The sequence below is a fragment of the Poecile atricapillus genome, chromosome 1, assembly GCF_030490865.1.
Source record: "Poecile atricapillus isolate bPoeAtr1 chromosome 1, bPoeAtr1.hap1, whole genome shotgun sequence".
Lineage (NCBI taxonomy): Eukaryota > Metazoa > Chordata > Aves > Passeriformes > Paridae > Poecile > Poecile atricapillus.
This window is the reverse complement of record NC_081249.1, coordinates 16,769,214-16,913,392: the sequence shown is the minus strand read 5'-3', so window position 1 is coordinate 16,913,392 and position 144,179 is coordinate 16,769,214. Positions and strand designations below refer to the sequence as shown.

At 39.4% G+C, this 144,179-nt stretch overlaps 2 protein-coding genes across 2 annotated transcripts; one reads left to right on the top strand and one right to left on the bottom strand.

Annotated features, from left to right (window-relative positions):
- Positions 1 to 40,236: 40,236 nt before the first annotated feature.
- Positions 40,237 to 100,625, bottom strand: CTPS2 (CTP synthase 2). The gene is made up of 19 exons (XM_058859399.1): positions 100,335 to 100,625; positions 98,713 to 98,918; positions 96,271 to 96,441; positions 95,895 to 95,995; positions 94,024 to 94,140; positions 93,254 to 93,337; positions 90,607 to 90,687; positions 89,103 to 89,254; positions 88,718 to 88,850; positions 86,615 to 86,703; positions 85,640 to 85,734; positions 84,780 to 84,842; positions 84,114 to 84,157; positions 56,174 to 56,270; positions 54,268 to 54,323; positions 53,441 to 53,537; positions 51,951 to 52,095; positions 43,495 to 43,605; positions 40,237 to 41,825 (listed from the first exon to the last, which is right to left on the bottom strand). Exons 2-18 carry the CDS (start codon positions 98,894 to 98,896, stop codon positions 43,536 to 43,538), a joined length of 1,779 nt encoding a protein of 592 aa, XP_058715382.1. The 5' UTR covers positions 98,897 to 98,918; positions 100,335 to 100,625; the 3' UTR covers positions 40,237 to 41,825; positions 43,495 to 43,535.
- Positions 100,626 to 100,692: 67 nt separating this feature from the next.
- SYAP1 (synapse associated protein 1) lies at positions 100,693 to 119,659 on the top strand. The gene is made up of 9 exons (XM_058859522.1): positions 100,693 to 100,972; positions 104,161 to 104,279; positions 106,559 to 106,625; positions 107,960 to 108,033; positions 108,337 to 108,476; positions 110,041 to 110,186; positions 114,022 to 114,080; positions 115,046 to 115,193; positions 116,727 to 119,659. Exons 1-9 carry the CDS (start codon positions 100,774 to 100,776, stop codon positions 116,852 to 116,854), a joined length of 1,080 nt encoding a protein of 359 aa, XP_058715505.1. The 5' UTR covers positions 100,693 to 100,773; the 3' UTR covers positions 116,855 to 119,659.
- The last annotated feature ends 24,520 nt before the right edge of the window (positions 119,660 to 144,179 follow it).

Genomic DNA, 144,179 nt, shown 5'->3' with positions numbered 1-144,179 from the left:
TGTAGGCATCTGAGAACACTGTCAGTGACATGCTGAGTACTCAAATTTATCTTTGTTTTATGCTGCTTAAGATAAAAGCCTTTGCCATTTTTTTCAATAGACTTCTGTCAATTAATTTACTGCTGAGGCTATCTAAACTTTCAAACAGTGCTGACATTTTCATTATTTGGCAAACTCGCCCTTCATTATCCATTTTGCCTCTCATCCAGGCTCCATAAGGCCTGAGATTTACCCTAAGTAACAGCTAATTGAATAGATTTCTTAGTGCAAGAAATCTTTTAATCTGCAGAAATCAAATAACAGAATACTTGCACAGCAGCATTTCAACCGAAGATTGGATTGCTACACGCTTGCACCATCCCAATGAGCAACAGCAGATCAACAGGAGGCAGATACTATGTCCCAGCTCCCTTTCTTTAATCTACCAACAAGGGGTGGAACTATAAAAAAGGAACCACGCTTCAATAGGCAGGGAGGCTCCCTTTTAATGTTTTCTCCAGGCTCAAGTTTTTACAGACACATGACAAAGAGATTTTCCTGCCTTTACTGTACATAAGGATTGAAACATAATAATTGTCATCAACACTTGCAAATGGAGTGAGGACTCTCATCTTGACTTTTGGAGAGCAATATTAAAGAAACTTGTTAAGAATTTTTCCCCTAATTCTTACATAAAGCTATACTTCTTTTCTGTTTTCAGTTTCCTCCTGCAGAATAGTCATTAAGACCCAAATTCCAGGCACTTTCAAACGTATGTGAGCAGAGGGAAAGAAAACACAGCCTTGTAATTTACATGATATGAACACAAAACCTTGTCTGAATTCTTTATCTGTGCTAAGCTAGAGGAAAGGCAGGAAATTTTGAAGTCACATGACTTAAGGAATGCAGTTCAACTTTCTGCTGCCTTTACCGTGAATGAAGCTGTTGATATTTTTCTCACAGAATTGCTTTTTATTGAAGAAGATCTGAAGGGGCAAAATATATCCAGTGGCAACACATTAATTTGAAAGAAAATTTGCTTTTCCCTTTTCTGTTATATTTTCTCATAATAGCACACAGCTTTCATTATACAAAAGTTAAAAAGCTCCAGTAAAATGCTATAGATTATTTTTCTTCATTAGGAAAATCCACAATTTCAACTTTTAACCTGCCAAAAAAGAGCATGGTACAAGTTCCCAACATTTCTCTTGGGACAGATTTTACAGGCTCCCTCTGGAATGGTAGTAATGTGTGTGAACAACTTGAAAAATGTGCAGTGACTGGCAAGAGAAAACAGCTTGGCAGGTCTCCAGCCTGAGCACAAGCCTCGGATGCAGACCTGCAGCTCCCACTTCCATCATCCTGCTGCTGTCTGCAGGCCAGGATTCCACCCAGTGCCCTGCCTCCCACCGCTGGAGGAGGCAGCATCCTTCCTTTTGTACTATCACCCTGCTCCTGGCTCCATGCTAAGATTTTGAACTGCTGTTTATAGAAGCTCTTTCAAGTCTTTTCTCCCACTCAGTGTCTTTCATATCCTCCAAATGGACAGTAGGAATTTGCCCAATGTACATAAGATTTACAGTCTAGTCTCCTCTGGATTCAATTTCTTTGCTTTTCATCACAGAAGTCTCCATATATGACTGAAAGTTTGCAAAGCTCAAATGCTTTTTCTTTTTTATTTCTCTTCAAACACTTCAAACACTTCAAACCTTCAAACACTGGGCATTTTTCACATTGGTTTTCTACTGACTGATAACAAGTACAGCAAAGCAGAAAAATTACGACACTGTGAGAAAAATCATTCACCCCAACAGATCCAAATCATCAGGAAACGTATTTTCATTTGCAATGTGACTACCAGCCTGCAGGGGGTAAGGGAGCAGTGTTTTCTCTCCCAAGAGGAAAAGGCACCCCTATTTCCACAACACCACACGAGAGCTGTGTTAACATCAAACCTGAGACATAACAGAAAATTTCTGCTAGTTAGAAACTGCAGTGAAAAGGTTGGTGGATATTGATGTGCACCAGATACTAATGCAAATCCTAAACAAGCAGGGACTGACCAATTTCAGACATCAAATATTGGCTGTAAAACACAGAAGATATGGATACACTGAATCCAAACTGAAACTAAGCATCAAGACAAAATACCCCACACAGTTTCAGTGGGCTCAAGCAATGCATTTGCATGCAAAGCCAAATTAACTGAAATAGCTAAAGTCTAATCAAAGAGTCATTACTAGTCCAGTTCTGATGATACTCATGGTCCAAACTATGTCATTATTACAGGAAGATCAGAACAGACTTTTCAGGAGGGGCCAGCAGGACTAGCAAGGTGAAGCACTAGGACTCTACTTAAGGTAAAGGTTTTACTTTAGTTCACTTTAAGGATCCCTTTAGAGATGTTGCCTTTGAGAGGCTATGGGTTATATGAGATAGAGGCAAAAGACAGATGTTGTTATTGGTGTTCTCTATCAATCACCCAGCCAGTTAACTAACTGATGAGTTAGTTATTATACAGGCCTTTAGGAAAAATCCCCTGATTCATAACCCCAATCCTTATGGGACATTTCAATGTCACAGACTTCAGCTGAAAATACCCTACTGTCACTGTGGGGACAAGTAAGTGGAGAATTCCTAAAGGCTGTTTACTATAATTTCTTTTCACAATTAATCAGTGACCCAGCTAGGAAAGGTGCCCTCCTGGACTTGCCTTTTGTGAATCAAGAAGGGCTCATGGGAGGTGCCAGATGAACAGAGCAATAATGCTCATACAGCCAATATGACTAACTTTTGGAATACAGCTTGAAGTGTGTAGGATGATGTCTTGCTGCTCTTACAGACAAGGGTATTTAGCTTTTGAATAGTGATACCTTTTTTTGTGGCAGCATGAAAAGTTTCACTTCACCAGCTGCAGAGGATTTCAGTTTGTCAGCTTGTGTGCCACCCAGCACAGTACAAAGAGAGAACTGACATTATCTTTCTTTCATCTCCTGCTCAGTCTTGACAGTCACTCCTGGGATTCCTCATGCTGCTCTCAGCCTGTGGCTTTCTTCTCCTGGGAATACTCATGTAAAAAAGACAAGATAAGTGGTGCTGTTGTATGCCAGAGATAACTCCTCTCTGCAGGACCTCTTCATTGTGTGCCAAGGCCTTTTCTCCTTTTCCTGCTGGTGAGGAAGTCTGGTGATGCATGGGAGGTTGGGAGGAGACACAGCCAGGACAGGTGACCCCAACGGACCAGAGGGATATTCCAGATCATCTGAATCATGCTCAGAATATAAAGTTGGGGGGAAGACTGAGGAAAGGGAGGACATTTGGAGAGATGGGGTTTGCCTTTCCAAGTCACTGTTACACGTGGTGGGGCCTTGCTGTCCTGGAGATGGCAGAACATCTGCCTGCCCTTGGGAAGCAATGAATTAATTCCTAGTTTTGCTTTGCTTGTGTGTCTGGCTTTTGCTTTCCCTCTTGAACTGTCTTTATCTCAATGCATGACTTTTCCAGCTTTTACCCTTCCCGTTCTCTCCCCAGTTACACTGGCAGGACTGAGTGAGCAGCTGCATGGGGTTTGGCTGCTGGCTGACCAAGCTGAGAAGACACAGAGAGGGCAGGGACACTTCCCTCGCTGCAGTGGCCAATCCAGGAGAGATTCAGAAGCACAGGATGCCCTCCATGGCTTGCAGCATGGAGTGACTAAACTGGCATCACATTCAGAGTAGTCAGAGCTCTGTAATCATATTGCAGTCCAGCTTCTTCTAAGATGCAATTCCAGCACCAAGCCAAAGCTACAATGTCCAAGAAGATTAGGAGTTGTGTTTGGAATATTTTTTCTCATGATAGAATGACAAAATAAATATTTCTAGAAAAGCCATAGTCAATAAACAAAAGGTTTAGGTGAAAATAGTAGTTACTACCTTGTTTATGACAGAATCCTCCAGTCCCTCAATATTTATGATGTCTGTCAAAGTTCACTAATAAACCTTTAAGTTTCATAAATTTTGAACACTATTTTCACTGGCCATGATATTACACTATTATAACTTTCACAAAAAATATAATCATCTCATTCTTCAAATTGCTCTCATTTTTCTTTTCTTTAGGAAGCACTAATAAGTGCACTCAGAAATCAGCCTATGTGGCTTCACTTTTTTTTATTATTATTATTATTCAGAAAATATTATTTTCTGGACAGTGCCAAGGATCCATGTAGGCTGAACAAACAAAGCCAATGAAGTTATCAGAGTGTATTCTTCTCACCTCAATAGGAACAGCTTCTGGTGCACTCAACTCACATTCCATTATATCTCCTTCATTTAAACTATGGTGATGGAGAAAGGAAATTAATTTTATATCACTTCAAGCCTTCACTGTCAGTAAGCAATTGGAAGGTTTGATTCCCCTCTCCTTGACTGGTTAAGTTTTACTGGCCATAGTAAAATGTTATTATCTTCATTCTGCTATAGTTCTAGGCTGTACCTGGTCTCCCAAACATACCAAGACCATAAAAACTACTTCACTGAAGAAATTTCAAACACATATATACATTAAAGTTATTTATTACATTCAGCAATTCCTTTTCCCCTACAGCAACAAATATGGCCTTTAGAAACTAGTACTGTATGAAGAATAAGGTATTCAGTCAAATAAAAAAAATTCCTTTGCCCAATTATATTTTTTTTCCCATTTGAAATCCATTTTCAGGCTTTATTATCTAATAAATACCAGGTCCCAATTTATGTTCAGGCATAGTATTATATTAGCATTCCTAGAACTCTATCCCACTTTTGAAACCTGCTTATATAAGATAAGCATTTTTCTTTAGACACAGATGTCAACCTAAATTGATGAGATTCTCCCACTCCTTATAATTGGTATGGGTTTTTTTAACAGTCCCTGCACAGAAATTCACAGCCCATGCTGTAATGAGCCATTCAGCTTCACATGAAAAGCTAGCAAGAAAATCACCTTTTCCAAAACTAAAATGACATATTACCACTTGCAAAATGTGGTATTGTATCAAAGAGAAAGAGAATGTTCTCAAAGGCACTGAGCACAGCAGCACATGCACAACCCTGTCTGTGCAGTCCCTTGCCTCTCCTCTGGAATGATATGAAAGGACAGCATTTAAAATTGCTTATTAAACATTTTAACAGAAGAACAAGTCAAAACTGTTCAAAATTGCACAGGGTATATATAAAGCCCTGGAGTTAAAAACTTGTGCATTTTTTTCTCAGAGCACCATTGTATTAAATTTGTTTTTCCTATTTTGCTTTGCTATTATAATGGATTGGGCTGCTCTCTTGGGAAACTGCTTGTGAATACTGCTGTTTCCAGGGGAGGAAATCACCTACAAAACAGAAATTCAACAGGCTGTTTGGTCCCTGCCCACACTAAAAGAAAGACAACACTGTCAGACCAGTCAAGACTGTCTAGTCACTTCTTGAAATTTTCTGATGAGGGGTATGCCATAGTCTCTCATTCTCTGTCACTATATACCTATAGAGTTGATTTTTTTTCTCCAAAATCAGACTTACATCTTCTTTTCTGTAATTAAACTGAACACTTCTTGCCATGTGTGGAAAATAACTGAACATGGAAAGCATTTCAAGGCTGTTGTGCTTTTTTAATGTTACCTTTAGAAATGTGTATTAGAAATCTGTTTTGATCTTCACCACATCTCTGCCTAAGACTAAACAAAGGCAGGACTTTCAACATGTGCCTCAGTGGTGGCACATTCAAGTGATCCTTCTTATTAGTGCCACTTTCAGCTTTTGGCATGTTCTGGCTCACCCACACCTTTCAAAGGGATTGAAAAGTCCAGGTGGAAAAAGGCCAAACACCAGAGTGAAACAGAAGCTTCCTGTTTATTTGCTATTTTTGGAAAGGATCCCTTCAAGGCAGTGGACACAGTTCAGTCACCAGCACAGAGGTATCTACTGTCATTTGAACTGTCCTAGAGATGTCCCCAGCTGGCAGATGCTGCTCCACAGGACACACCTCTCCCCTGGCTGTATATTCCCTTGTCCCACAGAGATGTCTTGTGCATCAAAAGCAGCAGAAGTGACACCATGTTCAGGTAACTCAATTGATTTCTCTCTCTCTGCTTACAGAGCTGGACAAAAAATAATCTTCCAAGATACAAGTCAGCATCAGTTTACTTCATTTTAGAAATCCTTGTGCCTTTGCAGGCCAGGCAGATTTCTACTGCCTCCTGTAATGCAGATTTATGTTTCCTGAGGATCTGCAGGTATAAGAAGTATGATTGCCTGCTCTTCACCAATAATAGATTAGTTCATTTTTAACTTAATCTATATATTCACATACTACTTATTCTCTGCCTAACCACCTTTATGTTGTATGACTCATTCCATAGGCTCTAAATATTGTTAATTATATCAAAGAGTTGTATCCAACCCTGAAACAGACTTCCATTAAAGTTGTACTGAAGGAACTGGGTGTAAAAGTGAGACTTTGTTCTTCATTTGAATGATCCTCTGTTCTTACAATTATGTTTATATCATGTTCCTTGCCATCTAAGTAGCTATGTAAAGATGTATATATAGCCTTCCTAATCTCCTTTTGCAGTTAAAAAAAAAAAAAAAGACAGACCCTCCAGACTCTAGGATTGTCAATGCAGAAAATTGAAAGGGCCAGGAAGGAAGTTTATATGCTGAACCTTTGAGCATCGATAATTTTCCTTATCCCTTGATATGTTTTTATTGTTTCAATTAATTCACTCTAATATTTCACTCATACCCAGTCCAGATGATAGCAGAATCTCTCTCTTAAACAGGTGTGCCACTTCAGGACACAGATATTTTACCTCACTCTGTAGAAACATGACTCAGATGGTCTAAAGCACAGCCCTCCAACACACAGTCTTACACACAGAAACTGAAATAACACACAGAAGAATAAGCCCAACTTTGGGGAGAGGAGCACCCACATGGGTCCAGCAGAAACCCAGGGCCAAGTGCTGTGCAGCTTAGACAGGACCAGTCTGCACTAACATGGGAGCAATACAGATATGAGCCAGGGAAATCCTTTACCTGGCCTCATAATTGAAAAGTTATCATCTTCCCCAATAGAAACAGCTTAGGACAACACTGTTTTTATTTTAGGAGTCACTGTGTACCCCAAAGAAGCCAGCTGAAAGCCATATACTGCTGGATGGTAGTGGCTGTAGCACAGACTTGAGGATCCCATCCAAAGAGGTTAAAGGGAAGTTACTGACCACATGGATTTGTGTTTTTTTTCTGCTCCTATCCTCAGGAAACAATCACAGGGAATTTCTGCAGGTAGTTCAAGGGTGAGGACTGATTAACCATTTGAGAAATCTCAGTGTAAATTTTAAAGGGAACAGGGAGGAGCTCCAGCTTTCTGACCTCCTCTGGACTCACTCCAGCAGCTCCATGTCCTTTTTTTGGGACCTCTGGAGCTGAATTTATTAACATGCAGAAATTGCAATTACAATTGTATATAAAATTACAGCTTTAATTGAAAACTAGCACTGATACAAGTATGTTGCTGAGAAGATAAATATGCATTTTGATACTGGCAGTGTTGAACTCCATAGTGGGCTGTTATTTGCTAATGTTTTTATACATACAAAGCATACACCATTAGCAAGCCACTTCACTAAATAAGTAGAGTACAAATGTAGTTAACAATTATTGCAATTGAGACAGTAATGAGTACAGGCTTTTCTCACGTGCACTTAGGCATACAGACAGCTTCTGCTTACGTGTGAAAAATGAGCTCTCTTTCTTTACATTATTTGCTTTTCTCCATTATCTGTAGAATACAAAAACAGCAGCAGGGACAAAACCCTCCAGTATGACTCAGAGAGCTGAGAAAAGCAGCAAACCCCCTGCTAATGTGATGTGAATTCACATGCAGAGCTACTGACTGCTTTGTGCAAAAATCCTGATGCATCTCTGCTCACTGCCTTCAGATCATCGCTTCCATAAGGACGTGGCACAAAAAGCACTGCCTCACTGAAGTGTTTTCATATTCCTGGTGAGTTAAACAGGCAGCAGAGTTTGCCTCGGGTCCTGAAGTCAGCATGCCTGTGTAAAATTACATCTTAACCACAGGGCTGTGCATAGTGTAGGATGTTGCATTTTGGTTTACCCTGGAGGAAACCCTGGGCAAGTCAGGGTGTCACAAGATTGACACAGTTCTGATACATCACAAGTCTGTGGCTGAGGAATGAGGATCGTGGTCCCACCACGCTGATCCACAAACAAGCCATCTTTCCCTGCTGCAGCCCAGCCTTTAACCAGATGTGCTGCTCTGATAGACACAGGATCCCCCATTGGCAGCTCACCTTGTAACCCCATTTAGTGCTAGACCTACCTTTTGCTTAAGAAAAGCAAAATAATATTTATTGTCACAGAAGACAGGAGTAATATACTTTATTTATGGAACTGGGAATAAAGCTACAAAAAAGAAAAAAAAAAAAAAAGGAAGAAGAAGAACTAATTATTAAAGCCACCTAAAATATTTCTCTGTTCTCATCTGCTCTGTCAATAGTTGTTTGCAGATGTTACTATTCTTGATAAATTCCCACAAATACCCATCAGAGTGTTATTTTGAAGATCCTGCCTTTTCCTCTGCTCACAGTCCCGTTTAGATGTTTTCTTAAAAGAGAAAATCTCTAAATATTTATGAACCTTCAAAATCTGTTCCATCTCTCCAGTATTCCTCTTTTCAACTATTATTGTGACAGTTTGCATCATGTTTCAGTTCCATTTCTTTCTTTTCCTTCTTGCCACTCAGTGCTGACAGGTCCCCCAAGGCTGTTTTTTTGTGTCACAAGTGCTGTACCTGCTGCCCAGAGCAGCTGGCTGGATCCCAACTGATGTTTAACCACTGAGGTAAATGCAGCATAGTAGGTACTTTTACTGAACTTTCATATTTCTGCTATGCATTTCCACCACCCTTTCATCCAGAGCTGTGATTTATCACAAAATTTCAAACATCATAGCTTTACTGTTCCTTCAAATCTAGTAGCACTACACTGCCCCATTCAGCAGGTTTCCTCCCCACTCAGGTAACACACAAAATACTGCAACAGAGACAGAGTGGAGACTGTTGCCTTGAGCTGGGTGCAGTGTGCCCAAGGCAAGCCCTGGACTCGGGCTGAGGCTGAACAGGCTCACAGCAGTAGAAAAAAGACCAGAAAAAAGAACAGGCCTCAGCCTGTTCATTCACATTCCTTGCCAGGGATCCCTGCACCCTGCAGGCCCCCAGCTGCCTGCTGCAAAATCCACACCTGAAAATGGGGAGATGTTAATCCCCACTCCCCAGTGCCCTTGAGCCTTCAGTGGGACAGTGGGAGGTCACCCTGCCCCTCCATGCATAAGGAAAAAGCACCATCATTCTGATTCAGCAGCCATCCAGGGATGCTCCTGCAGCCCAGCCATGCAGCAGTTCTGGATGTCCTTCCCTCCACACCAACTCACTGTGTGAAAACAAAACCCATCACTGACCAGCAAAACAAAGCACCTCAAAAGCCAACCCTCTCTGCAGGGACTATGTGTTCATCTAATTAGAGCACCTTCCCAATATCTTTGTTTTTAAGTGCTATGGCAACAGGCAGTATGAACATTAACAAACCAAATGGAATGGGAGGGCAGGCTTTCAAATAAAAAGAAAGTCCACATTACAGGAGTGGACTGTGCAAAATGACACAAAAGCCAGCAAGTCTAGAATAGATTTAAAACGTGGTATGAAGCAGGTTCAAATATTTGGAGCTAATAAATAGGGTAGGAGTGGTAAAGGCTTGCCAGATGAGCCCTGGTAACTTGTTTCCCATCTAATTATCTTGGCATCTGGAATTCCTGGTGTGCTGGTTGGAGTAGCCAGCATTTTAAGATAATGAACTAGAACAATATGCTTAAGGCATGACGTGTTTCCTATTCTTCTTACTTCTTCTCATTTCTAGATGGGAACCCAATTTACTTTTGTCCCTGTTTACAACAGCCCCTACTTTTGCATTGTATTGGGACTACCACAAAATAAATAAAAATTAGATTCTGTGAGGGCACAAAGCCAGTAACTTCTTCCCTCACCCCACTGACTGCAGAGCCATTTTTCTGACTTTATTATATACATACATTGAATTCACATACATGCAGAGTGTGATGCAGCCAAACAATGCAAAGGCAAAGTCACCAAGAAAATATACACAGAATAAATAAATACTACTGAGAAATTTTCAATGCTGGCGTGGTTCTCTCTGTAGCTATTGATAGTTACATAAATAAAGCTAACTAGTTACAGTAGTTACTTGTGAGCAATAAAACTATCATCTTCTCAATTGATATCAAATGCTATCAGACTGTCCATCCAGAAATCTTCTGGGAAAACCTTGGGGGTCAAACCACATTTATTTTTCATTAGGTGATGTTTCTGCCTCTTGAACCTCAAAAAGAAAATGCAACCTATCAAGGTCTCAGGCACAGGTATGTGTGTTCCTGACACCACAGCTGAGCTCAGTCCCAATGAGGCTGCAGACACTAATAACCAGTCTGTTAAAAGCTACTGCACCTGAATTTAAGAACTTCGAAAAAGAAAGAGGAAAAAACCCCACATTGGTTTCACAGCCAAACTCAGCCTGCACATCTGCCCAACAGTGCCAGAGGCTGCCAGAACCAGCCAGGGGTTCACCTGCCTCTGCAGAGTCACAGGACTGTGTTTAGAAACAAGTTGCCTTCTCTGTGGCAGCACCGCCACCCCAAGTGTGTCCATCAGCATTGCTGCCCATGTCCTCTGTCTGCTTACCACAGCTCCACCAACTCCTCATGAGCTGCCAATGCAGAACCTTTCTATCAGGAAATTAGTTGGTTCTTCAAGCAACCTGTCATCACTTTGTCTTGAGCTGGAAATAAGGATTGAGCTGCGTTTTTGCTAGCAATGTTTTCTGCCCTATACAGGAACACAGAGTATAAATGTTCACAAAGTTCTCCATGGTCTGCTTCATTGGTTTCAACAATGAAACTCGATCTCCCCCAGAAGACATGCAAAGTCCTTACAGTGCTAAATGAATTAGTATTCAGTTTACAGTTCAGAAAAAGAGTTTTGCTCTTTACAGGTTTAATTTTATATAGCATGTCTATGAAAGAAAAGGATTGAATGCCTATGGATCCAAACATGTTCCATTTTTTTTTTCTGAGTATATGGGTCCTATGCTCAAGCAATAGGCAATTTGCTATATGTAAAGTTTTCTAAATCCTTTTTAACAGATATAAATAACCTGCTTTTCAGTTCACACTGTTCCAAGTTTTATCATTAGAGTACTATGTCTCATGTACTTTTCCAAAGTCCAAACACAAATATATGCCGAAAATAAACTCTGCTACTTTGCTATCTCTACTTACTGGGACATTCTTGCCTGCTTTTTAAACTCAAGCTGTTGCTGCATATTTATGGATTTGAATACAAACAGCAGGAAGAGGAAGGCAAGGGAGTTTTCTAAGTGCCTTCTGTAAAGACACTCCTGAACAAAACTCTGGGAAGGGTTAGCCTTCTTTCAGGTTTTCCTGGTCATCTATGACAGTTTCACAGTGAAAATATTTTTTCAGGGTGGAAAAGAGATACTAGACAAAGGTAGTTTGCTCTTGAGGGGTTTGCTTTCCTTCTGGGTGAAGTTATCCAACTGCTCTGTTATGTTTCATCAAGTCTCAGGACTGCTTCTAGAGAAAATGCTGCGAGGAGTGATGACAAACAAAGCAGCACATACATAGCCAGTAAGAAAATATGTGGAATCATTCCCATATTAACTTTCAAATCTGAAGATGAGTCTTAGTGTGAAACAACTGGACTTCTTTCAAAATTGGAACAGGCTGCCCAGGGAAGTGGTTGAGTCACCATCCCTGGAGGTATTTAAAGATATGTGGATGTGGTGCTGAGGACATGGTTTAGTAGTGGACTTGGCAGTGCTGGGTTAATGGTTAGACAAGATCTCAGCAGTCCTTTCCAGCCAAGGAGTCTCTGATTCTGTGTGCTATGCAGGACTATACAAAAGTGAGTAATCCCAAGGAGGGCTGCTGTGGGCCCCCAAGCACTTTGAGCAGAACTGTTGTGAAAGTGGACCAGCCTCTTACGTAGCAACATGCTGAGCAGTGATGTTACCAGCCCAGCTGAGCCCTTGTCTCTGTGGCACTACAGGCTGTCCCAGCACTATTTCCCCACTGAACCAGAGAGGTTTTCCCAGTTTGCAGCTACCATTAGCTACCTGGACCACAGGCACGATATGTGCTGGGAGCTGCTTCCCTGCCAAGACTGCTCTGGAGGGACTGAGGCATTTTCCCGGATGGGTTCAGTGTGAGAAGCAATAGTATCAAGTTGTAGCTGTCCCCATAGCTCTCCCCACTAAATCAGCACAACCCTTGTTGGAGGTTCTTGACCTGCTGCCCCAAACCCCACAGTCACAGATCCTCCATTAGAGGAGCAAGGGGAAGTTGCCCCTGGAGCTTTGAGCTAAAAGTGACACAGGTTTTCAGGCTTTCCCCTCCATGCTTCCCACTTTGGGCTATATTTCCCATTTATTGCTCCTCAGTCTCTGTTCCCCTGAAAAAACCTGTTCTCCCAGGCAGTGGCTAGATGAGCTGGCAAAGACAACCCTGTGCTTGCTGTCATGCTGAGGTCCACAGGCAATCAATCACTGGAGTGTCTGCTTGCTGCTGACAGACAGATAAGTGGCTCCTCTTTTCTGTTTTCAAATTATTTCAAGCAACAAAAACAGATACCCAAAACCAATCTCTGAATGCTGCTTGAGCAGCAGAGCCAGGGCCTCCAGACAGCAGAAAAGCAGCCCCTGAGCTGGTGATATGGGGAGAGACGGACTTGGGGCAACCTCACCGAAATGTGACGCTGCATCAGCAAGGATGATCAGGTGAGCAAGCCTCACCTGAGGAACCTGGGTCAAAAAAATCACTTAGCTGTTTTATAAAGACTTGCCCATAGGAAAGAGAGTGTTACTTTATACATGACAAACCTGTGGGAAGAAAGAGAAGCAGCCTGTGGGGAAGGACTGTCCACAGCTCTGGGGTGTGGAGGGAGAGGAGAAGTGCAAGAACATCTGAGAGCCAGTGGATTTGCTAACATACCTTCCAGATATGAAAAATCTTGATGAAAGAGCCATGCTCTGGAAACGTCTGAAGGCCTTTCACTGGAAAGATGCTAAAAGGGGCCTAGGGAAAGACTTTTTGCACTTTATTAAATTCTGTTTGCTTTATTCTAGTTTTTGTTGAACTTTATGTTCCATGTAGTTTTAAAAAATAAGCCCCAGAATTCTACAGTTATGGTCTTTCTTCTAAAGAGAAAAATTGTTTCAAAAATTCTTTTTAAATATTCTAATTTTTTGTGAAGGTTATTGAGTGACAGCCTGAAAAATTAAAATGGACAGAAATGTCAATTTTATAAACACCAGGTACAGTTGTTTTACAGGTGTGAATCCAAATGTAACAACTCATATTATACAGGCTTCCCAGGTCAAACACTCCATTGGAGGGAAGGAAGAAGTTATTTTCTCTACCAAATGCTTCTTTCAAATTTCTTTTGACAACTAAAAAGTAAGCATATTAATACACATAATTTGTTCTAAATAAATGCAGAAATCTACTTATTTTCTACATCTTCAAGATTTCATTCATTAGTTTCAGCTCCTGCCCTCATACCAATTAATTCATTAATTTTTAAGCAACTGAAGGGAATGGATTTAGATGACACCTTGATTTGCAACTGATGAGCTCTGTACTACAGATGCTTTTGAGTCAAATAGCTGGAGCAGCCTGACTGGAGTGATTTTTAGTGAAATGTCACAAGAGCATCTGATGAGCTATTGCCTGTGCACATTGGCCCTGAGGCAGCAGGTCAGGGCAGGGATGCTCAGAGTTGCCAGCATGCTTGGCCTCACATGAAGAGAGTAGCTCAGGGGCTTGTCTAGGGACGGTTGCAGTCAAAAATTCCCCACCCTTCCCATCTCTGAGAGTAATAAGAGTGAACTGAGACATTTCCAATGCCACTGGCCAAAACTATAAAGTATTTTTCAGCTTCCAAATCATGTTTGAATTTGTTTTTACATAGAATGGCAGAGAAGGATGGCCTAGAACAAAAAATTAGGTGAAATTTCACAGCATCACAGAATATTCTGAGTTAGAAGGGACCCACAGGGATGATCAAGCCCAAATCTGAAGTGAATGTCCCATGCAGGGCTTAAACCCACAACCCAGACTGTATTATTAACACCACACTACGACCAACTGTACTGCAAGATATCTTCTGTGGAAATCAAGGCCATGACTGTGGACTAAAATTTCACTGAAGAAACTTTTAGATAGTACATTAGAAACATTTTCCTAGCATCAGCAACCCCCCAGCTGGCAATTTCTCTGCCAGTTCCTCTCCTAGGGAGACTGAAATTTAGCTACTACAGGGCAACACAGAAATTCTCCCTCACAAATCCATTGTATTTGTTTGTACTTTGGCACTCCTGCCAGTAGTCATACAGGGAAAAAGACACATTTTCTTTTCCATGCACAGGGTGTACATGGGCCAGGGACAGTTCTTTCATGGTGAAACAGATTCAAGTTGAATCAAATGGGGTGAGAGAAAGTCAAGTAAGGCACTCCACACCACTTAAAAGTTGCTCACTTTTCTTGGGTCAGACAAGTAGGACATCAAGGGGATGAGAAAGCTCTACCTTACCTGTCATCTCTCAGTCTGGCCTGGCTGGTGTAGTTTAAAGCAATTGCTCTGTATTAGCCAGGGGAAAGTCCATAAAGGTCCTAGGGAGCTGGTGATTTCACAGTGTCATGGATCAGATCCATGCTCATTAAGCTTCAGTGGTTTCCACCTGATCTTTCCAAGCAGTGTTTGCTCTCATCCTGGCCCCTAACAAACAAAGCCCGCAGAAAGCCTGCTGTCATTACCCATCCTAAAGATGATGTCACATTTTTCTCATTCCCACTGGCAGAATAAAACATCTGGGAGTTGTTTGCACTAGTAGCAGCATGAAAAATGTGAATATATTTTTTCAAAAGCATAGGAACAAACTCCAACAATGACTTTGGCTTTGATTTGCTGGAGAGGGTGCTGATGATTGTATCAATGAGAGAAGATGTTCTCATTTATTCTCAATAGTGAAAATATATTAAAAAAGGGAGGGAGGGAGGGAGGGAGGGAGGGAGGGAGGGAGGGAGGGAGGGAGGGAAGGAAGGAAGGAAGGAAGGAAGGAAGAATCATGTTGGTCTAGCAGGACCTGCTCAGCCTGATCCCCTGGTCTCAGCGATCCTCTGGTTAGTGTGTGATGGCACTGAAGGTGATCTGCTCCATGACCTGTCAGGCTGACAGGCCTCTCATTCCCGGGATCCTCCTTCTGGCCCCTCTTTTAGGAGATCACCTCTGCCAACCCCCAGTCAACTGGCACCTCCTCAGTTAGCCAGGACTGCTGATACATGACTGAAAGTAGCTCAGTGAACTCTTCCAGCACAGGGAACTGTGCTGGCATTACACAAGAACAGGCACTGATACTGTAAATAGTGGAGCAAGAAACTCACTCCCCTTGTAGGAGCAGACAGGGACATGATTTTTCTTTCTATGTGGTATCTGCCTCATTTTAGGATCCTATACATTCAATTCACTTGGAGCTATTTTATTCCAGCAGTGGGTGTCACACAACTTGCCACACAGCTGCTGTCAATTAATAACAACGGGATATTATAGTAAAATGAACAGCCTATTAGTTCACATCCTGGTTTATTTTCACGCCTCGCTCTTGAGAAAACCAACAGGCAGCTGCACTGTGACTTTGAACTGGTCCCTATTCATTTCCTACTGGGGTGTGCTTGGCCACCAAAATGTATTATGCATGCACACCAGCTCAAAGGAGCTTCGTTCTTGCTTCAAGCCCGTGGAAATAATACATTGGATCTGATGGTTATACAAATAGTAGTAATTATGCAGAAATCAGCCCATGTTCCCTTGGTAATGGCACCTCATTAATTTTGCTGAAACCTCCCTAAATTATAGCAATGAATTCTCCTGTCAGGTTTGGGTTAGGGGTTTTTTTGTTTGTTTGTTTTTCCCTTTCATAAGCAAATTGTGCCATAGAAAATTAAGAAGGGGACAGTTCTGCCGGGTTGCAATGGGTAAATTTCCCATCCAGTAAAACAGCACTGGTGAGAAAAAGTGATGTCTAGTACACACTGAAACTGGACTTGCTAACTGCTATAGAGAAAGTATTACTTTCACCAAAAAAAATCAAGAATTAGTTCCCGAAGTGGCAGAGCCCAGTTTCCAATGGATTGCTGTAGGCAGTTGAATTGCATGAAGGTTGCAGCATGAACTCACCATGTCAGTAAACGTGACAGAACACTGCAGGGAGAAAGTAATAATAATAATTTGGCAAAAGCTGCTATTAGGCCAGTTGGGTTTTTTTTTATAGTAGTAGTTAATTCCAGATAATCTCCTTTGGGGACAACCTTTGACAGAGGAGAGGACTCTTCACTTGACCCTGTGCACTGTGCAGCTAAAAGTCAGCCATGAAACCATTCACAAGAGGCTTTGAAGACAGACAGGCATCCCTTGGCTCTTCACATGGGTGCTCTGGACAATGGCACAATCTGAGCTCTAGCTGGAGTAAGAAAATGAGTGGAAATGCAATGTCTTTGAGACCTTCAGGAGTCTGGCAAAACTGTTTAAAACTAAACAACAAGTTTGAAAATTACTGATAAGGGAGCTTATGGTGGACATGTCTCTGCAGCAAAAGAGATTGAGCTTAGTTTCTTCAGGAGCCAGGCTAATTAAAAGATACACTTTCATTATTGTCACTTTTCACACCAAGTTTTCTTCACATTTTGTCACCCTGTCCTGTTGATGGAGGGGGTTGGTGGACACCTGGCAGCTAGCCAAGGTAAGCCAAACACATTCATTTTTATGTTTACTCTTTTTTAAAAGTCATCCTCTGACTATTTACTCTGATAGTCTCCATATCTGATACCCCTCATTTTCTCTGTCTTCTGCTCAGGTGTTTCTTATGTAAACACATGATCACACATTGTTTAAAACCATGATACCCATGTTTTTATTAAGCTTTAGTTTTTTATTTGCTTCCTTTTAATTCACCAGTCGTGGTACTTAATAATTTTATTTTGTTTTGCCTTTTAAAGTCCATATTCAGTTTTTACAAGTGCAGCACGTTAATCATTTAATTCTTGAGGTACACATAGTACTTCCAACAAATGCAACAATGGCCTTTCCTCTAACAAGCTTACAGCTCAAATGATAGATGATAGAAGCCTGAGCTGGGGGCAATCACAGAATGATAAGACTTTCACAGTATACACTTGAGAATGAATTGACCACAGGATGTATATAGATCATCACATCCTTGATGGCATGTAACCGTGTAATCAGTGCCTGATAAAGGCTTCAAGACATCAAAGCAATGAGGTTTTAAAACAACCTTGTTAGAGTTGTGGGAACAGCAAAATAAGTCATCCTTAAGCTGGAGCCTGGTGTGTTTCTAAAAAGGACTGTGAGATGATGTTGCCTGCAGCAGTGGGAGAATGTTTTGTTTTTTTTAATTTTACTTTTTCTCCACAGTATTTTGTATTTGCTTGTTGTGAACAGGGAGGGAAAGGGGCTTTTTACAGTGTAAATTTACAGAAGGTGAATGTCAAAGCTGCATGCATAGGGGACAGCAGCCAAGGCTCAGAACCTTGGGAATGGATGAAAAAGTGCCATCACGAGATCTAGAAAGAAAGCAGGGTAATGACCCGTCCTTTCCACTGCCTTGCCCACCTGCACCTGTGGTAGCTCCTGTCCATGCCTAAGAGGTGAAAGTATTTGGTTTATTGCACAAGAAATGGACACTGTGCATTGGACTGATCCCAGCAGATCACAGACTAACCCAGTGGCGGCTGTCAATCTGCCTTCAGAGCACGGCACCTGGCACTGCTAACTTGCCAAACCACATTAAAATAAAGCATAAACTATTTTCCAAATAAACAGTTGTTCTAGGTTTTAGAGAGAATGGAAAATCAGGGAGGAGAAGGAAGGTGGTCTGCAGGTCAGAAAGAGAAGCAGGGGCACATGGCCAGAAAATGATCTCACAATTGACTGTGATCTGCTTTTGAAAAATAGCTTCTACTCCATCTGCACCAGTATATTTGATGAGAAATTATACTGCTGGAAGAGTGGCTAGACATCTTAAGAAAAAATTAAAGGTTTATTTGATTATATGGGGATAAAGCATTTGTGCAGACAAAGCATAATTAAATACCACACTGTACAGCCCTCAGAATGTTGCTGCAAGGTTAAGGTACTGTCTTTTTCCCTCCCTTGTGCACTGATTGCATTTTGCCTACACACACACACACACACAGAGTCTGTCAGTTTGCTGGATTTGCAACTTTTCTCCCAATTTGAAATAGTATTTTCTTACTGGAAAAAATACTTTTGTACCACTGCTGGTACCTTCCCAAATATTGGTAGTATTCAGGGAACCATGACAGGGAATGGCTTATTCATCCTGTGTGTTTCTGTCACTGATCATACCTAGAGCTGAATCCTGTTTGAAGTACGGATGTTTCCTGACTGCTTGCCTAGAAAAACAGATATCTGAATGACAAAGGCTGAAAGGGAAACTGTGGTATAACTGTAGTCTTTAAATTTTATTATTGGATTTTAAGTAGGAAATTTTTTCCTGCAGTGCTCCATGGCAGAGAAGTCCAGGAGTTTCTGCTTAGTACTTTCTTGGTGGCTTTGGAGCCCCAGATCCCAGGAGCCAGACTGTATGGAGTCTGCTTTCTACTTGGTTCCTGCCACACCTGACCTCACACAACTGAATGTTTCATTGTCTGTCACTGCACAGAAGCCAGGCAACACTGTTTTGTTGGAGTTTTTAAAGCACCTCTAAGTGGTTTGACACAAAACTATTTCTACAAAAGCACTCCTCAGCTTCTCCATTCTATGCCTACTTCACTGTCCTCTTCAAGTCGTCTTTTGCAGCATGGCTGCTGAAACTTTGACATGAAAAAGGGCACCTGCTGTTTCTGCAATCTCTGTCTGCCACCCTGTCCATGCCCACCCAGGGAAGCTTGTCAGCTTATTACATTGTGCAGTGGGGGGCAAGGATGGCCTTTGGTCAGCACCCAGCATGCAGGGATCTTTCTCTGAGCAAGCACATCCGAGCACAACAGCAACACAAACATATTGACAAAACAGTATTTGGAATAGAAACAGGATTCTGCCACAAACACTCCCGAGAGCTCCTTTCCCCTCTCTGTTGCTGTGAGGAGTTTGATCTCTGTGCACTGCCTTCACCAAATATCTTCCACAGCACACTCAGGGGTTCTGGGTAATCTGAGTTTCAAGTGCATTCCTCCTATGTTTTGAATGCAGACATAATAGTAACACTCCTCCTTGATTTTCTTGAAGAGTTTTGTTAATGCATTTCATAGTGATTTGACTTTATCTCTATTTCCTATTTTTAGGTGTCTTTCTGGCAATAAAGATGTATTTTCCCTCATGAGTGAGTGGAGAGTGTTTACTCCTCAGCTCTTTAGATCTGCTTCACCTTACTCCATCTCTTTCAGATAAGCCATTTATATCAGGGTTGGGGAAATACAGTACATCAAACTTTCTGAAACAAGACAGGAGCAAAAAAATCTGGGGTGTGATGGTTCTGGTATGGGGTGACACAACACTTGTGCCAGATCTTGGTGGTGGAAAAGAGGATTCAGCAGTCATCACTGCTGAGGTCCTCAGAGATGTTTCGCACTCAGATCTGGAGTTGGCATCCACAATCTGTTTCCCAGAAAACCACCAGTGGTTAAACACATGGCAAACTATAGCATATGTCTCTTAATTCTTGAGAAAAATTACTCAAAATCCCTTACATATCCCTTATGTTACAACAATCCAAACTCCCTGAAGAGAGGGGAAAATGGGGTAAAATTCAGCATGGATGAGGAGGCAAGAGGACCAGATGGGACAGTCCCCCTGACAGCAAGACGTGTGATCAGTGAAAGGGTCTCCAGAACAATGGTGCAACACCATTGACCTGCCCATCAAACATCACCTTGCTGTTCAGCAGGTATTTTGCCAGTCAACTCTGTGGGGAGGTTTTGTCCTGAAAACTGCTTACTCATTGCTTCATGTCTGGAATAAAAGCTGAGAGCCTGAGGGAAGTTTCATCCTCACAGGTTCAAAGGCCTTCATATAAAACATGACTGGAGGTGCCATCAAACAAAGTTCTTCATGTCCAGCCTTTGTCTGGTGATGCAGCTTTCCTCTTGCCACTCCAGACTCCATTTCAGTCACCCAGAATAGGTAATGCTTTATTCCTTCATGTTCATATACAGATGAACAGAAGGTGTAGTCACTATAATAGAGTTGGGTCCAGCTCAGCTTTGTCTCAAAAATAATTATGGTTTTAGATCAAGCCAAGCTTAGCTTTTGTCCCGAGTATGGATTTCAGACCAGCCCAAGTATGTAAGCAACCCAACATGTAAGCTCTCTGCAAGGCTGCTTTTGAACTTTCCAAGAAGCAAAAGGCCTCTGGTACAGACCTGTGTCACTGCACCTGCCTTGATTTGAACTGAAATAATCACTAATCTCTTGAATCTAAAACATATTTTTTGCTTCTTAAAAACAATAGAAAAAAGGGTCTCTTGACAGCTGCTGTTAGGCAAGAAGAGATCAAAATGTGCTAAAACAGAGTTTCTTTAGCAGTCTGCCAGAGTCTTCAAATTTTTTTCACCTAGTAAAAATCTGGGATAGTAGCAAAGACTGATTCACACTGTTATTCTAGGCAATTAAGGAATTTTAATGTTTTGCCACTTTTTGAAATTTCTTAAACCACAGGTAATTCACTGTAGTCCTATCATCTTCCATTTCCTTGGGAATATTTCACTTGTCAGAAATTAAAATGCATTACTACTAATGAGATATTGTGATTTCAGATTGTCATTTCTAATTCTAAATATAAAAGTACCAGCACATATGACCCCCCCACAACTGAACAATTTTATCATCATTCCCAGAAGTAGCATCAGTACTTTTGTTTTTTCTTGTAGAAGAAAAGCCTTTGCCATAATGACACCCTTATAGTCAAGTGGAAGACATAACATAGATACAAAGGAATGAAATAATTGCATCAGTGATTTTGCAATATTCTCTACATAAAGGAGAATAAAAAAATACAAAAGGAAAGTTCTTTAAGTTCTTATGTAAAACCATATAAGGCAGCTTTTGGGTTTGTTTCCAAATGCATGAAAAAAAATACCTAAAAGCAGAGTCTCTGAAAACCGAGTCTCAGCTTTGTCTTTGAAAACTGCAGCAACAGCAGGCAATGTTTGTGCTACTTGTAAATCTCAATATATTAAATGTCTTTTCATCATACCAATATCTCACTTTGCAAACTACGCAGCTATTCATGAGAGACCTTTTAAAATACAAGTAGCAGATTCATAAACAAGCTGGATTTCAGGGATAATTTTGCCATATGCAAACCTCATATCTGTCTCCTGCAGAGATTTTCCTTTTTCAACAGACCCCTTGCAGCAGGCAGAAGTTTCTGTTGGCATCGTCATCCATCTTACTATTTGGCCCTCTCAGCCTTGTATGCTCTGTATTGGATATCCTGTGTTTGATGTAGGGTATAAGCAAGTAAGCAGACATTTATAGACTCTCCCTTTATCTAGCACACATAGTTGGAATTATCCCAATAATTTCTCCACTTATACAACCTGTTCCTATTCTGTAATTTAATTCCTCTTCACATGTCTATACATTATAATACTCCTCTGTATAGCCCCTTCAATGTTTTACAAGTTGTTTTTAGATGAGTATTAGTAAGTGTATTAATAATGGTGATTAAATAATAGGAATATTTCTTAACTACTTTTTGCTCAGTACTGAGAAACTGTATTTTGAATAAACTGTTCTGGTTTATTCTAATAGAAAAATATTCAGCATACAGCACTCTACTGGATATCTAATTAGGCCAATATTCAGACAGACACTAACTATGTCCCCTTTTCCCATCTCATGCTCATTTGAAAGACAAGAGAAGCTGGTAGATTTTTGCCAAATTCTTCTCCTTTTCCTGAGAATAAGACCATGTGAGGAGATTAAGAGATAAAGGGTTTTTTTTGGATCATCAGGTCTAGTTTTCTGTTATCTCTATTAGTTATGTCACACACATTTTTCCATAAAGAGTCAAGTATCTAAGTTTATTTTTCACTCATATCAGTGATCATCTACTGGTTAGGAACATCGGGCTCATTTCCACTTGGAAATTATTCTTGTCCTTGTTTATTTCCAGTTGGTCTTGTATCAGCATTTAGGTCAGTTAAATGCAGTGAGGTCCCTTGGTTAGCTTCCAGAAAATGGGGCTTCCTTTCTTCTGATTCTCCTCTCCTTCTTACACTTGTTCTTACTCCTCTTCAGAAAGCACAGATGGTCACAACCATGTGCTGTGGTTTGGGTGGTTCACAGAGGGTAAATAAGACTTTTCCAGTGTCTGCTGAAAGAGCTCTGCCTGATCCAGCCACCGTGTTGGCCTTCCCACAGTAGCATCTCAACCTGCTCACCCTGCAGCTGCTTAGAGTAACAAAGTCTTGCTCCTTCTTCCTTTGTTTGCAGTTGATGAACTCCAGCTCACAGCAGGAATTTTAGGTACTTAGCAACTTTGTAATTTTGACTTCTATATTGTCATTATTTTTTTATTATGTCAAGATTTAAAGTCATCCTTTTGTTCCTGCACTGTTCCTCCCTTCCAGCTGTTTCCACCTAGAACTCATCAGCATATTTCTACTTTTTCTGTCAAACTCTAAGATATTTCTGAGTCCCAAATCCAAGGAATTCAGTTCTTTTTAACACTGCTTATTAGTTCCCCTTGCCCCTTGCATTTTGCTTATCACGCATTTCCTTAGTTATCATATACAAATTAACACACAAAACTCCAGCCATATTAATCATTTCCAGTGAGGAAATGTTTCACCTAAGTCCAGGCAGATTAAAGCTGTTTCACTCCCCTTTTATCAAAAATTAATGGATTCATGAGGAATAAGTATTAAGTTAGACTGACAAAATCTACTGTCAGGAGATGGCAAATCTACGTTGTGTTTTATACCATTCCCCATTTAGTTCCTTGCCTTTAATTATTCTTTTAGAATTATGGGATGAATATTGCTCTAAGTTTCTAGTTTGACTGCATTCAGCATTTTGAACTCAAATTTGTTTATGGGAATTGGCATATTTTATCATCAAGTTAATAATTACTGGGTTCCCTTGAAAACACAATAATGTTTAATTATTTGTAAGGCTTTCTGTGATGGACTATGTCTATTTGAGCACCTATTCTGCTGAATAAACTTCTTATTTGCTTTAAAGTACATTACAAAGTCTAAATTACTGCCATTTTTCCACCATCATAACCTTCTTGATTTTCAAATTGTCTTTTTTATTATTGATCTGCTCTTTCATTTTTATCTGATCAGTCTAAAGAATGCCTGCTTCTCTATACAGAGAAATATACAGAGAAAACCCAGGGAAATTGTGCCTCACTGTTTTTTCCATGTTTCTTCATTCTACATCTGAGAAGGGAGTTTCCTCATTCATATTGCAATTCTTAAAATGTTTTTAACTTGGAGAAGTATTCAAATATTAATCTACTCAAATGCATTCACACCAACAAGTGCAGATATTAACACTAGGGGGAAAAAAACAGCTGAAGATGTGTGTGAATTAATTGTTAATCACACAGTACCATAGTGATTTTTTTTGTTTTTTAAAAACATTTGGTTTTTTTTAAACTAGCACAAAAGGCCTTTCTGACTGTCATTCTTACAAGTACCTCTATAATCACCTGAAGGATTTATCTTCACACATCAAAAAACTAGAGGAGTTGACCTAGTTGCTAGATTTAAGGGAAACAAGATATACAAAGGAAGATGCTGGAGGTTTTCAAGACAAGATGTTGCCAGGGTTACAGGAATTTATTCATTCAATCCTCTCCACCACACTTGAACTATTCCAGAACTGCTTCATATGCCTGCACACTGAAATAAGTGCATGCACCGAAGTCCTGAGAATATAATTTCTAGATGAGGAGAAACACAGCATGCTGGGTTCAACACTGTTTTCAACTCATTTTGTTCCTTACTCCTTATCAAATCAAATAGTCTATGTCCAAAAGAAAAAAAAAAAAAAAAAAGGAATGAGGTGGTCTTGGTTTGAGGGAACTAACTATTCAGGTGATCAATATATTTTGGTTCTATTTCCATAATGACATAGTTTGAGCAGAGTCTTAGTATTTCATATTAGACTTCATGGTAGTACTGAAGAGTTGCAGAAAAGTAAACCTACTTTTTAAGTGTGTTTCCATTCATATCTCACCTTATCAGTATCCAATCAAAATAAAATACTTGTTATAAAAGAGTACACTGTAAAACTCTTTTAGAGTAAGACAAATGTTAAGATTTGAACCATGTGGAGCTTTCGTGGTCCTGTCTGGGCTTGCACCACAGGTCCCCTGTGGCATCCCTTGCCACTCAGCATCCTGGTCACTGTCACATCCCAGTCCTGCCTGCCCCTGCATCTTATGTGAACCTCAAACTCACACTGCAGCAGTTTCTCTGCTGTTTTCTGGACATGGCTCACTGCTTTGCTTCCTCTGGGACTGTTGGTTCCTGTCACTGTCACCAACCTTCCCCTACTCATACCCTGTGGGATAGTGCCCATTGCAGAGGGCAAACTAAACCCAAGCTCCAAGGGCACCAAGGGATGACAACTCTGTGCAAAAAAAGCTCAAGTCCTGTGGGAGCTGTTGTGAGAATGAGTCTTTCTATCTCTTTCATTCTTCCAGATAGCTCTGATTTTCCAGGTTGGGGATCAGTCCAACTGGCACAGTCTGTTGGGAGCCTGGCACAGCTTTTCTGTTGGACTGTCCTTTGAGCAAGAAGAATTATGGCAGCATTTGCAGCAGTTAGCCTTGCAAGCCAGTGGAGAGGTTTATTCTGCCTGAGAAGGTGCTTCTTTTGCCATATTACAACCACCACACCATAGCAGCTACCAATCATGCCTCTGAGCTTCCCTGGGCATCTACAGGGCCAAGGAGAAGCCAGCAGTATGTGAAGCTTGATTTCATCTCAGAAACATCTAATAGGTCTCTGGATGCTGATTGCTACAAATCTCAGCACATCACAGGGTGTAAGAAACTAACCTCAGTTTTCCATGGGTGACCCATAAAGCATCCCTTTCCTCAGACTGTGCTGATAGTTCTAGTCTTTGCTACGTTTTTCAATGCCAGTCACTAATTACCCTACTGATTGATGCAGAAAGCTGTGAGGATAGGCAGCTTTTGTCATCAAGTAACTTTTTTTAAAAGACCTTCATTAAGGAATGCCAGAGATGTGGTTTGTGTGAGGTTCATATGGACAGAACCAAAAGATCTGCTAGACCCACTAGTAAGGTTGAGACCAGAATGATCTCACCTACTGTATTTTCATTATGAAAATGCACCTCAGCAAATGGTTAACATTACTTGAGCATGCCTTACCTGGTTTTTGTGAGAACACTTAGTGCAGTTCCCTGCACACCTTAAGTTTTGAAGGACTCTCACAGAAAGGGGGCAGAAATGGGTTCAGCCTGCTACAGGCATTCTGCCATTGTGACTGCACTGTGGTCTTACACAGATGTAATCCCAGCAGTGCCAGTGCTGTTCAGGCATGTACATCCAAATGATGTTCAGAACAGAGGCATTATGCCTTGCCTTGCATCATGGCATACAGCCCAGCCCAGCTGTCTTTTGCACAACCTGGCCCCAGAGTCTCTGGATTCCTGATTCCACAAGCAACTCCTAGTGTTCAGCAGCAGAACAGAAGGGCAGAACACAAGCTGTGCATTCACCACCTGCCCCTAAAGGCAGCTCTCCTGGTTCCCAGCCCTGCCTTATACAGAGCAGGGCTCCTGTAAGGCATAGAGGAGGGTTTCCGAATCCCTGGAGGAGGAGGAGGAAGAGATGAGGTCAAAGACTACACTGGAGTGAAGAGCTGGGGCAGGAGAACTCATTGTATGACCTTGAATTGTAGTGTTCACTGTGGAGACACATCACAGGCTTGTCACCTCTCCTTTGTTCCTGTTCCAGCTGAGCACTCAATGTTCCAATTCTCTCCCAATCAGCATCACACTTTGTGAGCAACACAGAAAGTTTCCCATTTTCTAGATACATCAAAATAATGCCTTGCTTTAATCTCCTTCCTGCAGAGAAACAGAGGGAGAAAGATGTTCTTCCATCTCTGTCCCTATACTAAGAGCTGTTTAGTGCAGCCTTATTGACAATACTCAAAAACAATCTAGCTCACTGCCTACAGAACTGAAAAACAGGACAATCAGGAATCACATAAAATCTATGCTGTCACCGCTTTAAAAGCCCTTTAATGGACAGCTCTTAAACCCAGGATCAGATCAGAGGCATGTCCAGGCAGAGAATGACTTAGGGTGCCACAGTGTGACAAGGTTACAAAACCTAGGCCCCTCCATCTCATTTCTTCTGAAATTTATCTCCATAGTCTTGGACTCACAAAGCAACTGCAAACACTCACTGAAGACAGATAGTCTTCTTGAAATGAGGGTCAAATACTGTGTGACACTCAGCACTAGTAGAACCATAGCTAAAATACCCCAGCTGGATAGAGACAATATATGTCTGCTAGACAACGAATATGTTTTTGCAAGAATTTCCTATTGGAAGTCTTGAAAATCGTGCAATATGGTTACTTAAATGCTTGGCTTACCTAATGAGAAGAGACAACTGCAGGCATAAAAAGACAGCATCAGTTTGTGGGAACTTTATTCCATGGTCTGATGGTCTTTGGGGCAGCATAAAAGAACCTGTGCATGAAACAAGAAAACAGGCAAGTAAGCAGTGATCCTGACAAATGGCATAGCCACTTATTCTAATTAACTAAATTTAATTACTGGAGTCAGACAAACTGTCTTTCTACAAGCAGCCAACAAAATCAATACCAAGGATTAGTCACAGCAAATATAGTGGTGCTGCCTGTTAGAAAAGTGGCTGGACATTTCTTATTAGAGGACCTGCTTTTAAACTAAATATTCCTTGCACAGCTCCATCTGTCTGAACAGAAATTGTCCATATGTGATATCTAATTTTGACTAATTTTCCAGAAAATTTTAGCAGAAAGAGTATAACCATTTCCAAGAATCAAAGCAGTGAACAGGATACCACTTTGCCATGCAACTTTCCAGGACAATTATTTCCACCTTCTTAGCCTTTGCTTCAGAGGGAGTACTTAAAATGCAGTAGAAAGTTAGCATCAGGAACTGCAACTGTGCTTTCCATAGGGTCTAGCTAAACACAGCTAAGCTTTACAGTCCTCAGACACTCCACAGATGCTCTGAAGTGTTTGACAGCTGAAATACCCAGAGGTGCAGCCCACCCTGAGAACAGTGCACCTATTTCCCTCACTGACGCAATCCAGAAAACCTCTCAACATTCAGGAGCACTGGGAAACTCCCCTGAACAGCTGCTGTGAGTCACTGGGGACCTACCTGGGATAAACAAAGAATTTGTACTTAATTGTACATTAGGTGCCACTCAAGCAACCCGAGGGAGGGACCAGCTCTTTATGAATAAGGGATGCAAATCAAAATAACAAGAAATAAAAAGACTGGCCAGGTACAGCATATTCAGACTTAGGCCTGGGACAGGAAGAATAGGAGGCTGGGGAAGAAGAGCCGAAAGACCAAAAGCTCAAGAACTGGGCCCATGGGAACCTCATGAGGTTAAACAGGGACAAGTACCAAATGCTGCACCTGGGTCAGGGCAATCACCAGTATCCAAAGAAAAGCTGGACATGAGTTGGCAAAGTGCACTTGCAGCCCAGAAAGACATCTCTAGCCCAGGCAGCATCTAAAACAGGCAAGGGAGGGTCTTCTGGCCCCTGCTCTGTGCTGATGAGACCCTACACACAATACTGCATCCAGCTCTGGGGTCCCTGACATAGGAAGGACATCAGCTTGCCAGAGTGAGTCCAGAGGAGACCCTGAAAACGATCAGAGGGCAGCAGCACCTCTCCCATGAAGACAGGTTGAGAGAGTTGGAGTTGTTTAGCCTGGAGAGAAGGCTCTGGGGTGACATTATAGCACCTGCCTAAAGGGGAAGGTACTAAAGGGGGCTACAAGAGAGCTGGGGAGGAACTTTTTACAAGGATGTGTAGTGGTAGGACAAAGAGTAATGCCTTTAAACTGAATGACTAGGTTTTGATTAGATATTAGGAAGAAATTCTTGACTGTGAGAGTGGTGAGACAGTGGAACAGGTTGGCCAGAGAGATGGTGGATGCCCCATCCCTGCAAACATTCAAGGTCAGCATGAACAGGGCTCTGAGCAGCCTGGTTTAGATGAAGATGTCCTTGCTCACTGCAGAGGGGTTTGGTCTAGATGACCTTTAAAGGTCCCTCTTAACTCAAATCATTCTATGATTTTATCTTGAGACAAGCACCCAGATGGTGGCTCTAGTCCATATTCTGTGGAGGCTCTCACACACACCAGTGTCCTCTCCAAGGTGGTCTCCATGCGGACAAAATTCCCTCAGTGAAAGCCAAACAGAAACTTTGATGCAGTCTAAGAGTGCAATGCGGAACTCCAGGACAAGGAGAAGAACAGGGACTGGAAGGAAGCAGAAGATATGGCACATCACTAGGCAGGAGAGAATACTGCTGTGAGTGACAGGAAAAAGATTAATATTTCTTATAAAAGAAGAATTCTAATCAATACATATTAAAATGTCAGTAAGGCAAAATAAACACATTAATTTTATTAATCCTCTTCTCTTCCAGCATGTGTGCTGACTGTTCCTGGCCCACAACAAGAAGAGGCAACCAAGCCTTATCCAACCAGGCAACGAAGTCATCAATAAACCTATCACCACTATGCCTAAGGGAATTCTCTCCTAACCCATTTAAGTTCCAGTGAGCTTAGGAATAGCTGTCAGATCAGACCTTGATGATCTTTCTAATAATCTTTTCAGGCCACTGGGGAAGAAATAAAATTGAACATTTTATTATCTGACTTGCTGTGGGTTTGGACTTGGTGTCTTTTTCATTTCTTATTTGAGAAATTCAGCCTTTCAAGGTCTGTCTTCGAAATCTTTCTACTCATTTCCTTGGGTGGGGCTTCCAGAGGGAAATATAACCATATATAACCAATAATCAATTAAAAATTTAATAATTAATATTCACTAGAAGACAATTTAACCTGCTCTGGCTTACTATACTGTGAGGTGGACAAAAAGACCTCATATTTGCTCCACCTGGGGGAGCAATCACCTCTGAAAGCATCACAGGTATTCCAGCAGGAGTGATCTGTCTTCAGCCTCAACTTATGTTGTGCAAATTCTTAGCACAAGTTTGTGTCCCAGAGCATCTGTTCGCTGCCAAAATTTTGTCCTGGTAATAAATAAATAAACAAACAAACAAACAAACAAATAAATAAATAAATAAACAAACTACTGTATTTCAGTAGTTGTCAAACATTTGGGCTGGAAATGTTGGGTGGCATACAAACATTGAGAGATGAACAAAGTCATCTGCAGTCTTTATTCATCTAGGGTTCCCTGTAATATCTGTCTATTATGGGAGAAGGCCAAATTATTTCCTGTCTCCTCTCCTGTGATCTGCATTCTAAAAATGCATGAAAAAAACCCCAGCAAAAGCAATTCAAACATTGAGTTAAGTCATGCTTTGTAAAATAAGTGACATAAATTTGCATGGACAAGAAGGGTAGACACAGGAAAGGCATTAGAATGCAGCACACAGACAGACAACTCTCTCTTAGTTTCATCTCAAAATAATTTAGCTCTCATGCTCTTAAAAAGCAGGTGTCATTGTACAGTACTGAATCAGACATGCAGAGCTGTGACTGATGGGAAGCTCAGCCAGCAGTCCAGCCTAGCATTTCTGCTATTTTGCTTCATCAGACAGAGCCCCTGATGTGTCTGCTACTTGTCTGAATCAGTCATGAAGGCAGGCATTGTCAGTACTACACCATCTCCCTTCAGCTTCCCTATCTGCACTGGTGGGAAAGGAGCCACTGAACAACAGGAGACACACTTAATTCTTAGAATCTCAATTCATTCTTCACAAAATAGGTTGTAAACCTTGTTTCAATCTATGCTAGCTATCAGATAACCTGACTCTTTTCAGGGCAGGTTTTTAGCTGACTCACATCTTGGGGAAAAGCCATGATGCAAGGACTTTTCCACAGCCACCTTTAGAAAACTGCTGCTGTGGTTTCAGATTTAGCAAAGGACTTATCCCATTTCAGACAAGTATAAGGAGAGGAGGACAGAAACACACTTTCCTCTCTTCATCTCAAATTGCTGCATTTAATGGCGTCAGTAGTGCAGTAGTGAAGTCTGGCTGAGAACCCCTCACGTAAGTTGTTGCATGGCAAAGAAGGAAACTCAGGAGATAAAAGCCCAGGCAGGCATCACACCTGTGATTCTCCTCCCTTGGCAGGCACATCTGGCTTTAGGGAGTGTAAGGGTCACTTTAAGGGAGCTACAGCAAACACTGTGAATAACTTTTTTCCCTACACTAGTTTGTTTTAGATTTGCTGCCAATTTTTTTATTTGGAGCATTGTTATAACACTTTGATACAAGAAAATAATCACTGATGGGAGCTAGTAATTATCTGTTACAGAGATCACAAGAAGAAAGAAATGATAAAACACTGGCTGCAGTGCAGTGCATTAACTTGATGCCTTCAAATTCTCCTCAGCTTTCATCTCTTTTTATTTTAGTTACTGCTACTCATCTCTGTGTGGCCTCCTGTGGTTCCTGATCCCTTCCATATATATTAAACCTTAGAACTTTGTCCAGCTTTTTACCAATGAACAATTGTCAAAAGAAAAATACAAATAATTGACTTTTTTAAGTCACTTCATAACCTTACCCTCTGGCTTATCTTGTTTCCAGCTCCAAACATCTCCTATTCATGTAAGAATCAAATAGGGAATATTTTTGTTTTCACACAATGTGTCTTCCCAGTCTTATTCCAACACACATTTGTTGTCATCCTTGTAGAAATAAAAAATGCAGCTGTTCTTTATAAGAACATGAAGCTTTAGCAGAAAAAAGCCCCATGGGGCTCATATGTCTCTGTTCCCTCTAGTTCTAGTCTCTTCTTTTCATCCTTGGGACGAGAATACAGACAGTGTGGGTGTTTGAAGGACATTATAACGTTATCTTTTCCAACCCCAGGTGGCTAAAATGCCCCCTGATGAATGCCATAAGGAGTCCTTCATTGCAGCTGTCTTGGTGCACAGATGTTGGCTCCCTCCATAGGACAGGTTTGCTGGTGACAGGACAGACCCGTGCGCTCTGTGCCCCACCCCTAAAAGCCACCAAATGAAACCAGAACAAGGATTTGGATATTTAAGCACCACATGCTCTCTAAGCCTGAGCCCTATGAATAATCACAAAATTTAAATGCCAAAGCTCCCATAGCCTCATACCTTTGTCATCATGAGCTATTTCACTCTGATAAATTGCATTAGTGATTCTGTGTCTCTCATGGCCAAAGCCACCCTTGATCTAAAGACCCACCAGTTTTGGTGACACTCGTGCCCAGATTTTCACAGTGTGCTAAAATCTTTGTGATATCTGGTACCATTTATATTGAAGAGGAGATCTGGCTTCTTAATGGGTGTATCATAGTGAGACTAGAGAAAGCCTAATGAAATCCATGCTGGGATATTTCATTATCTTGCAAGCAACAAAGCCATCAAAACAAAGCCATTCATTATCTTTCCTATTAGGGAAGAAAACAAGTGATCTATATAATTTAGATTATCTCCTTGTCCTCCCTGTTCAAAAATGATAGCAGTATAATGAACATTAAAAAAGGCAATGTATATTATTCACTTGTTTCTTTCCACGGTAAGAAAGCAGTGCCTTAGAAGGAGGAATAAGCTTGAGGGCTCAGCTGCATAAAAATTGCCTATTTTACAGCTCATTGCATTGTTAAGTAACATTATAGTGTAATTTGGCCTTTGGGATATAGTTTTACATAGGCTAGACTAGCACTTACAAATTTTTTTTAATATTCTTTTCCCCCAAAAATGCTACACATAACCAAATTCAATATTTGGATTTTCAAATCTGCACTAAGTGGAAATGACTATGAGCATATATGACAGTAGGCTGCTTCTGGACTCTAAAAACATAATTGTTTCTAAAGTGATATATTAAACACTTCAGAATTGCTCATTTCTACTGTCTATCTTTTTAAAACAGATTATAGGGTCTTTATGATAAGAGCTCTGTCACATTGACATGCCATAAGGCTGTGATCGTAGTAAGAGATTTGGGACATTTAAAAATGCAATTATTATAGTAATTTTTGTCCTGCTTTCATAAGAAAAAAAAATTATTTCTGTGACTGCAGCATTTTTCCCTATCCCTCCCTCAGTCTGTCAGTTCTCACAGCTTTCAGGAAATTTTCAAACAAGTGCAACAAAGAAACAAGGGTGTCAGAAATGTTGAATTCCACCAAACTTTGTGGAAATAGGCTAGAAATGCCTAGGTAAAAGGCAGTTATTACTGCCAAAAGACACCAGAGAGTTGAGCAAGTGTATTGGGTACACTGCTACCAAAGCAAGCCTTGGTAGGAGCACTTCTGGCCTGAAGTCACAGGCAACTGCTCTGGGGCTCACACCTCATCTCTGGTGGCAATGACAATGCTTAAAAAGGATATTTAATGTGCTCCAAAGCACACATCTTCCACAGCTGCCTAGAACACTGGGGACAAATAAAAATAAAAGCTCAGCTGCAGAATCACCATTGGTATCATGGGAAAGACACTCAGTACAGACACCGTGTTTAATGAAGATTACATTAGAAGTAGACCAAAACAATTGTAGAGTAGGTTTATCCAGTGTTTGAATTCAACAAGGCTGGGATTTCTCATCTAGGGAATGCCTTTTCACAGTTTCCATGGCATTTTTATTTCAATTAAGCCAAAATGAGATTCTAGTCTCCTTGGCTGTGGGAAATAAACTGAAGCCAAAATATGTTGCTTAGAGGCAGTGGCTGAAATAAAATGGAAATTCAGAAGAATGTGTCATTATATTGCCCATTTCTAGATGACTAAAGAAAACAGCATATAAAAGAGCAGAATCATATATTTTACTTTCAGACTGGATTCTCTTATGAATAAACAGCAAAATCCCCAACTAGTAGTAAGGACAACCAGACTGTGTGAAAGCAAAAATGTTCCAGGTTTCCCCTAATAAGAAATTGCCCTACAAAGAATATGACCAGCAGACATCATTTTTTAAAGAGCTCACTTGCAATAAGATTTTTTTATTTAGTAGAAGAAATCAAAACTAGGAAGCAAATAGTGGTATTTCATCTCAGAAGGGGAGGGGAAATTCTGCATTATTCTCTGGAAATCAATTCTTAATAAACAAATGCATTATTAAATAATTATTAATTCAGGCAACTAAAATGGTTATCCTGTGGCAGCACCTCAGCCTTGTGTTACAGATTCACCGTAACATACAAATCTTTAATTGTAAGTTGGCAGTAGAAGGTCCTTTGTGGTAATTTAGCTCTAAAGCAATTAAGCTCTTGATGCCACTGTAGCATAAATTTTTCCTACCATTTTCAGCTTATCTGAAAGGAAAAGGCCAAATATTGCCTTTGGGCGCATGAAGCTGGAAATAAGGAATGGGGAACAAAACCTCTGCCTTGGATTTCCAGAGGGTGGACTTTGGCCTGTTCAGGACATTGGTTCAGAGAGTCCCATGGGAAAAATAGACCTTAGGGGTCCATGGAGGCTGGACACGCTTTAAATAAAGAAATCTTAATGGCACAGGAGCAGCTCATCCCTATGAGCTGAAAAATAAGCCAGTGGGGAAAATCAGTCTGGTTAAACAGGAAGCTTTTCCTTGAAAGGGAAAAAAGAGAGTTTATGGTATTTGGAAGTAGGGACAGGCAATTCAGGAAGAGTACAAGGATGTCATTAGGTCATGTAGAGAGAGAATTAGAAAGGCAAAAGCTCAGCTAGAACTCAATCTGGCCACTGCTGTGAAAGATAATAAAAAAGTGGTTTTATGAATACATTAACAACAAAAGGATGGCTAAGGAAAATCTGCATCTTTTATTAGATGTGGAAGCGAATATAATAACCAAGGGTGAGAAAAAGGCGGAGATGGAAAGGCTGGAAAAGGCCTTCTTTGCCTCAGTCTTCAAGAGAAGACAGGTTATCCTCTGGGCAGCTGGCCCTGTGAGCTGGTAGACGAGGATGGGGAGCAGAATAGATACCCTGCAGTCCAGAGGAAGTAGTCAGTGACCTGCTGTGCCACTTAGATGCTCACAGGCATATGGGGACAGATGGGATCTGGGGACCTACAGGCCTGTCAGCCTGTCCTCGGTGCTGGGAATGGTCATGGAGCTGCTCATCTTGAGTGCCATCGTGTGGCACACACAGGTCAGCCGGGCACAGCCAGCACAGCCAGCCAGCACTTGGGAAAGGCAAGTCCTGCTTGACCAACCTGACCTCCTTTGGTGACAAGGTGACCTGCCTGGTGGGTGAGGGGAAGGCTGTGGATGTGCCTACTTGCACCTCAGTAAACCCTTTGATTCCCTCTCACAGCATTTTTCTGGAGCAGCTGGCAGCCCATGGTTGGATGGGAGGACTCCTCACTGGGTTAAGGACTGGCTGATGGCTGGGCCCAGGGAGTGGTGGTGAGCAGAGAAAAATCCAGCTGGTGGCTGGTCACCACTGGGGTCCCTCAAGGCTCATTATTAGGGTCAGTTCTATTTTATACCCTTATCAATGATCCAGATGAGGAAATCAAGTGTACCCTCAGTCAGTTTGTAGATGACACCAAGTTATGCAGGAGGGAGTGTTGATCTGCTGGAGTATAGAAAGGCTCTGCAGAGGGATATGGATTTGTGGGGTGAAGTATTAGAAGTATTAGATCAAGATATATTGCTGGAAAAAACAAACTAAATTTCAAGTACACAAGCTCTCCTTCAGATGACCCAAAAGCCTGTCAAAACACTTCTAAATAAGTATTTCCTTTTCATGAAGACATTTGCCATCAAGTTTGCTTCTCCTACAATTTCACAGTCAAACTGTTAACTCATGTGCAAAAAGTCAGCAAAGCAGAGGGTATTAGTTCAGACAGCAGCAGACACTCATTCTTTTATCAAGTTCATATTCCTGAACACTACAGCAAAAATATTACCAGAATTTTTTAAGCTTATACAGTAGAATTAAAATTACATAAATTAGCAGCCTTGCACATTAAGTCTCCTTACTGTTAAAGAACAAAACAGACTGGTAACAGTCTTTTATCTTTTTCACACTGACACATTCTCCTCACACAATGAGACGACCAACAGATGTTTAACAAGTCATCTTGGAAAAAGCTGTTTCAGAGGACTGCCACTGGCACATTTTCATTTGCACCTAGATTTTTTTTTATAATTTTTTTTTTTATTAGTCATATTTTAAGCTATGATCTTGGTTAAACTTTTACATTTGTAGCACTGCCACAATATAAAAAGCACACAAGCATGACCTTTGTGTGATTCCTCTGACCCACCCTAGTAAGCTTTCTGTCAAAAGTCTCAAATAAAACAATCCCAGGAGTTCTTCTACACACTTCTGAAATTAACAAGCAATCATGTCTTTGTTCCCCAGCGAAGTCAGAGCTGCATTACCCTGAGTAAAGAGCAGACCTTTACATGTATAGTCTCATACATAATTCAGTTCATTATTTGAGTAGCACATCTCCTAGTTCATGCCCCTCAGGAGGTCTGATTATCTCCTGCTCACAATATTACCCTGCTATCTAACTTCTTGTAGCCAGGAGAGCTGTGTATCTTCAGTGAGTTGGAGAGAAATCTTTGTCAGTCAAAACCTTTCTTAAAGTTCGTGTAAAACTGAAAGGAGATACTCTCAAAAGTGACACCCCTATAAGTTTGTAAACAAAATCTGGCAATAAGACAACATACAAAGAAAAACCTAAATTGTTAACCTGCTTCGAACTCAACTATACACTCACTAGCACTGTCTAAACTTTATAGAAGAAGGCACATTATGCTCCTAACACTAAACACATTAGCCAGCCACAAGCCTTAGAAGTCAATGCTTTGACTGTTCAAAATTTTGGATGCCTTTTCAATTTCTCAAACCTAGGGACTCAACCAAGGCATATTATTAGGCAGGTATGTTAAAGAAGAGTCCAAGCTCTTCCAGGCATTGGAACTATGCTGAGAACAGTTTTCTTTTATGTGTGCAGGCTTCTTTCTATCCCTTTTTGGATAAACTAAATTAAAATCCTGGGTAGGACAGATGATGAGTAGCATATTCCAGCAGAGGAAAAGATAATAAGCTAGTGCCTGAGGCTGGCACTAGCAGAAGCACAAACTGGCACAGGCTCTTACAAGCCAGCAGGGACAATACCTGGATGGAGGAAGCAATGATGCAGCAATTTCCATCCATAGGATAGAAAAAGGAGGGGAGGTGCTGTCACTTCTTCCTGTTCAGTCTGTGACATCCCAGAGAAAAAGGATTCAAGACTTACTTGCCCAAAACCAGAAAGTCTCTTTTTTATGGCACTGGTTTAACAAATGGGAGTCCTGTGCTCTGGCTCCTTTTCCAATGACAGTTTTTGTCTTTTGTTCAGTATCTATTTAAAATTCATACACAGTCTGAAGATGTGGGCTCAGGTGTTCTCCCTCCCTCCCAAGGAATCTCTTGCTGCCTCACCTGCAGAATCACAGAATCATATCCTTGCTGTTTTTCCAACACAGGACCAGTGGGGATTTTGGCAGATGACCCTGATATTATCAGAGCCATGAACAATGGTACTGAGATCTGACTTTAACCGTGAGGAGCAGGCAGCCCCCAGAGGAGAGGGGGCCTGGCTGCTTCTGAAGCTCAGGACAAAATTGGTCTTGTCTCCTACATCCTGGGGGAGTGCTCTGGGAGATGGATTGTTATTTTTCCAGGGAGGGAGGCACTACATGATAACTCATGATGACAGATTCTGCTGCTGCTGTGTTTTGTGTGGAGCTGGTCCCAGCAAGGGCAGTCAGAGATGTTTATCCAAGCACCACACAGGGAACACACAGGGACAAGCCCCTGGCTGGACCTCAACAAGAAAGGATTGCTAAATTCAAGGCTTTGGCTAACGTGAAAATGGGTTTGAGGCCCAAGAGAAGAATGAATTTTGTATTCTGGGGAAGTTCAGGCTATTCAGGGGTGAGACTGCTCAACTGAGCCCCCAAAAACAAGGGAGCCAGATACATTTAGCTGATTAGTAACAATGAGTAGACGGTAGTGACTGATTCCCAGTTCAGCACCTGCACGTATCAGGATCTATTATGCTTGGATTATGCTTGGACTGTGCTTTAATCCAAGACTTGGGTCGGTCCTTAGGTTATCCAAACAATGCTACTGTTAACTTCACTAGCATCTTCCAACTTTTCAGTTTCTTAAATTATTAACTAAGGGTCCACAGAAGTAGAAAAGATAGCCTTACCTTTCCAGGAGCATTCCTGAAACACAGAATGCTCTCCACACTTCAGGAAAAGCTGGTTTTCTAGGCTCTGGTCCAAATTTGTGAGAGCATGTTACCAGGAGTCCAATAAGGCAACCAATTTCTTCAAATGAATTAGGATGTTACAAGCAGGGAAAATATTCCATATGCAAACAAATCATCAAAGTCTAAAGATTAAAGTACACAATTTTTACAAGATGAAAGACATTTTAATAACTTTATTCCAGTAGTAGGTCAGCTAGGTCACAGCAGGATGTGAAATCCTGCAATCCATGAGGTATTTTAAAAAGCAAGAAACCAGACAATACTCAAGATTACTTACTTTTATATGAATAAAGAACAACAGAACTCATCCACTTCTGTGTTCCATGAAAAGTTAATTCACATTTTAAAATATAAAGTTTAAAAAATGTTTACAGATAAAATTAAGACAATCAACCAGAGACTGGAAAATCAGCATTTCTGGAATTCAGAGGGAATTTCCAACTGAGGCAACATTGACAATTTTTTTGGACATCTAATAGATGCTGATGTAAATATTCTGAACCATTTTAGGGGAGCTATATAAATATGAGCCTGCTGCATAGTAGAACATATGCAGACTCTTTTTGTGTAATTATTTTAGATGAGCTCTCAATCCATTTTATCCTGTTAGCACATGGTAGTTGCCAATTCAGACACAACTGAATACCTGAAAAATCTGGACAGTACCCAATAAAGGGAGAAATATCTGAGATACTAAGTTAATTTTCATCAAAAATACAAAGGCTGCTACCTGAGAAAATGTGAGAAATCCTGGAACAAAGTACCAACCATGTCAACAGTGGGGACAGGGTGAAGTGATAAGAGGAAGAGTTTGTCTGGATGTTATCACAGAGCTAACAGCTAGCAATTCACTTTGCTAGCAGGGAAAAACTAAGCACTGTATGGGATAAAATGCCAAGGCACAGAAATACACAACTCCCAAGCAGATGTCCCAGGGAAGAAGCCTCCTTCTGCTTGTGTGCAGGGATGAGATGTTATTCAATCCTAGCTACTGAAACAACTGCATCATTTGTTCACCTCCCTGTCATGCTGAGTGAGTTTCTTCAGAATGCTGGAAGAGGCCACATGTTCTCCTGAGGGCAATGTAATTCTGACTGCCCCTTGCTCCACCTCCCTTTCTCAGTAGGTTTTGGTCACCTCATGTATGCAAACAGCAAAGTTGTGGGAAACGAGCTTCAGCCAGTTCCATGCAGGATTCCACAGCCCCTGTTCTCTTGTGCTGATCTGGCTTTGCTGCCAGCTCAAGTCCTCTAGGCTGTAATCACACTCCCTACTGTCACTGATACAGAGTTTGGGGAGAATCTTTCATTTGCATTGCCATGGCAGCTGTAACACAGCTCTCATGAGAAGGTTAGCTCAGGTTGGTAAGTCAGTTGTTGTTTTTACACTTGACTCTCCCTTATCTCCTCGACATCATTTTGGGCAGCAAGCCCCTGCCCATGTGAGTGCTGACAATCTGCCTTTTCTTTCCTGAAAACTTCCTTTAACTTCCAGCTGCAATTCCTGCTTACACAGGTTCTTGCAGAAAACTCCACCTCTACTTTTAAGGTATTGCTCAAAGCTTCCAGTGTCTTCCTGGCAAGCCAGTGCTTAGATGCCTCTAGAGGATTTCAGGAGTATGCCAGAGTCCCATGAATCTCAGGTCACAGTAAGCCTTTTTTGGTACTACTCTGAATCAGCAGTCACACTCTATCTGATATTAATATGGTTCAGAAAAACAGCAACCTAATGCAGCATCTGGCCCACCCTCCCACAAGAATCCCTGATGAGGAATAGTGTATGTTTGGTCAAGCAAATCCTCCTTATTAGATCCAGCCTCTGCAGGTGTTACACACTAGCACATGAAGGTTATGTCTCCAAGCAGTTAAATCAGGGGAAGAAACCTCAGCTTCAGGGTAGTACACGTTCAGTACGTTAGGCAGGTGCTAAAGGACCGCACCTGTAAAGCTGACAGTGAAACAGGAACCCACAGTGCCGAGATGCAGTACTTGACTGGAAACACTCAGCAAGACAAAGTTCTGTCCACAGAATCACTTAAGTGCAATACCTGCCCTGCAGTCCCATCAAAAGGTGGATGCTGGTCCCCTTCTTTACAAACAAGTGCAGATTCTGGTCCAACTCAACCAAGCTACCAAACTTTCTGTGGCCCTTCACTGCGCTCCCTCCAGCTGGACCATGTCTCTCTCATACTGGGCAGCCCAGAGCTGGACACAGCACTCTGTGTGACCTCACCAGGACTAAACAGGGGGGAAGGATTGCCTTCCTCAGCCTGCTGGCAACACTCATAAGGCAGTCCAGGATCTGGCTGGAAAAGGTTTGTTTGCCTTCTTCCATTTCAGCATGCTGCTCCTTCTGTCAGCTCAAGTATGAGATGGATCTCTTGAGGCAGAGCACTGCTTTTACATGGAAGAGCACTGGCAAGGGTGCCCTTCCAGCTACACTTCAGGTTAGATGTCTTTTTGACCCCTCTTTTTTTTTTTAATAAATCACAGTTTCACACAGACAATACAACTGGGACATGATTAAATGACGAATTCTTTCCTTAACTCCACAATTCACAAGTATTGGCACCATGATTCCAAACACTTCCAAATAACTCCATTTATTGAAAATGTTTTGAAAATACATTCACACATTACAGACAATCCTAGGAAATCCTTCACTTTTCACAAAGCAGTGGCCAGTGTCTCTCAGTGGGGAAGACATACAGTGATACCAGTTCTGCTCTCAATATTTCTAAGGCACATATTCACAAACTACTTTAGGAAAGTGCAGCCATAAAAACACATTTTATGTTTCATTACCATTAAAGTTTCTTTTAGTGAAGAAACAAATTCCTGTGTAACCTGAGATTTTCTAGAGCAATGCACAAATCTCAATCTTGCTGTTTTACAAAGCTGTAATAAGGAACACAGTGCTTATTTTTGTGAAGATATTGACTTCTGATGAATTAAAGAAGATACTTTGCCCAAAACCAAAATGAAACACAACACTCAAAATTTAGAATTTTTCTTCATAGGAAGGTGTTTTCCAAGCATCTGGAGCCCATCAGTTACACAGCTCAGGTTCAGGTGACAGGTTTGATGATGTCCCACTGCTAATGGGATCCTTACACCCCTTACACCCTAATGCTGCCTCACACCCAGAACAGCACCTCTCATCTTCCTCTTCTGTCCCACCGGTTCAGGCTCCAGCCCTGGCTTGTGCAGGGCTGCTGGCAGTTGTGATGCAGTGGAGTAACTTGTGGTTTCTAAATTAAAACACATAATTCCATTCTGTTTGGGAATAAGTGCAACAATGATGGAGTGGTCACAGGATGCAGGAAAACAAGGGTGAACCTTACATAATTCATTTCATACTTATTTACTGCAATTAACTGAGTGTGGCACAGCTGGAGCCCAGATAACACCCCAGGTTTATGACTGGTTTTTCTACAACTTTCACACAAGCGTTAAAACTGGAGCTTAATATATGAACGTATTTACTTTCTTACAAAATGCAAATATGAAACCACTTTTTAATACCACTTCTGTAATTCTGTAGGTCAGAATTATGTTCAGTATTATCAGACTTCCAGGAGAAATAGAGCAAATGAATTTATGTGAAATCAAATCACTTACAAAAGCAAAGTGAAAAAACTTGAATCCAACATTAATTACTATAATCACATAGAGCTGAGATACAGCAATCATTTTTCATTTGTACATATTGAACAGCAAAAAAAGTAAAAAAAAATATATATACAAGCTCAATAGGGAAAAAAACCCGGAACAGTTTTCTGCTGCTCAGAGTAAGACCATTTTCCCTTAAACGTTTTAGTGCATTCCCCACCACATTCCCAAGAACTAATGTATTTTTTCTTCCTGTTCCAAGGCCAGCTGAAATCAGCCAAATCTTCCTTCAAATCAAGAAAGATGTGAACTAGTGAATTGATACATATTCACCTGAGATTACTCTGAAATATAGGACAAGATAATAATGATTAACAGCTAAGGTGCACAACCTTTTGGTAACTTTTGCAGAGAAACAGCATTTACACAGAACAGTTTTTGCTACAGAACAGTAAAACTGTCATCTGCAATGAGAATTATTGAACATAGTAGAGGAAGAAACAGTAGGAGAACTGCAAGCAGCTTACTCTTCTACTTTCTTCTATTCAATAATGTCCTGTTTCCAAGTTTCTGTAACATAAAAAGAGGGAGAGGAAGGAAGAATAAATGTAAAAAAATCCATTATTAAAAATATTTCATCTGTAACTCAGTTTATTTCATGCTTATGTAATTTTCATTCAAATTTGTTAACTCATTTCAAAGTAGTCCTATGCAAATTCTACAAATAGATGCATTTTATATGCATCAAAGAGCCTAAAGTGAAACCACAAAGCTAAATATAGTCTACATGTGTATCCCGCTCTGATTAATGTAGAATTAATCATAAGATTAAAAAAATAAATAAGCCAATGCTTTTCTCATTTTTTTATATCTGGATTTAGTTATTTAATCTTTTCTAGAGTAATTCTGTTGAATAACAATTGGTAGCCACTAGTGACATGTTCAAACAAAGTCAGCCTGGCTACTGATACCCACTTAAAAGCATCACGAAAGTACATTCATCCGAGCACTGAACAAGTCACGCTGCAACAGTAAACAGAGAACTACCATTCATAAATTCCACTGAGGAAAGCAAGGGCTTTTCCAGAGGGACTGTCCTGTACCTTGTGCTGCTCTCAATAAACCATTGTGATGTTTGGAGGTGGGAAGGATCCAGGCAAGAATGAAAAGGAACATTGTCTACTTGTTTTTTGGTTATTTTAGGACAGGTATCAGTACTGTATGTACATGTACCAGGTCATTAAATCGCTTAACACTCTGTTCTTCGCTCTCGTGATTTGGGGATGGATCGTTATCTTTAACATGCTGTACAGGAGAGCAAAAAAGAATTCAATTGAAAATCCCAGAAGAAACCCATGCATCTAAGGGCTGAACTCAAATTTCTAGTATCTCATGCCCCTACTTTGATCAGGAGACCATGAGGCAGAAATGCATCATTCATATGTAGCCTTAATTGTCTGCTTGCCACAGATGCTTAGTGTCAACACCATGTGAGACCTAAGCAGAGGGGAAAGTTATGCCCTCCTTAAAAAAGTGCTCAGAAATACTGAGAAGCTGAATGAGAGTGTCATACCAGACCCAGCTCTGATGAATCTGCATAGGAAAAATAAGGTAAGACAAAGTTTCAAGCCCAGACCCTGCGAAGATCAGGTGTTTCACAGGAAATACAACCTCCAAACTAAAAGGAAATATATGACTACGATCTTTACAGGTGAATAAAGAACCAATGCAACATCACTTTGGCAAAGCCTATGGCAAACAAAGCTACAATTTTATAAAACCTGTTTGTATCTCTATCACTCTGCAGATTAAATACAAGAATTTATGTTGGGATGTCTTTGTCCTATCAATGCATCAGATACAATTATAGGTGAATATTAAGGCAAAAGAAAAAGTAATGTCTATACAGTGTAGTAGAAGTGATTCCAAATTGTAAACTGAAGACACAAAAAGAAAAATGTATTTTTAAAATGTATTTTTAGTATATCTTCAAACACTAGCATAACTTGGTTTTGTACAGCATCCTACATAAAAGATGTATCCAAAATACTAAGCAGACTTTAACATCTCAATTTCAGAGTTAAGCAGCAGAAGAGGAAACAATTAAATGCTACAGACAAGAAAGAAGACATAAGTTCTCAGATGGGACTTGAAATAAATGGGAGAATTAAGTTAACTTTATCTCCTAAGTCTAGAATAAATCAGCGTCATAAAGCAGTATCGAAACATTTCAGTTTACCTCAATAGCATCATCCATTTCTGTGCTCTCATATAATCATTTCAGCTTGTGTCAGAATAAGGAAACTCTTTTTCCGGAGAGCTGTCATCACTTAGGTCACTGTAGCTGTCACTGTTGGAACCAAAAACAATTCAGAAATATCTAAACCAAGTATTTTATATCAAGCCCTCCAACCCATGATGCATATAATCAACACTTTCCTCAAATGCAACCCATTTCCATAATACTTCTTTAGGCTCATGCTAAAAACATGGTATTTTAGAACACCTTCCTCTAAAGGAATAGGCTGAAGTTTGGAGTTTAAGACTTGATGTGAAATAATACTCTGCCTGATAAATAATATGTTCAATTTCTTTTTGCTTGACTCCTGTACATTAATTCTGCATTTTGTTGGTGCTGCATGTCTATGGTCATGGTTAACAAGATAGATAATAACAGGTATTCAGAGCTAAAAATAAAAGGAATTTCTCCCTTATGGTAAAGAAAACCATTGTTTTAACCACAACAGCAAAAAAGTTAAGACAACTTTATTAACTCACAATTCTTCAATTTACACTTAAATGACAATTCTTGCTCTCCTAGTTGGAACAGAAACAATTTTCATTGCACCAAGCAATATTCTGACAGTTTTTCTAGAGGTTTTATCCCCTTTTGCTGTGTCCTGGGAGAAGCAGGCTGGTTTTCAGAGACCAAACTGCCATGCAAGTGATTGCTTTCTAAGTGGCAAGAACAAGGAAACAAGTGAAGAACAGGAATCACCACAGTCACTGAGAGAAAGAAGTGCCCACAAACCACATTTTCAATCAGTGTGCTGTCTATTGGGTCTCCAAGTCTATCTTTAATCTCAGTGCACTTCAGAAGTGCCTCCAGCCTCAACCCCTCCCTACTATATTTCACTTCTACGGTCTGTTTTCCAGATATTTTCATTTCCCCAGATGAGAAGCCAGCAAAGGGAGCCCAGGGAACTGATAGGTACATTTGAGCAGCAGTAATTCTCGTCGGTCCTGTGACCCTTCAGAGCACAGGCCATGGTGGGTACAGGTGGGGATCTCAGACCTCATTTGTGTGGGAACATCATGACAGCCTTGGGTACCAACTCTATGGCAGCCACTGACTGCACAGCTGTCTTGTCACACCTCCCCTTTCCCACACACCCCTTCATCCTCCACACAACAGGACCCCACTCACTCGTGTTCCCCATCTCTGGGCACGATCTCCCACTGAGACATCAAGCCCATGACCCATCCAGACAGAGCCTTATCAGGGAAGCAGTGACTGCCTGCTGGGTAATGCTTCGAGGCAGCCATGCAGCCCCACAGCTGGACATCTTTGATGAGACTGCACTGTGGAACAGTCAACAACTGCACTCAGCTACCTGGTGCTTGTTACTGAACACTGCTTTGGAGCCTGAATTTCATCCTCTCTTCTTAGAGAGAAAAGGAAAACCAAAGAAAGAATAGGTAAAAAAACCAGACACTTAAACAGAGTGGGACAGGAGGAATGGTACCAACAGTCACCTCATTTTATTTCTACCTCTGGTAGGAAAGTCTCCCACAGTTACTGCAAGTCACTGTACCAAATTTGTGTAAAACAGCATAAATATCCTGGCTGTCCAAACATTAAGACTTTGTCTACAGCATTCTGCCCTTTCTTTGCATGACATGCACACTGCTGATGTGGTTCTTATAAAGGGTGTATCATATCAGGCTAGTGTGAAATGCTCAATTTGATCATTTCATCGGCTGGTGATCAATTACCCAGTTCAAGTGAGGAAAGTGTTGTTGACAGTATGATCAAACATGCCAGATGCACACAGACAAACACAACATCACCAACATTGTACTTACTTTTTTCTGAAAGTACCCATGGAAACATGGAACAAAAATTCAGTATTATTAAAACAGTTTTGCATTTTCACATCACAGCAAAATAGCAAATACTGTCCACAGAACAGAGAATATAACTGACTGTAGAGAACTGAATAATCTTATGACAGCCCTGATTTAAGTACAAAGTCTTCAGAGAATTTTTTTTTTTAAATTAGTTCTGCTGCCCAGTGGCAACCACAGCCCAAAAACATGCCAGAGCTTTGTAAACAACACAATATGGGAGTCAGACGCTTATGTAAAAGTGCTCACTGACCAACGAGGTGAGTGGAGAACTGCCCAGCTTCATCTCTTGGAGGCAGTCAGGTGCTGATCCCCACCCCGAACTCTCATCACAGGTCCTCTCCCACTCAGTGACACAGGTTTTAGAGGGATTCACCCACAGAAGTAGTCACACAGCCTGGATGCTTCTGTGATTTCACTGACTTACCACCCAAACTTCTTAAGCCTGTTTTCAGTTTGCCGAAGCTCAGGCTCACTTGGCCACTAGTGCAGAGGCTAAAACATTTACTCAGCCCAGGACAATTTTGTTCCTGTTCTCACGCTACCCAATTTCAGTACAAGATTTGACACCACATCCCAAAGAAGGGCTGTCATCATCACATTCTTGACTCCTGCAGCAGCACCTCACAGTCTCCTCCACTTTAGGGCGGCTCTATGGGGTGTAAGTCACTTTTATGTCTCACAAGCAGGCCACAGGGCAAGAAAGGCAGGGGAAATACCCAGGAAAGCATCAGCCCTTGGGCTTCAGACTCAGGTAGCTGTCAGTCTCACAGTTTCAGCTGCTTGAATTATATGTCTAAGCACGCCCAGAACCTGTGGCATCATCTTAAAAATAACACCTTGAGCCCCATGGAAACCTGAACTTCAAGAGTTAGGCTGCCAGCGGACTTGAAAGCAAAGAGGGATTCGTGAAACTTGGCATATCTACACCTGTGTGCCACAGCTTCAAACCAGCACTGGTGTCAGGTTTCTAAGATTTACTCTGATGTCAAACATATTAGTATAATGTGTATTCTGAAGGAAAATTGTAGATGACATTAACCATAAGCAAGTCATCTTTTCTCTTTGGAATACATGTGTACTTTGCTCCAAATTACAATGAGTTGTACACAGATGTTAAATACAAAACCCAAATGGATGCTTCACGCTCACAGTTGTTAATATTAAGTAAACTTATTTAAATCTGCTGTCTGTAAAAGTGGTGGTGATGAGACATCAAATAAGCCCAGCTTTCCTTAATGAAATGCTTTTTAACACTGAGCCAAACACTGAAAAAATACACTTATATTTGCTTCAGCAAGCTTTCTCTGTTTGTGTTCAAATTAATTACTAATTATCTTGGGCAGCAACCTGACACCCACTTCATCCAATTTGCAACAATTCTTGCAACAGCAAGAATTTTCTCTAACCACAAGGAGCTGCTGAGCAGATCAGAGGCCACAAGTTCTAAGACCTAACTCCAACAGGGTTTTTTTTGTGGTTTTGGTTTTTTGTGGGTTTGTTTGTTTGTTTTGTGGGTTGGTGGTGGGGTTTTTTTGGGTGGTTGGTTGGTTTTTTGTGAGTTTGGGTTTTTTTGGTTGGGTTTTTTTGTTTTGTTTGTGTTCGTTTGGGTTCTTGTTTTTTTAGGGATTTTCGGTTGTTCGGGGGAGGGTTTTGTGTCTTTTTGGGGTTGTTTTGTTTTGGGGTTTTTTGGTTGGTGGTGGTGGTTTTTTGGGGCTTTTTTGTGGAATCTTGAGTATGAAGTGGCAACCAAGGGAAAAAAACCAACAAAACTCTATGCAGTGTCAGTGCATCCAGTTAGTCATTTTAGTCATTACAATGAAGAATTTTGGTCTCTTCATTCCTGTAAAATGTGTACTCTGTGAACATTCTGTTTTACACTCAGAAAATCCAGATCAATATTCTTTAGAAACAAAGTATTTGGCAGTTTGAGGGGAGCATTTCTTTCATTAATTTTTAATGTATAATTGACAAAAAACTCTTTTTCCAGAAATGGAAGGAATTAAAACAGTTACCACAGTAATGCTATGCCCTGCAAGAAGCCAAGCTAAGTGCATTTCTTCCTCAGTGCAAATTAAAGATACATGAAGTACAGATAAATTTAGTACAGGCTGCAGTTGTTTAAGTTGTTTAACTTCTGAGGACTCAGCAAAAGGAAATCTGCAAATTATTATAATTTCTTCCCCCCCCAAAAAAAGCTGAATTATTAAAATTATGTCATTAAAACATTACTTTGAATAAATGCATATTTGATTGTGCAATGGTTATAATTGCAGTCACCCATATTCTTGGTACATATTTTTATGATCATTATATGGTCATAAAAATCATAGATATCATTTAAGGTCATAAAAATTGTATCTATCATTTAAAATTATGGTCATCATGTTACATTATGCTTCCATAAAACATCATTTCATCTGGGAATCCCTCAGCAAAAACCCAAAACTCCCCAGTTCTGACCTGCCAGCCACCTGCAGTCATACATCTGGACCTAGGATAGTATCTTGGATAGGCACCAGCAGCTCACTACAATCACTGGAAAGAAACAGGCACTGGCAGAGTTCTATGCATAAATGACCCACAGAACAGTTATGACAAGCTATTTGGTTCCTTAAAGTACATTTTCACTTAAAAACTATATTAAAAGACTTAAGGTGACTAGTTCAGAAGGGTTTTCTCTGTAAACATCTAACATAGTGATATAACTAGCCATTACTAAGTACCAGTAGGGTTAAGAAAGGATTTCCTTTAAAACTTTTCTGTAGTTTTCTGTAAGAGCTCTGAGAGTAACAGGGTCTTTGCTGTCCCAACCATCCCCACCTGGGACGCAGTCACTTGTCTTCTGTGGCGACTGTGGTGACAGTGAGGACACCATCCCTACCAGGACAGCTCCCACCCCTGGCTCCTGGAGTGTCATCTTTTGTGGAGCAGCCCCCCTCTTGCTGCTCTCTTGACAATCTTCAAATCCCATTTTCTTCAAATCACATCTGGATTTGGCCAATGGCAGAAGCATGATGCTGTGCCAAATGTGTTCTTGACTGGGAACAATGTACAGGGGACATGAGGCACCAGAATGTGTCACACAGATTGTTTCCTGTTCTGTTCATAGCTGCTTTCCTCCACAGCTGATCCAAGAGATAGCTGGACCATGCTAATGCAGTAAGCACCATATGGGCAAATTTTCTGAGTTTTTTTGTATTCCTGTCTCTGAACACAGCTCATATGTCATCTTCCATTAATAATTTGCTCAGAACTCAAAAGAGCACTCTGTGACTAGATGGCATTGGAGTGGTGCCTCACATTAGCATATTCACTAATGCTTTGCAAAAGTTTTTTTTTGGCAGTAGTCAGTGTTGCCTACACTTACTCACCTAGGAACACCTCTAATTTCCTATATTTCCTCCCTTGTACTGGGATATTTGTGTTTAAATTACTTATCTTTAGCTTCTTATCCTCTTCCTCCAAAGATGTCATTATATTCAGCAGGGATTACTAAATTCCCTACATATCTTTTTGTTACTTCTTTGTTCTGAATACTGCTTTCAGTTCTTATTCAAATGATATTATTTGCAAATATAATTAATGCACTCGGGCTTTCTGTTGCAGGCCATTAATAAAGGTGCTGGTTGTAAACAAAGAAGAAATAAAGCCTGCTGATGCTAAACTGGATAAGGGGGAAAAAAACAAAACAAAACAAAACAAGCAACATGGCTTTATTGTACTCCAGTGGTTTTGCAACCCATATTATACTGTTCCCAAAGATAAGTCAGTTTTTATTAATTTTTCCAAATGAAACTACATAGATTTCAGTAAAAGCCAACAACATTACATGTGATGGTCCCCTCTTCATCCACTGGTTTCCTATTAAAACCCATTGTTTTCTCTTATAAAGCAGCATATTTGTGGGTATTGTACACATTGAGTCTCATGTTGGTTTGGTTTTCTCTGTCCTTGAAAATGAAAATATAAACTGGCAGCTTCCCACCACATTCCTCACTTCTATATAAAATGGTGACTTCAGTATTTCCATGGAAATGTTTGGCAAAGGTCATGACCTAAAACCATTCATAAGGAAATGAAGTGCAGGACTTTGATGGTTGGGCACTCGTGCCATAAAGCACAAGAGGCTGAAACCACAAAGGTAATTTGGGTGCCCAACTAGTACTTCAGGTAAATAAGTAACAATTTATCACTGAGTTACTCTGATCCTTTGCTCAGTTCTTGACTGCCTCTTGGTGTATACACCGAAGTTTCTAGGAACTAAATTTCCCACAGAGGACACTTTCCAGTCTCAAACTAGGTATGCTCACGCCTATGTGGGCCTGTGTCTGTACTAGACTAGGCCTTACAAAAAATTTAAGAGACAGTTTATTCACTTTCATTTATTTAGGGCACTCTCCCGGAAGTTGTAATGCACCCTTTAATTTATTATTAGCTTTGCTTACAAGCTAGGGCTTCTGTCCAGGTGTCAAATATTCTAAAATTGCACTCTGATTATGGGGCTGTTAAATGTTCTGGAGTAATAATTTCCTGTTAAGACTCTCATGCTGAAATACGTATTTCCTTTTGTCTCAGGACTTCATCATTCACTCTCTTTTCAGTGTTTATGGCAGCCTTGCATAGGTGATCTGCTCATCTTGCTGGTTTCCACAAATTCTCTTGCAGCTTACTCTGCTGTAGTCAACAGCACGACTACAACTCACGTGGGTGGTGCTGGATGAGGTGTGCAGAAAATCCTCTCCTCATATTTCTTTCAGCCTTGCTAGGACATGCCTTAGCTTTACAACTCAATGAAATCACCAGCATTCTGGGGTTTAAAGGTTTACATTGGAAATCTTTCCACTCAGCAGGTAGGTATGTTAATATGAGTGTGTGTGCTGTAATTAACATTGCAATTCCCTCCTGAACATTCTTCTGTACAAAATCTTCCTCTTTCAGCCTGAAAATGCCTTCCTATTCCAGTGCTGTCTCTCAAGACGCACAGGTGTATTGCTTCATTGCTGTGTAACTAGATAAATAGCAAAATCTGTAATTTTATATAGTAAGTTTTGGGGTGTAGATTTTTGACTTTGCTAAATGTTTAATTAAATTAAAATTAGAAGTTTATTCTATGAACATGAAGAAAAAGAGTTGGGTATACATTTTGAATGATTAATTCAAGTAAGTCTAAGCGGGGAAAATTCAGTAATGGCTGAAACTTTAGACCAAGGTTAGATAGCATAGTTGTTATAATGCTAAGGGATGTAAAGTAGCAGGACACGTGCAGAGGACTCATTGAAAATAAAGTAATTTTTCTTTATCTCAGAGAAATAAATAGGGTTACTTATGGGACAAAGCAGTGTAAGAGAGGATATTGGGGCCTGTGAAGTGAGATATAGTGTGAGTCAGAGTGCCCATCAAGAGGATAAGACTGAAGATCACTGTGATCGAAGACTCTGCCTTGCCAAGCACCACAAAAATTTGATCTGTGTATTGCACCAGCACACCTTTTAACTTTTAACACACTTTTCCCACTTGTACCAATAACAGGCTAAGATAACAGGAGTGTTTCAATCAAGCTGTAGATCAGAAATTCATTGAAAATTCATGTGAATAAACATTGGTACGTGTAAAGGAGTAGGGAACCAAAACAGATTGGTCTGGTCTGGCCTGGCTGTCTTCCCATTAAAACTCAAACTTGAATAAAATTTCTATTCCTCTCTTAACAAACAGACATTATTTTAATAGTACACACACACACACAAAATGCCCAGCCTTCAGAATTAATAAGTTTGGTGTCTTGTTTAGAGGAAAAGCCAACATGCTAGAGTTGGATCTGTTCACTGTTACTATTCAGTCATTTTATGATTTAATTTTTTTTTGTCATTGCTCCCAAGATTTCCCTTCGAATTCTTTATTATTGCTATTATAATGAAATTTTAACTGTTATTAAGATTATTGAAATAAACAATTTCAAAAAACATTGGCTAAAAAAACATTGGTACATTCAATAAACCAAAGGCTCTGTGTCCAAGAGACCAAGGACAGAGTTTTGGCTGAACCATTCAGCTCTGACCTGGATCCAAATCCTTCTGTAAGTCTAAAGATATCCCAACTGTTTTATTTCAGGCGTGTCTCTGAAAGATAATACTTATTTAGCTACTGCAAAATAAAATCAGTGTTTTCTTTGTTGTTGCTATCATCATTCAAGTACAACTAGGTACAAATTTCACTTCACTGCTTGATCCTCTAGCAAATCTCTCCCTATGAAGCTACTGTCAATGGAAGTTAACACAGGAGGCTGCCATCTTCATTTCAATTTATTAACAGTTTTTGCTTTTTTTCTGATTGTAATGTGAGGTTCTGGCTTTAGCCCTAACAGCCTCTGAAAAGGAAGAAGTGAGGAACTGTGCTTCCTTCTTACAGGTTATTTTACACCCAGGTATAGGACAGGCACACACAGCCACAAGTAAATCAATATGTGAAGAACTCCTTTTCCTCTTCTCGGCTTCTGAATTGAAGGATGGGATAGTGCCTCCAAAACTGTGACTGGCAAATTGCAGGCAAGCAACAAAGAAAGATTACCTTGGGGACAATTTACATCCACGCTGCAGGTATGCATTCAGTGTCCCAGTTGCTGCTAGCAACAGTCCAAGGTATGGAGGTGAAGGTTTCATAGGTCTGGAGGAAAATTCCGGGTGGAACTGAACTCCCACAAAATATGGGTGATCTACAAGATAGACATCAAAAAAAATTACACAATTTAGGAAGAAAAAGTAGAAAAACTTTTCGTAAAAAACCTTATTGAAGATTTCAGACTAGTGTCCAGAAGCCAGAGCAGCACATGTGAATTTTGTGGAAAGAAAACTTCTTTCCACAAAAAGCAACTGACAACAGAGGCAGGTTAGTAGGGCAAACTAAGGAAAAATCATCCTATGATTCAAAAAAATAGAATAATAAACCTGTACCAACATGTAAGGGTCGGGGGAGAGGGGCACAACTGGAAAAGTCACAGAGTTTACATTTATCATAGTATTTTTCTTACTATTTTGGTTTCCAGTATCTATTTATGCATGTCTATTCACAGCAGGGACAAACTCAAAGTTAAATCAGGTTGCTAACAGCTTTGTCTAGTCAAGTTTTGAAAGTCTCTGCTGCAAGAATGAAGATTTCACAAACTCTCTAGGTAATATACTCCAGCAATGTCATATACTTTGGCTATACTGGATGTATACACATTTCATATACTCAAGCAAAATGAACACATATTGGGACCTGACCAAGAATATTTGAGAGTGCTTAGGGAGCAGGACAATGTCACTGTGAAACTGGCACATAGATAAAAATCTATAAAAGGCCAGAGGTCCCTGATGACTAGAAAAAGGCAGTCATCATACCCTTCTTCAAGACAAAAAGAAGGACCCAAGGAACAACAGAACATTCCTGACCTTCAGAACATGAAGGTTAGGAAGACTGGCACAACAAGCCTGAGAAGAATCTGTCTTTGGATGCAAGGAGAGCACTGGCTTTCCTTAATTCTGACTTTAGCAAAGCGTTTTATATGGTTTCCTTTTCTTTAAGTTGGAAGATGTGGACTGTGGGTAGACCACATAGTGTGTTAAAAAAATGGCCAGACTTCTGGGTTCAAAGAACAGTGGTGAGTGGTCCAAGCAACAGCATACTTGGAGATACTCAAAACTTGACTGATACAACTGTGGAGAACCTGACCTGTATTTGAAGGTAGCCCTGTGCTGAAGCAGAAGGCTGGACTATATGACCTCCCAAATCCCTCAATGATTCTATATAGACAAATCCCAAGCTAAATTTAGGACCTTTTGGAAAAGGAGCACTTTTGTCCCACATAATCAAATACAGGCACAGTCTTTGCAAAGTGTAAGACTTTTCCTAATCTGAATTTTCACCCATTGTAATACACAAGTGGAGTTAGCAGCATCCCCCAAAATAATCCTGGTTGTTATGACAGCTAAATTTTGTGCCTCCATCAAATTCAACAACCTATAGCTTATACAGTTTTAATAGATGCACGAAGTATTACAAACAAGTAAGACACTCACTCTCCAGTTCAATAATTTCCATCCTGTTCCCCTCTGTATCATGGCCAACAAATTTCAAACCTTTCTCTTCAAAGCAGTGAGTCAATTCTGGGTTCACCTGAAACATTGAAAGCAATAATAATTGTAGTTCTGTTTAGTTTTTGGCTTTAACAAACAGTAGCAGTTAATGGCAATAGTTTTTACATGCATACAAGAATGAAGAGAATTGGCTAAGGGTTGGGAACTTTTGTTTTCTTGTTTTAACAACTCTGGCATAAATTTGTGAAAGTGGACATGTTTATTAAATAAAGAGACAAATCAGTAATTTTAAAAGTTACTATGCAACATTCAAAAATTAAAGCCAAGGTCCCTCCTGCTTGCTGCCCTCTTGAATCCAAGCAGCCTGCATTCCCTCTTTTCTAAATGGCCCACTAGATATAAACTGACCTCCCCTTTGAACACTGCATTTCACTGGTTATGACAAAGGCTGTGACGCAGCTCTTCCTTCAAACTGAGGAGCTCTGCAGTGAGCTGTCTCATTTCCTTGATGATGTTTTAACCACTCAGTTAATATCCAAACTTTGCGCAGGTTTACTACCACCACGTTCTCCTCCCTTTTAAAGAAAGTTAATATTATCTCAATCAGTTACAGCATGCACATATCGGATGGTTCATGCCCCTTTAGAGACACTGATGGAGTCAGATCCCTTTTGAACTACCTCAGAGATAACTCCAGGAGTCCACCTCTTGTGTGTCTCCTTGAATGACAGTGTTTTGAAAGTATTCAGGCACCTTATCTCAGGTGTTTGCACACACAGGAGTGGACCCATACAAAGGACAGTGTTTACCTCGTATCGATGCCTGTGTCGCTCCTCTACAAACATTTCATCACCATAAAGCTTCCCTGAATATACGACAAAAGAGAAATTAAAGCCAGTGTGTTGCTTTAATAGTTGCTACAATTATTCCTGGTAACTTAAACCTCAAAAAAGTCACATTTAACACATGTTAAACATAACAAGATATTATTCACCTCACTGCATTCTTCTGTTCATCCTGAGTGATGACTAGTTCCTTTTAATTTACTGTTACCTGAGTTTATTCAGGATTCATATTCAACACCCCTTGACTGGAAATAGCTTAGGCAGACTAGAATCCAAACCTGTTTTAACTAATTTAAACTGTACAGCTAAATTAAAAAAAAATAAAAAAAGTCTGAGTGAACCAGCAATGTAAAATCCCTTCAGGGTTTTACAACAGTTGCACACAAAAAATGCAGGCAAGGAAGCCTTTTAGTAGCATCTGTTCCATTTTAATAGGTTATGCATGGCACCTGGCATAGTACCTCCAAAGAACAAACAGACTATTGCTTTCCTGTTTTCCTGATCTCATTACCCAAATGATTATTGCAGTCTTCTGTGCATCATCTTGAACACTCCACATTTCACAGCAACAAGTTAGAGGTATGCAGTAAACCAGATTTTAATCATATCTCTTACTTATAATCATGGCTCAAATTTTGCTCTCAATTTACAATAAGCCCATGAGAATTACTGTCTTGCTAAGGGAGTGGTACATGAACCAAGCCAAGAACATCTTTAAAAGTTGTGGAATAATAGCATTGCCATTTTCCAAAAAATAGTATATGTCTTAATTTTAAGGGACCACCTTTTCAAAACTATTATTTCCATCCAAGTTGTAAAGAGTAAGAAAAAGAAATCAGATTTCCCGATTAAACTATCATAGCTTTTTATGATTCTTTCTAAAGATCTAAACAGATCTAAACAACCCTAAATATTGCTCAAGAGTTACAACACAGGTTGATTTTTATTAACTTTCCCAAGAAGTGTTTAGGTCACACAAAAATTTGTACACTATGATGTGCATATCACATATAAGCAAACTATCACCCAGGCTAGTTAGATCACTAGTATGGGCATCTCTAGAACTGCAGATTTTTCATTAAATGATATTAATATTATATTATATAATACCATATATATATTATATTATGGTATTACACTTTGGTCTCCTACAGAAGTAGATGTCATTTTTAAATACTCAGAAGGATACATTCCTTAAGTTTAACATAGCTAAAGACAGAACAGCTCAGATCAGTATTAGGGGCAGGGCAATGTAAGAAATACACACTTATTTAGTCAATGGACAAGAATCTATTTTTTATACCTTTGCAGCATCATCCACATTACTATGTAAAATTGTCTGATTTTTGTCAGACAATTGATATTGCTTGTCAGTAATACTGACAAGTATTACTTCAATTTTAAAATACACATAGATAAAATTAAATACTTTTTTCTACATTCTGGTTGCTTTTATTTTGTTATCTGAAGCATCCTGTTACAGCAAATAATTTTCCTTTCCTTCAACAGATACTTTGCTTTCCCAAAACAAGACTGCTCCCAAGGCCAGGCTAGAAAATATGAAGAAAGCACTCTGACCTTCCCAAGAACATAATGAATTAAACTGCCATGAAATGTATTTCAGCTGTCTCAACATTTTACTCATTGTTTTTAAAAAAGCATTGGACTCCCCAGTTTCACTGGGACTCATGGATGACTCTCACGTCTGTTACACTCCAATTCTAAGCACATGTAAATAACAGGATCAGAGTGAATGAGCTCAGGGAAGCTGCCACCTAACTGTTTGCTTAAGGTTATAGCATTTCTGATTTTCCTCATTACAAAGCTCCTACCCAATAGGCAAAGTCATAAGAGCAGAAAAATAACTTACTTAAAACAGAATTTTCAGTTTTAAAAACAGTCCTCCTCTTCCCCAGCCTCATTGTTCCTCCCATATCTCCAGGATTGTGTTCTGGCATGTCAATAACCTGTAGAGAAAAGTTGGTCAGACACTGTTTCATTCAATAAATAAAAAAATCCCAAACAAACAATTGCTTAGCAAGTTGAATGGATTTATAAATGGCAAGTTTACGTATTTTACCTCCAATCATTATTTGTCTTTTGTTTTCCTAATGTTCTGTTCTTCAATACTACACTGAAGTAATAGACTGACTATTAATGTTAATGTTAATTAATGTTAACTAGTTTGTGACAAACGTTTTCATTCAATGTTTAGATTAACAAAAGCAACTTACTAATTTCTTATTTTATTTTTTGGGGGTGGAAAAATATCACCTTTCTCTTAAAAATTATACCAAAATGTTACCAATAGGATAACTCTGCCCAAAGCTATTCTTTGCTAAGCCAGTACACAGATTTTTAAAAATTCAAATTCATAGAGAAAGTCCACCAAGTGATAAAGACACCATCTCTGGAAAAACAAAGTTCCTGAACCTCACAGAGGATGAAAGATTATCCTGGGGAAATATTCCCATATTTAAAATATTCCAACTAGGCTATTTCTTATATTGCTCTTTCTTATGCTAAGAGGCAGAAACAGCTGTACTATCAAGTGAGAAGACCACCTCTTTCTTTGGAAGTAGGAAGAGGGGAAGGGCTTGCAGTAGCAGAGTGAAAAAGGACACTTGTAGCAAGATGTTAAGGTTGTAAAAGCAGAGTATGAGAAGAGGTGACTCCAGTATGTGTGTGCTATTTCAGATTACAGATATACCTAGTTTATCACAGAAAATGGAAAACCATTCTCCCCACTTTACTAAAGGGTTTATCAGACTGCTGAAGAGTTCACAAATTACTGGGTTGCCTTGTATAATGAATATGTTATTTAACCTAAAATTTAAATAGAAGGATATGCAAATACTGGCTTTGAGGATTGAAGCAGATGGATCAAACGGCTTCTACGTGGGCCAAGTAAAACCCAGGATGGTGGGATTTAGGGCACGTGAGAAACCACAACTTAGGGGAACGAGTGTTCTTAGTTTTGCTCAGTTTGAAAAATCCTGCAGGGTCTCCCTCCAGTTTAGAGGAAATCTGTCTAAGAGAGGAAAAATAGTTCAAAATTGTAGAAACATGAGCTGAAGCTTTGACCTACATACTTGTATTCACATAAACACACTCAGTGAAGAATGCAATGACAAAGGAAAGTTCTAAAAATACAAATATTCACATATATAGGTAATCTCGAATGAATTTTTATTAACCTTAATTTGCCCTCTGAGAGTAATGAAAACAGTATCTGATGATACACTTCATAAAGTGAAGTTATTCAATTTAGGAGGGATGGTGGAAAGTGCTTAACCTTTGGCCTTGTGCCAATGTGTTTCAGCTGTGTAATTATCTCTGTACAACCTTATACCTTCAAAATGTTATTTATAAGCCATATATTCATTATAAAATGTCATGAGGAGGAGTTGTGATCAAACCAATAGGACATTACGGATACTTCAATTACCTCTCCAATCAAAGTTGAAGACTTTGCAAGACACTGAGCTAAGCCCTCCTCCACAAATACAAAAAATAAAAGAAAACCTATTAATTGAATCCTTACTATTTTAAAAGTATAAAATTTACTGAATTTATTTTCTTTCATTTAATTTCACTTTTTTCCTGAAGTAGTGACCACAAAAAAAAAAAAAAAAAAAAAAAAAAAAAAAAAAAAAAAAAAAGAGTGTCTCAGAAGTAGAGCATCTGCTCTGCTGAAGGTTTCTGTCATCCTTTGGGTCAGACCCCCACATGGTGCTGCAAACCCTGCAAAAATCTGGCTGGAGAAATGGTCTGATAGGGAAGGTTCAGGTGAGTTTCAACAACTGTGCATGTATGTGTTTGTGTGTTCTCAGCTCTCCATCTTTCCCAATACTGTTAGATTTATAGTAAGAAACAGACAAGGTTTGATTTATTAACTTTTGTCATCAGGTGACAAAAGGAGCTACTTATGAAATGTTACCTCGGAACTGCTTTGGCTCTGTGGTTCCAATGAACTCCAGCAACTACAACAGCAGAACGCTCAATGTTTATTTATTACTTGAGTTTCTCTGCAACAAAGTCTGTTCTTTCTGCAGGAAGCTTTTGAAACCAAAGTGGCACTGCTGCCCTATAGCCCAAGAAAAGTACTGAGAATCAGAAAAGCAACTCAAATAAATGAAATCTTTTTCCATATTATACAGAATTTATTTGATCAGAAAAAGATGAGTTTTCCAATAGTGGTCATTTTGAACAACTATGCAACTGAATAGATTCTTCAAAGAGCTTATGATTCCTGGCACAGAATAATCAGCTCCTTGTATGCATTAGTTCTTTGAAGGGCAGAGAACAGCACAGAACAGGCAGGCACTACAAGCAGCAAAAAGTATCAGTATGGAGGATGCAAGAATAGGTAAGACACCAATTAAGTCTTTCTTACCCAAATTTCTGAAAACTGCCAACACTTACAGGGACTTTATAGAGATCATGTATTACACCAGACAGCCAACATGAAATTAAGAATGAATCACTGTAACACAACACAAAGCACATTCGAGATATAAAGCCGTCTGATCACTATTTAATCATGTTATATGAATAGTGACTTCAACTATCCATGAACAGAAACCTTCTTTCAGATATCTACTGCTTGGATTGTTTTATTGTTATTAGAAAACATATAAAAGCCAATGAGAAAACCTTTCAAGCCATGACACTCAATATAGAGCAGCCAAGGTCCCAAAAGCCCCACATATAACAATTTCAGTAATCATGCCAAGACTATTGCATTTTTTCTTTGTTTTGCCTCACATCCTGCAACGCCATTTTGAGAAATACATCTACTCCGGTTACCTTGGCAGGGGAAGGAGAAGGAGTGAGAAGTGTCTGGCTGGGTTTTGTTTGCAGGCTTTGTTTTTGAGGGGTTGGGGAGGGAGACAAGCATTACTTGATTTGAACAAGTGATTGCTAAGCAGCGTTGGAAGCATGTTCTTACAAGTCTGGGGTCTAGGTGTTTTTGTCTTTTCACTCTGCCCTTGACTGGTGAGCAAAAGATTTATCAATGATGAAATAAATTATTACACATGTAAGTGCTGATCAAAACATCAGGAGATGCCACAGCCCTGGAGATTACCTGAACACTGAAAAGAGGCTCTAAATACAGCACCCGAGATGTGTAAAGTTGACAGGAGCAGGGAATGCAGTGACAGGTTCTGATGAATACTAATCCCTGCTGAACACAGCTATGAAAAAAAATCCAGCAGTGCAAACTGACAAGGACTCAACCCAAACCTAAGAAACATCCTTTTCTTTACTCTTCCATCATTTTTCTGCAGGATTAGTCAGTACTTGCTAGATTTGATCTGACCAATCAATCATAAATTCATCAGTAAACAAACCCAAACACCTGCAAATGGGATGTTTATACTAACATCTATTCTGTTTTAGAAACAAACTAGTACAAATACTTTAAAGAAAAAGTTGACAAGTGCACACTATCAGGGGCAATGAGAGCTTCCAACTTGGCAAGGAAACCAAAGTGACAGATTTTCTCTGTTCATTAAAAAGTGGGTTACATTTTCAGTTACTGAAAGAATGTGCAAATATTACATCTGCCTAAATCCCTTGCTCCCTTTTCCTCCAGAGATATCCTAGCTCCAAGCAAATCCCATCACTGCTCACCCATCTAAAACACTCAGTGTCCTAGGACTAAATTACTTGCCAACAAAGCCACTTGCAGATTTCAGACTACTCAGTGCTTCCTTACTCTGACTGAAGTAATGCTGTTTTTAAAAGGATGTCCACCATCACGTGTAAGACCAAAGCAGAAGTTATCAATAGTTGATTTATCCAATTACATACTGATAAGCGTAACCAGCTTGGAAATTCCTGTCTTCTACTGTCTTCAACAAACTACAGCACAGTATCCAAACATTCCAATAAACACGAATTTAAATTTCTTAAAACTCTTAAAATCCCATAGAATACTACTGTCAACCATTTTCCAGTTTGAGTGATCCTCTTCTCCATAGATTTGTTGTTTCTTATTTTAGAATTAAGTAACTGCCATGGAGCATTTATTTATTGAAGTCCAAAAGCTCTCTAAGGATTCTGTCTAAGCAGAAATTCTGCTACAGAATGTTTTGTAACATTTTCTCTAGAAGAATTCATAAAGGGTGTGGCTTCTTTTCAAACAGTGCTTACTCACTCGTAAGCAGAGTGCAATGAACTGAGGAAGTTAATAGAGATGTTGATATGCAAAGCCCATAAAGATATTGCTTAACAGCATTTTGAGAACTCATTCAAGTTATTCCAAACACATGTCCTAGAGTCGGCTTAAAGACTTAATCAAGCAGAAAGTTTCAGACTTAGCATTAGTGAAAGGCACAGGGTCGGACAGTGCTGGCTGTAGAAATACACTGGAGTGTCAGTCACACCATGCCATGAAGGGCAGGATTTGCCACAGATTTGAATAACTTAAAAGGATGTGAAAGGGTGTTCCCAGACTTCAGAGTGGTCCATCTCACACTATAATTAATGACTAAATACTAATTTAATTTCAGAAAGATCAGCAAATGTGTAGCTGGGAGAAATCCTTCATCTTATCATATACATCTTTAAAAAATCAGAACTCTGCCTTTGAACTCACTGCCTTTGAAAAGGACTTCTGCAGCTACAATTCCTAGTTGGTGAAATTTTGCCCTTACCAAATGTCCTTAAATATGTATCAGATATATCAGAAAGAGGAAGGCATGAAGCAAGTCTGTGTCTCTGAGTATCCTAAAGCAGAGTGAAGAACCTAGAGAGTGAGATAGAGCCTGGTGCTCTCTTCATCAAACACCCCCACAATGGTGAGACAGGAACAAACACAGCCTGAGACTGTTTTAACAGTAGTAGTATGCTTGGATGGTCTCTGACTCAGAGAACTACTACATCCTGCAGGCAACTGCCACGGAGGACTGGGCCACAGACAAGCCCCATTACCTAAACTACACAAAGTAGCCATGGAAACATGAGATTGTCCATAGTAGAGACAAATCACAGCAGATGTTTTACCCTCCAAACTGCCCAGTGTTCTATACTTGCTCTTCCCTGAGTTCTCATGCATGAGCAAGTATCCATTCCAGTTGTTTCTCGTTCATTAACAGACCTGTGTTAGTTTGAACCGCTTCATGATCAGTCATCTCTGCCTTCAGCAAGCAAGACAGAAGGAAAATTGTTTACTTCAAGGAAAGTAAGCAGGAAAACGGATTATTTCAAGTGGTCACTACTACCTTCACTGAGGAGAATTACTGGTACTGGCTTTCAGGCAATGCTCAGTGCCATGACCTACACTACCCTAGTGCTTCTCAAAGAAATTCTGTTCACCTGCCACAAAAAAACAGTATCATCACAGGGAAGATAAGGAGAACTAGCAACTGTTTTCCATCCCATTTCTGTAAAGTAATCAGACCACCATCACACTTGCAAGAGAGCCTGCCTGGATTCCAACCACCGATCCTTCACACAGAATGATGTCACCACCCATTTTGATGTTCTGTCCACCTTCCAAATCTGCTCAGTGAGAATTTGGTACTTGATAACCAGGGACACAGAAACTGAGGCACTTCTTTTAGAAAGGAAGTGAATGGGCAGCAAGTAGAAAATTACAGATTGACCCATTTTAATTCTTTTTCTAGTTGGAAAGTATTTTTGTTGTACTGTAAAACTTCCCACCAAAACGTAGAGTTGAGAAGAAATCCCTGAAAGAGGTCCTGGCTCAGTTCAAAGACACCTATTTATTTTATTTACTGGATATGGAAAAGCATCCTATCAAAAGGATAGCTATTTAAATAAAAAAAAGACAAGGTACCTTAGCTGAAAAGTTGAAAAAGAGACTGGAAGTTTTCAAGTAAGAGTTCTAGTCACAGAAGAAAGAAAGAAGTGCAAATGCTACCCAGAGCATGAAATCCATGTCAGTTTTAAGAACACAAACCTGAACATCCGTATTTTTTGTGTGTTGGCTTCTGTTTTAAGATAAATTACATTATTCTTTTTTTGAGTCAGCCTGATAATTAATTTTTACATTATCTGACAACACACATTTGACTGAAGCTTAAACAAGTTCTAGCAGCTGATTTCACCAACTAGGTTTAGTTCCATCTGATTAATATATCATTAAATTGAGGCTTTAAACTGAAGGACAAAAATATACAATCACACTGGTTAATACTGACATACGAAAATTCCTTACCTAAAATTTGGAGTAAATAAATGAAACAGGAAGATCCATAAGGACTTCTCTGCTACAGATATCTAGGAAGCAGGCCAGTACCACTCCTTCACCTAGGAATTAGGGTATTATGCTTCATATTATGCCCAAAAATCAGTGGCTGACCACCACTTTAATGACTGATTGATCATCTTTTCATATAGACACCAGAATTTACATTCCTACATCAAAAAGAATTTGGTACTAGTTGGGCCAAATTGGTATCTCTGATAGATGAACATTCAATGAAAATCAGCTGAATAGAAGGAAAAACAATGCACTTACTCAGAATAAAAAATGCTAATGTTTAACTCTTCAAAGAACAAAAACCCCATAGTACAATTCAAGATCCCAAGGAAAAGCAAAGTAGTGAGAAAATACCTTGAAACTTGTTAAAGACACCACTGAGCAAGCATGTTAAACTGCTACAAGGTATTTTGCAAGCTGTATGTCTTTGGAAAAAAATCCCACTAAAGAGAACTGCAGACAGTTGTGAAAGTAAATCTTTATCTATACCCAGTGCCAAAATCTTGTGGCAATCTGATTCCTTTAACATGCAGCTCAGCTGAGTCCACTCTGGAAAACCACACAAAACAGTCAGCTCATGCCAACCACTACAACCTTTAATTGAAGCAATTTGTTCTCATGCACAAGTCTATTTTCTTTTCAACTGTTCTTTTACATCTAAGCTGAAATTTTGTATAAATGAAAACAGATGTAGATAATGAAGGCTGGAGTAGCTGTCTTACTAATTAACAGTACACTCATGCTTTTTCCTACCTTCCACCCCATTCTCTTCTTCATTTACATTTTTGCATTTTGAAACAGCATCCCACAAAGGATCACAATGAGGAAGAACACTGTGCACGCTAAAGTAACTGGTGTTGGAAAGCACGCAGGATTACTTTTACTGTTTAAACTCATCCATGTCTACCATGTAGATACCTTGAAATATTTTACATGCATTTTTATAATGTCCTCCTTCTCCCTTCCTCTTTGAAAGCTTCTGGTTTGATTTAACTCCTGTTTAAATGTCATGCCAGTTCCCTCACCTCTACTTCCTACAACCCCTAACATGTCATACTAAATGGAAGGCCCTCTAGAACTGAAGTTGACTCCTTCATTACTTAGTGGTCCTCCCAGTTAATTTACTAATTACTATAGAAATTCTAGTAATGTTAATCTTATGGATTAAGAGCAGAACAGACATACTGTAACAGGGAATATCTAGGCAGAAAGCCCCTGGCTCAATCACTCTAATTTTAAATACTACTCTTGTCTTCCATTGCATGCCCAGAACAATAAATGTACTTTGATTATAGAGAATATGAATGCCGGGTATCTTGTTAGGCATAGAGTATTGACATTTATTCTTCTGAAAAGCTCTCCAGCAACAAGCAATGGAATTTTCTTTCCCCCTTGAATTAAACAGCACATTACTTTCATGAGCCCTTATCCTCCCTCCTGGACATACATCATAATGTTTCCCTTCTCATTCTGGAAAAACTAAAGCAAGAGCTGGATATCATATAGTGGTCATCAAGGAACTGACTTGTAATTCTAGGATTTTCTAGAATTTTCTAGGATAGTTTCCTATTGTAAAGTATATTAGAAAACAAGATCACATAGGGAGATAATTACAACAAAGCAACTTTAAACAGATTAATTTATAGGTACTTTGGTATTTTCATTACTGTCTATCCAACAACAGTAAACATATTTTCAGATTCAGAAAACCAAAAGGAATTATTTATATTAATATCATAGCAGAGATTAATTACCTTGATTACGTCTGCCAGGCATTTCAGGGATGCTTTGAGAGACATGCTCTACATTACACTTAATAGCTTCCTGCTTCCATTGCAGAAAAGCTTCAGTTGGCCAAAGACCATCTTGTCTGGAAGATTCTTTATTCTGATAAAACACTTATGACCCACAATACTTTTTTTTTTTTTTTTATTTCAAGTAGAAGCCATGATGTCTTCCTCCTGAGCAGGATCCCTCCTGTCTCATTTTGTCTGTCTTACTTCCTCCAAAAACCTAATAAACATCACTGTTCAGATTATAATTTAATTCTGCACTTCTTGTGATCTTCTCCCCCAGCACTTTAACTCTATGCACTTCAACATGAAATGACAATAATTCTTTGGGATTTGCTTTCCTTAACTGTGTTTATAAGGTATAATCAGGGGTCAGGTTCAGACACCATTCAAAAGGACAAGTGGCTTGACCAGTTGCACCCATGACAGGTACATCAAACGCTAATCACTTTCTCTCCCAAAAGGGCACCAGTGAGCACCACTGGGATACCTGGATTCATGCAACAAGCTCCAGAGTTAACATGACAACACAGACATGCCTGTGCAGCTCTTGCTTGCTAACAGATCATAAAACCAGAATTGCAAATCTTCATATTCGTGTTTAGGGACGGACATGGTACACGCTTTTAAAATATAAACCAACAGGAAGAGCTACCTGTGAGGAAGTAAGAAGAGAGAAGCAGAGAGGATGTGTGATACATATGGAGAACCACTAGCAAAAAGGTCAGAGAGGAGGAGAAATGAATCTTCAGATCACTTCTTATTTATCAATAAGATGGCGAAAGCCTATAAGAAAAAATTTACCAATATTGTTTCTAAGAAAGTAACATTTATAGAACCAACATTATACTTGTGCAGATCAAGCATTTAATTAGCATGACATCAGCTGAACACACCCAGCAGAATTACAGACACCCTCTGTGAAAAGTGTGGGTGGCCAGGCACAGATTAATTCAACAGATAATGCAGTGATCTACTCAAATGCTACAAATGTTTACTGAGAAACCAAAAGACATTGCCACATAGCCACAGTTCCAGGCTGTGTCACCACAGCAGGACACAACAGGCACCCAGCACAATCAACCTCACAAAGGCCCAGTTTTCCACTGGTGCCCAAACAAAAATAATTTCTATCCTCCACCTGCTCCTCTGATAGCCTACAACAACGGAATGAAGAAACAGAGAGCATGAGAAAAAAAATTTAGTTTAAAAGCACAGATCTACAGTGTATCACTGTCAAATCCATTGCAAATGCAGGTCTGTTGTTCAGTGCCTAACCCCCCTAGTATGGAACACTGTATTATCACATACAATGATGGATGGGAAGCAAATAAATATAGAATTAAGGAAACAGAAAACCTCGCTAATAAAACAGTCTTCTTTTGAGGAACTTTCATAATTTTCTTATACTTCACATTATTTTTCTTCCGTCACATTAATTTTACTGGGGGGGGGGGGGTCAGGGGGCAGAGTATTTATTAAAACTACTACTTTAGGTAATAGCTTTTTGTTTATTTTTAATAAAAATTAAATACTTTACAACATAATGAACAGGCAATTCACATATAATAAAATACAGCCTTCAATACAACCATTTAATTGATTTAGATCCCTTATTTTCAGTTGTCCAGGTTTTCATTGTCCATGTAGTTCTAGGCACATGATCAATTCCAGTTCTCACTCTTGGGTATCTATTAGGAAAAGGGTGGAAGTCCTCAGCTGCTGCACGGACTTTTCTCTGCAGGTATCAAGCCACTTTACAAAGGCAAGTGTGTTTCATTGCCTCCCTTTGGTATGGGAAAAATAAGGCAGATTAAACAATTTTTTTAACCTAGTAGAACCAGGACTTCTGTGGTATCTAAACTTGTCCCTACACTTTAGAAACAAGGCAGCTAAGGATACAGAAAGCACACATTCCCAGGTGACCTTCTAACAAGGCCAGTGCCTTAATGTAACTTGGCCCCTTCTCTGAGCAGGAGAAATGTCTACAGAAATGGCATTCATAAAATTGGACAGTTCATGTAGTTTTCAACATATGAACTCCAGTAATCTACTGAGTTACGCAGGAATCTGTGAATAGGTAAACTATTTCATGTTCCCTAATTTCTAGATGTTTTGTTAGTACACAATTTCTGCAAGCTTTTAAGGCCAGTGGGTGGAGAAGATATTTTGGAGCTGTTATATTCAGCAATATAATCACAGCATTAAGGGATCTGGACAATTCCCCTTTCTTTACATTATTAAATTGCCAAACAGAACAATGGTGAGGAACTAGTTCACTAGTTACAGTGTTTCCCCTGTTTTCTCACATAACTTCAGCTACATTTATTTCTAGATAAATAATTTAAGGGAACCACCTGAGTGCTTGTCTCTGTAGGGACGACAATAAAGACAGGGATCAATACATTCCAGCTGGAGAATCTCACCAAAATAAGCGGAAGCTTGAAATGCTCATCTAAGCCATGAGATAACCAGTGCTGTTCTGCCCTAACATGTACTGCACACCTGCACAAAAACAGTTTTGTCAATGTCTCTTCAACATCCATTCTTTGTCAACACTCTGTATGCCATCCCAGAGCATCCTCAGTTCATTCTGAAGTGACACACAACACATTGCAGCACTACCAATGCAGACTCAGGCACACAGTTCTCCATTGAATAAAATGTTCTCTGCTTATTAAATCAAACACTGACAGACACTCACCTACATCCACTTCATCCAGAAAAATGTTTTGTGCACAGCATAAATTTCCCTATTTGATTTACAATTAGTTACACGTAATTCCTTTTGTAAGTACTGGAAAGGGCAAAGCTTTTTTGATAATCCAACATGCATTTCTAGCTAGAAAAACGCTTTTTTACAAAGAAAATGTTAAGAAAGGAAAAAGATTGGAGGTTTTGAACAGCAAGAAGGCATTCTTCACAGAAAATAAATGTCCAAATGAAGACAACACAAATATTTTTGAGCTTATATATATAAATACCAAATCATTAATCCCATCCCCCAAATATTTAAGAAGAAACTTGTAAAAGGCATCAATATAACTAAGAGTCAATTATTTTTATTCATTTTCATTTAAGGAGAAAAACGGCATTGTGAAGTTACGCAATTATCAGGACTGAAAATAAAACTCAGAACTATGACCATGGCAGAAAAAACATGAGCATTCTGCTTCTGTGCAGTGTCAAGAAGTTGAAAGACATTGCCAAGCTAAAATCCATCTTCAGGGGGAACTCTGACATGCCCAACTCAAATTGAAGTGTTAAAAGAAGCGGTTACAAAACAGACAAAATAGGCAGTAAAAAAATCACTGGAAACAGATGGTACTCATTCACTTTTGAAGCAATTGAAGGGTGAAACAGCTGATACAGTACCTGTGTGAGTGACTGCCCATCAGCCTTGTCACCCACAGCCTGCCATGTGGCAAATGCCTCAGTGGAGATAGAGACTCATAGTCTGAACCACCTGATGGCCATGCCAGGCAATGGAGCTGATGCTTTAACAAAAATGTGTAAGTACGTTGGGACATTGCCAACAAAGATTCTGTAAATGGAGAGACAGGTCAAGTCTGGCCAAGTGGGCCTTTGGTCTAGATGGAGCTGTGGTCTGACCCAGTGTGCTCTTGTTAAAGTAAAGGTGATACCCTAATACGCACTGTAGAACACCACACACATTGCTTTCCTGTGATATAATCATAGGTGTGCTTAGTTCACAAATATATTTCATCAGCTCAGGCTGGGTTCTAAGAGGAAAGCAGGGTTCTCTCCTTTTAATTCCTTTAAAGGTCCTCTCAGTGCTATCTGTCACTTGACCTTCACTTTTTGCTGAGTTTGCAAGTATGTGGTGGAATGAAGAAAATAGGTTCACTGAAAAAATGATTTTTAGAAACTTTTTCAGCTCTCTTATTTCTCCAAGAAGACAGATATTATTAAATGTCTCATTACTTTAGTTTCAGCTCAGAAAATGCAGGTAAAAATTAAGTTGGGTGGGAAGGTGATAATATAAATATATTCACCACATAATGGTGTTAATAATACTAAATCTCAAAAATTATAACTTGCCTTGTATGAGTTAATTCACACCGTTTCTTTAGTCTCACAATTCCACATTCACAGTGAGAGAAACAGCAAGACAACATAAACCTTGCAAGAACTCTGTTTATTGCTACTTAAAATGGATTATTCTGAGAAAGATTAGAATATTTCTTTGCCACAAGACAAAAAAGTTGTACACTAAGTCAAGCTGTGCAAGAAAATACTGTCGCTGATCTGTGTCCTTTGCAGACGCAGCATGTCTGCTGTGATTTGTCAAAACTAATTTTTCATTTTACAGTTTGAGTAATACTGAGGTTCTGGTGTTTTTCCCAGGCTCTTGGGCAACTGCTGGGCTTCCTTCTCATCAGTGAAGACCAAAGCTAACAGTTTCATGGCAAGTTATGTCTCTGATGCCTACACAGGCTCTCCCTAATTAGCCAGGCCAAATGATAATGCCAGTGTCATAGTGTCAGCCAATAAATCTGTATTATCTTTCAGCTGCAATGTAATAATCAGCAAGTGTTTTTAGACATATATTTTCATTAAGTTCAAATTTATAATTCCACATTCTTCACATATTAGGGCTTTTAAATACTAGGATCCAACAAGCAATAGGAGACTGTGCAGATGTGCTGGGAAAAATGGACTTTAGTAATGTCTCAGAGGAAAACCAATGTTTCTCCTTTTTTGACATTTCAGCATAGCTTGCACAGGTATCTTGGGGTTACACAGGTCTGTTCCAAACTGGTGCCAGCCTCAAGGCTGAGCTCCACATGGCATCTGGTACACTACCTCACAAGCTAAAGACACTTAAAACTTTCTTATAAAATTCTCTCCACTTTTGATTTGGAATCCTAAGAAATTACTTAAATCTACATTTTGTTACAATTTAGCTGTGAACTCCTGTGTATTTCAGGAAGAAAAAAAAACAAACAAAAAAGCAAATTCCTTTTGTGTTGAAAGGAAGACTAGTCACTAACCTAAAATAAATTAAACTGGCTTTAAGGTAAATTCAACTTAATTGATAGTTTGTTTCCTCACTAGCACAGCTGAGAAGTGAGTTATGGCTGAGGTGGATAATTCATTAATTTCAGTTTACAACAAAATGCAAATCTACTTCTTCAAAGTTCTGGTTTGAACATCTGGTTCAGATGTTTGAATTGCTCATTTGATGCACTTATGTAAACTGAGAAATTCCAAACTACTATTCCTGTTACTTATTGAACCTAGAATAATTTGGCTTTGATTTAATAATCAAATTGGGTAATTAGAAAATCTAAAATTAAGCTAGGTATACAAGCACTGTTCTTCCTTAACTACAATTTCAGTAGGTAGCAACAGCTTAAATTTCTTTTAATAGGCTACAATCATGTAAAAAATAGAAAACTGATTGCTCTATACTGTTAGTTAGACAACTTCCACTCTTCCCATAGGCCTCATTAGTCCCTCTAATTTCTTTGATTTTCCCTCATGTCCTACTCTTACTTGGTCAACAGAGGATGGGGGGAGACTTTTCTAGGAGCTTCTTGCTTCCACTGTCCTAAATTCCCATTAACATAGAATTTTAATTAAATCAATTAAAGTTATTAATGGTAATTTTGACAGTTTTCCTTTGGAAATAATTTAGCAAACATCTATTATATCTACATACTAATACATCAAAATGCTAACAAGATGGGGGATTCCTGTGCCAAAGGTAAAGCCATTACTTTGTAGCATCATTTTTGTTATGTTTCCTATTGGTAATAAAACATACCCCAGAATACCACTAATAATCAGATTTTACATGACATGGCTCACTTGCAGACTTCTGACTGAGAATTAGTAACTTCTGGAGCTCTACTGGTGCCTATAAGCACCTCTTTCTTCAAAATAAAGAGAGAGCTTTGAAGTTCTTGCTGGTGTTGTATTTATTTCTCTGCCTCTGCATTTTGCAGTGCTGAGTCTGGTCAGGCCAGCAAGGCTGACCATCCAAATACACAGTGCTGAAGATGAAGAAATTGAAGAGATTCATCCAGATGTTTCTACCAAGAGCTGACCTCCATTTCTTTCTGCCTAAGGGTACCACTCATGGTTGCCACCGTTTTCCCCAAAGTTACCTTTTCCTGGCGGAATGAAGGTGTTCATTATCTAGCACAAGCACCTTCAGCTCAGTATTTTGGCACTATCTCAACAACTCCCTTCAACTTCAGCAGTAAAGTCAGCACCGCTTTAGCAGGGTCACAGGGACCTAAAGGGTCCCTGCAGGACAATTCTGATGAAAGACCTTCAATCACTGATTTCTAGGGGCCTCAACACAGTTAACTGTGCTGAGAGCCCCCTGTCCCCACGCAGTGTAGATCCACAGAAGAGTACACAGGGGTCTGTGGGGTCAAAACACCAGAAAACTCATCCTCCCAGCTTCTGCTGTTTAACAGAAAAGCCAAAACTGTTTTAGGGAACCTGAAACCCAGGATTCCCCATCTTTCCCACATATACACAAAGAGAATCAAGATGATCCTATCATGTTACCATACCATCATCTCAAGCTGTAGGCTTTACAAGAAAGCTACACAAACTCATATGGTATCAGAGCCCTGTCTGTCAAATCATTTTAAATAAATTCTAAGAATACAAAATGGATTACACCCTTCCAGGATCAAGACAACCAGATATGACATTTCTGACTCACTAGTAGGATTATTACACTGACAGACAGTAGTCCTCGGCTCGCATGAAAACAGATTATAACTATTTCTAGTTTAAAAAATATGCTGGGCAAGGGAGTTTCTTAGCAGTATGTTTCCCCTTTTGAGATCAGGCATCTCAGTATCACGTAATCCCTAAATTATGTGCCCATGTGTCTTAGTAGATGCACTGCTAGACCACTTTTGAACAGTCCATCAGGTTTGTATTGTTGAGAGCAACAACAATGCTCTGAAAATGAATTACAAACTTGATTCTAACTCCCCTCATCAGTTTTTTTCTTCAGGATGAAGAAAGATTTTTAGATACAGTTGTGACATCTAGAGACTCCAGGCATCTCCAGTGTCAAAGGACAGCTGAGAAAAGACCTAATCCCACCAGGAAGAAATAAACTCACTAGTGCCTCTTGTACAGCACTATTTTACTTATACTTACTTTGCCCAACCTGAAACTCAACCAAAGCCACTCCTCCATAAATCCATATATGCTTTGCTGGAATGGAGATTTACACATTTTAGATCACTCTAAAGAATTTTGAAAAACATACCAGAGTTTACTATGGAACAAAAAGGTTTAGGGTTTTAGCAATTACCTAACTGTAAAATTCAGCTATGGCAGTAACTACCATATTGCACTGCTGCACAAGTCAAGGGTCACAACATGGAAGGAACATATTGAAACACATTCCCCCTCAAAACTATCTTGTGCAATGTAGAATATCTACATCACAGGGAGTTTCAGCAATAAATTAGTCTGCCAGATGTGTACATATGGCAGCAACAGCTGACACATATAGTTACAATGAGTAACACATCACCAATTTAAAGCTGACTACAAACAATGCATCTTATTAAATAATTCATCCCTGTAGCAGTCGCACCCAGTCCTATTTAGGGAGACACCTTCAACATCTCATTAGGTGTATGTCACAAGGGAGGGCCTGCAAGAGACTCTTGTCAGGATAACCCATATAGCTGAAGTTTAATTTGTGAGATGAGACAACCCTTTTACATGTCACCACCACAGGTTTTACAAACAATGACAATTTCAACATAGGGAATGCATCACCTGTGACACATAAAGGATTTTACAATTCATCCCCAACTTCCATCTAACAGTTCCATCCCTCCAAGCAATGTCATGTTTTCTACAATGGCTGTAGTGCAGTTTTCTGAACTTCTCGCTCATAATCATTTGATCTTTTTCAGAAAGTTTGTTCACTGAATGTTCGTTTTCTCTCAGTCTGTCCTTTGTCTCCTCGTAGCCTAACAGTAAGAATCAACTGACAACACTGAAATGTTCTATCACAACTCACCTATTTGCACTACAGAGCTAGTTCCCATACCTACCATCTACCACACACCCTGGAAAAATTACCCATGGGTTAGACTGGCTCCCAACTTTAAAGCCTGTTACTTTTTGTAGACAGGTCCAGAATGTCTGAAGATGACTACTGGCAGTTGTGGGAAAGATTCTCTGCAAAACTCACCAAAGCCCTTAGAGCTCAAATGAATACACACCATGGTAGCAGCACACATCTGCATCTCCAAGGATTTCATTATTTGTACATTATCTACAATACAATGGATACATTGTTTACCTTCAGATGCAGCATGGGGATTGGTAATTTACACAGGCACAGACACATGTACATTCTTCATACTAGCACTAGTTCTATACAAATTCTGCTTGGCTTTTTTACCCAATAAGAAATCAAACTTCACACCTGTGCAAGATTTCTCTGCAAATCAGATAGGATTCATATGTTCCAGAGAGTCCCCAGTCCAGCCCAATTTACTTTAATTGCCCCATCATCTTTCTCCCACATCTCCCATCTTTCTCTGCTACAAAAAATAAGCAAGATTAACAAAAGGCTTTGATCTAGCAATGGATGTCAGTAAACTTGAGATGATGCATAAGCACTATATAAGTAGAAATAAGTGAACACTAATCACAAAGCCACTTCCTGCTCTTTCTTTTCAAGTGCTCAGCATCCACAAAGGTATGTTCTCCATTACAGCAAACTTCACTTTGACAGCAGATGTTTCAATAGTGTGGCTAGGCTGTAAAATAAGCCTCACAGAGATTCCTGAAATTGCTTTGAAGCAGCTGGGCTTACATACAAGTGAGCCTGGTACTGCTACCATAAAATAAACCAAAGAGGTGGAAAAATACTGGAGGATTAGGGAGTTAACCCATCACCAGAGGATTAAACAGGATGATTTGAGATAGTCACTGCCCTCAGGTGACAGCCCCACCCCTGTAGAGAGTGCCCTGTCCCTTCCAACAGTGTCAATGAATGGCATAGAAATCCAGTTGCAGACCAACCCAGTTTACAGTCCAGCACATTAAGGTAAACAAGGCGCACAGACTCCCATAACATTCAGCCATCAATGGCGGCAGGAAGTATGTGACAAGGACAAAAGAGACAGCACCTGGGTCACCATCCCATTTAATTCATCATTAAATGCACATGACTGTGACGCCATAAAGTTCATCACTCCTACCACTAGTGGTGATGCCTAAACTTCAGTCATCCCTACAGCTTCTGTTCCCTTACTCTCCAATGTGACTGGAATTGCTAGCCCCAGATATGCCAACAAACCAGTTTACTAGGGAAATATTCACCAATAGCCAGTTTTGAGTGAATATTGAATCTGCACCCACCACCACTGAAAGAAAATGACACACAACCATCACAAGGACATGTGATGTGCATCCCTAAACAAACTTAAAAGACATCACCAACTTAGTCCTCCTTTTGCTAATGGCTTTGTATCCAAGCTAAAATAAATATGTCAATTCCAAAAGGATACTGTGCTTAATATGACTTCTCTAGACCAGGACAAGTCCAACTGAATTATGTCATAAACGGCAAGAATTATATATTTTCATACATGCAAGAAAGAGCAGCAAGACACTGGAACCAAAGCTGGATCGCTGCTTCTGCACTGGAAGTCAGCTTGCACAGATGTCAAAGCTCCAAGTGCTGTTCTTTAACATAGATAAATACTGCTGTCTGCTAGTCACGCATCATCTAAGGGAAATAACAATAACACATTATCTTCCTGTACTTTTGTTCAAATTCTTAGTGAGAAACCAGAATTCCTTACACCTGGATATCATTCTGCCATTGCTGGGCTGTGCTGGATAAGATGGATGTATTTCAGAATAGCACTTAAGTCCTATAAAGAGGCCTTCTGAAAAAGTGTACTGGGGCCTGTCAAACTGAGTTCTGTGGCTGATTCCAGTACAGAGTTCAGAGATGCCACACAAACTGTTGGAGGAGGGCACTGTGGGCCAAATGAGAATGAAGAGGACAAAGAGCCAGGAGATCAAACTCCAAATCCCAGTTCTGCCAGTCTCCCATTCAAATAGCCTCATGGATTACAGTGCCTCATGAACAGAGCTGACCTGAGTACACTGGATTCATCCCCAGATTCGGCACACAACACTTGAGGAAATCACCCAAATTTCCAGACATTGGTCTCTCACTTTGCCAGGAAGATGTTTCAGTAAAACTGATTATCTATTTTGCAATTAGGAGGTGCTCTTTAATGAACCCTTGGCAAATTAACAAGGCTAATGTGCTGAATTCCAAGTTGTGATCCCTCAAAATGCAGGTTTTCTGTACCACTAAGCATCTTACTACTACGTTTTATACTCAGGGAGGTGCCTCAGGTACAAAGGGAAGTCATTTGAATACTTAAAACAAATCTTGCAAATACTGTAATGTAAACAATACAGATCAGGCATACCAGCTTCCTGGCACTGCTTCCAAAAGGGATAAAGCAAGTAAGGATGGTGAGGCTACCAGACAGGAGCTGCAGGGAGGAATTAGCAGGTGGGGAACAGAAGCCTTAGCAGATCACCCAGTTACACAACAGTACTAAAATCTGACCACCTAGCAAAGGTGGAAAAGAGGATAAAAGGAGAAAGAGACACATATTTCTTTTTCATTTTGTTGGCAGAAAGGAGACAAAAGGACTTATCATTATCTTATTGTCATGAATGACCACAGAGTTCATGCCCCAGTTTGGTGTATGGGACTCACCCTCACCCCTGCCATGCACTCCAGGCCACGAGCCCCACACTTGCTTGCACTGCTACTCCCATATCCCATAGCAGTAGGAGAGGTTCTGTTAGTATAAACAGCAGCAACTCCTGAATTTCTGTAGAGTCAAAAAGCAAACATAGGAGAAGGTGCACTTTCAGCTTTGTCCCTCAGCTGGACTGGACAGATAGTGGGGGATGCCTTACCCCAGTTCTGTGAATTCTAAGCCAAATGGCAAGCTTTTGCACTGAATATTACATCAGTGTATTTGTCCTCTTCATAATTTGAAATTAAGTGTCAAGAAACATGACAAATTCTTCCATTGTTAAAAACCTGTAGCTGGACACCTCCCTGTAAAACAACACAGAGATTGTTCTCATCAACCAAATGTCTCTTGAAATATTTAAATGTGCAACACCATGAGCACCCAGAGAGGTGAACCAGTGGCACAACTTTGGACATGGCATCTCAAGCAGAATGGGAAACAACTGATGAAAGTCAAGAAGGAATTACTAGATCTAAGTAGCAGGGCTCACAAAGGAAGACTAAACTAGGAAGGAAAAGAAGGAGAAAAAAAAAGGAGGACAGGGAATTTCACTGATGTCAAAGGCCACTTTAAAAAAGATGTCTGTTCTGTCTATCTGCAAAGACAGGAGAATCAAAGCACTTAAGTACAGCAAGGCTTGTAGACACACAGAAATACACTCTAACAAAACCCACAAGAAATAGACCAGATAAAGAGGCTGTGGATTCCCTATTATTTAAGGCACTTAAATTCAGCAGACATCCAGCATAAATACTGATGACCCTGCTCCAGAGAAAAGGAAATTAATTATATGATCTCTAGGGACTCTTCTAATACTTTTCTGACACTTGAAAGTGAGTGAAAGCACATTTAAATGGGCTGCTAATGCAAGGTGTACATCTACATAATTAATCTACCAAAGTTTGCCTGGTTTTCTCAGGAAACCTCCTACTTACCTGTTATGGAATCCTACACCCATACATCTGCAGTTCCAAAAACATCCCTTCTGCCCCATCCATCTCCTACAGACCCACAAAGCTCTTGGTTTAGAGTCATAAATGATGAAATGACAACTGATTCTGAAGAAGTGATGGACAGGATGAAAAATCTAGTCAGTGGGACTGGAGGCAAGCCCAAAAAAAATGACAACAGACAGCAGGCAGATTAGAAACCACAAGTAGAAACCACAGCCAGAGCCAGCAACTCAGCAGTTGCAAAGTTAACAGTGTTGGGTCATGAAGCACCAACCAAGGCTGATTATCAAGTCCAAGATGTCCCACAGACCATCAATGGAACATGAATAAAACCATTGGAACATTCAGAATGGAACATGCAGAACCTGCAGGACACAAGACTCATTTATAAAGGTGCTCCCAAGAAGGGATTGTTTTTCAGAACCTCACATTCAACTTGCTCACTTAGAATACTTCAGGTTTTTTTCCATTCACATCATGGAATGTTTTGATTCTTAGCACTAGCGACCAAAATTTTATTCCAGTGGAACTTCATCTCTTTCCTGTGCTAAGAAATAGCACAATGTGGAGAAGTGTGATTAACTATACACACAAAGAGCGAGTAGTTTCTTAATATTTTATTTACGTACTTGGATATTTTAAAAACACCCTTATATTTGCCATTTTCCAAAATGCCACTATAATAACAAATGCTATACATATCGCCATAGGAGCCTTTTTCGCACTTCTGAGTGTAATTCATCTTGAAATGAAGAATACACAAATTCAAGCAAGAAAACCTCTCCAGTAACACCAATAAAGACCAAGTAAATATACATCAAGTGCAGTGGATAATGATGACACATTTCAGAGATAAAGAAAATAGTACTCATTTCTTCTGCTAAAGTATCCTATTCCTTTGACTACTGAAAACACAATAACTAGTGCACTGACTCAATGACACATGGTAGTTTCATAATTAGGGTGGAGCATGCCAGCAACTATAAAGGTTGTCCCAGTCTGAGACTCTCACTGCTGGATACATCTGAAAGCTCCGGGTTCTGAGTGAGGTAAGCATAACCTAAACATATTGGGTCTTTCAAATCCTTAAACCTAACTTAGATAATTTCGTTTACTGGGAAACTTTATCAATTTTACAGGAAAAAAAACCCAACTCTTTTCATCTAGGTTAAGAATTACTCATAAAATGGTTATTTAGACAATGAAGAGAGTGTCAGATATATTTCAAACTGTGATTGTTATTGTCTGTTTTGTTTGCAGTTATTCTTCAAGACAACATCAGAGAAACATGGAACATTTACTCAATGAAAACCTTCTGAAGTATTTTACCCAGTATGCTTTACAGGAGGGCAGCACCAGCGCACTGTCCATCGGTGGGCTGAAGAATTTACTTCAGAATCAATTTGCACAGTACCTGAAGGTAAGCTTCACTCTCATTGTATTCACTGTGCTTGTATGGAATGCACAAGAAAAAGGAAATACAGGCAATGATGCTCAGGGCAGATTACTGTACCTAAATGGTTTCACTGGATCCTTAATTCTTAAATAAGGCTTGGCTTATAAAACTTCATTTACATTGATGAACAGTAGCTCCAAACAGAAATTTCAGCACATAGTTTATAACTAAGTCCTATGAAATCAAATGCAAAACAATCTAAGAGCTGTTCTGTTTGGGTTTGTTTTTTTGTGTTTGGGGTTTTTTTTATGCAAGCCAAATTTTACCTGAAATACTGTACCTGAGTCTTATAAAATATTTTTTAATTCAATCTAAAGAATTAATCTTGAATCTATAAAACATGTAGAAAAGAATCAATAAACCTAAAAGAATCTATAAAGTGAAACAGTAGAACACGTTTCAAAGCAACTGACTTCAGCCAATTTCTATCTACATTAAATTACCACCAACACAAAATAAAAGAAGTTTTGCCATTCCAGAATGATTCTAAGTAAAGAAAAGTAATGCCACCAAGCTAGAGAGAGAAATACCAATTTCCTGTATCTAGAAAAAAAAAAAAATCTATGTTCTGATTTTATATCTATTCTCTGCCAAATCTTTCCTGAACTGCATTAGGACTCAATTTAGATTCTTCTGCTAGACAAATCTTTCAATACTGTGTTTTGAATATCTCACAAAAGCAATTTTTGCTAAACGTCTGAAATAAGTGGCAATTCCATAGAAAAATATGGTATTTTGAGAATCACAGTAATCCAATTTAGTCATTTCAATTAACATGAAATGGCTTATTAACAAAAGACTCCCCAAAAAACCCTACTAAAACACAAAGAGTTTTTTCTTTCCCTCAAAAGACAGCTTAGAAATTGATTGCTAAAAATTAATTGAAATGTGATGGCAAATTCAGAAATACAATGCTTTTTATAACACTGAAGACAATTCAGCATCACACCCGTTTTCCCAGACATGTGGAAATGGAACTGTTCAGAAAAAGTAATACTGATGTTTTCTGTCTGGACCTCAGACATTTTCAAACAACAAGTCTGTTTGCAGACATTTATGGCACAATAATAAATCAATATCAAAACATAACAGGTTGTTACAAAACATGCAGAGATACATGGTATGAGCAAAAGATAACATTTTATGAATTTAAATTATAACTCCAAATTTAGCTTATATTATTTAATTATCCTGATCAGGGTTCTTATTAGAATATTCACTGCATCAGGATGCTACATGCACTCTTTACCAGACACAACAAATAAAAGCTAATAATCTAAACTAAATTTAATACATTAGCAAGATGTTTTTAACAGTAAATACAGTATTCCTACTAAAGAGTGGGGAAGGGAGGGATAGAGACCCTCAGATCCTGGCCCAAAGCATAAAGCAGCAACATTTTTTCAAAACGTGCATGCAGGGCCCAATTTAGTATCTAATAAAGGAGTAGGTTGTATGCATATTAATTTTTACTGGTGTTCATGTACCTGCTGCAGCTATATCACCTGCTCCATTTCCCAGATTCCGAATTTACCCAGAAGACTGAAGTAACTCATCTGAGTAATACTTCATATTTCTCAAATGGTTATATATCTTTGTTAACATTTTTGACAGGCAAGAGCAGACACTGTCCTCCTAGCTTAACCTGTCAAACCAGTAAATACACCACCAGTAACACTGATTGTTATTGACTGCATCATTTCTTGGCAACATTCTTCATAGAAAAATGCTCATGGTGATCTAATTATTTTTGTTCTCTTTTTTTTTTTTTTTTTTTTTTTTTTTAATTCTTGTCCTATAAAAACAGGATCAATTCTCACTTGATAACATAATTAAATCGTTGGACAAAAATAAGGATGGATCTGTCAGCTTTGATGAGTTTATGATGATTGTAAAAAAGATAACTAGTACAGGACAGTGAGGCATCTGCAAGAACAAGTATCACTGCTTTGAAGAAGAGCCTGGCATTTGTTTACATTACGTGTACATCTAAACCCACAGATTTGTTATTATTTTAAAGCTTTATATGGAATAAAGATTTAACAGATAAGAAAGTATGTTTGTATTGTGTTTCATTCACAGTCAACAGCCACGCATTCCAGCTAAAATGTCTTCCAACTAGTTCAGAACTACTGTTTCTATTTCATGCTACATTTGAGGTGTTATTTAACAGATTCTGCTTTATCTGGGCTATTATTTGGACCTCTAGAGAAATTCAAATCACACAGTTTCTGAAACAGACAAAAAGAAAGGTGCAGCATTCCATTTGAGGAGTACGCCCCAACACCCCTCACAGTTCAGTTTCATCATTCACAAAAGATGACACTTCATAAAAGAAGCAGTTCAAACTTTTAGAAAATGAAGCACTTATTTTCAATAGCAGTGTAACAATGCCAAGTATGATAACTGCAACATTAGATACTCATTTTAAATTATATTTATGTAAGTATGTACTTTTTTGTTATGACTCCGTGAGTGCAGACATATATATATAAACTGAGTGACTTGTTTTGTTGCAGTTGAAGTTCATTAGCGTCATTTGGTGCAGTCTTAACCTTTTCATTGCATGATTCCTGCATCAGATGCGTTTTCATGGGCATTATTATCTACTTCAAGAAGAAATTAGTGAAAGAGAAATATGAAGAATGGACATTTTGAAGACAAGTAATCAGTGGATTAGGCACTAATCCTACTAGAGAACTTGAAATTTTTCACTGAATTTTAACACCAACATCATCCATCATCTTGATAAATCACTTAGATCTATGTTGCTTAAGGACTTAAAGACTTCGCTTAATTGCAAAGCCTGTGAAGGGCATTCAAGATCCCCTGCTACTGTGTTTCCTATCTGAACTTCCCCTCCATGAAATGAGGAATAAAGTACTCCACATCAGTGATGCATGAATAGAAGCCTTAAAAAATATGATATTTAAACATTTTATGATTGTCCTAACATGCTCCCAGGCCATTCTTTTACAAAACCCATTTAGTGGTTGAAATGTGTTATTTCTTGGAAGAAAGAAAATTGTATGTATTACTTTTTTCCTGGTTTACCAAAAACATTCTAAATTAACAGTATTCTTTGATTTCAAAAGTAATTTCACTACATGAACATTATGCTAACTAAGCTCCACTAGCAACTTTACACACACACCTGAGTATAATCACAGAATTTTAGGACATGCTTTTGCATGTGTGAGACATACATTCCTTTTCATTGCTTAGACAACCTTAGAAATTTTGGAATTTAATCAGGTTACTGACATCTGAACAGGAAACATGAGGACCAGGAAACTAACATGCTTTAAGAGTGCCACCTACTGGCAAAATACACTTCTGCACAATTTCTTGAGTATATAGAAAATGCAGTTATTTTACCCAGTGCAGTAAATTCAGGTTCGTGATCCTATACAAGGTGTAATTGTTCATGAAAAACAATGATCACAATTAAAATTAGCTTTCTTTAATCAAAGAAAAAAAAAAAAAAGGAAAATTATTTTCAGAAAGTTATTTCTTTCTTCCAGAACAGTATTAGATGCACCTGCAATAAAACTGACTAAGAACATAACTAAAAGGATCATAAAAAAAAATAAATCTAAGTTTAATAGTAGAGAAAGATGAGGGAAATGGAAAAAAACAAGTAACTCTTCATCCATCCAGTGAACCCAGTTCACTAGTCATTCAGACCATATAGTTTCCTTTTAAAGGAGTTATTTTTGAAATTACCACTTGCATAAGAAAATTCATAGCAAGCTCTACACTCAAACAAATGTGTTGCTTTTCTGAACACCCATCCTTCCTGCAAAGGAGGTAAAAATTTACCCATCATTATTTTTCAAAAAGGCTAGGAAATAAAGCAGAAAGCTTAAAAACATATAATGGGAACATTACCTGCAAAAAATCAACCAAGATGAGACCAAGAACGTGGGCTGTGCTCACAGCTCATATATCTCCTTCATCTTCCCTACTGAACTAAGGGCAATGCTCCAGGCTTGGGGAAGAGTGGCTGGAAAGCTGTACTGGGAAAAAGGGCACTGAGGTGCTGGAGTATGTCCAGAAAACAACAGAGCTGATGAAGGTCTGGAGCACAAGCCTGACATGGAACTGCTGAGGAAGCTGGGGTTTAGCCTGGAGAAAAGGAGGCTCGAGAGTGACCCTATCAAGCCCTACAACTGCCTGACAGGAGGTTACAGCCAGATAGGGATCAAGCTGTTCTCCCAGGCAGCCAGTGACAGGATGAGAGGAAATGGCCTCAAGCTGTGCCATGGGAGGTTAAGGTTGGAAATCAGGACTAATTTCTTCTCTGAAAGGGTTGTTAAGCATTGGAATGGGCTCCCCAGGGATGTGGTGAGGTCATCATCTCCAGAGATGTTCAAGACGCAAATGCACGTGGTACTTAGGGCCATGGTGCAGTTGACAAGGTGGTATTTGGTTTAAGACTGGACTTGATGATTTTGGAGGTCTTTTCCAACCTAAATAATTCTGTGATTCTCTGTAATACTGAGTTATATAAGTACTTGACAATTGTAGTCTTTATTTCCAGCAAAGAAATTTGAAAAAGATTCTAAATTTCATAGATGCAGACAACAAAGAGAAACAAAAGGGACCAAAATATTTTCTAAGTATTTTACATGAAGCTATCAACTTCAGTGGTACAGTTTTGAGTACCTGAATGCTTAGCAAATTAAGAAGCAATGTAAGTAACTGCATATTTTATGATGCCGCTCAGTTCCCCTGCCGAACTACATGTCAAGTTTTGTCTCTTTTTTAAAAAATAAAAGGAAATGTAACTATTGCCTCACCAGTATCTTTCTTCTCCCTCTTCAGTTTTCAAAGGAGGGGAAACCAAAATAAAAATACACTGCTTCAGTCCTAAGTTAGCACACAGTTACTACATCAGTTTGATAGTTCAAAAGCTTCAGTAATCTGCTTCTCTTCCAATTGTTTTTATTGATTATATAAAATATCTAAACAGCTTTCAGCACAAAATGGACTCTGCTAAAGCAGATTATTTAGCAGCTGTAATTATTGCTAGTGCAAATCTCCCACTTGGAATGATTTACATCTGTTTCTTGGCCAGAACTGAGGTGTCAAAGATCAGATTAAGATGCTGAAATATGACTGTCAATAACTAATTTCAGAACCTTAATGCAGCTCAGAAAAACAGAATATCCATTATACATACTGCGATGATAACACTTCCATTGTAAACAATGTATTAATCTTCTATGACACATACATTCACTCCATTATTTTCTTAACTTTATGTCCACATGATTTTCTCTTTAACGTATCTACCTGATTTGCCCTTGAATGTAAACCACAAATCACCCAGTTAAATACCATTAAATAAAACTGGCACTCAAAAAGCTCTAGAAATAAGGATGCCCCAGAATCAGTCTCCTGTGCTCTACCTTCCTACAACCTAAAATTTTACAGTAAGCTTTCAACATCTTCCACATCTTACAACATATTGCTATTATGAGATTGACTCCTGCAGTGAAAGAGTACATATTTGCACATAGTCAAGGAGAAAGAAGAGACCTCTAACTATAGCAAGACCACAAATTTGATGCCAAAAGCAAACTTTATCTTCACTCATCTGAGGACTTCTCCAAACACCACCAAGTTCTAGCAGCTAGTCTTACCCTGAAACTCTGAAGGTCTTCAATTTACCTTCAAAATTTCTGGCTAGATTATCTTTCCCATGCAAACAAGCAACTTTGACAAACTGAGCAAATGCTCTAAAAACCCATTTCAGACTAAGTAGATGTGAAAAAAGTACATTTTACTTGCAAATCCAACAAAATTCTTTTGAAAGAAACAGTAGGCCACTGTGAGCAACCCACCTAATTCGCCTCTAGAGCAAATGTTTGCATGTCACACCAAAATACTACTTTATTTCTCATATTTATTTCTGTTCTTTTTCGTTTTCTTAAAAACCCTCTTTCCCTGATCACTGTTAAGTTTTACTACATTAATAATGTGATGAAATCCACTCTAAAATCCTATCATCAGCATATGATGCAGAGAGCCCTGCCATATCTGGGGCATTGACATTTTTGTCAAACGGACGACCATAAGATGCATGCAGAGGACAGGTGTAGTGGTTATTTATACTAAATATATACACATATATCTATATATATATATATATAGATATAGATATATTTGTATAAATAAGAAATATAAGAATTTTTCAACCCATTTTCATTTAATCATTATTTTGTCATATAAATTTTTATTTTGGTAATAGCTTGTGCTACACCTTTCAGTTCCCTTTTATATTTTATTCTCTAGTAAAGCCAACTCCTAGCATGAGTTTACACACAAGGAAACTATTAGAAAAAATACAAAAATAAAGGTAAGGCAATTCACAGAAGCAAAGAGCCAATGGCAAGGGACTGTCAAAAGAAAATACCTTTCTAAACAATACTGAGTAAGGAGAGCAGATACCACCTCATGTCCTACCACGTAAAAACTAACACAGGAGGAGCTCCCTTTCTAACAAAGATGAATGTTCACAAACACATGCAAGGAAAAAACAGTACTTACAACTGGGTTTTTTGTGTCTGGGTCAAATTCTGTAGAATTTGCATCTGGAACAGAAGTTCAAAGTAAACACAGTACATTTGCTCTACATGCACTACAAACTCATAACAGCTCAGTGGCATTTCAGGGCTTGTCTACATTTATGTTACAATCTCACATGCTAAAATGCATCCTGCACCACTTTTGAAGCAATCACAGGAAGTATATGACCTCAGACACATAAGTTCCCTTTCCTGCTTCCCAAAACACTTTCCTTTCAGCTCTTAGCATTAGAAATTCATTGTTAAGTTAAATGTCTTCATACTACTACTGCAATGGCTCTTGTCTGGCCACTCTGGCTAATGACGGCAAGTGAGAAAACCACTTCTCAGTCTTTACTTCTCACCACCAGCACACTTCAGAAAGACTAGAGGTGAACTCTAAGCACACTTTCTTCTACACTCTTAGATCAAAAAGCAGGTTTCAAACAATCTGCATAACAAAGAGTTATTACTCCCTTACACAGAGAGGTAACAAAGGGTACCTAGCTGAAAATGATCTTGCTGAAAGAGTTAAGTATCTAACAATCATAAGATCTGTAAACAGTTCTAATAATAGACATACGTTTTATACAGAGAATAAAAATTCCTATAAACAAATTATATATTCATACCAGCATCCTGAGCTCACCTTCCCAATTCAAACAGTTTCTTGCGAATTCCACAACTGCTAACTGCATTCCCAGGCAAACTCCTAAATGAGAAAACAGAAACTCCAGAATTTCCAGGACAAAGAGTAGGACTTACTGTTCTGTCTTAAACCTAACTACTTCGAAATCTTGGTATTCGTTGCATATATACAGACTTACAAAAAGCTAAACCAAAAGCAGCAGCTCAATGTAAAACTCACACTTCAAATTTGGCACACAATAAATACATGTGACGTAATTATGTGCTTTAAACCCTTTCAAAGACATTTTATTCCTCTCATCTATTTTACCAAAAATTACTGCAAAGACAAACAGAAGCTGAAAGCTTGGATATATCCAGATGCAAACTTTCCTTTGGCAACTACTCAGACACTTTAAAAAAAGTAAGAAATGTGGAGTAGGAAGTAAAGCCTCAGAGGCACACAAACAGCACTTACGACGTCTTCGGACTTTATCGTAATAACATATACCAGTAAATAAAAACAAAACATTTAATAGAGCAAAAGTGGTCCAAAGACACCTATGTTTTCTGCACTTTGTTTAATAAAGAGAATTATACTGATATAATTACAATGAGAAGCAAAGACTCTCCATTTTTGTACATGCAAATTAAACCTTTTCAGAAGGGATTGTCCTTTTTTCCTTCCTCATACAGCAGATGTGGTACAGGACTATGCTCCTGGGGATTCTTTACATGGCAGATAGTCACAACATCACATATACTTCCCTAAGACAGCATCCTTCCCTAATGTGGGAGTTTGGGTTTTGTATTTTTCTAATCAAATCAATTAGCTTGCTATACATTTCTAAACACAGTAATTTCTCACTCTAATGATCTTACCAAGGAAAGGTTTTTTCTTTGTTCTTGCCCAGGAGATAGCTTGGAGCTTGCCTTCTGTTCCCCTAATTCCAAAACCTCCTGGGACCAGAATGCCACTGTAATGACAGCCATATATAAAAGAATTAACATACAGAATCAAGCCAGCAGAGGAATCCACACAACTTGAAGACACTTGAGGTTGTAACTCTTATATATATAACATATATATATATATATATATGTGTGTGTGTATATATATATAACTTTTATATATATATATAAAAAACTTATATCTATAGAAAAAAAGCAAGGACAATTCATTACAGGTATGTTTTCTATGACCATTCAGAATACAAAGAAATTAACTCCAAAATTGGAGATGTTTCATCTACCCACCCCAATCCTCATCTGACCAATATCACACTTCCATGAAATTTCATCACAGTGAAAATCCCACTGCTTAAATAAATATAGCTCAAATAAACTAGCTACATATTCACTACTTAAAATCCTAACACCCAAAATCTAGATCTTCTAACACCAAAAAAACTAAATGCATCTAGACAAGAAACAACATCCCTTTAAAAATACAAATTTAAATCCTAGCAATGACTCTTAACAGAGACATTTGCAGTGTGCATTTAAGAGCATCCTTCACTATGCTGCATATTGACAACAAAAAATCTTTGACAACTGATCTGCACTATATAAAAAGTCCAGATATCAGAAAAGTAAAACAACAAGAAAAAAAATCAAAACCCTAAACCAACAGCCAAAAACCTGCAATTTGTCTAAAGAGATTCAGCAGATCTTGAGGATATATGTTGATATTACAATTTGCTGAAGCTTTTCACCACCCATGCAATTTATCCTTTCACTTCAGTAACAGAATTCTGGATGCATTGAGAAATTATTTGATTTATTGAAACATTTTTCATCACATGAAATAAGTATCATGGTATGCATTTGGGATGCAGAATGCCCAATGTCACTTACTCTGCTTTGCACAGTTTGTGCCATGCCTGGTGATATTTCACTGAGTTCTCTGCTTCTGTAGAACGCTCAAGTTCTGTTGAATCTATGTACTAATAAAGAAAAATATGCAATGAAATAGTCTCTTCTTCCACAGAAAGAGCAGCAAACAGTATATAATCAAGTGTTAAGAGAAATTATTAGGAGTTTCAAGTGAATTTGCCAATAAACATGTAACAACTTCACCGAAGACCCAGTACTTGCTTTTAAGATGGGGTGTTTGCTCTAATTGCAAATGTGCCCTTTTCCTTGCACATAGCTCAGGAGCTGTGTCTGCCTGCAGCCTCCAGGTAAGCAGACTAACTAGAATGCTTTGTAACTCTGAACCAGGTTACTTTCCTATAGCAACCAGGGCTAGACAAGGACTGGTGCAGACCTTATCCTGCCTTCCCATTAGGATGTGGCCAGGATGTTTACTTTCCAGGCTTTTGCGTGCCACAGCTTGTCCAATCTTATTGTAAGACTGGAAAAATCTGCATTGTCTTTGAGAAAGGTGTTCCTGGGGATTCTTGGGTAGAAAGGGAGAAAAACTCATTATCTATGCCCTACTAGAAATACTGCATTAGAATCTCCAGTGTCATTAAAAAGCACAGATCCTGATGCACCACTAGAGTGAAGTGAGGGGAAAATGTACTGCACTGGGGACACATGAGATCAGAGTTTGATTCTGGGTTTTGTCAGTCTTTTTCTCATATTAACATAATTAATAATGTTCTGATGTAGAGTCCATTCTCCATAAAAATGAGATCATCTGAAATGGTAGAACTCACCTGTGTGCAGAGAAAGGCAACTGACAAGGAGATTGCTGAAAGTTTCCCAGACAAGACTGCTTTCTAGCAAATATTTTCTACTTTTTCCACATTCCAGAAGGCATCAAAAATACAACAGAAAAATAACTACTTTTGAATGTTGCTATTCTATACTAGAAGAATATTACACAATCAACTAAAAAGACACTATGATACTGCGAGGTTGGAAAGAGAAATTAATGACAGTTGGAGTTAATTGTATTCTCCTTGCCAAACATATTGAGAACGAACATTTATCAATTTAAGAAGCGCCAACATTTCATCAGTCAGGTTAAGCAGTTTCTTCAGAGTATAGGATTGTACTGAAAGCCTCTGGGCATAAACACTAAAAGGAGGTTTGGACAGTTAAGTACAGTGGGAGCTGTGTCTGCTAACATTTCAACACTGCACTGGAGCTCAGCAGCCATCAGCTTTCATGCTTGTTAATGCAGAAGCCTCACCAAAATTAAGACCAGCTGCACATGAAGCTTGCTGTGCATTTGCAGACAGGGCACCTTGCACCTTTTTTGCTAAAAGCAAAGCTATTTTTCATATCAAAAAAAATTCCCACTCTGCAGCTGTCAGTACAAAACACAACAGTGACACTGTCACATAGGAGAAGTCTCAAGCCTCACTCCCTGCTCAAAGCAAGTCAAATTAGAGCAGGCTGCTTAAGGATCTAAAAATCTCCAGGGATCAATTCTGGCTGTTCCCACTTTCTTGTTTCCTCATGCACACAGAAGCAACTTTTTAGAGTATTAGCTAATAATCTTCTCAGGGAACAAAAGAAGTCTAACCACCTGCCATTTCCTCAAATCCTAATTTTCACCTCTTCTTTTTTTTTTTCTTTTTTTTAAGACTGGTACATTTGCTCTTTTCTAGTAATAGAATAATTAGGTTGGAAGATCCTTGAATCCAACTGTTAACCCAGGACTGCGAAGTTCACCATAAAACTATGTGTCATGAAAACAAGTGAAATTGAAACTACCATAGTAAATATAAATTTGAAGATAAAGTCTGCTTTTTCGCCAGATCCAGTCTGGGCAACTTCAGTGTTCCTTTCAGGTAAGTTTAGTTTCAAGTAAAATATTTAAATCTGTAAACATTTCTTTTGAAAAATTGGATGCTTGGCCAGTCAGTATTTATCTGCATTATTCATTTTCTAATTTTCACATTGACTTAAAACTGCCTCACATGATGGGAACTAGTAGGTTACCACAGAATGATACAGTAGTAGAATCAAAGTATTCCTGAAAGCAAAAGCCAGAAATATCCTCACCATTAAATCCAGTTTGTAATTAATTGCCAGTGCAGAGTGTTCCAGAGCTTTGAAAACAGATGCATAGCAGTCACTTAGCTTTGTGTACTTGCCGACGAGAGCTATGGAACACACCTTCAGCAACCTTTCATATCTGATAAAAACAAGTTCTTCAGTTACTACACCAGATTTCACAAAATAAAATAATTTTAAAACAGTGTTTGCTTTTTCTTAACTCCACAAAATATCTTCCAAAATTTCCAAACTGCCAATGGTTTTAAACCCAGACCATTCACAGGTGTTGACAAGCACTACACCCAGCCAGTCCAGTTTGGTGACTTCATAGTAGCTAAAACCTAACCTGAATTACAGCACTTCCAGAGAAAGCAGCAGGGACATAGAATACCTGCAAGCCATTTTCTTCCACTTCATTAGAAGATCACTTGGCTGGTCATCAATAGGTAAATTTAGCCTCTGTTTAAAATACTTAATGATGCCTTGCTCCTCCAATAGGATCGGTACTCGATAAGTTGAAGAAACGTCATGAATAAATATCACCTAACAAAAAAAGGCAGAACATAAAAAACTTACATAAATTTTTCACAGAAAACATTCGTTCTACTTTTGGATACTACATGCATTTTTTATTCTACACACATTCTGGTTTTTAAATACCTTCCTTTTGAATGAGCAGGAGAGCACAGCTATTTAATATTTAAGGTTCCATTAAATCTACAAGACAGAAGTTATTCAAAAAGCAAAAATATGTTTTACTTCACACCATCATACAGACTTGTCAAGCTTATCAATGCATCAGTTTTAATGCAAACATCTGGCCCCACAAGCACTTGTGCTTGCTAGCACTTCCTTCCTCCCCTCTCACAAACCTGAAGAGTATTAACCATGAAAGCAAGAAAACAAAATTAAACCTAACAAAACAGACCAAAATTGGTTGTGACAAAGTCTCCTAAAAGTATTTTGCTAGTGAACTAGGATATGTAACAGTCCATTTAAGGACCTTTCTGTTAAGAACACATTTCTTATAAACTGCACCCAATCTGCCAGCAATTAAGCTGATTGTGTGTGGTTTACCTGAGATCACAGAACTCAGAATCCTGAGCACAAGTGTTCTCTTCCCTGAAGACATAACAGTAAAGGATACTCTCTTTGCTACCCTTGAGCTGCTTCTGTTCATCACAAACTTCGGACATGTGTGTGCTGCCCCATGCCTCTCTATGCGCCCATTCAATCTGAAATGCCACATAACCACTTGGATCTGTTCTACCTTCAGCATTACCCATTACATTGATGAGTAAAATGCTCTTGCTTGCAAAAATATTAAAGAGCAGTCAATCAATCAAAATTAATATTTGAATAGCAATTAATTGTAAACTATTAAGGAAAAAACCAGATGTGAATTATAGAAGAATATATAACTATGCAGTAGATGGATGCTTAAGGGCATAAATAGCTTATTATATATTATCACAGTAAGAGTGCTTATGTGGCTGTGACCATGTGTGGACATAAGCAAATCACCTAGCTTTAACCACACTTTGGTCATCCATTATTACAATCACCTGAGACGATTTATGGGTAATAAATACATAATAATAAATAATGAAGTAAACCAGCCATAGTTGTGAAAATGTACAGTTTCATGCTATGTATAACAACTAACCATGGACTCAAAATCTATTTTTATTAGCTATTATGCAACATGCATTTAAATTATTAATTTAAAAAACTTAACATATATACTCCTGATATTTTGAAAATGCTATAGCATCCAAAAGAGCAAGATAAAAATTATAAAAACAATTACATATGAATGAAGCAGTCAGAAGTTGAAAACAGAAATGCACAGAAATATCTGTACACTTTCCCACACATAATATTGAAGTACACACCTGCTCAGGCTCCACATGACAAAACATGGAAATCTTCTCCTTCACAGCCATCTCTATAGGTTTTGCACTTCTGCAGACAATCTGTCATAACAAAATGAAAAACTTCAAATATTTACTAGGCAAACCAATAGAAGATCCTCAATACTTCAGAGAGAAATTAATCTCCTTTGGAAGCAGAGCACAAACAAATGTGCCTTTTTTTACTCTTTCTCATCTTCTGGAGTTCTGCAATATATCATAACACACAAGTATCACAAGCAAGGCAGAAGAAAATCAGTCACCTGCCCATACTGACCAATTTTCATTCATCTTTCATTGGCATTCTCTGTAATATTGCTTCCTCAAATTCTTCTTTCTTATAGCTACTATTGGAACAATCTTTGCCTCGAGTCTAGCAGCTCTGTAAGTATGAATATGATGAATCAAAAGGAATATTGTAATCTGATCAGGAAGATCAGATTTAAATTGAGAGCAATAATTCTTAGCTTACATGCATGAGTATTTCAGTACTTTAGTATCTTTTTAATTTACACATCATGACAAAAAGGAAGCCAAAGAAGAGAAAACTAATTCTTAATTATATGGAGTTTTTACGGGTCCTAGTATTTTGCTGATACATTTAACCCCCAGTAATTTTATAAAATATTGACAATTTTTAACCAATGAAAAAAAATAGTTATATGTTTTCATGTTTGTTGGAAGGGTTTTTTTTTTTAATGTAACTCCAGGCAACTAGATCAAAATGCAGAACTGCTCTAGTAAAGTGCCTCCTGATTACCGTGTACTCCCTTAAGTTATTTTGAAACCTGAAAGTATAACAAAAAGTAGGATGATCCTGTTGCGAGGTTCATTATTTTCCCCATCTTTCTAGCAAATGCAACTACATAATTTATCAAGCCCCTTTTGCTCAGAAACTTGTAGCTGCCCTCTGATCACCTTGCTAATGTAGCTTAGCTGCACTGATACCGATGGAGTCTAATTAACTTGACCTACCCTTAGAAATAATTCTAGAAACAGAAAAAAAAAGGCAAGGGAAAATTAGTTAAATCAAAACTTTTAAATCAAAATGTAACTAGGAAACAATTTGTACATTCTATTCACTTGAGCATAATTCATATGTGAAACGTAGTACAATTTGAAGCTGAAGGTATAATTCATAAATCTTGATATTATGGGCATGTGAGTAAACCCACTTTGAAATCTATCATCTGTCTTTAATTAAAGACAAATTTAAAGTTTAGGCAGACACAGAAGTCAAAACCATCAGAATCAGCATGAAAATAACAAAACCACAATAAAAATGGCAGACATGCACCACAAAGGAACATAACACACAGGAGATGAGGAGCAATTGAATCCAACGGAGCAGCCCTGACAAGTGCACACTCAAAGTGCTGCATCAGAGTACAGGATCTCTGCATCCACAGCCTGCTCATCTGGCACTGAGAACACCCTGAACAGAGGGGAGAGCAAAGAGGCTCAGGCACACAGAGCTGAGCAGCCACCCCAGAGATGCCTGGGAGCAGGCAGGGAGGCAGCAGGGATTCAGAACAGGATGAGGGCAGCTAAGGCAGCCTGGCAGTACACCTCATGGAGGAAGCTTTCCTGGCTGCTCCTGAAGGAGCTGCCCCATGTGCTGCCTGGCCAAGACAGCAACCATTTAAATACTGGCCTGAAACAGCACTCAAGGAACTTTTTAAGAGCAGTAAGAGGCTGCACCCCGAGTGAAATCTGTCCCTGCTTCAGGCATCAACAGCAGCAGCCAAAAAACAAAAATTATATTGTGCTCCTGGCAGTCCCAGAACTGCCCCAGGCAAGAACCCAAGATGCAAGACAGTGACTATGTTTGTCTGTTGTCCTTTTATTACACAAACTCACTGAACAGGCTTTTTAAAGAAAATTATTTGTTGGAGTGGAGGGAGAAGTCAGGCTCTGGCAATTGTCTTAAAGGCCTCCAAAAGGCACAGGCAACTTCCCCTATGCAGTTAGCACTTCAAGAGGGATTTTGGACATTAGGCCATGAAACTTGGAGGACAGTACAGCATTACATTAATAAAAATCTTTCCTTCCACAAGCTGGTTATGATTCCATCTCACAAGCATTTGACACCAAACACATCTTTCACATATCCTATTTCCAAATCCATTGGTTTTTAGTTAAAAACATTCATAAATGTAAAATGAAAGAGCTCAAAAAAGAACAGAAAGAAGCACACCAAAATTTATCTGTGTGACTATCTTCTTAAAAATAATTTTTCTTTTTTGAGGAAATACACATTGCTTCCTCTTAATAATGCATTAAAAAATTCTGAATGTTACAGCATAGAAACATTCTAGGTCTTCCTACAAAGTGAATTGAGATTTCAATTATTTTTAGCAGTGAAGTATTATTTTTGCAAAAGCATGCCTTTAGAAGAACATAGCTACAGTCCCAAGATATTGCAAGAAGTTAGTTGAATTAAGTTAGCTTAGGGTGATTTTGAGTAATTTGATTTCCTGTGGCTTTAATGGAGCTACGCAGCACATATTTAGCATTTCTTCTAATATTCACATCTCTCCTGAGAGACTACAGCTCATTCTTTGAACACAGGTTATGTAAGGACATTTCTAGATGACCTATAAATAAAAATCTGTATTTATTGACTCACCAAATCTGGAGACAAACCTAGACCCCTCAGTGCTCGAACACTGTTCTGTGTTGGTTTTGTCTTCTGTTCACCAGTAGCATTAGGCTGGAAAGGCACATTTTGAAAGCTCAAATACCAACTCACATCTACTAACAAAGCACTTACAGATTAAAAAAGAAAATTCATTGCAAGTAATAATATTTGCAGGAAATATATCCAAAAAAGAGCCATAATATGCCAGAAACAGAAATGGCACCACTGTTATTACTTGTATATTAAATACTGTGAAGAAACCAAAGGGTTCCAATTCAGGTTAAGTTTCTTTGTTGGGTTTTTTTCAGATAAAAAAATTCCATATAATTTTCTGAGGCAGAAGAAGAAGAATATTCCAAAAGCTGGATATGGCTAAAAAATGGAGAATGTCCAACACAGCACAAAACCTTCAGTGACTGTTCTTGGAATATTCACATGTAGTAAATAATTCTGTTCACAAATACACAGAATTAATCCTCTCAATTGCTGTTCAATCCTCTAATCCTCAGCTGTAGTTGGCAATTATCTTTTTGTCTGTAGAAGGCAAAATCTATCATCATTACAAACCTTTGCTAACCAAAATATCCCCAGTGAGTAGTGAAGCAAAATTTAGAGTCCAAATAAAAAATACTTCTAGTCCTGTACAAGGAGTTATAGTGGTCTTGACTTGACTCCAGCATGAAAGGGTTAATGAGACAAGTAAACAACTATAGAGCCAATATAGAGTAAAATTTATTTTATTAATTCTAATAACTTACCTGTGGTACTAGGCTAACATGGATATTACAGAAGTTCTCTCTTTTTGCTTTGAACTGAAACTGTCTAAATGCTTCAACAAATGGCATTCCTTCAATATCTCCAATTGTTCCACCAAGCTGAAAAGAAAATGGATATGTCAGAGTCGCAGAAAGCAAAAACAAAAGAAAAACAAGTCTTATGTATTTCAAGATGTTTTCTGAAACTTTTATCTCAAAAAAAACCCCTGACAATTGAAATTTGCAAAGATACTCTACAAAGTGCTTTCATCTACTCTGCACAGTTTGCGTCTTGTGGAAAACATTAAACAATTTTCCAGTTTCGTTATGTTCACTTTCCACCAAATACATAAGCTTCCCACGGGAAGATGTGTAGTGCTGCTGAATAATACATGCTTCACACTGCCTTCAAAGAGGTGAACCAGTAATCAATAGTTAAGCTGATGTGAAGATTTTTACATAGGAAAAATTTAATTTGTGATTAACTAGAGACAGACATTTCTCAGTATTATCATAGCTTTCCAACATCAATAATTGTTTATTAACAAACCAAAAGGCAAGACTAAGTTTATGCTGAAATTTATTTATAAAGGCAGAAATCAGACGCCTTTCAAAGACACAGTGAGCTATAGCAGACTAAGCACTGAATAAAGCAGCTTTGCACACAATTCTGATGAAATACTTGTATTTCAGAATGATCTTCTCATGCCACCACGTGGTTTTGGCCAGAATTACATATTTTTGGTATTCCAGTACCAGAAAAACTGACAACTACATTTGTACATCACACTCATTTAGTTTAACTCCTTCAGAATTTTACAATGAAAAAAATGTTACCACTATTTTTACAGTACTGAAGAGAAATAATTTTATCAGGCTTCAGGTGTAAGTGTGCAACAAAAAAAGAAACAAACAAAACCAAACAAAACCTGTAGTTTATGGAGTGATATGATCATCACTTATTAATGTTTTTGTGCAACTTTTGCATTTACTTTTTCATATTTGTTTTAAATTAAATATTTGACTCCCACTGTAAATATCATAAAAAGATGTACAGATATACTGGTAAGTGTATTTCAATCAAGGCAAATTGTTCTGCATAAGAAACACTGAGTAGTTCTGCTGTTGGGTCACATAGCTTATAGTACTATTGATTGCAGTGGTCACTTCTGGCATTAAATCTGTGACATCCTCTTTCATATTCTCAAATATAATATTTTTTCATTATTTTCTGCTGTAATAATACTACTAACACTTACTGGCTTTCATCCAGTTGTCTCAATGCCCTACTAAGCATGGGTAAAACTCACTGTTTCCATTGTGCAGAACATTAGCAGGTGAAGTAATTAACAAAGTTGCTTCCAAAGATCTTAAAGATAGCATCAGAAAGTGGGAAACTAACTTACACATTGTTTAAATATATTCCTTTAAGCATGACCACAAGCAACAAGATGAACATTTGAAGTTCTATGGAAAGCAACCATGTTAAAGGCTCCCCTACTCACCATAGAAGATTTCAAGTATTACACAAGTTTTCTCAATACTACTAACAGTATAAAGTTTCAGTCAAACATATGGATCTTGGAATAGACAGTTCACATTACAGTAACTGCTTTAATTCTCTAAGTTAATAACTTCTCAAGAAGCTCAATTTCTGACGTATTCTAGAGTGGATTTACTCAAGTAAACAACAGCTATAGAGATAAGACCATGCCTATCCCTTTCAGAACAAAGCAAAGAATATAGAATGTGTCTTTGAATTTCTGCTCTCCATAAAACTTCAGTCTGACCTTTTTACAGGAAGCAGGAAAGAGAAAGCAAACGAGCTCATTGTGCTCACTGTAGATATACAACCTAAAAGGTTCCATACATACCTCAATTACACAGATTTGTGGCTCCTTTTTGTCATCATCCACTGGAACTTTTGCCTGATTCATTACCCATTCCTGAACTGCATCAGTAATGTGTGGAACAACTATAAAACAAAACCAAAGAAGGCAAGCACAGCTTACTTTAGGCCCATATTACTAATTTTTGCATGCAAAAGGGGTAAAGTGAACAAAAGGCCAAGAAAGTACTAGGTTCTTTCTCTAGTTCTCCTTTCCTTGAGCCCAGAAGACAGGAATATGCCCATATCTTTTGGAAGGGAGAAAGGAGTAAGGTGGTGGAGCAAGAAGCAGACTATTAGAGCTGATCCCTTCTTTTGTGAAGACTGAATGGACTAGTATCCCACAAAATTAAAAATATTACCTTGAACAGTTTTTCCCAGATAATCACCATGTCTTTCTTTATTAATAACATGCTGATATATCTTTCCAGTGGTGATATTGTTATCTTTATAGAGATTGATGTCCAAAAATCTCTCATAATTTCCTAAATCTAAGTCAACTTCACCGCCATCATTCAATACAAAAACTTCACCTGAAAAAAGAAAGCAAAAACAGACAGAAAAACAATAAAATAATCAGAATTATTAATCACACAGCAGGAATACCATAGATGTCTTAAAATAGAATAAAAAAGAATTTAAATTATATATGATAACAACACATCAATAAAATCCATACTGGAACTCAATCTGCATTATCATTCTGTATGACTTAATACTCAAGTCATTAGTTTTACATCTAATGTCCATCCCTCAGACACATACAATTTTGCAAATCAAATGTAAGTTATATTGCCAAAATATTCAAGCAACATAAATATTTAACCAGCATTTCAACAGCAGAATAATCCTTCATTGGAAGAAAACAATCTCTAGGAATCATAAATCAGCAACAAATTAAATATTCATTTATTGCAGGAGAGAAAAACTATGCTTTTATAAGCATGAATTATTATACATGCTAAAAGCGTTTCACTATAAATTCTTGTTGCTTGGATCTATTTTAATGATAGAGGTTTGGATCAGGAGTAAAGTTATAATGAACAAAAATGCTTCTTCAAACATGATCATTGTTCCTGAGTCAGTTGTTTCATCCAGTATATTTGGTTCACCATGTCCACAGCAAGGGTTACTTCTGACCCTAAAAAATCCACTTAAAATACCCTTCAGGTTCACACTTCTCTTAGGCCTCAAAAGAGTCTCTAAATTCTGAATCTAGTCAACTTCTGACAGAACTCAATTTTCTAGATCTTGAGGTAAGACTGGAAAGCTCTTCAGAAAAACTGTAAATACTCTGCCATGACCCAATAAATCAATGGCAAAACAAGTTACGTGACTAATGCACAAAAAAATAAGAAGTGGACTACAGAAATGTATATATATATCCTACCAAAGTACAGCACTCCACTTCAATGAACTGCCTAACAAATCACTCCAATGTGTAAAACAGAGTGGAGGAATTATTCCTGATTCTGTGAGGCGCTTAATAATTCCTCTATATGTAGACGATGTATTAAATCATCATATATTTATACATAAATCATCCTCTAAATCATCACTTCTGCCAAGAAGTCGAATGGAATCAACATTTCTCTTAAGCAGGCCTTGAAAGAAAAGAATACAAAAAGTATTATTAAAAATCCTCTAATGTTTACTGGAAATCACTGAATTAATCATATCAATCATATTTCTGTCCAAATGTTAATGAAGGAGGCTTGCCATTCTGGCTCATGTAACTTCCATATACTATGTAGCAAGCCAGTGTTTCTTCACAAGCAGTAAGAAAATTTTCAGTGAAAAAAAAGAATTCCATGCCATAATGTTCCACCTCCCCTGTACCCGGTCCAGGGAAGGAATATATCCTCACAATCTCAAGCAATCACAGCAGTTGTATGACCCACCCAACTGCTTAAGCAGCAGCACATGTGCTCATTAAAGTGCAGTAATTTTTTTTACTGCACAAAAAAACCTTGTTTTAAGAGAGGTCTGATGTGCTCTGCTCTTCCTTTACTTAAAAAGCAAAGTAGTGTTTTTTCAGTTAAGGAGATACACATACATCTTCAGTTCCAAAAATCTTGGTGTGCATTAAAAGTAAGCAAATAAAATCCAAAAACATAAAAATAATTAGAAATGTCTACTGGCTGAAGGCACTTGGAAAACCAGTTTTTAATAAATGTACAAGTAACAAGCCACACAGTAGAAGGAGCATTAAACATTATGAATAAAATGTCTTGTAACTCATCAGCAACAGTCAATACAACCAATCTGGCTTAGAGAACCAACCAATCAAATTATGCATCTACTTTAAAATCATAGCATTAGCAGGTTCTCTAAGCTTCACTAATATTTTTGACCAGATTTTTTTTACTAAAATGAGAATTTAAGCTAACTCTCATGAAGGCACTTACATTAGAAGGCACTAATACCCAGAACAGCGTTCTCAAGTAACTGTTAAGGACTTAAGTTTCAAGTAAGTTTTATAGCACTATTTAAAAGGGGTTTTTAATCAAGTTGAACTGAAGATAGCACTAACTGACCCAGGCTAGGATTTTCCCAGTGAAGTGGTATTTTAGAGAAATGAAGCATCTGCTCAAAACAATATCTTCAAAAACACCTGATTCTGTTTCTTAACTTAGAGCACACAGCGTCCTTGAGAACACAGTGTAAGCAACAGACTTTCAAAGTAATGATAAAACAACTTGTAAACACTCACTACCGTTTCTTACATAATAAAAAATAAAACCAGAACACATTATTGTAAATACAAATGTTTATGGGAAAGGGAACAGCACTGATCTTCATACCATGTTCATACGGTGAAAAGGTTCCAGCATCTATGTTTATGTAAGGATCAATTTTGATTGCAGTGACACGTAGACCACATGATTTCAGAATGGTGCCAATGCTGCTTGCAATGATCCCCTTGCCAATGCCTGAGATGACACCACCAGTCACTAGGATGTACTTCATTGGAAAATCAGCACACATGCACAGACCTTGAGCTGGAAATCTAAACCAAGAGAGATGTACATCTGGTGAATGTTAAATTCATGTCTGGGAAGATCAGAGACTCAATCTGCAAAGAATCTATATTTAAATGACCTTCAGCAACACACAATAAAAATTACCATTTTGGAATCTGGGAGCAAGATTCACCTCTCCCAGGTTAAAAACCAGTATGCAAGATAAACAGATTCACCTAAACAGATTCTGATGAAGCTGATCAACACACAGAGCCAAAGTATTAATTTACAGTTCTATACAGAAAGGAGTGCTGGGTGGCAAATCCACAAAATAACTACAAAAACTTTTTACCATTTATACGTTTTAGCAAACAAAGGTACCAGCGTTCATCAGCTACAAGCTGCATTTTTCCACCCGAGACAAGATGACACGTACTTCATCTGCAAACGAATTCTCATTCCATTCAGGTGGCTGTGGAGGCTAATCACAGAACAATTTCTGAACAGTGACAGCATGGCTCATCATAGAGCAAGAACTCTAGGGCTAAGAAAATCTTTCCTTACTTCAATACCCAATTCACCCAAAACAACATGCAACAGCACATCATCTAATGGCCCTCAGTATAAATCAAAGCAGTGTGGTTCTTCAGCTGTTGGTATGAAGCAGTAGATAGTCAATGAACATTTTAATTCTTTTTATTATACTGAAGTAATATAAATAAGGCCTGGATCTTCAGGAGACTGAGTTCTGAAATGTAACAGTGTTTGTTAGGAACACTCTTACATTTCTGTTATTAGGAATTAATAAACTATTTGCTTATCAATATGATCAAAAGGACAACCATAACCATTAAATGTATTTAAGTCAGGAGAAAAAGGAACATCAAGGATAAACTTTTCCCTGTTATTTAATTTTAATTTTATATGATTTTTTTAATAGAAAAGATTTTAAGACTTGGACCCTATCTCTGTTTAGACTATTCCTTCAGAGCTCAGCCAACTTAGTTGTCAACATTAACATCATAAACATCTAAGCCATTTCCAAAGCTCTTTTCAGGAAAACAGGGGGGGTAATTTCAACAACGGTATACATCTTGAGTACACGCCACTTTAGAACTCCTAAATCTTGCTTACAGAAACCAAAAGTAAAAGTTTGCTGTGACTTCAGCAAAAACAGCGATATCCCAGCAGCTTCAGGAAACACATTTATTTGAAATAGGTAGAGAGCTGCAGGTGGTCTGGAAATTCACTCTTAAAAGATGAAGGAAATAAGAGTTAGGGGAAGGAGAGCTGAAAGCGAATACTGGAAGAAATCATTTTGCTGGGAAGTGGCACACGGAATACTCTGTTCAGCCTTATCTACAGGAGCTGCCACCTCCAGCACAGATTTGTGGGTGCTGCACCCCAAACGCGCCGCACGGCGGGAGCGCTCGGGGCGCTGCAGGGAGAGGCCTCTGACTTACGGAGCTGTGAAAGGCGGCCGCTCCGACCAGAGCCCGGCAGCGCAGACGAGGAGATCCCGCCGCGGGAGAGCCGAGCCCGAGGCTCCGCCGGCGGGGCGGGGGCGGCGCCTGCCCGGGGGGCACAGCCCCTGCAGGTAACGCGCCTCCGAGCGCAGCGCCGGCAGTGGGGACCGGGGCCACCCCCGCTGGGGACACCCCCCCGGCTGGGGACACTCCCCTCGCTGGGGACACCCCCCCGGCTGGGGACACCCCCCTCGCTGGGGACACCCCCCCGGCTGGGGACAGCCCCCCACAGGTGCCGCCGCGTGCCCGCTCCGCCCGGGCCCGCCCTTCCCGCGGCGCTGGCGGCGGAAGTGGCGCACGCGGAAGCCGCGCGCACGGCGGCCGGGTTTCCGCAGCGGCGCCGGCGCGGCCCCAGCGCGGCCGCCGCCCCTGAGCCATGTTGCGCGGCCTGGGCAGCTGGCTGGGGCTGGAGCGGGCGGGCGAGGAGCAGCTGCTGCCCGCCGGCAAGAGCAGCGGCCCCGCGGAGCGGGAGCAGGACCAGGAGGAGGAGGAGGAGGCAGGGTCGGCCGGGCAGGAGCAGGGCGAGCTGCAGGGGGACTCGGAGGCGCTGCTCAGCCAGGCCAAGGGGTTCGGCAGTGAGTGTCCTGGGGCTGCCGGCTTAAAAATATGAGCTAAGGCTGCAAATGTGCCTTTCGCTTATCGCATCTTTCGGAGCTGTTTTTAAAGGAGCAGCGTTTCTTAAGTATCTGTTCTGTTGGCACTAGGGGAGGAAGTCTGTGTGTGGAGAGAATAGATCTGTCTGCGTAGAATAATCTACTTCGTGGAATGCTGTGGGCGTTTGTGATTTTTTTCATAGGAAAATAATGCGGTTTGATGATTTTGTTGAACATGTTTGCACTCTTAGAATCACAGAATGGTTCGGGTTGGAAAGGACCTTGATAATAATCTCATTCCGACGCCCCTGCCATGCGCAGGGGCACTTTTTGCTAGACCAGGCTTAAAGCCACATCCAGCCTGGCCTTGAACGCTGCCAGGAATGAGACAAAGCTGTAATTTGCTATAAATAAAATTCCTGCTTTACTGTAGTGATTTTTTGGATAAAATTAATCCATAAGACAGACCTATACTCATTACTAAAGCTTTTTTTAAAAAGGGGTTTGGGTTTTTTTTTTTAAATTGATGCTTTGAAATTCTGGATCAGTATCATCTGAGATCTGATCATCTGAGATTAATCTGAGCTGCTTCTTTACTGTGCGTTTTCTTGGGCAACCTGAACTGCAGCAGTTTGGTTTGTGTACTTTGGTCAAATATCTGTCTAGTTGTGGTAAATCTACTGATTGCTCTGATTGTTCTAATCTGCAAATTGCTCTGATTGTTCAGGAAGGCAAAAGGACTCTGAGTTGCAGGGAAAGAATAAGTATTGATTATTATTAATATAAAGATCTCTCCCATAACTTGCTCTGTAAGTGAAAATTTGGTTTACTGGTAAATGGGTCCATTGTCTGTGACACCAGAGTAGATTGTGGTGGAAAGGCTTCCTTGCTTGTTTTCTTGTTTTTACACATTTTTACACCCTTTCTTGTTTTAACACATAATCCTAGAAACCTTTGCATGGCCATCAACTTGGATAGCTGTGTAAAAAGATTCCCCTGGCACATAAAGAATTTTACTGGTAAAACAAGCCCTATAGAGATTTTTTTTTTGTTCATTATCATGGCATTACAGAAATTATGAGCATTTTGCCAATGTGAACTAATAATGGAAATATTGCTAGATACATATTCTTAATACAGGTATAGACTTGTAAGATGGAAGATTAATTTCTTAGTAATTTGAAAGTGTTACTTTCCACCACTAATCCTATTTTTCTAAGGCTAAATACCACCCTTTCTGCAGTTTTATAAGTAACTTAGTTCAAAACAATATTTGCCCTTATTGGAAATAAAAAGCATTTTGCTCTTCAGCATGGTTCCGGGACTGGCCAAAACCACTTTGTGCAATAATGCCAGAATGTCACTAGGCAGCAAATGTCTCTGCACTTTTGCACCTGAAACAATTGCATATGTGAAAGTTTCCAGGAATACATGAAGCAGTCAATAAAAGCTGGTGAGGAGTGAGCAGTCCAGTAGGTTGCTGCTTCCTCTACTCTCTCATAAGGGGAATAATATATGTGTCTATATCTAAAACAGGGAACTTAACCTTTTTCTTATACCTGAATCATGTGATGGGTTATAAAGCCTGATAACAGATATAAAAGGTGTTAGTAACTATTTGAAGGATGATGTTTGATTTCCACCATTCTGTGACTTGTAAGCAAAAGTTACATATAAAAAATTGTCTTAAGGCTTGGCTAGACCTCTGCATATTTTGGTATTGATTTGGTGATATCGTAACAAGGGAACATTTTATCCAGCACAGAGTGTAGTCAGCTTTCCAAAAGGTGACATCAGTGTTCCAAAGTAACTCATTTTACCAGTTGCTAACAACCATGTGTTAAAGGAACTTTTTTTTATCGTTTTATTTTTTTCATTATAAGATAAGTTTTTACATTTCTAACCCATATGGAAACAGGATTTTTTGAGAGTTCTTGTGAAAGAAAATGGTCTTTTGTTTGAAACAGAAGTGCTGGGTTTTGGTGGAGTTTTGTTTATTTGTTTGTTTTTGGGGTTGGTTGGTTGGTTTTTTTGATAACCCCCTTTACAGAAGTCAGAGGTGATTTTCTGGAATAACTGAAATATGTGACTCCTATTGAGCTGACTACCAAGCAGCACCCCCATTTTGCAGGGCTGCTCTTCAGACACTCATATTTCAATTTATATTCATCCCATGTGCAGAATCGAGTATTTATTCTTGTTAAATTTCATGCCATTGATGTTTGCCCAAATGTTCCAATCTATCTAAATCCCTCTGCATTTATTTTATTTACCATGGCACTGTCACAATGTATGTACTGGAATTGAGATACTGTAGTCGTAATGGAAGTGTTGAGATACAATTAAGTGCTTGTGACATCATGCCGTCTGAGAAATAGTACCAGTGTTTTAAAATCACTTGTCTATAAGCTTGCAAGTTTCTTCTCCTTAATTAAAATAGAATAATACAGTGCAGATGGCCATACTTTGTGTGTGTAGTTCTTTCTCTGCCACCTCTCTTCATTTCAGCACTGCTAATACAAAGAATGTGAGTCTTTGAGAATATTTTTCATTGCTGTTCTGACATTGAATATTTTCAGAAAATATGGCTCAGAAAAACAAGTGCTTTTCATGGAGCTAAAGAGAGGAAGACAGTGCAAGATAGATAAGGACAAACATCAAGAGCAAGCTTCTGTGCTAAGACTTTTGAAGGAGGTGTTACATGCCCAAAATATTTCATGGATTTTCTGCCTTCCTTTATAAGACTTTATTGTGCATGTTGATTTTTTTAAAAAATATAATTCTGTCTTAATACTGTGGCTAAGTTACTTTATGGATTAATGTATCCAAAATACTTATATGAAATCAGGAAAGACACTTTGCTTCAGAAGATTCATTGGAAAGGAGTATTTCAAGGATAATTACCAATGTTTGATTTAGTAAACAAGGTTCATGTATAAATATTTGATTTACAGGAAATTGTGATCATCATCATCATTAAAGAATATAAACTAGAAAAGGATAAATAGAATTTTAGGAGTTTTTTGTAGGCCAGAAGCCGGGTTGAGTTATTTTGAAAGAAACTTTTAAGTAGGTATCCAAATGTCTAAAGAGAAGGAAAAATAAATGTAGAAAGAGAACTGAATCTAAAGAAATCTATTCTCAGGTCTTTCTTTTTTTGTCTGTGAAAGGTTACCTCTTCAATTTTGCCTCTGCTGCTACAAAAAAGATATCTGAGTCTGTTGCTGAAACAGCACAGACTATAAAGAAGTCTGTAGAAGAAGGAAAAATTGACAGTATCATCGATAAGGTAATTTGTTTCTAGACACTTGATCTGGAAGATCTGTTCCTTACTGTTGTTACAACATGTGGCAAATCTGGCATTTGGTAACATTTCTTTCTGTATGCTGTCTTTAGATATTGTCTTTCAAGAGGTACTGTGCATCTTTTGTCATGATGAATGATATGACTGAAATGTTCATTCATGGTAAAGTTGCCAAAACAATGGTCACCCTGTTTTTATCAGAGCTGCACCTGTGTTTCTTCAGTTCCCTCAGGATGTTGATATGCTGGAGAAAGATCAGAAGAAAACATGAAAAATGCTGATGTAGGTGGAAGGGCTGGAAAAATTTGAGAAAGGCAGCTGGGGAATGTCTGTCCCAAGATGTGTGGACGGGTTTCTCTTTTGCCCCACAGCTTATTTAGTTGGAAAAATTAATGAGGTAGCTTGCTTAAAGAAAGGCACCTCTGTGCAAAGGTCAGAATTAGCTTGGCATTGTACATATTGCATCCTAGGACACTAGGGGTATACAGGTACAGTTTCATAAGAGCCAGTGAGCTAATGAAACAGTACCTTGTTACTGTCCTATTCTTTTCCTTACCCTGAACCTCCCATGTTGCTCTTGTCCTGTCAGCTCCAGTTGCTTAACTTGTGCCAACAAGTGTTCTTCCAGTGCTGTAAGCCACAAACTTTACAGAAGGAAAAGAAGAAAAAGGCAGCAATAAGTGCCATTAAGTGTTCTGTGTTTGTTATTGAGAGTATCTTGGAAGGGAAGGGAAAGGCAGCTGGTCAAAACCATCCCAACTGTAGTAGGACTCTGCATCCAGGAGTGTCTGATAAACAGGCAAACCCCTTTTCCTGCTCCTGCCTCTCAGACAGCCCTCCCACAGAACTACAGCATTGCCTGTTTATTTTTTTAATGCAATAGAAGTCTACTACTTGATATAATTAGTGTTTGTGTTACCTTCCAAATGAATCATCAAATGACATCAAATTAATTTCTATTATGATCACATTTTACATTTTGTCTTCAGATTTCATTGACAGTTGGCTGTATAATAAAAGCAGAGATCTATTTCCTTCTACAGTAATATCAGAGTCTAATGTAATTTTGATCTACATCAGTAAGGAAAATTCAAGTAACAAGGTTATTTGTTAATTTAATACGCTAATAATAATGCCCCTAAGAAACTGTAGCTAAGTACCATATTTTATAAGTATAAAGTAGCATATTTTATGCCTCAAATACCATTTTCTTTTTTCTGTTAATGTCTTCGAGTAATATGAATTCTCTGTTTTGATTAATCACTATTACATAGAGGAGAAACAAGATTATACCTGTATCATCATAAGGCTTTATTCTTATACCATATAAATTATTTTATCCCATAAGTAGAAAAAAATAATAAAATTTTAAAGCAAAAGGAAGAACAATAATCTGTTTGCATAACTGACACTACTGTAGTTCTCTCACTGATAGTAATCTTAAACTGAAATACTGGGTCACTGAAGGAAAACAAAGTATAGCAATTTATCAATATTTAACTTAAAGACTTCTGTGCATTTTGGCAACTTATTAATCCATAGACCTCACTGCATAAAAGTTACATTCTGTGAGTGGTTTAAGTATTCATTTCTAACTTCATCTTTTTTGCCTCTGCTTTCAACCACAGAACACTTGCATTCTTACTTCTAGATTATGGCATTCCAAATTATGAGACCATCCTCCATTTTTTTAATTCTGAATTCAATATAGAATATTTCTAAATATGATTTTTTAAATTAAAATCTGCCAACAACATAAATGGAAATGTTATTTTTTTTTTTCAGCAAAGCAGATGTTCTGAAATCCAACTTTACAATTTTGAAAGTCCTGTTTTTTCAATGGGTGTATTTCTTAGGCAACTCTTGAAGCTTCTTTAAGGCTAAGTGTTAGTGCTTTAAAAACATGTTTAAATAAGTCTAAACAGTCTGCATGGTCTGTATTTGATACAGTGAGACAGTAAGTGGATATGCCAGTGTTCAAATTATCAGCTAAGATTTTCCATCTTTTTTTCCTTGTCCTCTGAACTTAATAAAACTATAAATATAGTTTTGAAAGCATACACAATAGTTTTAAATGCAAAATCAAATGTTTCAATAAATGGAAGTGTATGATTGACACGAAACACCTTTAACTTACAGGAAGGGCCACTACAGATATAAGAATTTGCACTGTATTTGAAAGCACATTCTGACTGAACATAAAACAGGAAGAGTGAATTTTAATTTCTTTTTTTTAAATTGTGGTTCCCTAATTTTTGTTTTAGACAATTATTGGAGACTTTCAGAAGGAACAGAAGAAATTTGTCCAAGAGCAGCAAACCAAAAAATCAGGTAATATATGCTTTTTTTGATGATGCCTATCATAACATAAGTGAAACCTTGCTGAAAGCTGGATAATTGAGCTATGTCTAAAACTGATCTATCAAAACATTATTTAATGAAATACATTATGACAGAACTTAATGCATATGGTGATATAGGAAGATTATATTTTTAAGTGAGCTGTTAAGTTATGTAGTTGGTTTAGATTTGCTTTTTAACCAAATTCTGCTTTGTGAAATAAACTCAAAGATCACCATGCTAGCAAAGTTGTTTTCTCACATTGTGTTTCATCTGTTATCTTTTTTAATGTGTTACCTGAATGCAATGATTTTTGACAGTTTGAGTAAGTAGTGACTCTGTTAATCTTTAAAATGAACTGGTTTTAAATGGATAATGATAAAAATTTTCATGGTGTTTGTAGTTAGTATGTGCATCTGGTTTCTTTTTGGAAGATTGCTTATGGGATTGTGTTGCCTGTATTTCTGTCTTTTTGTCTATTAGTAAACTTGGGATTCTTTTAATGTATTTTTAAAAGCTCCATGAAAATAGATAGCTAGGTTGGCCAAAGGGGGATAACAGATGGCCTGACTGAAAGAAATATCAGCATCTGATGTGGATCCATCTGGGTGAAAGATCTTGCTGATACCAGTTGCACAGGCAAAAAAGTGTTACTAGTTTGAGGGCACAAGAATTATTTATCTGCTACAGGTGCATCATGTTGTCTCTGTAGGCTGAATTTGCATTGATAGTGAAGAGATTGATAAATATCTATACATCTATAATAGTTTATTTTCCTCTATGTACAGCCCAAAGAACTATTTTGAAAGTATCTTCATAACAATACAAACCAGCTGAACTGGAGTAGGCTTACTCGGGGTACATTTTTCTCCATTGTTAAAGAATTGGTGTCTTCTGGGTGTAAGTTACTTCTCAAGCTTAATTTAAACAAAGTTTACACATTTAAAGTGGATCTGGAAATACTATTTGCAGGCAACTTAATTAGTTGTACAGCAGTGCTTCAGTAGCTAAACTAAGAGGCACCAAATTCTGACTGGTGCATGCTGCAAAGAAATCCCCACAATTTTATTTCTACAATAACAGAGATCAGCAACTATTTGGTTATTACTTTTTTACCTCAGATAAGCGAAGATCCATTCCTAGGGCTTCTCTGTTACACCATGGACTTAGTTTAGGAAAAAGACACAATGATTTGGCCTACTGGTGTAACTCTGCTTACTTTTGTAACACTGTATGTGTCAGTTACATTATGGTAAGGTCTGTTATTTGGAGTGGGTTTTTTTCAAGTAATATAAATGCAGTTATCTTCCTCCTTTCAATACTAGAAGCAGCGGTGCCTCCCTGGGTAGACAGCAATGAAGAAGAAACAATTCAACAACAAATACTGGCCTTATCAGCAGTGAGTATTTCACTTCCTGTAAGGTTTGAAATTTTCTCTTGGAGAAATTAAAACTACAGGGGTTTATTTTTAAGTCTTTTTTTTTTAATTATGTGTTTTCAAGATACTTTTAATATGTCTGTCACCACACCAATCATGTGCAAGAGTAAATAGTTCTATCAGTTTCAACTTGAACCGAAGCAGATCCTCAGTACAGTTTTTATATTTTATAAAGACTTTATAGATTGCTTTGCTGCTCTTGTGTGTGAAATATGGTGTCCTTTTTCTGATACCATTTAATGGCCCTAAATCTGTTCTTCAAAGGATAAACGGAATTTTCTGCGGGATCCTCCAGCAGGTGTGCAGTTTCATTTTGACTTTGATCAAATGTACCCTGTTGCACTGGTGATGTTACAGGAAGATGAGCTTCTCAATAGGATGAGGTTTGACCTTGTTCCCAAACAGTAAGTAATTTCTGCTGGTAACTGTATCATCATGCTTTTAATGTGTCTGTAAATACTCATAAATTACTCCTTGTTGTTTTCACTTCCTTTGAATCTTTATGTTTTTCTAATGTGTACATATATTTTTATGTGCTAGTGTCTAACACATGGAATATTGCATGTGCATTGCAGTTTAGCAATTTGAGGTAAGAAAAGGAGTATATCTGTGAGACAGAACTATTAATGACCTGTTGATTAAAGTATGGGAGAGGCTCTCAGTATTTCCATGTCCAGTGTGCTAAATTAATTTTTTTTTTTTCCTCCAAAGAAAGGTAAAGGCAACAATAAAAATGTTCAGATCTGTAGGTGTAGCTAACATCCCAAAAAGGTGATTACAGATAGTCAGAGACTGCCTCTGGAGAAATGGTAATAGAATGTGTCACAAAAAAGCAGCAATCCAAGCAAGAAAAACTGGATTTGGGTAGGAAATGGCAAAAGCTCTGTGTTGCAGAGCTTTATTCTGAAGCTGTTATTCCCTGTCCAGTCCCAGACTCTGTTCCTAATGCTTGTTTCACACCTCAATTTTCTATTTTAGTGGGAGTTCCCAACATTAGTCTACTTGTCTAAGGATGAAAATGGAAAGAAAATGTTTCCTTGTGACATCTTCTGTCTTAAATCTCCTCCTTTTATAAACCTACCCAGCTCCTCATTCTGTTTACCTTCTTCTCTGTTGTCAGTTCTGAAGATCTGCCCGTATTCTCTGATGCTCTGTCTTGAGCCTCTGGCCATGCTATCCTTGCCTTTCCTGCCACATTGCTTAATATGTTTTTTGCCTGTTCTTTGTCTCAGCGGTCACTGTTTGCCTGAAGAGGTGTGAAGCTAACTTCATTCTTTCTTAACCTACACAAGTTCCTCCCCACAGATCGTGCCATTTCTGCATTCTGTTGCCTGTGGGTTAAAGTTGGTTCTTTTCTTTCTTGCTAGAGGAATTTCAGAGGGAAATGTTACCTGAGGCAGGGTGTAGTCTCCCACTTGTCAGAGCTAGTCATTTCCAAGATGGCAGTTTCTGGTTACTAAAGGTTCTGTGGGCATGCTGAAAGACGTGCAGATAGTGAAATAGTACTGCTGCAATCTAGGAATGGCTTCTGCCACCACAGATGTTCCAGTTCCACCTCATGTCTAGGGAAGATGTAGACAATTATAGTTTGACAGTAATAGAGTGTTTGGCTTAGAGGGGAAGAGGATGGGGTTGTTTGGCTTGTTGGGTTTGTTTACATAGTTTGTCAGGAGAGGTGGAAGAGCATCATATTTTTCCTTACCATGTATTGCTGCATGCTTTTTCTAGAGTTATAACATTACTATTGTAGGTTTAAGTCAATTGCAAATGTCTTGTGAAAGATCAGGAACTTTTAAAATTATGGACTTTTTAGTATGTGTTAATGTCACAAATTTCTTTTTTAAGTTTTTACTTAAATATCAGCTATGTCTACTCCTCCTCTCTGAATATTTAATTTTATTTCACTGCTAGATGGCTAAAGGAACCATATTCTAAATGCAGTAATCAAAATTTGTTTGTGCTCTCTAGTGTAAAGGAGGAAGTGTTCTGGAGAAATTACTTCTACAGGGTGTCCCTAATTAAACAGTCTGCACAACTCACCGCGCTTGCGGCTCAACAACAAGCAGCAGGAAAGGAAGAGAACAAAAGCAGACAAGAGGATAGTGAACTGAAAGGTATGGGAAACATTTGTTTTAACCCAGTTCATTAACTTAGTGTCATGCTGCTGTCTAAAATCAGAAGAAAAACTTTCCAAACAGTATTAAAATTGATAACATATAGAGCAGTCTTTTAATGAAAGCTTTCAGTTGCACATATAATACCTATATGCATATGTAGCATCAAATTTTCACAATTTTTTTAAGTTTAATTAATTACCATGTCTAGCAAGTACATTCAATAGGAGAACAGTTGCCCTAGTAACCCACCCTTGGATCTGCCCATTGGAGCCCCTTGTTAAATCTACAAAGTATCTATTATTTCAGCCCAGGTGCTAAAGCAAAACAGGATGTCCTTGTCCTTTTCAAGAAACACTTTTTCTTGAAAATAAAACCTAACAGAATTTCAAGAATGTGTCATAATATGTGAGAAAGGGTAACTACTAAAGTGTGAGAAAGTGCTAGAAAATATACACCTATATATTAAAAATGTACAAAGCTACAAATATATTAAAAAAGCTAAAAATCTTTAGGCATCAACAAATGCTCACTGTATAAATCAGGTGCCATCACTTTTTTATCCTGGATTGCCTATTAAATCAGGGCTTCTCTCATCATACTTGGTGTCTTTGTGTAGATCAGGGAAGAGGAGGCTCCTGGTGCTATTAAGCTGTTTTCCAGTTTCAGCCAACTTTGTCAGAAGAGGGGAAATCTCAAGAGGAGAAATGTTGTACTTGGTTTATGACAACTCATGACCATTAGTGGTCGTAGGTGTGATTTTTTACTTTTGAGACAGAAGTAGGAGATTCCCTTGGTTCACTTGAACAGACAACAGGTACTAGCCAGCTGGAATATGGTTTGCTCTTGGCTTTTTCTCATCTTTCACAGCAAACAGAAGTTAGTGAGTGATACAGGGTTAGAACTACTGTGGAGGAGTGCAGGGTGTGGAAATGCCCATAATGTATTGTGGAAACAGAAAAAATGGGGATCACATGGTTACCTGGGATTCAGTCTTGAGATGAAAAAGCTGCTTCAACAAATGTATCTTCAGTTACATTGATCAGTTTCTGCAGGTGATTCTTACTGACCATCTTACCACTGGACCTCTCTGCATGTTAACAGATTCTGCAAGCAGGAATATCTGTGGCTTAAAGAGTATAAAGCATTAGTTACTGGCAGAAACACAAAAGATACCCATTAACTCTTAGCTTAACCTAGATTGCTGGTAAGACACCTGAAGGATCTTGGCAGGCTGCGTAGGTGCTGAGTGGAAGGGAAAACCTTTGCTGTACCTTGGAATGGTTCTTACATCCCCAATATCATTGAATTGCCATCCATGAAATCCACTAATACTTATGTCCTGTTGACACTGCTGACCTGACTGACAGTCAGCTGATCACTGCCAAGTTAACTTATTTTTCCTCCTTTTTGAATATAATATCTTTCCATATAGGTATTTTTTCCTCTTGAGTCACCTTTCTTATTCTTTTTACAGACTTTTTCACATGTCTTTTGCACAGTTTAGTAATCTTCTACACAGTCTGAGCTAAAATTACTCAGCTGGGCTTTTGCTCCTTGGATGGGCAGCTGAACTTTGGGGTGAAGGGGAGGCTACGGATGGAATTACAAAGCTGGGCTTCCACGTTGCATATGTGCCTTTGTCAGTTTGTGTCGTGCTTCTCAGGTTTTGTTTGGAGTGTGCCTGTGTCAGCCTAGGCAAGGTCCCCATCTACAGTGGAAGAAGTATTTTTCTCTGAGTAGATTCTGTAGTAACCTGTCGTGTCAGCATTGCCATACAAGCAACGCTGACAGGACAGGCTACTTCAGAATATACTGTACACCAAGAGGCACCAATTCCCACAACTTTTATTCAGTTGTTCACTGTCCCAAAACTATGGTTCTTCTAACTGAAGTGTCTCAACTTTGCAGGAGAGATGGCATCTGATCCTGTTGAACAACAAAAATGTTATGTTTGAGTCATCCAAGCCCTTGGAAAGTACCATTCAGTTAAAGTGAAAGTTGCTGGATTCTAGTAAAATTCCCATTGTGACTAAAGCAAAACATGACTTAATTTTCAAAAAAAATTCCACTGTCTTTTGCCCTATTGCAGCTCTTCTACAGTTCAAAACACCAGTGTGGGAGATGCAAATAGATTTACTGACTGCATGTTCTGTAATGGCAAAGAAACATGTACCAGACTGTAGTAAATGCATGTTTTGTTTGACTCATAAATTGGATAGATTTGGGAAGCTCTGAATCATATATGTTATTTTAAGCAACCTTTTTGAAAGTTGGATTCCCTAATTGGAGGCTAAAACTGGAAGTAATTGCCTGTTAGTAGTTCTTCATAATGTTCAGGGTTTCTTCTTAAAGCTGTGTCTGTAAAATAGAATTGTTAGCCTTCCATTTCTCTGTCTCCTCTTTAGCTGCTCTTTTCATTAAGTTAAATGAGAGTGGTTGATAGAAAGGAAAAGAGAAAAGACAAATGGAAGACATTCCACATTCTAGTGTAAAGGCTATGTAAGATTTATAACAAAATGCCAAGTTCTAGCCCTTCTCTAGGCATTAGTAGCTCTGTAGTCAGGAACTAAGTCACCTTGGGATGAGAGCACAATGCTGGAGGAGTGGGAGAGATGCCAGGCCAGTAGGTCCAGAATGATGCTAATGGTGGGTCAGTCACACCTGACTGGGGCATGGCCCAGCACAGAGCAGCTGTGTCCCATCTGCACGAGAGCAGCAGGTGGGGCCTGAGGCACCTCTCTTGCACAGCAGAATTACTGCCACGTCCTACAGCTTCCCCAAGCAGGGAAAGCTGGAGCCTCTTTGGCTGCAATGTTGGATGCAGTGAGAGATCCTCTGGGGATAGGAAAGTAGAGGTAAGATGGGACAGAGCAGTGGGCATTGGGTAAATGAGCTATAAAAGCAGTGACAGCTACCAATTAGGGAATGATTTTAATTAAAACCGACCTTAATTTAAAAAATTAAACACAAAAAAAATCAGAAATTGCTGAGTTATCAGGAAGGATCCACCTGGGTGCCCTGTAGGAAGAAGAGCTGCAAGCTCAGAGCTGCTTTGCATGTTCAAGCAAAAAGAACTGCTAAGCAAGCACTCCACCACTACCACAACCCCTGTATGTTGTTCTTGCAGCCACCTGGCTCGTCACTGTAACTCCCTGAATGTTGCATGAGGAAGAAAGCTGGGATATTCCTTTACCTGCCAGGGAAAAGATCTAACCTTCCTTTTAAACAATTATTGTCTTCCTAGCACCATGCTCTAAAAAGAGAATGCACAGCGAGTTTTCTTAGGAAATAGAGACCAGCTCCTAGGGTTTATTTCTCAGTGACTCCCATTGCCTGTGTGAAGGATAAGGCTGCAGAACACTGTTCTCATGTGCCCTTGGGGGTGTGCATAGTACGTGTGCAGTCTGGTCTGCTCAAGAGCTAACTGGCACCCATGCCAGCAGTAGTACCCAGCCAGAGGAGTTTGAGAACTTCTGTAATAGACGGTGACCAGAATGCAGACTAAGTGTATACATTTGTAGCTGTAAAGATCTTGGGATGTCATTTTGAGAGTCAGAGGGGTCCTGTCTATTAAGTTTGGAGCCATGAAAAGGAAATGGTTTGCTAAATTTGTCTTAATTAACAATAGAAAGCTGTTTCTATTTGTTTTTGAAAATGGTTCACCTGTGGCTAAATTCAACCTTTGACCACAAAGATTCCTTAAAATACAATATTTACTTGTATATTTAATAGCTGTGCAAATTATATTTTTAAATTATTATTAATTTTAATTATATTTAATTATATTTAAATATATATTTAAATGTTATCTACCTTTTTTTTCCCTTGATAGAAACAGTACGGCCAAAGACACCACCTGTTACAATAAAGCCTCAAATAAAATCACAAGAGGTAAAAATGCTGTTATATTTTATGTGGGATTTAGTATGTCAAGCTGTTCCTTAATAAGTAATTATGCATCCTTTCGAGTAAGTTCTGCTATGAAACCATAATAATATAGTATCTGACAGTCTTAGCCTGCTGCTGTTTTGCTGTGGTATTAATTTTTAGCATGTAATCTTGAAACTCATTTTCAGTAGCAGAAACAGAAGTTTATGTGAAGAATGTTTTCCTTAGTATCTTGCACATTATGATGTGGTTTTACTGTCAAGAGTGAAATTTCCAAAATGTTTGGAGTAGAAGGTTAGCATTGCATTGAGACACTAGCAGTACCTTCATAAAAATATATTTGTGTGCCATGTTCTGTCCACCTCTTCAAGCTGTGGTCAGGCTGAAGTATAGAAAATCTAAATGATGCATTGCAATAGCAACACTGTTTTATTTCACTTTTGTTTGGTACTGCAAAAACCTTTACTTTAGACACATAATGACCCAAGTTCATTTCTGGGTTGTAAAATTGGTGCCAGAGAACACTCTTGGCAGAAGCAGAGCTATGCGTTCACTTGCCAATAATATGCAGCAGGCAAAAATTTGCAGAGAATAGTCCTCTCTTAATCTTACTTTGGTGTAGAAAACTATTACTGAATTGTGGTCAAATTTTTAATATTTAGGTCCTGTTCTAAACTACACAGGAGTTTGTAATTGTTCCTGAAGATTACAAGCTAAGAATTAAAGTTGTTAAGAGAGCACAAAAAGACAGCCTAGAATGTAAAGCAGATCATTTTCAGTATAGCTATGTAACATTTTTGTTTGTACAAAAATACTCTTAAGGAAAAGTAGCCAGTAAAGAAAAATGTTGTGAGAGTAATGTGTCTGGGTTTTGTCAACTCTATTAAAAGCAGTCACGAGTGGAAGTATGTATTGGTGGCTTGTTTTACCCTGTCTGGATAAGTTTATATTAAAGTGTCTTGTTGCAGGATGAGGAAGAGATTTCCACGAGTCCAGGTGTATCAGAATTTGTGAGTGATGCTTTTGATACCTGTAATCTGAATCAGGAAGATCTAAGAAAAGAAATGGAACAACTAGTGCTAGACAAAAAGAAAGAAGAGACTTCAGTAGTAGAAGGTAAAGCTACTATTACCTATTACCTGTTTCTTACATAGAGCAATTCTAAGACAGGTTGATTTAAGAGAAAAAAAAAGTTGTAATTCAATTTAGAAAAGTGGATCTGTGACCATTTTTTACAAAGTGTATGAAACAAACTTCAGTGAGATATTGCAGAAATTAATGATAATTTTCTCCATGGTCAATCCACATCTTATACAGAATGTTAACTGTGAGTAGTTTAAATCCGAAGAACCTAGGAGTTTTAGGTCGCTCTTTTGTGAAAGTGAGTGTAGGGGTATTTTTTTCTTTTTATCTCCTTTCTCTTTCATAGGTTCTTCTGCATATTAATTGTTTCCTTTGATTTACATCCTTGTAGGTAAAGTATAGTATTTGAAAGTCAGGCTCTGTTTTCTTCTTTTGGCACCAGCTAAAAAGGCAACATTTGTACCAGATTATGAGCTTGAAGAGGCCTTTGCCTATAAAGGTTTACAGACATTTGGAACAGTTAAAATTTAACAAATAGTTCTGAGAATGATGATAAGAAATTAAGTGTATATTAATTAAATAATTCAGAAGAGCTAATATCAGTGTAAAGAGCATAAAAACAGTCTGTGATGATGTGACTCTGAGCCACACATCATTTACTTTGACAACACTTGAATACATAGATGCTTATCACAAAATTTGCAGAATTTTCTTAGAATGTGCTTTGGATTTTGAATCACTGTTTTCTGATTATTTTTTTTCTGTCCAATACAAAGCCAAGCTTCAGGAATTGTAATGAGTAGTTTCAATTTCTTGCATCTAGTTCTTTGATGAAAGTGTTTCAATAGGTCATTAATGTGTTACTTGTTCAGAGAAATCTCGGTTGGTCGGACTGAGTTGGACTCTGGAATTGCATACCTTCCTATCTAGGCTGAGCAACCAACCAAAGTGTAACACATCAAACACCCATCTCCTCCCCCTCACTCTTGCCTATGATAGGTAGAGCTAATTAAAACAGAGATTAACAACACAGGAATGACTTCTGACTCATTTTTGCCCTGAAGTATGAAATATTATTACCTTTAACCCTGATTAAGTGAGCTTGCTTAACTACAAAAGTCAGTGAGGAGAGTACTTCCTTCTTTGTTTTAAACTAGCTACAGTATTTGATCTTGATTTCTTTTTTCCATAACCATATACCCACACTTTTACAAACTTCATTTCTTTTAATGGAGATTTAAAATTGCAAAGGGGGATTCAGTTGATAGTAGGGTGAAAGATTGTAGAAAATTATCTTGCAAAGGGATATTCATAATGACTCAGCTGTATATTTGCTCTTTATGTCTTTATTATAGTATGCATATAGGAATATAGCTTTGTATATTAATTCATACTTGTAATCAATAAGAAGGTGAAATTTCTGAAGTTCCTTTTGATTCTAAAGAGAATAGTCCATAAAGTTTAGGGGATGTGAGAGAGATTCAGTGCAAATTCATCTAGTTTTATATAAATAAGCAACATTCAATATAATCCATTTCATTCTTACACATAATTTGTCTCTTGTAGAAGAAACTGCTGATTGGGAAAAGGAATTACAGCAAGAGCTTCAAGAGTATGAGGTGGTGACAGAATCAGAAAAGCGTGATGAAAACTGGGACAAAGAAATAGAAGAAATGCTGCAAGAAGAAAATTAAGCATTTTCACAAAATCACTATAACCCAAAGCTCTTTCGGAGGACTGACATGGATTTATGCTTTCATATCTTGCTTACAAAAATATCTTCAGAAGACATAAAATAATCTAAAGTTGTTATAATTCCATATGGGAATACAACCAGTATTTCTGTTCTTTATATGAGCAGTTTCTGAACTTCTATATTCTTCAAAAGAAAAAAAAGAGGAGGTAGATACTGCAGGTTATAATTAAAAGTGATAGCATTAATACATGAAGCAGTGGTTCAGTTTGAGGCCTTTTTAGGTGATCAAGAAGCTCTTCAAAGAGATTTCTAAATCTAAGAATCGCTTTTTTTTTTCCCTACAGCCTTCTGTTTGGGATGCAAAAATGGATGTTGTAAGTAACTTAGTCCTTGACAACAATTCTCTCTTGACATTTGCACTCTGATCCCTGTATAATCTGTAAATGTGTACTATTTTTAAGGTACTTGTAGTTGGTAGATTTCACATGTATTTAACTTCTTTGATGTATGTAACCAAAGAATTTATAGAAAACCCTATCGAATAACTTTCAAGGATTTGGTAAAACATACTAATGCAGACTCCAAAAGAAGCTGATTATTTATCAGTCAAGCAGCAAACATTTAAGCATTTAAGTTAAGGTAGAATTAGCAAGTGGTTGAATTAAATTTGTGGTTGTGAATCATATTGAGATACTGCCTTTCCCCACAGAGAGAAATGGTTTCATGCATTCTTTCTGCAGAAGGCTGTTATGTTTCCATTCAATTTTACTGTATGAGCTGAGAGCAAATTAAATATTTCTCCTTATTTTAAGTGCTGAAACATTTATGTAAAGACTTTCACTGGTTTGGACATCTTTATTAAATACTGTAAATATGTATAAAATTGGCTCATTTATTTTGGGGTGGGCAGGGAGGAGTAAATATGCTTCAGATACAGATTTTAAAAATACACTTTTTTACAGTGCTTAAGACATAGAATTTAAAGGTAAAAACAGAGGGTTTTTCTCTAAGAGGTTTTTGATTCTTCATAGGTATCTGAATGTTTCCTGTGGTTATACCATTAAGTCAGTTCTTTATATATAGATAAATGAAGATTTTATGTTCTGTTTGTCGTCTGTTTGATAAACTTCTATGACAAAATATTCATGAAATTCCAAATACAAAGGAAAATGGGTAACACTGAGTAGGTCGGAGCCATTAAGCACAATTGAATTATAGCCATTTTACATATAGTAAGCTCTGTCTTAATGACATAATTCTGCAGAAAACTTTTGTAAAGACTAAAGAGATTGTAGCTGTAATTACTCAGTCAATATTCATCCTGTGGGAAATGAAAAGAGCTAAGTACAGTGCTGTTACTGTAAGAAAGGACTATTTTAAATGGTCTCCATTAGCAACTTGGACAGAAAGTTCTCCTCTATTTCTCATTATGGAAAAGGAATTGTTTTAAACCTGCATACATTTGGCTTCTCAAATTAGTTTATTGCCATACACTTTCTCAACTGCAAACCATTTTAAGCACAATTTATATTTTTATTGTGTTTTTCACTTAGTTAACAGATGTGAGGTAAGTCACAGTAAATAAGAGGTACTTAAGGAGCTTTTTATATCTGTGATTAATTAAAGACAACAAAAGTTAAATCTGTTGTGCTTAGAAAAATAAGACTATTCACAGCTCGATGGTTACTCTTGACAAATACAGCTGCTGTAGACTTAAGCTGGAGATATTAGAATCTGTCTACTGTGCAATTTGATGTGATGCCTTCTAAAAAGATGGGTAGTTCTATTCTGATGGTGGCAAATATTCCCTGGATGACTGAGAGCTCCAAAATCGCTGTTCCAAAAGTCCACTTTCTTAAAAGTAAGCCTGATCATTCCTAATTTAAAAAATACAATAATGTAGCAAGGTTGAATTTGACTTGAGCTCTGATATTTAAAGTCTCTTATCAAAAGTCACATTAATATTTTCAAATCTGGGTATCTGGTTTTAAGCTGAAAAATTTAGGTAAATTCTCCACAATCCTGCAGTTTTCAGGCCTGGCCTATGCCTTTCATTTAGTTAGGTGCTACAAGTGCCTAGCAGTTCTTATCGTGCATGGGAAGAGGGAAAGTTTCTGCATTCAACTTGCCACGTGACAGGAGTACAGGTAGACCTCTTCACGTTCATGCTGAATTTTGCATGCCTTTGTACCCAAATGTGTCATAATAGTATATTACATATGCAAGTGTGCTGGTCTTTTCTTATCAACATCGTTCCAAGCACTGGGATGGTGCAGATGCTAAAATCCAGCAAAACAGTGCCACAAAATCAGTGACAAAAAGAAACTAAAAATGAATGCAAATAGCATCATCCTGTGGATAGAGTGCGACAGAAAGTACAGTTGTTCAAAACATTGAGAAGTAGTAAACAACAAGTCAAAAGATAGTTAACAAATTTTATTAGAAGATAAACTTGCAGGCTTTTTAACTTTTGGGAGATGGGGCAAAGATCACCCAGGAATTATGTAGGTTAGCTTAGAATAGCTCTGAGATACCAACATCTCCTCTTACTCTGTGTACTGAAAAATCATCTTCAGCTATTAGTTCATAATTCAAGTGGGTATTAGTTAATACCTATATGGAACTTTTAAAATTTAATAAACTATCTGGAGGAAGAGGAAAGTTTGTAAAATCCAGGAATAAGAAAAGTGTGGTGAAAAGTTCCTCTACATTTTGATTTGATCACTTACAGATTATCTGTTATCAAAGTTAATCAAAGCTTTCAGTTTCCTGAATTGTTCTAGTAAACTTTTAATTCTTTTAGGTTTTTGCCTCAGTATTTTTTTTTTATCTTGCTCTTTGGTGATCTTGGTGGGTCAATGGGGTTGATGTATGTAGTACTGAAGTACAGGATGTCAGTTTTAACCTCATGTATTTAAAGAATAACCCGATGTACAGGAGCCTGTTGCTGGATTGGGAGATGCATCCTTGAAGTCTTGGCCACTCACATATTACTCACTTTAACTTTGCAGTGTCTACTGCACAGGAAGGAGCAAAGTGTGTCTGGTTACTTCTCTGTGCACTGCCAAGCAGTGGCAGCTGCATTGGGCCCTCAGTCCTGGGACTGTGTCAAGCATGTGGTTGTACCACTGATGCAATTTTCTGTGATCATAAAAATATGAGCCAGACACAGTGTGATAAAAAGGGGTAATTGTATATAAGGATCCTCAGGTGCACAGCTTGTTAGGTGGAAAATGCATGTTAGGTGAAAGATGCATACCCCGTGTGACATATGTACAATTTTTACACATTTTGCAAATTGGCATATCTGACAAGAGCCCTGCACTTAGCAACATGCCTGGTGGAGTAATCCCCACAGTTCTAGTACCTTCTAAATTCTCCCCACCTTCAGTGGGGACCAGGCCCTGTTTACAAAAATACGTTGTGAAAAGCTAGTTTCAACCTTGGTTTCTAAGGAGAACCAAGATAGCATAGGGGTTCTAGATTTTTTTTTTGTCTTCCTGCCTAGGAAAATGTTGCGGGTTAGGTGTCCTTTTTTTTTGTTTTGTCGTTCTGGCCTGCCCGTGGAATTTTTACCCATTAGCTGCGGAGACAACCTAACTGTGGGTATTTAGTGGGTGATTGATGAAGGACAAAGAGTGGCCGGGCCCAGGGGGGGAAGGGGGCAGAAAAAGGAGAGTGGGGACAGTTTTTAGCTGGCTTTCTTCGGCTTCGGGAAAAGACATTCGTTTGCTGGGTCGAGGAGCTGCTGCGGTGGGGAGAAGGGAATTTCGCCATCACCCAGACGGAGCTGCTGCTGCTTCTTCTCCTTCTTCCCTCTTCGTTGGTGGCCTCGCACCCCCTGTCCTGCCAGGACGTGTGGCAGTGCCAGGCACCGCCGCGGAGCTGCTGATCCACCTCATCCACCAGCCCAGGATCTCAGCTCATCCCTGCTGATCCACCTCATCCACCAGCCCGGGATCTCTGCTCATCCCTGCTGATCCACCTCATCCACCAGCCCAGGATCTCAGCTCATCCCTGCTGATCCACCTCATCCACCAGCCCAGGATCTCAGCTCATCGCTGCTGTCCCAGCCGACTGTTCCTCAGAGCCCCGAAGGAGCACCGGGACTGACTGCCCGAGGGGTTTGTGAAAACAAAGCCTCTCCTCCATCCCGTCTCAGCCGAGAAAGCTGTCCCGGGGTCCTTGGTTCTGTTTTCTTGTTATTGCTGTAGTTATTGTTTGTTTACCTGGTTATACTAGTAAAGAACTGTTATTCCTATCCCCAGATCTCTGCCTGAAAGCCCCTTGATTTCAAAATTATAATAATTCGGAGGGAGGGGGTCTACATTCTTTCATCCCAAGGGAGGCTTCTGCTCTCCCTAGCAGACACCTGTCTTCTAGAACCAAGACAGAAAATGCTGAAGCTAAGCTACAATCAGAAACTACAACGTTACAAATATATGTGTATATAATACAGACAATATATAAAGAAAAAAGGTCAAAAACAATACTGTTTAGCACCCTGATGATGGTTGGGGTTGTATTGATGTATTCTCTGGCCTGACACTCATGTCTCAGTAAGTGCTTACTGATAGATCTGTAACAGCAGTACAGTAGCCTAACCTTAAATAACGTTACCCATTAGTAGATTTTCCTTCCAAAACAATAATTTTCAATGCTTTTCTCTTTTGTTTTAAACATTTGGATGGTTTGTGTGTGTTAGATCATCATTCTAAATTTTTTTTAAGAAAATGGCAAGTAAGTCAATTTCTTGCTATATTTTCTTTGCGTATGTTACAGTTAACTATTGGAGAAAACAACAATTTCTACAAAAATATCAAAAGACATGGCTTTGTGTTGAGTTTTTCATGGTGGGTCTTGGGTCTCAAAGAGACAAGAGCAGTTGTTGGTTGCTGTAAAATTGTTTATTGTATGAATCCATCAGCCTCAAAGGCAAAGAGTTCAGAGTATTAAAGTCCATGCTAAAAGCATTCTGGCATAAGTCCCGATATTCTGAGCAGTTTCCTGGCATGAAGTCATGATGGTTTGGGTGCAGAAGCAGTTGTGGCAGTTTCTTCTTCTTTCTGTGTGATTCCTCTTTCACCTCAATAAAGGGGATTATATTCATAAATCATCCAATCAGCTGAAAAGATGATTCTAAAACATTCTTTCTACATCAATGTAAGCTTAATTCTTAATATACAAAAGTAGCATCAGTTTTACCTAAAATTTACATATAGAGCATTATCTGTGTAAGTGAATAATACTATTTGTTCTATCGAGAAATGCAAGCTATGTTTTCATTATGTCTAGACCTAAGTTAATTCTGTAAAGTGTAGCACTACTGAACTTCAAACTAGGCTTTAGGGCTTTCTACTAGCTCTTTACTAGTCTCTTAAGGCACTTGAAATTTATTTCTACTTAAAACTAAAACTTACGCTCTTACTTCATATCTATGTGGTTTAATATATTTTAGTTTCTCTAAAGGCTTCAATTCAACCCCTGCATTTTTTTCTCTCTCTGAGGGACTCAGAGAAGCTTATATTTCATGCATTCCAGCATCTTGCCCTCTTTGAACCATGTAGATTCCCTTAATAGCTTTATTAATAATTTGTCTAATGCATTGGAGAAAACAAGGCACCATGATTAGCACAATTATTATGATGACTCAAATGTATAGACCCATTTTTAAACTTTTTTTCATTCATGATGTTAAATTCCAAACAGGCCATCTAACCAAGTTCTATCATCAATTGTAATCTTTGACACTCCTTTCTTGAGTTGTTGTATGCTTTTGTGGCTAGACTCTGAATGATCAGATAGATTCATACAACACATTCCTTCAAAATCTTCACATCTATGTCCACATACTAATAAAAGGAAATCAGTTGCAGCCCTGTTTTGCAAAGTTGCATGTGTAACACTGTTGACATGAGTTAACATATCATTCAGTGCAAGGGTGATAGAATTGAACTCCTTACCCAGCCAACACCCTAATCGATCCAATTTAGTGCCACTGCTGAATTAAATTGTGGTAAAAAAATAGATGCTGAGAACTTTTTTATATGACTCCAAAATCATCATTGCAGTCTGGCTTATATTGATTGATAGATCTTTTATCTCTGTGTTTTTTAGACATTTTTACATTGGGTGTTAGCAGAGTATATTTCTCAATGCTACATGGTCCACCTATGATGTGTGCTGGGATAGCCAGCCAAACTCTTATCTCCACAAATGAAAAACATTCCCCTTGGTAATTGAAAAGAAATATTATTAAATGAAGACTGAACTAGAGAGGTATGACTACACCAAGAAGTCTGATTTTTGTATTCAGCGTGATAAGGAGAAACATCTTTAATTAAAGCTTGATTTTTTTCCTGTATAATTAAATTCAGCACAAAAGGCCATTTTTACAAAGCCGAGTATCTCCAGCTCTTGTGGTTCAAGAGATGCCTTGGGAAGGTGAGGTACCCACCATCTACTGGGGACCAAAGATCCCATGTGGATGATCCTGTAATGTACCTTGCATGACTTCGTCAATTTATTTTGGAATTGGCCAAGCATCCACTGGCACACTAACCAAACATGTGGAAAATGTTTTTTCTGGGGTTGCATTGAACAGATATGTGGTGTCTAAACCTAACACATTAGTTAAAGTCACCCAAACATTTGCTTTAGATTGTCTAACTGGCAAATTTGTACTACTAAAAGCAAGCAAAGCAAAAAAAGAAGCAGCATAACATTCAATTGAGCCTCGTATTTCCTTTAAGCTGTCATCTAACAAAAAATTCTGCAACACTACTGATTCCCACACTTAAAAACCCAAAGGTCACAATCTTCTGTGGGTAAAACATAAGATGTCAGGTGCAAGTTGAAATCTCTGTGCAGTTCATGTCTGTGTGCCCACTTCTTCCCTTGTGGAGTGGTCAGCATTTTCATGCACTTGATAGGGTTTCACATTCCTCACTGGAACCCACCAAGGTCCTGTGCCTGTAGAGATACAAACAAACCCTTTGCCCCAAGTTATTAGAGGAAATGGACCTTCAATTTGCCCTTGTACTGTTGGAAAAATGCCTGAAAATTGGCAGATCAGGTTCTGCAAAAGAACTGTTTAAAAAATTAGAAGCATACAAAGCTTTACTCAACCTCATGTGTGGTGTTGCCATTGTGTCAACCCTCCTTTAGTTGGTCTAAAATACATTTCAAAGAATGATGTGTTCTTTCAACAGTTGCTTGGCTTGTGGGAGAGTAAGGAATACCAAAAGTGTGTCGAACACCCCAATCCATTAGAAATTTGGTCCATTTTTTGGCTGCGTCTGCAAGGCTATTATTTGATTTTATTTCTTGAGGCACTCCTAATGAGGCAAATGCTTGCAAAAAATGCTGACATACTTGATTGGCCATCTCCCCTGTATGTGGGGAGTCATAGACTGCACCTGAAAAAGCATCCACCAACACATGGGTGGTTTTAGGTTTCCTAAAAGATGGGTATTTGGTAATATTTTTGTAATTGCCATAATTCCAGGCTTTGCAATCCTTGTGGATTGACTGCTCCTGTCTAAACAGGAGGTTGCACAAGCTAACAATCAGGGCAGGCACTTACAATTGCTTTTGCCTGATCTCTGGCAAGATGAAATGTTCACGTGAGTGCTTGTGTGTTTTGGTGAAAGAAAGCATGACTCAGTTTTGTTTGTTCAAAAATGTTGGGCAGAGTACTAGCAACAGCCACTGTCAGTTCATTGGTTCTTGTATTTCTCTCTGCCAAAAATCCTTGAAGTGAAGAATGGGCCCTGATATGAGAAACAAAATATTGAATAGTTCTGTTTTGCAAAATTGTATAGAGACATGTAAGATAACGACATAAGTTGTCATTACTAACATCTTTTAAAACTGATCCTTCTATTCTTTTGACTACATTAGCTACATATGCAGAATCTGTGATCAAATTTAAAGCTTCTGGGAAAAGCTGAAATGCTCTAACTACAGCTGCTAATTCCACCACCTGATGTGAACCTTCTACTGTCTGGATATCTGATTCCCATTCTTTAGTTTTTTCATTTTGCCACGTTATTACTGATTTATGTGTTTTCCCTGAGTCATCAGTAAATACCGTGACAGCCTTAAGAGGCACTTCACTTAAGATAGGTTTTTCCCTGAAACTTAATTTTGCTTGCAACAGCTTGTGGCTTTGGAAAGGAATAGAAAAAGCACCTGAATAGTTTAACAGTGCAACTTGTAACTCTTCTGATTTTTTGCAAAGCCTAGTCAAAATACTCCTTCTTGAAAGGCATATAAATCACAGCAAAATCTTGGCCTGTTATAGCTAACAATCTTTCTCTGGCTCTGATTATAATCTGAGCCATCAATTCCATGGTTGTGAATGTTGTTTTTGGGGACCTGTAAGGCAAAAATATTATTATCAGCAAAGGATCCTTTTTAGAAGTGTCCCAGTGGAACAGCTGCATTTTTTCTCCTAACACTGCAAGAAGAGGGTAGATGGTATACAATATCAATGAGCTTGTCTCTGTTGAAGGGCTTCAGTAATCTTTTTGAGAGCCCTTTGAGCTTCAGGTGTCACAGATCTCGGAGAAGTAATATCACCTGAACAGGTCAAAAACTGGAGCAAGTTCATCACTGGTGATTCCTAAAATGGATCTGGTCCAGTTTATCTCTCCTAAAAGTTGTAGCAGATCTTGCAAAATTTTAACTTCACTTCGAAGCTGTATCTTTTCAGGCTTAATTGATTGTTCTATCATTCTCCGCCCTAAATACTTCCAGGGCAAGGTTCCTTGTATTTTGGAGGTGGAAACTTCAAGTCCCGCATCTTGGACTGCTGCAACAACACTGTCATGAGCCTTTTCCACTTCCTTTTGGGTCATTGCTGCAATAAGCAAATCATCCATGTAATGTAAAATCACTGCTTGTGGGTGCTTCTGTCAAGCTGGGAACAGGGCCCACACCACACACCATTGGCAGATAGTAGGTGAGTTTTTCATTCCCTGGGGTAGGACCACCTAGTGGTATCTTTGAGCAGTAGCTCTTGTCTGTTGATACTTGGAATTGAAAAAGTAAATGATGGGGCATCTTCTGGATGAAGTGGAACACTGGAAAAACAGTCTTTTAAGTCTATGACAAGAAACCAGTCTCTCGGGATCATTGAGAGAGAAGGAAGTACCGGTTGCGGAGGTCCCATGTCCTCTATCACTTTGTTGATTCTTCTAAGATCATGAAGCGATCTCCAACAATCTTGGAGTATTTTTCTTGTGTATTACACAAGATACAAAGTATCTTTCTTGTGTATTACACTGGTGAGTTCCAGGGAATGTTGGTCTCTTTGATGTGGCCTTTCTGTAATTGTTATTTTTCCAGTTCTTTGATGGCACTCACCTTCTATTACTCCAGGGACCATTGACTCCAAATAGGATTGTTAGTTTTCCATGACAGTTTCAGGGTGACGAGTGCCATCATGGCCCCCACCAAAAGTCTACTTCCAGTTTTGCTCCCCATTGTGACAACAGATCTCTTCCCCCATACTGTGATGGTTTTCTGTACAACAAAGGGATAAATAGTTCCTACCTTTCCTTCAGGTCCTTTAACTGCAATCATGCATCTACTTTGTAGCCATGCAGTGGCTCCCCGATACCTGTGAGAGGGTCTAAAGGTGTCACTAAAGTCCAGTCCTTCAGCCAGAACAAACAAGAAATCACTGTAACATCTGCACCGGTGTCCAGGAGACCTGTGATTGTTTTGTTGTTGTGCATTAAACTGCAGGTCAATTTTGGTCGATTGCTACCTATATGTTATACCCAAAAGACATCTGGTGCTACACTTGAGCTCTCAGGTGTTATCTGCTGGCATTTTTTGAGTGTATTGGCTGACAAAGGAATATCTGTGGCTACCGGAGTTTTTGCTGGAACGACAAGCTCGATGCTTGTACTAGAACTGTTAATTCTTCATTGCAGTTTGCTGAAACAATAGATGGAAAAGCTACCAAAAAGTCCCAAAATGTGGTTTTTGTCTTTGCCTATAATCAGAAAATATAATCTCTTTTGTGATGTTTCTGTCACACCTGTAGGTACCACAGCATGACAAACACTTAGAAAGTAGACTAATTTGGAAGTTGCCAGTTCACACTGTGCTCCTGAGGGCAGCAGTTCAGGGTCACTTGGCACGTGTCTGGCAATCCTGTGAATAAGGTTTGGCCTGAGCAATTCACACATCTGGTCCCTTGGAATTTTCCTGCTGGAATGCCACTACTTGTTTTGTCACATGGTGACCAGGCCTGCTCTTCTTGGTGTTTCCCGATAAGGGATTTCCGTTTACATCATACTTGGAGTAGCATCGGTTGGCATAGCGTCTTCCCTTTTTGCATCTTGGGCAATGATAAGGTGGTTTTGTGCCTTCTGTTGGTTCTGGGCAACTCTTTTTCATATGTCCAGGCTTTCCACATCGATAACATAATCTTTTGGAAGTCTCATTTTGCGATGCCTTCTTGTTCTGATGAAGTGTTACGTTGAGGGCATTGAAGGCTTTTGCAAGTTCTTCATCCCTCACTTTTGCCTGATTTTTGAGAGCTTTTTCAAATCTCTCTCCCAGAGTATCTGCCTGAATGGTAGCTGTATGTTGAGGGCTACCGATTATGCTGCAAGCTTCTATCATTTGGGGCAAGGCAGGTTCAGGATCAGGTAAGCCTCGGATAACCTTTCTGCACTCTTCATTGGCACTCGCATAAGCAAGAGTGCTAAGCAGAAGTGGACGGACCACATCATCTTCACACTGTCTCTCTAGAGCTTGTGCCAGACGGTCAATAAATGCCATATGCCCCCTCTGCTACCCCCTGTCTTATTTCTGTGTAAGTCTCTTCTGGAGTTCCCACTGGCTGAGTCAGCTGCAGGGCTTTGCAAGCAGCATTTTTGATATCAGTAAGTACTGCTCTAGGCAGGTCTGCTGCTTGATCTTCAGCCCTGTCGTTTGGGGGGTCTCCTGCTAAATGTGCCAGTGTCAATGCAGCATGGGGGCCCCCAGCATAGTCTTCACATAATTTATTCAAAAATTTTCTCCACATAAAATGTGTTATAAATGTAATAGCAAAATAAGGTTAATATAAAAAGCAATTTATTATAAAACAATTTCAATCATAAGCAACGAGAGAAAAAAACCACAATAAATAAATCAGCGCAGCGCCGGGTGGACAGGGGTCTGCACCCAGAGGTACAGATTTTCCCAAATCCACGAAGGAGAGATTGCAGTCCGGGGTTTTTATAAGGATTTTCGTATCCTGAGGCAAAACTCAGAGTGGGCACAGTCCAACAAAGAGTCTAGATGTGCGGTTGAACAGATTTCCCGGATCCATCGAGCTGAATCAATAGTCAACTGGGCAGAGTCCTTTCACATGCAAATGGTTCTGGGTGCCTTCTGATTGCATCTTTTGGTTGAACTCCCGGGGTGGAGTGTCCAGGTCGGGTGCGAAGCAGATGGATATCTCAGCCGGGCTACTCTCATTGTCTGGCTTGATTGCCTGTGTCCTGCTCTTTATCTCGGGCTGATAAGCGTCGCCGTGGGTCGTTATCGCCTGACTCGGGAAGGAATCTTTAGATCATACTACATTTTACATTTTTACATTATTATAAATATAACATATATTTCTTTATTCTCCTTCACGAATTTTTATCCAATGCCACATTTATCACAGTCCCCCGCCTAATAATTTATCACATTAAAAATTCATGTTATCTCATTTATTTTTATTTCCAATGGGGAGGACTGGGGACTTTTAACAACATTCATCCTCCTCCCAGTCTTTTAGAGAATCCTCACAGTACCCTTGAAAAGGGTTATCTTTTTTATCATAGTGTTCACTAAGAGACTTCAGTCTCTCTTGTTCTAATCTCTATTTCCTGATTTTTACTTCTCGCCTTTTTAACTCTTGGGTCAGTTGTTTTATTTTACTTTCAGGATCCATCCTTTCTTCAACTTTTGAAAAGCAGAATATTTGGTCGAATTGTAAACAAATTCGGTCATCATCACTTCAATAAGTCAAGGATTATTGGTTCATTGTTAAAGGATGCTTTTTCCTCATGTTTTAGATTTTTGCCTTCCCAGTACAATTTTCCCCCCATAGTACACGTTTTTAATTTTGCTTTATCATAACACAAAGGGTTGACCTTTTAGTACACCAGAAAAGTGGACTGTCTTTTTCCTCCTATCCACACAGTTTTATTACATTGGCCACAGGTTGGAATCGGAGGAAGCATTCCAACTTCTCTCTTATATATGAAGTGGGAAGCTTTGGTCTTTCCTCCTATAGGAGTCTTTGACTGCCCGTCCTTAAGACCTGCCCCTGAGTGGTAACACCAGACCTCCCCCTTCAATTCACAGAGACCATACCGAGTACCGTTAGACAAGCAGAACCCTTTTTGTTGTCCTGGAGGACAGTCAATTATTTGTCTGGTATTTGTGGGAGTCAGGCACTGCTCACACTTCCCCAGGGGACGCTCCCCCGGAGGTACCTCGGGAATTATTCCCTTGGTCAAGCACACGGCTAGACTCAGGACAATCAGGATTCCCCACTGGTGTACCCCTCTGCCTCGCCCTTCGCCCGTACAGAAATATACGGCGGGGACTACCATCTTCTCGGCAGCAAGGATATTCTTCAGGGGCCCTTGTAGTCCTAATGGCATACCTTCTCTTGAAAGCAGCCCACCGAGACAATTTAATTGTATCTGTCCTATACGGTACTTTGACTATCTTTCGGCACTCGATCATTAGTGCTTCTGCTTTGGCGTCTAATTTTCCTTTTATCCCCTTTTGGTAAATCAGGTACCACTCAGGAGAGTCAAGTTCTAAAAACCCCGCCCGGGTGGCAAGTATTAAGAGACGGCTAGTCTCCTCCTGTTCCTTGATCAGACAACTGGTACACAATCCCTTGGGCCTGTACCCTCCCCAACAGTGGGTTACCCAAATTTGTCTACAATAAGCACACTCAAAATGTATAAAAGGAAAACAATCACAATCTGGGTTGATGCAACTTATCTGGTCGTCACTGGTCATTTGTGGTGACGCTGAAGCTTAATTTTCAGCTCTCCCGGAGGGGTGGTGACTTTCCACTTGGAGGTGTTGCAATCCTTGACCTTTTTCACTCTGGATGAATGTGTCCAGCCCCTTTCTGCAGTCCGAACAGCAGTGTCAGTGGTGAGGAGAACGAGGAACGGTCCTTCGCAGTGTGGGGTGAGGGGAAGCTCCTTCCAAGCTTTGATGAGGACTTTATCCCCAGGCTGTATCTGGTGTATCGCGAATCCCAGAGTGGCACTTTGGGGAATAAGCCCTTGCTTTCGAAGGTCTTATAAATTTTTGTTTATAGCAATGAGATATGGTTATATTTGCACATCCTTCACTTGGGGGTGTCCCACCGGCATTCCATGTTTGTATGGCATCCCATATAACATTTCAAAAGGGGACAGACCCGTCTCAGAGTGAGGCATAGTTCTTATCTTTAGCAGAGCAAGGGGGAGACATTTAATCCACTACATTTTTGTTTCTAGCATGAGTTTAGACAATTGGGATTTAAGTGTTTGGTTCATCCTTTCCACCTGTCCTGAACTCTGAGGATGCCAAGGGGTGTGGTATTGCCATCTAATACCCAGAGCTTCTGAAATTTGTTTAATAATTTTTGAAGTGAAATGAGTTCCTTGATCCGAATCAATACAATCTACTATCCCATACCTAGGAATGATTTCTTCTAATAAAATTTTAGACATCGTTTGGGCTGTGGCCCTTGCCCTGGGAAGGGCTTCCACCCAGTGTGTTAGTTTATCAACTATTACCAATAAAAATTTATATCTACCGATTTTCGGTAATTCGGTGAATTCCACTTGGAATCCACCTTTCAAATGGTCTGTACCTCTTGTTTAGCAAGTTCAAAGATCCGCTTGCACCCGAAAAACTTCAGGAACTGTTCGGCCAGTGCCCGAGTTCCCCAATGGGTCTGTTTGTGTAACCTTTGCAATATCTTCCTTGCTGTTCCCCTTGGAATTAATTCCCTCCCATCAGGTAACCACCATTTTCCCCGTTCCAGGACTCCCCCTATCTTCCTGAATTCCCCAATCTCCCTCTCAGAAGGGAGCACGGGGATTTCAGGCGATTCCTCCAGGGTTACTCCAGGAATGCTTACGGTGAGCAGAGCTGCTTGTTTTGCCTCTTTATCAGCTTGGTTGTTACCTCGGGTTTGAAATTGCAACCCCGTCTGGTGTCCTCTTACATGGACAACTGATATTTCTTCCGGTTCTCGGACAGCCTCTAGAATCTGTCGGATTATTTCCCCATGGATTAGGCCTTTTCCCTTAGTATTTATCAATCCTCTTTCTTCCTAAATCTTTCCAAAAGTGTGTACCACCCCGAGGGCATACTGTGAGTCTGTGTAGATGATCCCCCTCTTTCCTTTCAGCCTCCGGAGGGCTCTCAGGAGAGCACAGAGCTTGCAAGCTTGTGCGGACCAGCTTGCTTTCAAGGGACCTGATTCTACAACTTCCCTGATGCACCATTTATTATTGCATATCCCGAGTTTCTCTTTCCCTCAATAACTTTCGAAGATCCATCTATAAACCACTTCTCTCCCCCTTCTAACTCCTGATCCTCTAAGTCTGGTTTTATTCTAGTCTGCAGCTCCACAGTCTCAGTACAATCGTGTAACAATTTTTCTGGAGGTTCACCGAACAGGAACTGAGCAGGATTTTGTGCAGACGTGGTTTTTAATTCTAAACCAGGTGAGCTGATTAAAATGGCTTCATATTTCAGAAGCCTGGAATCAGTCAGCCACTTCTCTGCTTTTTGCTGCAAGATGTTTCTCACATCGTGATGAGTGTAAACTACCAAGGGAGTTCCAAAAGTTACTTTCTTAGCTTCCCCCACTAACAGAGCTACTGCTACAATCGCCTGTAAACACGTAGGCCAACCCCGACTAACAGGATCTAAGATCTTTGAGAGAAACCCTATAGGCTTCTTTTTTTCTGCCCATTCCTGGGTCAGGACTCCCTGTGCTGTTTGTCCACTCACATCTACAAACAACTGAAATTCTTTATTTGTATTTGGTAGAGTTAGTACGGGGGCAGTCATAAGAATATTTTTCAATTTCTGGAAATTAGACTCATCCTGTTCAGTCCACTTCAGCCTGTCAGTGTTCAACTTTTCATACAAAAACTTCACTTTCTCACTGAAACCCTCAATCCACTGCCTGCAATATCCCAAGAGCCCTAAAACTTGTCTAATTTGTCTTTTTGTTCTCGGTGCAGTCAACGCAAGGATGCCTGCCATCTCTCAGGGTCCAATTTCTTTTTCCCTTGAGATATCCAATGTCCTAGGTATTTTATTTCAGGCTCTGTGAATTGCAGCTTGGATTTTGAGACTTTCAAACCTTTCTTTCCTAAAAAGTTCAACAAGGCAATTGTGCTTTTCCTCACACTTGCCTCAGTCGGTCCAGCTATCAACAAATCATCTACATACTGCAAAAGCTTTGTCCCACCCTCAGGAATAAATTGGGTTAGCAACTGTTCTAAAGCCCGCCCGAAAAGGTTCGGAGACTCCACGAACCCCTGGGGGAGGACCGTCCACCTTAGTTGCTGCTTCCGGTTTGTATCTGGGTCCTCCCACTGAAATGCAAAATAATTTCTACTCCTTTCATCCAGAGGGCAAGTCCAAAAAGCCTCTTTCAAATCAATCACACTGTACCACACATCTTCAGGTGAGAGTCTATTTAGCAAGGTATAGGGGTTGGCCACCACCAGGAACCTAGTCCGGGTCCTAGCGTTTACAGCTCTTAGGTCCTGGACCAATCGGAAGCTGCCATCCGTCTTCCTTACAGCCAGGATGGGGGTGTTATGCTGAGACATGCAAGGTTCTAAAGTACCCCCTTTTAGGAGGTCATCAATTACTTGTTTCAACCCCCTTCTCCCCTCCATCGGGATGGGATATTGTTTAACCCTTATAGGGTCCTCAGGGTTCTCGATTTCTATTTTGACAGGTTTGATATCTAGCTTTCCTACCTCTCCTTTTGAATGCCATACTTCAGGGTTAATCTCCTCCTCATCCTTAGGAGTCAGCTTAAATATTTTCACTACCAATTCAGAATTTTTAACAATGATATTAATTCCTAAAGCGACAATCATGTCCCTCCCCAACAAATTATAATCAGCTTCTTCTACTAATAATAGATTTCCTAAGCAAATTTTATTTTCAGATTCTATTTCTACATCCTTTATTACAGGCACTTTGAAGGGGTCCCCCTTTGCACCGATTACAAAAACTTTTTCTCTGCTAGCCACACATCCATACGGCAATTTCTGCAGGGTACTTCTCTCCACCCCAGTATCCACAAGAAAACTTACCTCCTGTCATTGGGGGCCCACCTTTAATTTTATCAAGGGCTCTTTGGATGTTCTGGTCCCCAAATTGAAGAGCCCCCAACACCCCTAATCCTCTTGAAAAATCTTCTTGTCCTTTATTCTTTGTCTACAGTCCCGCCGAATGTGTCCTACCCGTTTACAGTAGTAGCATTCAGGGAGTTCTCTCCGTGGGGTCGGGGCTGCCCTGTGAGGACCTCGGGGTTTTCTGGGCAGTGTTTTAAACTTACCCTGTGCCTGCTCCTGTTTCTGGACCTCCTTTACTGCAGCTGCTAAAACCTTAGCTTGCAATTTCTGCTTCTCATCCTCCCTCTTCATGTATACTTTTTGAGCTTCCCTTAGGAGCTCCTGGAGGCTTTTATCTTGCCACCCCTCAATCTTTTCTAATTTTCTCCTAATGTCCTCCCAAGATTTAGCAACAAATTGTGTTTTTAACAGAACTTCCCCCACAGGAGAGTTTGGGTCAGTTCCAGAGTAGATCTGCAAACTTCGCCGTAATCTCTCGATCCATTCTGTGGGTGATTCCTCTTTCCCTTGACACTCTCCAAAAACTTTGCTAATATTCTGCCCCCTAGGAACCGCTTCTCTTATACCTTGAATAATCATGCTCCTCAAATCTACCATGTTCCGTCTGCCTTCCTCCGTCTGTGCATTCCAGCTCGGGCTTACGCTAGGCCATTTCTGGTTGCCTGGCGTCCCCTGCGGATTGCGTCTGTCCCAGTCCCTGATACCAGCTTGTTTAATCATTTCTCTTTCTTCCTGATTAAACAATAATCTTAGGATTGCCATAAGATCGTCAAAGGTATAAATACTACTCCCTAGAAATTCATCTAACCTCTCAGCTACACCAAAAGGATCATCCAACAACTGCCCCATCTCTTTCTTAAATGCTCTTACGTCTCTGGTGTTAAGGGGTACATTCACAAATCCGATCACTCCCGGGGCCGTCGGTACTTCCTTGAGAGGGAACAACCGGTGCCCCTCTTCACTCTCTCCCCACTCATCACTCACCATTCTCACTCTCAAACGGGTTCTACTTGCGGGAGGGGAGCTGGTGATTGTGAGTTGTCTCCCCTTTATCAATTGTGGGAACTCCACCACCACCCGGTTGATGGGAGGGATCCCCTCCGTTATATGGGGGGGTCCCGGTCGTGACAGCAGGACCGGCAAGGACGGATGGAGTGATCCCCAGCCTTGCGCAGGAGAAACCTCCGAAGAGGCTACTGTGGCTATGGTGTTCGCAGGCGGGGATAAGGGGAGGGCTGCCAGCATAGCTTCTGGCGCCGAGTTTCCCGCTCGGGATGTATGCACCTCAGCGGGTTGGTCTCGGGAGCCCGAAGGTGCTGAAGGCACCACTTGATCTATCAAGGAAGGCTCAGCCGGTCCATGATATGGGGGTGGTAAGTGATCAAGAGGTTCCCAGGGTTCAGCTCTCGACTCACGTTTTTCTTTTTGTTTTATCGGGAATAGCCCTCCTCTGGCGTTTAACCAGAGTTTAGCATATTCCTTCTCCTCGGGATCCCAGGGGACTTTGTTCTCCACATAGGAGAGTAATTCATTACATGTCCATTTTTCGAATGTGCCTAACACTGGCCAAGTGAGGTGACTTCTCAATTCTTGTCCTCCCCAAACCTCCACACAGTAATGAATCAATTTTGCCTTGGATTTTCCCTTTCTCTGGGGACAATCTTCCCAGTGTTTTAACATCCAACCCAAGGGGCTCTCCAGCGGGATGACTAGTGATCCCTCCCCGTGATCAGAGGGGCTTTTCCCTGTGGTCTTTTTCTGAAGCTTACTCTTTTTCTGCCCCATATTTCATATGTATAGAATTTCTTACCAGTCTTCGACTCCTCTGTGAGTCTGTTTCTGTTTCTGCGTTGTGACTTTTTCGCGCTTACCCGAGGAATCAAACTTTGCCAATACTCACCCTTCAGCGAGCTGAGCTGAGGTCTCTTGTAATCGGCACTTTGATCCTCTTCTGGACCTTTACCTTGATCCGTTAACTAAAAGGGTTTACCAGTTCCTGAGCTCGACAGGACATATCCTTCCCCTTTTAGCCCCTTGTGATCAGTCCCCCGAGACGCCCTTTCGTCTCAGGTTTTTACAAGCGTGTTGAGAAAAAGCTTTTACATCGAATTGCTTCCTTCGCGGCCGGCCAATTCCCTCGCGGGAGGATGGAAACGCGACCTTGAAGTCCACACTCACTTCGTGATCAGATCACGTCTCACACACTCGCCCAATCACCCACTCAACCAGCAGTACTTACAGCTATTTTCCTGCGTGGATGTCTTTGTGCACAGCAGACGTTTTACGAGTGAAACCAGACGCGGCTTTCCGAAGGCTCCGTGCCTTCCCGAGCTCTCTGCCCCGGATCCGTTTCCCTTTTATTGTGGTTTATCTCAGTCTAAATTTAGTTTGGATGTCGGAACGAGCTACAGGGGTTCTCAACTCACCAGACCGCCAAAATCAGCGGGGGTACCCTTCCTGGGCAGTGAGATTCCCCCGCAGTTTCTCCGATCCGAGTCACGGCACCAAATCTGTTATAAACGTAATAGCAAAATAAGGTTAATATAAAAAGCAATTTATTATAAAACAATTTCAATCATAAGCAATGAGAGAAAAAAAACACAATAAATAAATCAGCGCAGCGCCGGGTGGACAGGGGTCTGCACCCAGAGGTACAGATTTTCCCAAATCCACGAAGGAGAGATTGCAGTCCGGGGTTTTTATAAGGATTTTTGTATCCTGAGGCAAAACCCGGAGTGGGCACAGTCCAACAAAGAGTCTAGATGTGCGGTTGAACAGATTTCCCGGATCCATCGAGCTGAATCAATAGTCAACTGGGCAGAGTCCTTTCACATGCAAATGGTTCTGGGTGCCTCCTGATTGCATCTTTTGGTTGAACTCCCGGGGTGGAGTGTCCAGGTCGGGTGCGAAGCAGATGGATATCTCAGCCGGGTTACTCTCATTGTCTGGCTTGATTGCCTGTGTCCTGCTCTTTATCTCGGGCTGATAAGCGTCGCCGTGGATCATTACCGCCTGACTCGGGAAGGAATCTTTAGATCATACTACATTTTACATCTTTACATTATTATAAATATAACATATATTTCTTTATTCTCCTTCACAAATTTTTATCCAATGCCACATTTATCACAAATGTATTGTGAGTCTGTCAATATTATGGAGGAGAGAAAACGACAGTCATACGGTGTTAAATCCACACTATCATATATTACTTTCAGCAATCGCTTGAAATACAGTGAGCCTAATACACTTTCTCTTACTGCTCTTCTCAAATCCTTAATATCCTCATAATTCAATGTTTTCCATTTTGGATTAGCATTTCCTCTGCCACACCTAACTGGCCGGGCTAAGAGCAGCTCTTCAGCCAGATCAAAGTCTTTTTCTTTTATTGCTTTGTCTCTGATTGCTGACCAGTTTGTAATAGAGTAAGGTTGAGTCTTTTTCGGATGGTCCCTTGACTTAGACGGAGGCAAAAAGTGCTCTGAGTCAGGGGAAGATAAGTCTCTTTCCCAGTTTGAGTCTGCTTGACTTAAAATCGACGAATCTGATTCTTACTCAGAAACAAAACAATCATCGTCTGCCCCTTCACCCACAACAGTCCAGTGGTTTCCATCTTCAATCTCATATTCAATCGCTTTCTCCTGGCGTCTCTCCCCGCCCCTTTTCCCCCTCCTGTTTGCCGGTTTGCACTGATCCATGGATGGCACGGGGGGTGCTGGCACAGCCAGCAGCGAAGCAGCTTGGTGTGGGGGGCACTGCAGCGGGGCTGCTGGCACACAGCTGCGCCGGGCTTGTTCCCAGTTCAGGGTGCTCCACGTGGCATGGCAGAGCTGGTGAGGGGCCTGCTGGAGACCTTTTCGGCCGCGTTTCTAGGCTGCAGTCCCTGACTGGAGACAGCAGGAGCTTCGTGGCAGCTGCAGGACACCTCGCTGCAGGTGGCCGGGACCCGGCTGCCCCAGCCTGGAGCGGTGGGGTGGTTTCCATGTCAGCCAAAGGCGACAAGAACGGCGTGGGGGGTGCCAGAAAGCCCGCTGGCTCCGGCTGGGGGCCACCCTGCACAGCCACAACCAACGGGGGAATCGCCACCGAGCCTGGATCTAGTGACCACGGAGCCACCGTGGACTGGGCTGCCTGTGGCCGGCGGTTGCCTAGGGCTGGCACTGACCGTGAAGGGATCACCGCCACCAAGCACAAGTCAGGCAGCAGTGGGACTGGCACGGAACCCACCGCATCCGGCTGGAAATCGCTCAGTGCTGGCATGAGCCGTGCCGGTGGAGCCGAGGAGAGCCCCCCTGCCTGTCCCGGCTGCCCCTTGGAGCTAAAATCCAGCTGCAACAGCGCATCGCTATCACGGATTTCCCCATCGGCTTGCGGAGGCAGCGCGGGTGGGACTGACACCGTTTCTGAATTTGCAAGATTAGGAAGTGGCTTATAAAAGAGTTCTGTAATTAATCTCCAAATTGGTAATAATGAAGCAGCTGTTCTATCCCTTCTGGTAGTATCATCAACTAATTTAACACCAATTTGATCCCAAAGCGAGCTGTTAAAAGCAGAGGATGGTTACACTTCTGGGAAATGTTTTTGAACATATACTAAGAGATCTTTTAGATCTTCATTGGGGACTTCATAGCCATTATCTATCAGCAAAGACTTTAAATGGTCATAGATACGTTTCTGCTCTTTAGACATATTATTACCCATTTTTAGCTTACTCCAGAGCTCACCTGTGTCATGCAGTAAGTGATTCTTCCTGGGCTGGTTCCAGGTGTCCTGTGCCTGGTTTGTCTGCTTGCTTTCAGCAGTTGTTATCCATGTGGCCCTTGCTTTCAGGGTTCTTTTTCTCCCGGGATTCTGTTTTCTGTCTAGACAGTCTTTTAAATCAGTTCTCTGGAGAGACTTGACCATTGGCTTAAAGCCTTATTGCTGCCTAGAATGGGGGCACCATTTGTTGAGTTTTTTGTGGGGGGTCTTGGGTCTCAAAGAGACATGAGCAGTTGTTGGTTGCTGTAAAGTTGTTTATTGTATGAACACATCAGTCTTGAAGGCAAAGACTTCAGAGTATTAAAGTCTGTGCTAAAAGCTTTCTGGCATGAAGGAAGTCCCAATATTCTGAGCAGCAGTGGCTTCCTGGCATGAAGTCCCAATGATCTGGATGGCAGCAGCAGAAGCAGTTGCAGCAGTTTCTTCTTTCTTCTTTCTGTGTGATTCCTCTTTGTGCTGGTTTTGCACTGATTGATACCTGGTGAAGAAGGAAGAAACAACCCATGGAAATTATTTTTCTGAGAGAAGCTGCTGAGAGCTTCTTTTGTGCCCGAAAAAAACCAATAGCTGGCTAGTTTTGAGAATTCACAACTTATTGAACCATTTAGAAGTTGGATCTGCCTCTGTGAATTCCACATTTTAAAAACAGACAAGCCCAGGAAAGCTCTCTCTCGGCCTTGGACAGGTGACTGGGGGCTGGCCCCTGCTTGGCCGGTACGGCCTGGTGAGGCCAGGCCGGGCTGGGCTCTGCTGTGGCGCCAGCCGCTCCCGGGGAGCCCTCTGGCTTCCATTCCAGCAGGGTGGCCAGGGCCCTTCCTGGGGGGGCCAAGCCCTTCATGGGGAGCCCACTGAGGCCTTTCCAGTGGTGCTGCCAGGCCAGGCTGGCCCAGGGCTCTGCTGAAATTCTGCCACCGCTGGGTTTCACCAGAATCTGCTGGGCAGGAGGATGGGAAGCCATCGGCCTTTGGCGTGCTGCCTCTGAGGGCTAGCTTGGCTGCTGAGATCCTAGCCACCCTTCCCCAACACAGACACCAAAAATCATCCATCATAAACAGCTCTGGCTGCTGCCCACAGCAGCGATCACATCATCATCCGCAGGCCTGGGCAAGCTTTAACCCGTTCACTACGCAGAGGAGACCTGCAGACCTTGATCCTCTCTCAAGGGAGAGAAAAGGACAGAGTGATGATATGTAGGAAGACAACATGAAGACACCAAGGCCAGTGAAGAAGGAGTCAAGTCTCAGATGGAAGGATAATGAGGACATGCCCTAGTATTGAGGCTGAAAGTTCTTTTGGTAAGGCAGTGGAGATGGACTATGATACACTAAAATATCCCCTTTAATTCATGAGTAAGTATGGGGGGATGGAGTGTTCAAACTGTAGAGGTGAGCAGAGGTATCCATTGATGAAGCAAAATAGATGCTGAATCCCATGAGAAAAACAGATGTGATCCCATGAGAAGCTTGAACAGAGAGAGTAATGAAGATCCTTTGGCCCCAGGGAGAGAAGAAAACTTCTGTTCCCAGAGATAAAGATGATTGCAGAGACAGATGAAGAGAACCTTTGCTTTTGAACAGCTCATCCTTAAAATAATGCCCCATAAGTTGACATGGCCCATAAGCGCAGCTGCAGGGTCTGTGAAAATGGGAGGAGTTTCATGATTGCAGCTCTTTCCCAGGCAGCTCTATTTGTGGAAATGAAAAGCCACGAGAGAACTGTTTCTTGTGGAGAAGTCTCCATGGCATGGCAAGAGAAAGCTCCTCTCCCTACAAGAGCTGATGAAAGACTATTGTAGAGCTGGTAACTGATTGAAAATCCCAGGTTTTGTCTCTACGTTGTCAGTTGGGAAAGAAAAGAAGTCAGGCAGGGGGAGGAAAAGTGTTCTGAAGGTTTTATTCTGATGCTTCATAAGAGGCAATAAATAAATAAAATGAAATAATAATCTTTTAATCCTGTTAATAAAGTTTTCTTCATGCCTTTTAAGTTTTGAGCCTGTTTTGCCCTCCTCCTAATCCATACCTCACAGCAAGAAATGAGTAAGTGCACTGATGATTTTAGCCAGTGCTAAACCCACCACACCCTTTCACCTCAACACAGGGGATTATATTCATAAATCATCTGATCAGATAAAAACACGATTCTAAAACATTCTTTCTACATCAATCTAAGCTTAATTCTTAATATATAAAAGTAGTGTCAGTTTTACCTAAAATTTATGTATAGAGCATTATCCATGCAAGTGAATAATACTATTTGTTCTATCTAGAAATGCAAGCTATTTTTCATTATGTTTAGAGCTAAGTTAATTCTGTAAAGCATAGCACTACTGAACTTTAGGCTTTAGGGCTTTTTACTAGCTCTTTACTAGTCTCTTAAGGCACTTGAGATATATTTTTACTTACTTAAAACTAAAACTTACACTCTTACTTCATATCTGTGTGGTTTAATATATTTTAGTTTCTCCAAAGGCTTTAATTCAATCCATGCACTTTTTCTTCTCTCTGAGGGACTCAAAGAAGCTTATATTTCATGCATTCCAACAGCTGTTTTATTTTCAGTATAGCCCAGTATTTGCTATAGATAGATAGACAGATAGATCAAGACCATGCATACATATAAATGCAAACCCATATGTGTCATAGTGTCTAAATATATTAAAGAAATTATAATGTACTTTTCAACTGTTACTTTTAACTAGATACCATTGTGAGACAAAGGGTAACAAAAATACTTAGAATTTTGTAGCACTTACACAATCATTTGTAATAAGATGACTCTCTGCAGAAATTAAGAATGAAATCACTTGCTTCGTTTTCGAAAAGACTGGTTTTCATTATGGACAGGTTGGGGACATTTTCCTTTGCTAATTCAGGAATCCATGAATCTATGAGAATCCTCTCCAGATAAACTTGGGAGGTATAATTAACCCAAAACTACATAGGCAGATAGGTTATTTTGTCTCATTGTGATTCTGGCAAAGTAGGGAAAGACAAGAAAAATGCCTTTACTTAAGGGCTTTATTTAAAATTAGAAGAAAAAATATTTAATACCCTCTTTGATATATGATGCTCTTAAGAAAACCATGCTTAGTGTGGTTTTGTTTTTCTTTTTTATTTGTATGCCATCATAAAACCTTAATTCTGCAGTTGCTTTTATTTATTTCTTCTCATGGCTATGGTTTCCATACACAAATGTGAAGGTTTAAGAGCCAGATAAAACTGCTGCTTTTCTGCATTTCCTCTCCATCCCAATCAAACCTGTTTACCTCACAGTCAAATAATGGCCAGAGAATGGGTTGATACACCCAGCTTCTTGTCCCACTTCAGATATGTTTTAATATTGGCCTTGATGCCAACAATTTAAACATCAAACAGTTTTGGTTGTGCTGTATCATCATTACCTTTCATCCTGTATCATGTGTAACAAGATTTTCAAGCCCATGACGTGTTGGGTGGATGAAAGATCCTGCTGTAAGGATGTTACTGGGGTGGAGAGGAGCTTCCACAGATATTTGCTGTGGATGTAGAAACAACAACCTCTTGGTGGGATTTAGTGTCAAAAAATTAGTGGGCATGTACATGGAAAAGCAGGAACCATTGTCTAAGCAGGTGAAAATAGAGGTACAATGGACCTTTCAGGTGGAGGAATGTTGTTATCCAACCCACTGTGGATTTCTCTGGCTGTGGATGTGCTTATTAGTCAGCTGACATGTCTGAGCACATGTTGAAAACAGAATGGTTAAAAGCAGTTAGAAAGACCACTACTAAGGTTTGCCCTGAGTCAGCTAGCAATCTCTCCATCCCAGCAGCTGTGCTATTCCCAGTGGAGCTGGCAAGCAACCCAGCTTTGGAGGCCAGGTGCCAAGGGCTACAGCAGGGAGTGGTCCGCATCCCCTTGGTCTAGGGAAGCAAGCAAGAAAGAGAATCACCAGCACATTTAAGTCACAGGTGCAAGAGTAGCTTCTGGCCTGGGTATCAGGCCACCAGTCCTGGTCACTGCAGCTCAGGAAAGGACCAGTTTTAGAGTGAGCAGTGCCAGGCTCACCCAAGCCCCACGCCAACCACCTGCCTCCTTACCATGGGCTCCCCTTCCTAACCTGGTGGCTAACATCTGAATTATATTGCAAAGTATGTTTGCACAAACATGCAACTGGCCATTGTTCTTATTCATAAAAAAAGTACAACTCCTTTTTAAAACTAAGTCATTACTTCCCTGGTATTGTGGGGTAAAAATTTATTGATGTGTGAAGGGGGAAAATATTTTTATTTGTTTTGAATTTACCTGAGAAATAGGTGACATAAGAACTTAACTTTGCCTTCTTTGTATATCCCACAAGTTAACTTTCTTGAGCCAAGCAAGAACTTTCAAACTTCACTCTTTTCAAATTTTAATGGGGGCAGTTTTACATATACCAAATAATGTGTAGCAGCTTTCTTCATAACTCACCTTTGGAGGTCATTTTCTGGAAGTGAGGTGTAACATGCAACATGCACATATGAGAAAGCACCACCCAGCTGACACATGCTGGTTTCATTTTCTGTATTTCTCCTCATCTCATTCCACATGTACCCCAGCATCTTGTTTGTTCTTATCTATAGCATGTTCAGCCAGTACATGTTTGCAGTATTGTCCACAATTGACCTCAGGCAACTTCCATAGCCACCACTGAATTTTAGGATCCTGTGAAGCATGATGATTTGGGTTGGGTTTTTGATTCGTTTGTATTTGTCTGTTTCCCTCCTGCCTTCATTTTAATTTTTGATCAGTTTTTCTGTGAAAAGTAACATTGGAAGAATTACTGCTCCTACTCAGTGTCATGGAGGGAAATGTTCCAAGAAAAATTCTGATAGTCCTGACCTCCTTCAAAGTTCTAATAGAGGCAATTATCATAATCATCATGAGGAAAGGACAAAATTAAATAGTTTCCTGACTGCATTGTATGTTGTAACAATTTTGTAAGGAAAGAAATAGTACCTTTATTTCACAGTTTCTCAATTGTCTTTGGTTAAAGATTTGAACGTCTTGTTCTGGTTGTCAGCTTGCTGATATGTTTAAACATAATGGAGGAATTAATTTTTCACCCAGTTGGCTGGGAGTGCCTCTGCAATGAGGGTAGTGAAGTATCTGAGATGTGTCAACCTGCCTGGTAAGTGTAGAAGGTTCATGACTACTCTTAAGCAGGGTGATAACCACATAACTTGGCTGTAGCTCATAAAAACAGAGTACTCCAAGAATTCGCAAAAAGTTGATGACTAAAGATTTCTACAAATGGATACTGAGTTGTATCCTAAATAATAATTTTAAAGAACTAATTTTCCTAGGATTTTGGCTTCTTGCCTGTCAAAACTTGAGACCACTACACCTTCTTGGCAACAGCCAGTTGGGTGGAACAACTACTTGGCTGCTCCTGGTGCATAGGATTGCATGAGCAATATCCAGCAAGGTCATTTACAGGGCACAACTGAAAATATGTTCTCAGTACGTGTATTTACTTGCAGGAATGGAATATAAATTTCCCAAACTGTTGACATGCACTTTATTGGTAAGAGAATTTTTGAGGGAAAGCATGTTCACAGGAACACAAGAAGAGACACAGGGAGAGAATGTTAAATGTATTTAAAATATTAAAAGTAATTATTTTCATTCAATTTCTTATTTTTATTTTCCAGAGGATTGCAAGCAAACAGTGCACCAGAGATCCGAGTCCTTAAGCTGATACCTCTTGCACTACACCTGCATCAGCTATCCTCAAAAAACCTGAACTTCTAGAAAACTGACTTACTAGGAAGAGTACTTTCTTCACAAGACAATTATAATTGATCTGTGTCACTTTATCAGTAGGAAAAAAAAACCCCAAAAAACCCCAAATAAACAGGTTCATATGTGAAAAGCATTACTGCTGGAAATACATTCTCTAACATGACAATTTTTGAATAAAACTTTCTTCTCCTTGACAGAGCAGCCTTGTGCCTGCTTCTGCTGCACAATGTATACTAACCTCCCTGGCACCCAAATTCACCAAAATAGGGCTCAGTTAATTTTATTACCGACAGCAAGAGCTCTGTGGTTCTTTATTCCATTCCCTCTAAGAAACTCGTATTTGCAATTAATTTTCCTTCCATTCAAAAAGTGTTTAAGAGGGGGACAGTGCAAAAGTAA

What these genes read in the sequence shown, in the direction of transcription:
- CTPS2 (XM_058859399.1), bottom strand. Translation starts at nt 98,896, where the DNA reads ATGTGTGCTGATTTTCCAATGAAGTACATCCTAGTGACTGGTGGTGTC. An exon ending in TCTGGGAAAAACTGTTCAAG is followed by an intron (nt 95,996 to 96,270) that starts GTAATATTTTTA and finishes TTTGTTTTATAG; the next exon opens with TTGTTCCACACATTACTGAT. An exon ending in ATTACAAACTGGATTTAATG is followed by an intron (nt 86,704 to 88,717) that starts GTGAGGATATTT and finishes TTTCTTTATTAG; the next exon opens with TACATAGATTCAACAGAACT.
- SYAP1 (XM_058859522.1), top strand. Translation starts at nt 100,774, where the DNA reads ATGTTGCGCGGCCTGGGCAGCTGGCTGGGGCTGGAGCGGGCGGGCGAG. An exon ending in GCAGCAAACCAAAAAATCAG is followed by an intron (nt 106,626 to 107,959) that starts GTAATATATGCT and finishes TTTCAATACTAG; the next exon opens with AAGCAGCGGTGCCTCCCTGG. An exon ending in TTTGACCTTGTTCCCAAACA is followed by an intron (nt 108,477 to 110,040) that starts GTAAGTAATTTC and finishes TGTGCTCTCTAG; the next exon opens with TGTAAAGGAGGAAGTGTTCT.